This window comes from Calypte anna, chromosome 3 (assembly GCF_003957555.1).
Source record: "Calypte anna isolate BGI_N300 chromosome 3, bCalAnn1_v1.p, whole genome shotgun sequence".
Taxonomy (NCBI): domain Eukaryota; kingdom Metazoa; phylum Chordata; class Aves; order Apodiformes; family Trochilidae; genus Calypte; species Calypte anna.
The window spans coordinates 43099324-43243502 of record NC_044246.1 but is presented as its reverse complement, the minus strand read 5'-3'; the positions used below and the strand labels follow the sequence as shown (position 1 = coordinate 43243502).

General features: G+C 38.7%; 2 protein-coding genes across 2 annotated transcripts; one reads left to right on the top strand and one right to left on the bottom strand.

Annotated features, from left to right (window-relative positions):
• The first annotated feature begins 35727 nt into the window (after positions 1 to 35727).
• On the top strand, positions 35728 to 140128 carry LOC115598062 (translation initiation factor IF-2-like). The gene is made up of 5 exons (XM_030447533.1): positions 35728 to 36030; positions 36078 to 36624; positions 41112 to 41228; positions 59508 to 59615; positions 139568 to 140128. The coding sequence occupies exons 1-5, from the start codon at positions 35728 to 35730 to the stop codon at positions 139720 to 139722; spliced, it is 1230 nt and encodes a 409-aa protein (XP_030303393.1). The 3' UTR covers positions 139723 to 140128.
• Positions 136344 to 139563, bottom strand: FLRT3 (fibronectin leucine rich transmembrane protein 3). Its single transcript, XM_008500900.2, has 2 exons — positions 139456 to 139563; positions 136344 to 138338 (listed from the first exon to the last, which is right to left on the bottom strand). Exon 2 carries the CDS (start codon positions 138291 to 138293, stop codon positions 136344 to 136346), a length of 1950 nt encoding a protein of 649 aa, XP_008499122.1. The 5' UTR covers positions 138294 to 138338; positions 139456 to 139563.
• Positions 140129 to 144179: the final 4051 nt, after the last annotated feature.

Below are 144179 nucleotides of genomic sequence, written 5' to 3'. Positions count from 1 at the left end.
AGCCTGAATAACTTCAGTAAAGGACCCAAAAGACACTTCATCCTGATCTGAGAGCTCAAGTGCCAGAGAACTCACTACATACCTTATTTGCAATTTATTTTACTTTTTAAAAAGATGAGCCTTAAATTTCAAGCTTCCAGCTGCTCAATTTGACTATGGATTGCTATGTTAGCCTGTAGCCCTTCAGAGCCAAAACTTATCCCAGAGTGCCTGATTATCAAATAATATTTTAAAACACTTGGATGAAGAATAAAGTAAATGGTTTTTAAACTGGTTCTTCTTGAAATACTATTTACTGAGCTGTGTATTTAACTGGGAACATCTTCTTTACCTGTGTCCCTCAGTTTTTGTGTTTAATTCACTTCAGTTTTTTGAGGGAACAAGACTTTTTTTTTTGCTGGAAGAGATTAATTTAGCTAAAGGCACTTTTTTTTTCACAGCTTTACTAATGGCAGATACACATCTGTGGAGGATAATTTTTGATGCAAAGGATATTCATGTATGATTATTATGTAAATGAGCAGTATGGTTGTGCAGCCTGAGGAAAACCTACTATCTGTCCATTGTTTCTAATATACTTAAGGATTTATAGTACATCTAATTTTGTGAACTGATGCAAGAATAACACCTTTGATTGTAGAATAACTGCAGTTTGCAGTACAAAACCAAATGTGGATTGATTTCACCAGTTTTGGAAAGATTACAGGCGGTACAGAGGTTCCTCAAGCATCTTTCCAGTTCAAAAACACTTTGGTAAAGCTGGACAGAAAACCAGCAGTAGAACTAAGTGAGATTTTACAGTTCTGCAACAGATCTGGTCAATCAGCCTAGACCTTAGTGTTTTAATACATATAATGTCTTCTCTGGTTTAATGAGATCTTGAGCTATTGGCTCTGAAGATTTGTTAGTAACCTGGTGAACAGCGCATCCTATTTCAGGCACACGATGAGAATTCACTTCCTCTCTTTGTTCTTACACTTCTCTAGATAGCAGTTGTTTCCCTGAATTTAAGTAGTGGCCAAAATCCATATATATGTATATGTACATATATATATATATAATAGTAGCCCTTTCTGCTAGATTTAACTCTTGTTAAGTGGATTACATGGCTTCCTCTTGTTATTAAATGAAGATCAAATATTATACTGTAATATTGAATAAAAAACATAAGGACTGCCACCTTTTCAGCTCCAATTCTGAATGTCTTAAGGACAGAACTGATACTCTGACACTGATGTTTTTTCCAGAGACATGTGGTCAGTATAAAAAGTGTATCTACTCTTTAAAAAATGTCATAGCAAAGTCAAAAATGTCACAGATGAAATGTTTCTGTTCTTTTCCAGTTGAATTCCATTTAAAGAGAATTCTTTCTTGGCCTATTTTATCCTTTCAGTCTCTGGGTAATAATGACTTCCTTCAAAGATTTCTGTTGGAGATGGGAAATCTGGACACTAGAAAACATATATTAATAGACCTCAGAACAGAGAAGAAGAGAGAAAAAGCTTGCCTATTAATTTAGTAAGTATTTGTTTTATTTGATAACAAAACAACATTTCTATTTCCACGAGCTACTTAGGAACAAGAAATATATGCTGATTACTTACAAAAATTCTTTTATATTTTAAAATGTTTTAAAATTTGATCAAGGCGAGCACTATGGACCCAAACCATTCTTCATAGGAACTTGCAATGTCTCTGATTTAAATTGAGCCCATTTAACATCAGTCACATAACTAAGCTTATTCTTTTAAGATTCTCTTAATAAATCAGAGATGGTTTAGTTGTTCTACAGATTTGATCCCCACCAAAGTCTTTCAACATCCTTGAAAGCACCTCTCTTTTTTTACTGACCATGAGGCGGTGGAAGGCTGGTGCCTTCTGGTAATGCCTGAAGCTGGGGGATATAAGCTCAGAGGTCACCACTGAGTTCAATTTAATCAAGATGCTGTCCTGTACCTTTGGAATTAGGTAGTAAGCAAATATTCTCAGGTATGAATTAAGTATAAACTAAGCATATTATTAGTTATCACAATCTGTATCCTCAAGATATTATTCTATATTAATAGAGATAATAGAGATATTATTCTATTATTACTATATCCTAGAGATTATTATTCTTTGGGTAATAATGTCACTAATTCTAATTTTTGTTTTCAAACTGAGTCACTAATTACATGATTTTTCAGAGCTAAATTATGTTTCCCTGCTCTAAGGGTAAGTTGAGGTGAGATGGAGGCTAGTTTGCTACTGCACTTATACGAAAACTTTTCCCATTATGCATATGTGCTGGCACCATTCTGCTAAACTCTACCCTTTACTCTTTTGTACCCATTTCCATCCTGTATGGTTGTGATGTAGTAGCAATCAGCCCCTTGTGTCACCAGTGCTTGAGTGTTTTTCTGAATTTTTTTTCAAATTGCTACAGCATTTTTTCAAAAAGAACAAAGACCAGGCATCGTACTACTCTTATTTTCTTGCATTAGACCTCAGCATCATGAAGTCCTTAATTATGGCAATTTATCAAATTAGTCTTAAAATACTATGTCCCTTTTCCCAAATGTCGTATCATTAGCATGCACTATTTTGTCTGTCTTTGTGAAATTGCAGAATGTTTCCTTTAAATAAAACAGTCTTCCCACCCACCCACCCCCAAAAGCTGGAAAAAGCTTTGCATATTGTACATTTTCCTTTGTTTTATATGGATTGAAAAGTATTAAAATGCACAAAAATCGGTTGCCTTGAGTAGGCTCTTAATCTGTAATTTCTTCCAAAAAATTATTTTATGTGCAGTCCCACTCAACAGAGATTAATACAGACAATGTAGCCATAGTTTAGTGTGGGAGGTGGAAAGTTGCTTTATTTGAGGTCATGGGAGAACAGTTACTTCAGCTTAAAAGACTTTTCTGTAAAGAACAAGGTCAGTTTAACTCCAGTAAAACTGTACAAAGCAGCAGCCTGAAATGCTTGTTGCAGTGAATTGTTATATGTGGGAGATGCATTACTTTTTGTGAAAATGTGCATTAGTGTTCAGAAGTATTATCACTTAAAATACATTCCCTGCCCTTCCCAGCTGATGACAGTATCTCTGAAAGTGCTTAGCAAAGTATAAAATGAAATCAATATATTTATTTATGTATGGATGATTTATATTTGTCTTTTTGAGAGGGCAAGTCATAGGCATAAGAAAGTACTTTGTTGTTTTGCAAAACCTTGCAGACTATGCTGACCTAGTGAGTCAGAAGTTGTTCCATCTTCTTTCCTGACAGTAGGAATAGGAAGAGAACAAACTTTCTGATTTAATTGCTTTCCCTACAGTGCTGAAGTGAGAAGAAACTTTCTCCTATTTTTGTTCTGTCTGGCAGTCTCAGTCCCCCTGTAGCTGGGGATCTAGAACCTACTTGGATGCCAGATTTGCGGGTTACTCTCTTTCTGTCATATTTCTAGGGTTTTTAATCAACGGCAATATTAGGAATCCTTGGGATCTAGATCAGAGTCTTGTTATTCTGGGCTCAGTGAAAACAAGTAGAAGAACTGGCTTTCACCCCAAGAAGACTTAAAATACAATCTGCTTTTCCGTGAGCTTTTCAGTTCTGCAGGCTATGTCTGTGCCAGCAAGCAGTGTGGAGCAGGGGATGAGGTTCTGCAGAAACTGAGTCGTGGTGTTGCAGGCTCAGTGTCCTCTGTGTGCGGGGGTAGGGAGAGGGAAGGCACCTATATAAGAGTAGTTGAGATCTCATTCTGTGAATTAAATGCCCATTAATTGTTTGAAGTGCTCTTCCTGTTTAGTTCCGTATGAAAGTAGGCTAGTTAGTGCACACCAAAAATAGTCCACAATGTGAACCAAAGCTGGGAAAATCAGGAGCTTTACTTTGAACTTGCTGTCTTCAAAACTGGCACACTCATTACTTTTTGTGTAAAAGGTGCTGTTGTAATAGTGCAAACAAATTATCTGTGTCCAGGAAATCAGTATCCTGAGTGCCTAAAGAATCCGTGTATCTGGATAAAATTCATTTTCCAATGAATCCCTGGTTTATCTTATTTTCTGTGCCTGAAACACAAACCCCAATGACCTGTAGCAATCAAAGGTTCTTTTTGTATGATAGGGACTTGAGCAAAACTCAGAGCAGAGGGCTAAAACTCATCCACATAAACTCATCCACATACTCAATCCAGTGTATCTTTTTGTGCTACTTCCTCTTTGCCCTATGCCCTCAAACAATTTTAACAAAATGTTTGAGAGTGTAGCCCAAGCCCTCTGTTACCCAGCACATAACTAAGAGGTTAAAGGGTCGATTTCAACTGTTAGGTTGTCAATCTTTTTAACCTAAGGGCAGTCATTAGTGAACTGTAAGACCTAAAGTCTAGATGAAATACTTTGTATCAAAAATAGCAAAACAGCCATATTATATTAAACAGAACTAAACTTTGCATAAAATTGTTAGGTAGCTAGAATAAGCATGCATGAAGAAATATTTCCATCTCTCTTAATTTCTTCATTTACAGCTTACTGATCAGTTCAGAAAAAACAAGGACAGTGTCTTTGCGTAAGATCTCTTCTCACTAATGGCAGAATACCTGAGCAGGTCAGCACAAGTGGGTAGTTTTGGATGGGGAAGATAGGTAAACATTATGAAATAATGTTGGTGTGCAAAATAAGATACTTTCATTTTACCATCACTCCTGTAAACTTGACATTCTACTGATGTTGCATTAAGGATAAATTATCTTCTGGGAAAATAGAATAATATAAGAAAACTCTAATTGATTATATTAACTTCAAATGGTAAAATATTGTTTCAGCCATTACAAATACAGATTCATATGAAGCTTGTACTTCAGAAACTAAGTTAAAAGTAAAAATGTATGACTTAAGGTACAAGATGTCTACATTTTTTTAATATCATACAGTTTTGTGATTAGGGAAACTTCTGGTTAGTACTTCAGTATCAGGGTCAACATTGTTCCTGTCTTTACCCACCTGTCACTTGCAGAATGGAGCTCATCACCAGTTCCCTCAGGAAGCTTAGTCAGCTCTGCTAAAGCAATTGCAGCAGGATGGTTTAAAATTGTGTGGTAAAGCTTAACACCTATCTTTGCAGTTAATAGGTAAAGGGTATATAGGGTATAGTCATTCGTAAAAAAAAAATTATTTGGTGAACTTGTAACTCAAATGGCTGTTATTTTGCTTATTATAGTAGTGAAGCAGTACAAGTCTCAGGAGCTCTGGATCTGCTGGCTGAGCTGGATTTCTATGAAACTTTAAACCTGCTTCTCTCAGGCCTTGCAAGACTAAATATGGTGTAAGTGTAATCACATGAGAAGCCATTAGAGCTGTAAAATGCTTCAGTCAGATTCATTTCTTGGCTTAAAGCACTAGTGCACAGCTGAAATTTGATATGCAAATCTACAGTGGCACAAAATGCATCAAACTATATCGGGTAGAAGCTCTGTGAATTTTTTCTTAAAATACGTCAACTACTCAAACTAGAAGCATTTTTTGGGAAGAACTGTACTCATTTGATTTAGTAAAGATTTCACAGGCACACTTTGGAAATTCAGATGGAGAATGGGAAAAGAAATAATAGTGTGACAGAGAAATCCAAGTCCTCCTTTGTGCAAGTCATCTTTTTCTTTAACAACCAAACCAACCATCCCCCAGTCCCCCTTCCTCCCCCTCCAAACAAAACAAAACAAACAAGCAAGAAAAAAAAAAACAAAACAAAAAAGCCCACAGAATCTTCAAGTTTTGGATCTAGTCTAGCATAAAAATGATATTTCATAGAATCATAGAATTGGCTGGGTTGGAAGGGACCTCAGAGATCATCGAGTCCAACCCTTTTACCACCGTTGCGGTTGCTAGACCATGGCACTGAGTGCCACATTCAGTCTCTTTTTAAATATCTCCAGGGACGGAGAATCCACCACTTCAGTGGGCAGCCCATTCCAATGCCTGATCACCCTCTCCGTAAAGAAATTCTTTCTAATATCTAACCTAAACTTCCCCTGGCACAACTTAAGACCATGCCCTCTTGTCTTGTTGAAAGTCGTCTGGCAAAAGAGACCAACGCCCACCTGGCTACAGCCTCCTTTCAGGGAGTTGTAGGCAGTGATGAGGTCTCCCCTGAGCCGCCTCTTCTTTAGGCTGAACAACCCCAGCTCTCTCAGCCTCTCCTCATAGGGTCTGTGCTCGAGTCCCTTCACCAGCCTGGTTGCCCTCCTTTGGACCTGCTCCAGGACCTCGATATCCTTCCTGAACTGGGGGGCCCAGAACTGGACACAGTACTCGAGGTGTGGCCTCACGAGGGCTGAGTACAGGGGCAGAATCACTTCCCTCGACCTGCTGGCCACACTGTTCCTGATCCAGACCAGGATGTCATTGGCCTTCTTGGCCACCTGGGCACACTGCTGGCTCATGTTCATCTTCCTGTCAATCCAGACTCCCAGGTCCTTTTCTGCCTGGCTGCTCTCCAGCCACTCTGTCCCCAGCCTGTAGCTCCCCATGGGGTTGTTGTGGCCAAAGTGCAGGACCCGGCACTTGGCCGTGTTAAACTTCATCCCATTGGAATCAGCCCAACTCTCCAGTCTGTCCAGGTCCCTCTGCAGAGCCCTCCTGCCTTCCAGTTGATCGACACTTCCCCCCAGCTTAGTGTCGTCTGCGAATTTGCTGATGGTGGACTCAATCCCCTCATCTAAATCGTCAATGAAGATATTGAACAGAACTGGGCCCAACACTGATCCCTGGGGGACACCATTAGTGACTGGCTGCCAACTGGATGCAGCCCCGTTCAGCACCACTCTCTGGGCCCGGCCCTCCAGCCAGTTCTTAGCCCAGCACAGGGTGCTCCTGTCGAAGCTGCAGGCTGATAGTTTTTTCAGGAGGATGCTGTGGGAGACGGTGTCGAATGCTTTGCTGAAGTCCAGGTAGATTTTGAGATCTCAAACATTGTCATTATTTCCTGTGTAGGCTACAGAAGATCGGACATAGTCTGATTAACTGATGGCAATGGCTCAGAAATTGACATAATCACATAATTAGGCCTGAAACCCACAGATCAAGGCTGACGTGGAAACTGATATGGAATCTGGGATATGTAACTTTTGCCATGTATTCCAAATTTTTGGTACTTATGACCTGGAATTAAAAACATTGATTATAAGATTAGAAGAAGAAAAATCTACAGCAGCGCCTGCAGATACCATGGTAAAGAAAGTAGTACATGTAAAATGCATAAAATATATTTGACAATTTTTAATGTTTTGATTTAACTGATTTTCATTTTAGGTGTATTATGTATTTTTTGTAGGATGGAAACAGTTCTTCAGAACCTTTAAAATGGATGAAGGGGAAAGATGAGCACATAGGTTACGTACCATCTGCAGCCCACCATCCTGCACAAGAGGGAACATTCAGAGGGGAAAAAAAGAACAAACACCTGTGCAGTTTAAAAGAAGATGCTGGGATGTTAAATGAGGAAGATATGGAACTTCTTTTCCACAGCTTGAACTGTGAAAGATAAGTGAAATATAAAGGAGAAACATGCTGAAGTAATTGAGAGACTTTAGATCGACACCATGGAAGCTTCATAGTTGAGAGTTACAATACCTAAATACAACTGCAACATGGCTCCCTGTTTCTTGCAAAGCTATAATAAAATGCTATCCTAACAATCTTTTATTATACAATTGCAGCTCAAATTGGTACCTGCTACTGAACTCCTTGTTGGTCATGGTATTTTGTTTCTTTTTGATCTTGTGTGCTGTAAAGCTGCAGGAGATGTCTCAAAGGAACTACAGGAAAAGAAACTTATTCTTAAGGTTCTCTGCAGGAGACCTGAGCTGGGGTACCAGGCAGAAGTTGAAAAGAAGCCTTACTATGTGAGATACTACAGGAGTGTAGAGCAGCTGAGGAACAGAGAATTACTATTATACAAGCCTTCGAGTTCCTGGCTGAACAAGACAGATTTCTTGTAGAAACTGAAGCTAAAAATGAATACAATTCATTGATACACGTAACAAAGAAGTGTCACAGAAAAGTGGGAAAAGGGATCCAGTGTCACAACTCTGGCAGGATCAACCCAAGAGGGGCAGCTGCCCTAGGTGTCTGTCTGTGGGGTGCACCAGATGAAATGTAGGTGAGCAAAATTGTTTTACTTAGAAAAAAAAAGGCACACAGCAGGGGGGAAGAGCAGATCTCACTTATTAGGGGCATGGGAAGGAAGCAAATGGTGCTGGGACAACAGGTGCCTTTTCGTCTTTCTGCCTGGTAGCATTCAAGGCAGTTTGCATCAGCTCTTCTGCAGTGAGATAAAGTCACTGGGTACCTAACTGCCAGGTGTTGTATGCCACAATGCAAACTTCATGGAAAAAAGCAGAGATCCTGCCTGGGTACCCAGCCTTAAATGCTTGTTACTTCCAGCTTAAGAAAGAATGAGAAAAAGGCAAAATGAGGGGAGAGAGGGAGCCCTAACTTTGGAAAATAAGTTCTTGCTCAATCCAGGAGTGGGCAAAGTTGATAGAAATCTTGGTTTGATTAGCATGTACATGAGTAGTTTACAGTAATTTATCTGATTTTCCATAGTGTGTTTTTCCTAAATAGTTCTTTCGCTCTGGAAAAGTGATGCAGTGGTCCTCTGCTTTTGTGTTATCTTGTGAGTTCTGCAGGTACTGAACTGAGCTCAGAACAGTGGACAAGGATCACAAGGAGTCTTCAGGTCAATACCCTGCTGAGGAAGAGAAGGAACAGATTCTGATCAGAGAAAGATAACTGCTTCCACATGAAAATTAAACAGTTGCCCTTGAGGGCAGACCACACAGGGATCACAAGTTCAATCAGCTCCAGAGATCTGGTAATCACTACATGGGTCATTTACCTAAGTAGTCTAGAGGTAGCAATAAGTATTCATTACTGCAGAGCTATCAAAATGATAGTCCTCTTTTTTCCTGCTTTTCTTGGGCTTCTGTCCCTTAGCATACAGAGAGCAAAACCAGAAAGCCTAATTAAATACCTCTTAAATAAGGTGGGACAATGAGCTTGGTTACAAGTAGTGTTTATTAATGGTATTGAAGAAGAAAAAAAATCCACAGAGGACAACCCTACAGCTATTAGCATGAATTATTTCCATTCACAGGTTTGGAAAGTTCTTAGTCCAAATGAACCTAACTCCCTACATCTGAGTGAATAATGTCACAAGAGATTGATGGGTTTTCCTTCTCAGCAGAGGTGTAAAAGAAGATGGGCATTCAGATCAGCATCATCCAGTGAAGGGTAGACTCATGCCAAAAAAATCTGGAAGTTCAAAATCCCTGAGACAGAACCTGGCACAACAGTGAAAATTTATTCAGAGTTGCCTTGTTGAAGAGGATAGGCTAAAGAAGCCAAATAGTTGATATCCATTAAAGAGAGAGCTGTTCCTGTGTTGATAAGACTAATCTGTTCTCTCAGGCATTCAGCTGGGATGCAGAAGACTTTCATTTGGTTCCAGCTTTTATAAAGAGAGCCCACACTCCCTGGACAATTAGTTATTCAACCTCTTCTGTGGTTCTTGAATGAGTAATTAGTGTAATAATTCCTTTGCTCATGGTCATGTGGTGGTAAGCGACAGAAAAGACTGCTAAGGTGCTCTAACTGCATGGTCCATCCACTGAAACATAGTTTAGAGAAACAAGAATGGATGTTTTCTTTCTGTAAGCTATGTTTATGAAATATGTTTTCACTGGAAGCCATTAATCAAAATATAGCTTGATGCATGGTTATTTGCTCCATCTAATGGTTACTGAAGTCAGCAGAAATCTATCACTGGATGTTTAATGTCTTCCCCCCTCCTCTGGCTGTGATGCTTTATGGTCAGTCGACCAGCTAAAGTAAAAGCCCCTGGGACGAGGCAACAAGGATCCAGAAAAATTAATCTGCAGAGTTACATGGTTTGTATTTAAAAGTAATCATAACCCTACAGTTAAAAGACATTGTTAGTGTAAGTACTGTTGCAGCCATGATGCTTCAAAGGTAGAAGGGAGTTAAGTTTTATTTAGCTTGTGTTCTAAATTGACTTTAAATGCATTGATTCTTACTTTTATTGCACTTATCCACATAGTCTGAACTGCAGCATAGAGTACCCAAGAAGCTGAGCAATCACTCAGTAAATCTTTGTGTTTCATGAGGTAAGGCAATTGAACTTTGAAGTTTTAAGTGCCATTGTTTAGCCTTCTGGAATTGTTTGACTGAGACATAGTCTTCACTATATAACACTGCCTTGAATTTGCCTTTTTTTCCTATAAAAACCAGTAATTACCTAGAATAAAGTCTGTAGGTGAGGAACAGAAGTAGGATATAGTTCAAGAAAGGATTTTATCCAGCTGCAGCCTACCCAGTTCCATTCCAGCACAAGTATTGTTTGTCTTAGCAGCTTTCTTGTTGAGGAGAGCTCAACACCTTAACATCCAAGTGGTGAGTCCCAGTCTGCAGACACCATACATAGTTGGTGTGCAAGGATGTGGGCAGTGCTGAGGGAAGCCAGGAAGATAGCTCCTGAAATTGCAGGATTTTGTTTTGATGGGAATGAGGAGGATTTCACTTTTTTGCCTCTCCTGGGAAAAAAAAATAAATTAAAAATTAATATAGTCTCCTTTGTCTCACACTCCTGATGTCTTTTATAAATAAATAAGAGCTACATGATGAACTCTGGTCATAATTTCTGTGTGTTCAACCCTTTTTTTCACATTAAGTGCTTATTTAGTAAGTACCTGGAACACAATTTGTAATTGCTGGGACAGATTCAATATGTAGACAGTGTTTTAAGGGAATTTATTGTCATCTACTTGGTTTATCTCCCTGCTAATAGTCTCCAGAGTGATTTTTATACCTTTAAGACAAATTAAGTGATGAACCTGGACTGAAAAATTGGCTTTAGTCCTAAAGACCAAAATTCCTGGAAGGCCTGCAAATTGTACAGCTCTAGGGGTTTTTGGAACAAAGTAAGGAGCAGCACACAGAGCTCTTTAGGTAAGATCCTTTCCTTAGTACATCTTTTATCTGTAAATGTGTCTTGCAAATTCTGCCCTCACTTGAGATTTATTTTACTGTCTATTACATGTTGTCTTTAGAACTCTCTTTTCTATACCATATTACTGCAGTGATAAATGGTTCAACAGAATTAAAAGTTAACATGATAAATGTTAATGAGATCACATACTTTTACTATGGCTTGTCTGGTTTGTACAGATAAGGGCGTATATGAAATACAATGCTATCAGTTAAATCTATGTTACTTTGGACATTACAGTACTTACAGTTCATTAACAGTAACATTTCTGTTGTGTAGGTTTTGTACCATTTAAGTTGCTTAGCAACCTTAACTCTCAAGATAATGTCTTGCTGCCTGTGATTAAAGAATATTTTTTCCTCTATTTTGTTTACTACATAGCTATCTTGTTTTCTGGTTTGCAAACTCTTCCTTATTTTTCCTCCCAAATTTAGAAAGTTATTTATACATTCCTTGAATCATTTTATATTTAAAATTCACCACATAATTACCTACTCAAGTGAATGCAAATAGCACAATAGTATTAAGAAAAAACTCACACTGTATAATAATGCAAAGAATATAAAACAGAGAAGCAGTCTTTAGGACTACTACTGATACTGCTGAATAAATCCTTAAAGCCTTTTCAGCAAAAGTGCATTGCTAATAACCATGGATAATGCTTTAGTTCTCTGATTTAATTCTCATTTTACATAAATAAATAGAAAGCTATGGGACTTGCCCATATGTGATGCTATACTTTGGAAACCATCCAAAAAAAGTTAAATACTATACTTGAAGTGGTAGCAAATGCCTCTTGGTACTGTTAGTAGATGGATCAATTAGTTTAATAGTATTTATGGAGGTCTGTTGGACCTCAACACTAACAATATTCTGAGCTAGTATTTGAAGGATAGTGCACATTAAAATGGATATTGGGTGGTATTATCTATCTAATATATTTCAAACTATTCTGTTAATTCCTGCAGAGCTTGTCACCATAGTTACCATGACATAAATTAAACAAACAGGAAAAATTTAAAACTAATCCATCCTGGATAAGACTTCAGTAGGATCTGGAGTCTGATTTAAGTGTTTGAAGACACACTGAAAAATAACAGCTCTTCAGCTAATAGTACAACCCATGCCTGCTGGGAGCAGGTGTTCTGTCCCTACATTTGGTGTGTCTGTCGTAAATTACTTTCCAGATTGCACTATGTAGGATGTGGTGGATTTGCATGGAGGCCTAGAGAGGAAGTAATGATGTAAACTGTCTGCTTCTAGTAGACTGGAATTAAATCAGTAACACTTCATGGTGTAGAGATTTGTAACTGAAGTACTAATATCAGCTACAAGACTGGGACTCGTCCTGAACTCTCAGGACGCTGGGCCGATTCCAACGGGATGAGGTTCAACAAGGCCAAGTGCCGGGTCCTGCACTTGGGCCACAACAACCCCATGCAGCGCTACAGGCTGGGCACAGAGTGGCTGAGAGCAGCCAGGCAGAGAGGGACCTGGGAGTCTGGATTGACAAGAAACTGAACATGAGACAGCAGTGTGCCCAGGTGGCCAAGAAGGCCAATGGCATCCTGGCCTGTATCAGAAACAGCGTCACCAGCAGGTCCAGGGAGGTGATTCTTCCCCTGTACTCAGCACTGGTTAGGCCACACCTCGAGTACTGTGTCCAGTTCTGGGCCCCTCAGTTTAAGAAGGATGTAGAGGTCCTGGAACAGGTCCAAAGGAGGGCAACCAGGCTGGTGAAGGGACTCGAGCACAGGCCCTATGAGGAGAGGCTGAGAGAGCTGGGGCTGTTCAGCCTGGAGAAGAGGAGGCTCAGGGGAGACCTCATCACTCTCTACAACTACCTGAAAGGAGGCTGTAGCGAGGTGGGAACTGGACTCTTTTCACAGACGACCTTCAACAAGACAAGAGGACACAGTCTTAAGTTGTGCCAGGGGAGGTTTAGGTTAGATATTAGAAAGAATTTCTTCACGGAGAGGGTGATTAGGCTATGGAATGGACTGCCCGGTGAGGTGGTAGATTCTCCGTCCCTGGAGACATTTAAAAAAAGACTGGATGTGGCACTCAGTGCCATGGTCTAGCAACTGCTCCGGTGGGTCAAGGGTTGGACTAGATGATCTCTGAGGTCCCTTCCAACCCGGCTAATTCTATGATTCTATGATTCTCCCAAGACACTCGACTGTCAGGAAGAGCGCAGTGGACAACAGGCAGATTAATGTAATCAAAGTATTGCCCTTTATTGAGAGTAGCAGTAGCCCTTATATACACAGTCAGGCTGATAACATAATATAACCATATTGCTCATTGGTACAACACATTCTTCATGTGCCACAAGGCACCATCTAACTGGTTAAATGCAACTGTTTATGCGCTGTCTATGCGATGCTTTCCCATCCTGTTATTCTTCTTTTCTGCTGCCAACTCCCTTATCTTTTGCACATAGCTGATCTTTTAATAACCTCACAGCTGGGCCTCAGGGCCCTTAGCTCACTCTGGCTAAAGCTAAATAGTCAGGATTGCTCACATGTCCATTTTCTTCCAAAGATTCTCCAACACTCTACCCAGTAGTAACATTGAGGAATACCCTGTTTAAATCCAGATGAAGAAGCTTCCAGTCTGATATGACAACAGCACAGATGCTGACTCAGTGCTAGACCCTCCATCTTAAACCCAGGAGGATGGCAAAAAATCGCAGGGGATCATTGGCGTGGTTGTAACCTGCAGGCTGCTGAATACCATGCAGCACCTCACTCACTCTCCCTGCCTAAGTGGGGAAATGGCTTGTCTCCCTGCCTCAGTATTGCTTTTATTCTAAATCTAATTAGCTTCATCCGAGGTACATGAACAACTCCTGTAGAAGGGCGTTTACCTATGGCTATGAAGGACTCTAATATATCAAGTTTCTTAGGGTTTCTAAATGTTTATTTTTATTTCAACAATAGTCATTACTTAGAAGTGCAGATGCACTGATACAGCCAAGGATTTGGAGTAGGTTTTTCTTACTCAACTTGACTGACTGCAGTGTAGGATATGTGAGGATGTTAGAGAAAGCAGGAGGGCAAGGTAGCTGTAATATGCAATTATGTTCATGTCTCTAGTGAACAACTTATTACAGTAGTTTCTTCAGACCAATTATTTAAAATCTCAGCATTTGTGTAGTGAATTCCTGCTGGATTAGTCTGGTCATTTTTTAAAATAGTTTTTAAAGAATACTTGAAAAAAATAGTGCTACGTCAAGACAAGTTGGAAAGTTGTCCATACAGGATGTAGTCCCTCTACATGAAGCACTTGTTTCAAATGTCTACCTTCCAGATGCATAAGAAATTTACATCAAGTAAGCATGCTTATAAAAGTAAATCCCTCATATCTATCTGCATATCCCCCTTTACTTGAAATGCAGCATCAAACCCTTGAGCTTGTGCTGGTCTAAATAGGAGTCTGTACAAAACAGTACATTGAGAAACATCCAGGAAACTATTAACAGATGTACAAGCTTGAGGATCTCATCCACTGATAATTATGAATGAAATTAATAGGATCTGAAGCACCTGATTTTTTAATTTTTTTTTTTTTTTTTAATAAGATACCTAGCAGGGAGCTTACAGTGGTCATGTTGGCTGGCTCTGGAGTTAAACTAAATTACAGTGAGTTGGAATGGAACATGAATCTTGCACAAATCATCAGAAAACAGCAACTGAGAATAATGGAGTATTTGAAAAGGAATTGCTATAACCTATGTAGTTAGTGCATATGTGGTCACAAAGGAGTTTTATACAGCCCAAAAATGCTTATGATATCTGGTATGTAAGAAATTTGACAAATCAGACTGCATTATGATAAAATATTTTCTATTTTTAGTTATAACATGTTTTTACACAGTAAAACATTTCAACCTTGGTAGGATTTAAAGACAAACCTTTAACTTCAACAGTTAAATGCAGTTTTCAATGGTAGTGTAATGATATAGATAGAAATAGAATAGTCAAATGACTCTTGCATTATACACTCACTCAAAATTCAGGTTTAAAACCTTTGTGAGGAATCATGTTTAAGATTTAGTTAAACATTGCCAATTATCTCTGGAACTGCAGAATAAAACAGAACTCTAGTGCTTGTCACAAAAAGTGACATGGAAATAGCCTATTCCAATATGAATGAAGCTCTGAACAGAAGTAATCCTTTTGAAGCACAAAAAGGAAGTACATTAAAGGTTCAGTGACTCTCATTAAAATTAGTTATTCCCAACACTGATCTGAAAATATGATCCTCTTAAAATGATCTCAAAGAGGATACTGTCATTTTGATAATTATGTTACCCTAATTTATACTAAGATATATGTAAAAGTAAACTACATCTTACTGCTATTCAAATATTTATAAGCTTTCCAGCTGAGCAGTGCTAATTAAAGCTTTATTCACTTAAAAAGAAAATTTAAAATAGTACTTTTACCTTGGCTTCATAAAATCCTTTTTTTTTCCACCAAGATTCTTACAGCAGCACAGCTGCAGTGACATTATGTGCAGAAGGCCACCATAACTGAAGAGTAAATCAAGACCTGCTACTTCCACTGGATACACATTTCCAATTACTTGTTTTGTTGCCATTTGTTTGCCGTTGTTAGGGTCTAAATTAGAACTGTGGGGTTCAAATTTAATTATTTAATTTGGATGTTTCCCTAGCCCTTTAAAAGTATTATAGAGAAAGCAGAGTGCAAAGATTATATAGCACTGGTCTGAGCACCAATAACAATTTATTCTCCTATTTAGTCTGTGAGCTAAATACAATAAATTTCTTTGGCAACAAAGAGCTTGAAGGTTCTCTTTCTCCTCCCACATTCTCAGAGCAACAGCTTCAAGTTAATGTGGCTATTTCTTGGTAACATTAATATTAACATCAGGTTTGGGCTAATAACCTCAAAGAAATAAAAAAGATTAAGAGGAAGCTAAATTTAGAGATAAAATGTCCTGTTTGGGCTTTCATAAAGCCTCTGGTGAAAGAGAGGGCTCCTAAATCTCTTGGCATGTATTAATGCCTGAGCTGGATGTACACTGAAATCTAAAGGGAGCCACTAGAAGGGACAGTAAAAGACTGTCAGATTACTGATAACCCAAATCAGTTTCTTCACCCAAATCAACCCTTACACCAGTGCACAGAAAGGGTGGCATGGGGTAAGAACAAGGGGCCAAGGTACAGGTGATGCTTTCTTTTGGCAGCAACACACTGCCAACTTAAACTTTATTTGGAACCAACTTTCTTTGCTGTAAAGGAAATTCTGCTTGAGGTTTAAGCAGAAGAGAAAAAAACATTTTCCTCCATTCTGCTGGAAGTGATCACCAGTAATTCCTCTGGCTGGAAATGCATTGTTCTGAAGATGGATTTCTGGGTTAAAAGTTTGCGGTTTTGAAGGCCTGGTATCTCCTTTGAGGAGAAAGAAGATAGATGTTCCCATCTGTGTGTGTGTTCTACACAACTGCTCTACACCATCCTACTCAGATGGAATAAATGTAAAAGATGTGTAGACCTTGTTCTTAGAGTCATGGTTTAGTGGTGGACTTGGTAGTGTTAGGTTAACATTTCAACCTGATCTTAAGGGTCCTTTCTGTGGTTCTGAAAAAGAATAGATGCCCTGTAACTGCTGGTGCCAAATGTCTGTCTCTAGCTAAAATAAAATTGTTCAGTGTTGTTATTCCTTGATTAAGGTACTTTGCAACAGTACTGCAAAAGTTTAAGTGAAAGAGTAGTCTTCCTCTAGTAGCATTCTACAGCCATGAATCTGCAGAGCATGCTGTGCATCAGAGTGCAGTGCCTTATAGGATGCCTTTATAGGATGGTGTCTTAGGTACTAAAATCTTTCCGTGTGAGTGTCTTGTATTCTTACTGAGCATGCTAGGTACTTCTTTTTCCATTATATAGACAAGAGAGGCTATGCCACCAAGTCTATTTCTTGAACTGTTTAGTAGATGCTGTGAATGACTGCTAGAGAATCACCAATTGCCATCTTACTGAGAACAGCACCATTCTCAGACTGCTTTCCCTCATCTTCAAGTCCTAAATGAGATTTTTTTGCTATTTCTGTGTTTTTAAGGGTTAATAGTTAACATCATATTGCATGTTGCTTTTGTTATGTTTGGACCTGTAATTACATTAAACAGATGCTTATATCAAAGATTAGTACTTCTGCAACCTAAAAAGCTACATCTAGTATTTTATTCTGGTATTGCTGTGCCTATCTTGGTTTTAGCTAATCTGATTCTAATAGAATGTCACTGTTTTTTAAAAGCTTTATTTCAAAACATAGTCTTTGATATTTAATATCTTATTTTCATAGAGCTATTTAACTTCTAATAGCAATGCATTTAGGTGATACAAATTAGTAGCATTATTTACAATTTAGGCAATCACAATAATGTAATGGTGAAACTAACATTATCTTACAGAATTATATTATAAAATGATACATCTTATTATCACATTTACCATGCAGCTTATACCGTGTTTGATATTTGACTGTGGTCATGCAGTTCAGACCTCAGATCATTTGGTCTGAGACCACTACCCAGTGCTCACCAGCTCAAGTATGTATAAAGAAAGTAGTGAGTTCTGTCAAGAAGCATCGAGTACCTTGGTCTTCTGTGTCCTTTGTCATCAGGTCCCCTGTCCCATTCAGCAGCTGGTCCATCTTTTCCCTAGGCTTCTTTTTGCTGCTGATCTACTTGTAGAAGCCCATCTTTTTGCACGTCACATCCTTCAACAGATTCAACTCCAGATGAGCCTCAATTTAAATGAAACATATAATTTTAGATCAATTTAACTAATGCCAAAGCTGCTTGCAAATTAGTCTGGCTGCAGCAGAGGTTTCAAGACTGAGTTCTGCAGATGCTACTTGTTACTTTAGGAACCAGGAGTATAAGAAAAGTAAGAATACAATTCCCAAACCAACGCAATTGCTGCTTTGGAGCCCTGCTTCCTGAAATGAAGGAAATCTATTTTCAACTTATTTTTTGTCAGCAAAGCAAAGCAGATTCTCCTGGGCCTGCTATGGTTGACAAAGAAGTTTTAGACATAGGATAAACCATATGAAAACTGAAGTAACTTGTTATGTTGTTCAAAGCGTTTGCCTCTGTTTATTGCCATTCTCTGTAATTTGCTCTTAAAAGAATGTGTAATACTTCCTGAGGAGACAAAGTGTCATTATTGCTGACCTTAGCTGGAGCTTATATGAAACAAGTAGTTTATTAGAATTAGCTTGTAATTACCTTGCTAGCTTGTTACCTTCCTTAACTATAAATATGTAATTGATTTCTGAGTAGGCAGTAGAAAAAATATTTGGTATAGATGGTTGGTGCTCTAAAAACACTAGGTCAGAAAATTCCTTTTAATCAAAATCCCTCTAAAACAAACATCAATTTTATAATGAAACAATCTAAAATCTTATTTTTTTAAAACCTTTCTGCAAAATACATAATCTACTTCCAAATGCAAATTAAATAAACAATGATGAGTTGGGCCCACATTCAAAAAACCACTCACTCAGAATTTTAAGCAAATGCTCAAACATTTTACCATATGGAAGTACCTTTAAGCATGAAATCAAAATTAACCCTGTATGGGGTTAATGCGCTGAGCTGGGGAAAGGTGATGTTTGTCAGACAAAAATGTGAGCACTCAGACATCACGTGTAACACTTCTGGTTTTTTTACTAATTCACTGTCCTCTTTTATAGAGATAGGAAGGGAGATGAGACTGGGAAATGCAGTCCTCCAGGCAAAGAGGTATTCCCATCGACACCTATCCTTTCCTTGTAACTTGTAGTTTATTGGGGCATGCATGAATAGTTTTTTATGCCATATGTGTGAAATGACTGTTTATTATTATTACCATGGTGACAAACTGTTAATTAATATAGAATTAATTACAAAGGACATCTGGAGCCAGACACAACTATAAGTAGAAGAAAGTAAAGCTTTGTCAAAATTGTACTTTAAACTTTTTAGAGACATCTGTTCTAGAAAAGCTTTGCAATGCCATTTTCTTACACTGCCAGCATGCCTTACACAAGGCAAACAGGGTGCAGGAAAAACAAGTACTTACAGCCAAGGCTTTTAACTTGTGGAGAGGTTGTCTTACGTTCTTAATCTTTGAATTTCTTTCAATGTGTCCTGAATATGAAAACAAAATTACGCACCATTTCTTTCAAAACAATTTTTATTTTTGAGTTGTCCATACATGCATTTGTATTTCTAGAGATCATACATCATTCACAAGACTGAATGACTGAAATTAAATGGCACTCAATTCTTGACTTTTCTTCTTAATATATAGGGTGTAATTAAATAGACTTTTTATGCTGTTCTGTAAGCTACTGAGCTATATTTGCAACATTTGTTAAGACTGAAATACTGTAAATAAAACATCTAAGAATTCAGCTTATCTGCTTATGAGGTGGCACAAATACATTCACATATTGTATGAGCTGAAGGAATTTGCACTTCTTAGACTGAAGCAAAATAGGTTATTATTGGTAGCAGCAAACAGTGTGATCATCAATGAAATGTACAGGGTATGTATTGACTTTGAATAAACAAGAGGAATGTCCCATTCTTTGTTGAGCAGAAAGCACTTTAATAAGTATTTAAATTGCTGCTTTATTAGCACTAGTTATTCAGTAATAACAGGTATGAGAACTTCAGCATTACCTATGAAATCTTGTGTTTAATATTTAATATTTGTTGGATCTCGCAGGGAAAAAAGAAGAAGAGGAATTGCGTAGTAAACATTTACAGCTTCCATTTGTTAGTATGAATAATTTTCAATGTGTTACTTTTTTTCTTCTCTTCTTTTCCAGACTAATGCATTTGTTTATATTTATGCACCACAATTACTTCACCCAGTCAACAAGTTTCTAGGCTTTGTAAACCTGAAATCAAAGCATATATTTTAATAAGTAATTCTGATGTATTCTTTCCAAGAATTATAATTGTCAAATGCAATGGAAATCTAGTAATTTCAGGAGGGCTTTTTCTGAGGAGGTGGGTTGGTCAAAGTTTACTTACTTAGTACTGTGTTGTGAAATATCACCATCTCCCTGTCTGAATTCTATGTCCCAAGTGAAGCTGTTCCACATGTCCTCATATCTGGGCCACTATTGGAAGTTCATGGCCCTGGCCACTTTCAGGGCTTCTAGACCAGATACTTGTGGTTCATGTTTGTAGATCTAGAGGACTTTCCTGTTGACAGCTCACCTGAACATATGATGTGAAATGTCCTCACTTCAGAGTGAGAGTTCGTGTTGGAGTAGTGTGCAGATTTTCCTCAGCAATTATTAATTTTGCTAAACATCCTATCAAAGGAGTGTATTTAAAAATCAAGAGTACTTTTTTAATGAACTGTTTTCTTCTACTTTAAAACACAACATCTCTTCTCTTTACTACTGTCAAGAGTCTCTAACTTAAAGCCACCATATGGCTGTGAATTAAAATTTCTTAGGTAGGCAATTTTTAAAGACAATTACTGACGTCTAGTCTATAGCCACATAGGACTGACTTATATCAGTCCTTAAAAGCATGACAGACACAGCATGACAGCTGTTTTTCTTGTTCCATCTTATGCTAACATTACCCACATTAGGTGACATCCCTCATGATATACTTTGAAGAGTCTTACACTCCTGATTAAAGCACCTAAAAGTTCACTGAAATTCTCCCAACTCTTGTTTCATTTAGTGTAAGTGCCATGGACATCACGATCATGTAAACATTTTTTTTAAATGTATGCCTGATTGTGTTTCACATTAGCCTGCCTTAATTTGCCCACATCTGAAAGGTTGTGTCAGGGTTCATTCACTGTGAATCAATACAGACCCTGCTGGTAGCCTGGGGATATATACAGATCTAGTGAAAGTGGCTAGATGCCTTGCTTTATTATAGTTGGAATTTGACCTGTAAGAAACCTTCCATTTTTATCCTGCAGTAGCTGTTTCTTAAGCCAAGGAAACCAACTTCTGTTTTTCCTTCTGGTTCTTTTCTTTCTCTTACACAAGCTGACAACGGAAACATCTCTGGTTGCTGAAAAGCATATTGTTGTTTCCTTTTTTAAAAACAATCTTCTCCACCAAAATACTGTACATGACCACTGATACAAATCTTGCTCCTGTTTATAGCTATTCTTGACTGACTTTTTCTCTTCCAGAAGGAATCTCTTCGAAAAATCTTCTCTGTTAAGGGAGAATATTGTAATCCTTTGAAGAATTATCCTGTTGTAGTTTTCCCTTTCAAGGTATTACTTCTTATATTGGAACTTGACATCACTTTTGAAATGGCATTTAGGATGGTATTCAACCAGCATTGAAGACAGGCATTTTTATTTGAAGCAGCCACCCTTTGGGATTAAAAGCCTGTTCAGACTTCTCACTAATCCTTCTTGGATGCAGAAATTTACCATGGGAATCTGGCAAGACTCTAACATAGACCAGTTTTGACAGTTTATGCAAACCTTATAAACCTGTAGATATTACTGCTTAATCACTGCAGCATTTCATCTGAACAGCATTAATATAGAAGACAATGGGAAGCTAAGCATAGAAGGAGAGGTAGAGACAGGTCCTCTATGAGGCTGGATAATACATATGAAGAAGTCTGCTGGTAGGGTTATATCAGTAAGTGAACATTTATGTCTATGGAATGATAGCAGACAATTAAAAAAAAAATAATAAAATTCCCAAATGTTTCTAAGTTTGAACTTTTTAGTTTAAATTGATCTTTCACTAAATAAATACTGCTCGAATTTCAATTATCTGAGCTTTCATTTTCTCCTCCTATTCATGATTTGCATTCTACTGGCCTCCTTAATCTAGTCATCTAGTCTTCAAATAATTTCTATCAAACTAAGATCAAACTATCTCATCTTGGTGTTATAATATTAATATGCTTTGTTGGTTTCAGTTTGGCAGACTTATTCAAGAATGTAGATCATTTATATTCAGCTAAGACTTTATTTGCATGAAGAGCGGCTCCTTTTCTATTTTCTCTGCAATGCTTTTCACATTTTAAACATGTAACCATTCTAGATCACCTTTTCCATGGCTTGTATCAGTCTATTAAAATCAAACTTGCTCTAGGCAAGAAATGAGCCTCAAGCTGAAGTACTGCCTCTGACCCTTTGGAAAGATATAAAGAATTTATCACAAAGTGTTGTGTCCTGTTGGCAATGTCACAATTAATTTTCCTCGTGACATTATATATCTAGCATCTCTACTGCCATCAAATGGCCAGGGCCAACTAAAACACTCTGTTATTCCGTATTTCATACAGAAAATATTTTAAAGCTAAGCGTATACTGTCATTATAGAAAGGGGAAAATTGCAAAAACGTACTGCAAAATTCTGCTAAGACAGAATGCAGTCTCATATTTGCAAGTCCATTGATCAGATAGCATTTTAACTTCTCATAAAGGTTATGGTGCATACCTTGCAATGTTCTCTTAAGCTGTATGCTTAACCAGAAAAAAAAGTATAAGCCACAATTTCTCTACAGCTAAATTGTAGCTAATGTTGTGATTGTTTAAGGTGAATTTTACCTGCTGCATCTAGATAGATTGTTTAGTGTTGAGGAACTGACAAAGAGTTGTTCTGGCAGCTCTACTTGAACTAACCTCATTATACTCTTGCATTCTTCCCTGAGGCTATTTCTACCCCATTTTGTGCAACTAGAGCAACATGAAGAGAGCGAAGTTTTGCAGAGACTTGAGTCTAAGTCATGAACTACTAATTTACCTTACTTCTTTTTCCTGGTCTAAGTAGCTGGTTTTCCTTATAACTCACGAAGCTGCCCAATTAGGTTGTCAGAAGGAACATTTTATTAAGGTCTCGGAAGGCATGTTCAAGGTGTTTCTTCTGTTGTTTTAAATCTACTACGATTTAAAAATATTTTTTGTGAAATTTCAAGGTAGTTATTTTTGTTACAAGTGTCAAACAAAGAAACAATAATGAAAACCGTTTTGCTATCTTTATGGAAATGGTCTATAATGGTAACATTAAAAAAATTAGAATATGTATTTTGTATACAGAAAGCTGCTGCTGTTTCATGAACTATACAAGTCCTTCCTGATGAATATAGTTTACAATGATATCTACCTATCCTGAAAAGTTAACATTGTTTTCAAATGCAACTTGAGCGATGTCCAAAGAACTAACTGAATTAATTAAGAAATACACAGTAGTTTCTGGTGGGTTGTATATTGATAAACTTGTTTATTACTCCACGTGGAAAACATCAGCCAAAAACTGTTCAGTCTAAAATATGCACAAGTCTCAAGCAGATTAATAGAAGCAATAAAAAGCGTATGGAGAGCAGGTTAAGATAAGAACCTTCTTTGATACAGTTTCTTATTTCAAATAAAAACATTAAAAGGTAACTGGCTGTAGGCATAATATGAGATAGTATTTCAAAAATTCACTGGTAAAATAATTACATCTGGAAGCAAATATTTGTTAAGCACTTCATACACACATCACAGCTATAGTTAACACTTGAACTCAGTAAGTGGCATCTTCACAACTCAGATATATGTGATAGTGATTTGTATATTAAAAATGGGCAGATCCAAAATGAGTGAACACTTTGCAAAATGCAGTTGTACTCAAATATTGTGGGACAATTCTAGTTGTAACTGGTGAAGTTCCACTTTCACCTGATAGCTAGTATAAGAACCTAGACTGACTTATCAGTCTTGGAAGTACTTTTAAGTTTCTTGCCCTATAAGCACCAAGATATGGGAATTATATTCAATTGCATATCACAGCAGATAGCTATTTAATTTTTCCAGTAATAATTATATATTTCACCCCAATGATGATATTATATTGTCATTTTAAGGATTTTATGAAAATTGCAGTTTTCAGCCATTTGCAAGAAACAGTTTTACACAGGACTTAAATTTAGCTCTCATTTGTTCTACCCATTTTAGATGCTGTGTCCAAAGTTATTTCATTGACTATTTGTGTTCTGGTGACCAGCTACCAGAAAGACAAGGGATGTTTGTGGCTCAGTTAACAAGTACATCGACCTGTAGTTGTTGCAAGCAGCATGATTTCTGTGAAGTGGTGGATATTTACCAGATTCATTGCTGGGGTCATGCAGACTAATGCCAGGAAGTGTATCCCACTGGCAGCCCTTCTCCCCCATGGGAACATGACACAGTGGCTGGACTCAGATGCTGTCAAGTGCAGGCTTGACATCTCCTGCTATTTCTGGTGACAAACCACTTGGGAACTGGTGGCTCCCTCAGCATCTGTGGTGTCCAGTGTTGCACAGACAAACCATGAACAGAGGCATCTGCACTCTGACACTGCATGGTCTTGTTTCTTTGGAGCCTGCTGCAAGTCGGCTGCTCTGTGGCAGCTGCCCTCCAGAGGCTGGTGAAAGGACTCGAGCACAGATCCTATGAGGAGAGGCTGAGGGAGCTGGGGCTGTTCAGCCTGGAGAAGAGGAGGCTCAGAGGAGACCTCATCGCTCTCTACAACTCCCTGAAAGGAGGGTGTAGCCAGGTGGGGGTTGGTCTCTTCTCCCAGGCAACTCTCAGCAAGACAAGAGGGCATGGTCTCAAGTTGTGCCGGGGGAGGTTTAGGTTGGACATTAGAAAGAATTTCTTTACGGAGAGGGTGATCAGGCATTGGAATGGGCTGCCCAGGAAAGTAGTGGATTCTCCGTCCCTGGAGATATTTAAAAAGAGACTGGATGTGGCACTAAGTGCCGTGGTCTGGTAACTGCAGCGGTAGTGGATCAAGGATTGGACTTGATGATCTCTGAGGTCCCTTCCAGCCCAGCTAGTTCTATGATTGTATGACTTGTTTCAATTCTCTCCCAATGCTCTGGCCATATATAACAGCGTCTCCAAGGCACCACCAAGATGAACTGATTCATCTCTTGGTCCTTCTGCTATTTCCTTAAGTATCATCTCTGGGGCCTGATGGAACAGTAATCCTCTAAGTTAGGGCTCAGCAAGGAACACGCATCCCTACAGCGTGCTCCAAAAAGTGCCTGAAATTACTGTCATTGCTTTCTACTCATCCAGGCTTGGCAGGCTCTGTGAGTAGTTCAAACAATCAAATAGCAGCCATGCTGTTTCCTGAAGGATGCCTCCACCCAGGAAACTCGGGATGCAAGCTGTGAATCATGCTCCCTTCCAGACATTGCTCAGTTAGATGAACATGAATGGTGGATGCTTCTTCCTGCCAAGCTTGGCCAACCTCACTACTGTGGCACCCAGGGGATAATTAAACCAGGCTCTCAGCTACTGCTGCCTTCCACAGTGTTGCTTTGGGTCACACCGGATACCAGCACAGCCTGCCTTAAGCCTCCTGAGAGCTGCTTCCCAGGCAGGCACCCAGTGCCCAGATTTGAAGGTTCTCTGTACAGTCAATGTGTGGGACTGCTGCCTGTTCTCACTACCTTTAAATAACTAAGTGGATGCAGTCTGGGCTTTAGTAAAAAATAATGATATAGAAGACAATTTTTCAAGTTTATTGGGAGATAATATCCCCACTTATAATAAATATGCAACAGTTTGTGACTGTGTTGGAGGGACTAAACCTTCATTCTGATAAATTACTCCTTAAAACACATTTAATCGCTTTGAAAGATTATTTCTCTGTAGTTTTGAAATGTTTTCTGCTTCTGAAAATAAACAAGTTAGCAGTATGAGGGTATTCAAACAGAATGTATTTGGGAGACCAATTTTCTTAATTTGCTAACTAATAATGTAATTCTTTTTTTTTAAGAGTTAATTCTAACACTTTAATAACCCTGTAGGATACTTATTAAAATGTAAGAGATTAAATTCTAATGAGCATGCTACAGACCTCTTCTTGAAAGGGCTTCCAGGAAGGGACCGCTATGAGAAAAAAAAAGATGAATTTCATTTTCCAGCCTATAACAAAAGGTACAATGTAGTACACAGCTGTCACCACCTACATGAATAACCATAAATTAAGTACTGTTTCCCTAGTTAGCCAGCCACTTATCCCCTAGACTGCTATGCATGAGCAAGCAGAACACTTGCATTTTTCCCAGAATGGATGATTTGGAGACTTTATATCAGCCTTAACTGTACTACTACTTGTATTTAAGTACTAATGGAATTACAATAAGGCAGTATCGTGACCTTTGTCAAGCTTGCAGGTAACTCATAGAAGAAAATACATGTTGCAAACACTTCCTGTATTACTGTACAGCCAGAAAATGACCTGGTGCATGATTGTAGAGTTGTGATGATAAGGCTATCAGATCATGGAGATCCTCAGAGGAGGGTGAGCTGTTACCATCATTATAATCCTACCTTAGCAGGAGTGAAATATTTTATACTTCCTGCTCTCTCTAATGATGTTAGGACCTAGGATTTGGATTCACTATAATAAATGAAATTCTGTATCCATGGTAAATAATTCATTTTAGTCAAAAAGAATCTTTCCTGGTAAGTTAAATATGAGCAGAATAGAGCTTATAATACAGTTTTTTACCAACCTGAGGGAGGGGAAATAACCAACCAGTTTCCTGCAGATCAGGAAATACTTATGGATTATGGTTTACCACTAAAAAGATACGCAGTGACTTGGCACATTCAGAAAAGCCATTAATACGTGAGGAACAAAAATATTGTAACAAGGAGAAATGGATATTAAAGCTAACAGTGAGTACTATAATAATGAAAATTAAATTAAAACATTGTTAGAATATTGATGTAAATACCCTACTATCCTGGTACGTCATAAAATATGATGTCAATGATACAGGAATATACTGTTTAGTAACACATGCAACAAAATACACCTGATGGGGAAGATCATTGTGAATCTCCTATAAAACCTGTACTCCCAAATTATGAACTGATTTTTGTCAAGTGATATAATTAAACTGAAAAAAGTACATGCAAACTGATATAATACCCAAGTGATCAAAAGTAAGTCAGTAATATAGACTATATTACTTTTATCCCCTCACACCAAGCAATTAGTTTGGAACAATTTAATTAAAAATAGTGAAGTGGACATGGGGTATATTGCAAGAAGATTAAATAAAAATATCAGGAAAATGCATACACACATTTGGAGTGCTGGAAGCATTATACAAAAAGGAGCAAGACTGTGATGCATTTTCAGGGGCTACAAATAAAGTGTACTACTTGTGGAATGTTGAGAAATAAACAACATGAAAGGTTAGGGAAAGAAAATTAAATGCAAGACAAAATTAGAAAGAAAAATAACCTGGAAAAAAAACCCATGCCATTACTTAAAAAAAAAAAAAAAAAAAAAAAAAAAAGAGATATCTCCCACTCCTTTTTTTCATGTTGAATTCCATACAAAAAGACAGTTCTTAGCCTAAAAGCCATGCAGTCCAGCATGAAGTCCAAGGCAACAGACAAAATCATGCAGTGCAACACAGGCATAGGGTAATGGTGATATGTTCATGGAGTTTTATGCATTGTAGTACCTCAGGCAATTTGACTGAAAGTCTTTAAACTTTTTTACACTTGAATCTAAATGAAAATGCAGGAAGAATGGTTATAAACCCACAGGAAATCCAGCAGAGTTTGGGACACGTAGCGTGAGAAGCTGCAGATTCCCTATCCCTGGAGGTTTTCAGCACCTAACCTGCAAAAGCCCTGAGCACCCTGATGGAATTTCAGTGTAACCTTGCTTTAGGCAAAACCTTGGAGCAGAGATCTCCTGTTGGGCCCTCCAGCCATGGTGAGTTTGTGATCCCTTAATTTTGTACAAGCCATGATTCTGTATGCATCACAAGCACTTGCTCAGTTGATAATTAGCAGATGTACTTTTGTAACAGAAATGTGCCTTGAGAGGAGATCTGCCTCCAATCTATGAAAGGTGCATAAGAACTGATGAGTTGAAAACAACTGGATCAATCAGAAAGTGTGAGAACGGATAGCCATGAATAGATGGCATCATGTGGAGGGAGAAAAAACACTAAAACAAACAAAATGGAACATAAATGGTTTGCAGTATATATAATTTAAAAATTTTGACTTGTCTTTCCAATTCTTACATTTTTTATGTACTCTGTGCCAATTCTTTCAACTCTCAATCATATCTCTTAGCTTTTTTTTCTGTCTGGCTAAAGTTGTTGTAAAAGACAAAACAGGTAAAATAGCAGGAAAACAAAAGTGGATGTCTCCTCTTGTGAGACAGAGATTTCCTCAATGGAGAATATATGACCTTCTTTAATATTTGACACTTTGAAACTTTCTTTAATTGATTTCAGTCTAAGTTTATATGGTCAGCAAGGTAGGTGTCTTTTAAAAGTACTCCCACCTTGTATTGCTTTTAGTAATCAGTTAGTTTCCAGCCCAACTAGTTGCAGCTGCTCAGGTGTATGCTGGGGATCTGGCAGGCATACTGTGGTGGTATAAATCATGTACCTTCTGGCCCTTGCAGTCTTAAAATACAAATTAAAACATAGGTGTAGATGTATGCAGTAACACTGGAAGAACCAAAACAACAAAATGCATCCGTTCACCTCTCCTCACCCCACAAAAACCTTTCTGATGCCAGGGTTTTGTTTTTCTGGAAAGAAAAGAAGAAATAATTTAAGGAATTAGGAAATAATTCTACTACTCCTGCAGATTAATACTATACTTTCCTTTGCTAGATCTGATTGTATTTAATTATCTTCTGTCCTTGCAAAGCCACTCGATGATGTGCCTTTTGATTGTTAGAAGGCTGTTCACAGCCAGAAGAGGTCAAGTTCCAAACTATCACATAGCATATCAGTAGAAGTCAACAGAATATTTTTGTGCTTTAAGTATGAGCACAGGGTTTAGCTCCTCTTTTTTCTTTTTTCTTTTTTTTTCTCTGCTCTTCTTTATTGAGGTCACTTTGGCTGTTTCATGCTATTTGTGCTTTCAATCTCCATTTTTTACTGAGGACATTGTAAGCTGAGCAGGAATTTCACATTTTAAAGTGCCATGCTGAGAAGTCATTTCCTGCTTAAAAGCTTCCCTCTTTAATAAAAGTGCTTTCTGAAATACATCTAAGTGTGTCTGATACAAAAAAACCGCTATTAAAGAGTCCTTCTGTTTCCGGCAGCCACTGACAGAGGCTTGAAAAGGCTTGTGCAAGCACTGCCACCATAACTACAGACACCTGAACTGTGGAAAACTCCCTGGTAGCTGAGACCAGGGTGCCAGTTTAGCATTTCACTACCCATTCCATGGAGTCAGCTCCAAGGTGGGACACTGCTCTTTTTTTTCTCTCTGAGCCAGGAATAGTTGCAGGAGCAGAAGTCAGTTTCTGTCTAGATCAGCTGCTGGTTTTTTTTACCTTGTATTTTTATCTCTTCCATACGATGCTGATCCCAGAGAGGAGCCCAAGCTGAACATCCCTGTCTCTTTTTTTTTTTCTGGGTCTTCTGCTGTGCATAGAAATTTAGGTCACTAGGGAACTTTTGGAAACTCTGAAAATCTGCTTCTCATTTGCAAACATGGATTTTGATCGCAAGATGTGGCTGGGGTGAACAGTTAACGCTCACTACACTGCAGCTTTCAGCTACAACAAATTTGCTGTTGAACTAACTAAAACATGCATCAGTCTCACATGGTATACATAATCACATCCAATACTTGTGATCCTACTATTATGTTTTCAGACTCTGCAAAGTTTAGGAACACGCTCCATCTATTTACATATGTCCTGGTTTCAGCTGGAATTGAGCTAATATTCTCCTTAGTGGTTGGGATAGTGTGTTTCAGATTTAGTACAGGACTTGTTATGAGAAGAATGTTGTTAATACACTGCTGGTTTACTTGTTGCTAAGAAAACAAGTACTTTCCAACTTCCCATGATTTGCTGGGGTGCAGGTGCACAAGAAGCTGGCAGGGACCAAAGTCAGGGTGATGGATCCATAGACCATTGGGGTATTCCATATCATGCTCAGTTCATAAATGAGAGCTACTTGGGAGGTCTGGCTTGTTCTCTCTTCCAGAATTGCAGTTTTGGGATTTTCTCTCTTCCTGGATTGGGAGCCAGGGACATTGGTCAGAAGGTGGTGGGAGTTGTATGGTGCAATACTGGTTTGTATATTTATTATTATCATTGTTATTATAATAATTTTCATTACCTGTTCTTGGTAATTAATTTTTATTATGCTTTTTATTACTTCATTTAAATTATTAAACAGTTTTTATCTCAACCTACAGATTTCTCTACCTTTTTAATTCTTTCCCCCACTCCCTAGGGGGGCAGGGGAGAGCGAATGAGCAGCTATGTGGTATTTAGCAGCCTGCTGGGTTAAAACCAAGACACACTCTAAGACCAAACTTTGTTGGGATACAACTGTGCTGGGACAAAGTTTTCAAGTGTTGTTGACTTTAAAAATAGGTCTGTATTAAAGGAGCTACAGATTTCTCTTGCAAAAGTGTTTGTGAATGCTTTAAAAAGTCAAAGACAAGTGTGTATCTAAATACTAGTAAATAAGAGTCCCTTACTGATGTCTTAGATTGATTGAATAATTATCACAAATTGTTTTAAGTGTTTAATGTTTTATATCTTTACTATAAAAAAAGACAATTTTGAGATACAAGTATAATCTTAGTAGGTGGAAGATGTTAAACTAAAATGCCATGCATCTGACTGCTCCCTGGAATAATACCCATAGTAAATTATGTAAACAAATAAATCAACAGTATGGAAACATTCTTTTTTTCTTTAAATAGTTCAGTTACCACATTATTTGATGGGACAAAATGAATTTACCTGTCAAAATGGATTTAAATAATAAAACTGTAAGTAACATGCAAGTATCTTGCCTTTCATCTTTCTCTCCAGTCACCCAGTTGGACAAATGGAGCTTGTAGTTACTTGCCTCCTCTTTAGCTCATTTGCCCAGGGCACGAAACCAGAGAAATTACAGGTAACATTTTATCAAATGTTTGCAGTCGGTTAATTCCCTCTCTACCTGTCACTAGACATCATTTTATTAACAGAACCTTGACCCAGATGTGCTAGGAGCTTGAATGTTCAGAGGGTAGGATGCAACCATCAAGTGGAAGATGAATGGTGTGCATTTTATGTTTTAAATGCACATTAACGCGTCTGAGAGTGAACGTGCTGATAAAAGGTGACATTTTATTAATGATATTCTGGAAGCCTCATGAAACTGGAAGCAGTTTTACCATGTCACACGGCTGGGCAGAAGGAGAGACTTCATGGGTAATGTACTGGGGCTGTAAGTTTGCATTTGAATTCCCTGAGGTGGAAGTGGGCATTAGCATGGGACTGAATAAAAATCAAGAACATGCATAACACAGTTTGCTACACAAGTAAGCTTTGATAAGTAAGAATTATGATGGTTGAAATACATTTTTATTAAATATAAATAATTCATAAACCCATTCTAGGTTTTATATTGCTGCTTTTGGTATAATGAATCTGTTTTGTTTAATAGCTAAGGAAATTATACCTTCAAAACTGTACCTTTACATACATGAGGTAGAAATTCTCTCTTAACATGTGAAACTGTCCATGCTGATTTGTTGATTTTTAATTTTTTTTTTAGTGAATTAGAAACCAAGGAAGTAATCATAATCTTATTGAAAAAATGCATTTGAAATGTCTGTCAGTTAATTAAAATGATACATTATAAAAATTAAAAAATATTTAAGATTTTTTAAGATCCTGATTTAACATTTACCCTTTCCACTATATCCAATGAAAAGTTGAATAAACAGTGTAAGTACTGATGAAATAAGGGCTACTCAGCATATTTTGTGTTAAAGGAGATAATTTCTGTTTGTTTGTTTGTTAAAAAGATTGAAAAAATAGTTCACCTATGGATTGTGTTTGTAGCTTGTGTACTGTTTTATTGGTTTAGATTTTTAGAAGATAAGAAAATAATATAAAATCTGAGAAAAATGAAGTGAACATGGCCATACAAACATTGCCATGTGTGATTTAAAAAACAAAATCAACAACAATAGAAACAAAAATACTTTTTATTGGTAGCATTTACTTCAAAGATGTGAATTTTCTTATCCATATAAATACACTTTTTGAAGTGAAGTATAGGGAAGTATTTGTATTACATGACGTTGATATTAACATACCTACTTTACAGGAAATGTGTAGTTCATGGGCATATTTGAAGCTGCTTTTGTGGTTTCACTGACAACTGCTTCTGTGATTAAGAATATAAATTTTCTTCCTGTTAAGCACAGAGACTTTTCTCACAGAACTGCTCAGTTTTGCTGCCTTTAGTTCAATGTCTACAAATACAGGCCCAGGCTCTGCATCACGTTTTGTTAATGAATTCCACATAATTTTGCCACGTCTAAGTACCCTCCTCTCTTTTTTTCAGAATTTTTCAGATATTTTTAAAACTATCAAGATCTGGGATGACAGACTTCAATTCCCTTTCTCTCCAGTTCACCAGCCACTGATATTTTTATCTTTCCTTTAAGATCTGTGTCTCAGACCAACATCCTCCTTCCTCTCTTCTGGTGTGCATGGTACCCCACACCACAGCTGACCCCACAACCACCTCAGAGCCACCGCTCATCCAGCAGACACAACCTGACTCCTCCAGGGGTCAGACCCTGCTGGGCTTTACTCTGCTATAGGCTCTGCATGGAATCTGCCACGACACTGCCTTTATTTTGGTCAATGCCTTTATATTGGTTGGTGGCAACTGTAATGCTGTGTTAAGTGCCTTAATGCCAGTTTGGATGGATGATCCAGCAGTTTAAATCAAATCTCTGGCTCTCCTCTGATACATCTATTCACTTACATTGTAGTATTCACTTTTGTATTAATATACATTTCCTATTATATCTCTAACAGGAACTCTCTAACTGGTCATTACTCTAGCCATCTGTTAAACGTTCATTTTAGAGCTATTAGTAGAATCCTATATTCTGCCCAGGCTATATATTTATTAAATGCTATTTTTGGACCTTTTCCAGTTTTCCTGTCTTCTGATGTAGAATGTCACCAGTGTGTTCACTAGGTCTTGGATCAACTAAATACACCCAGATCATTAGACAAATACCAATTTTCTAATAGTCTTGTATTCATGCCCATAGTGTCAATCAAACATTTTAAAGCCTTCTGAGCATTGCTTTACCCTGTCATGTATACAGCTCACTACAGTTTTCTCAGAAAAATTATCTCCTATTTGGCAGCCTCACTGGTTTTCATCCTAGTACTGAAATGCTGCTTTTTAGGCAAAATTTCCCACCACATTTGATACTGCCGACCATTCTTCTCCATTTCTTCTGTCAAAGATCAGTCTTTGATTTCCATGCTTCCATCCCCATGTTTCTGCTCTCCCTTGCACTGCTGGTTTTGTGTAGACTTGTCCTCTCTTCTTCCTCTAACAGCTCTTGGGATTTCTGTTCATGCTCACTCTGTGTCTTTGCTGTAAATCTAATGTTGTCCTTGAACAATCTCATTCATTTCCATGGACAGTTAAGCGTCTGCCTGGAGGCAGAGTTAATTACTCTTTTGTGTCATACAAATTAATATTGTGTCTAAGCATCACTCTGCTTTTAGGACACTGCTGGGAGACATTCCTTGCTTGGTAACAATGGGCAAACTTTCCACTTCAGGCTAAATCTCTGATCACAGTGTTATAAAAAGGAAAATAAAATGTACTTACATTTAATGTTATGCCCCTGTGTGTGCTGATCTGTTGCAGGAAGGAAAAGACATAGACTCTGTTTTTTTCACTGCAGTGTGTTATTCTGCTGCCCTCACCCTGGGAGCAGGGCTATGATTCTTGTTGTGTGGAGGTTTTCTTTCCTCCCCTGACTGAGAGCCAAAGACGTGACAGCGGGAAAGACTGAGACTGATATATCTGTGCCTTTGTCCCTTTAAAATTCATTCATGGCAAGCATTACCTGGGAGTCACCCAGGGAAAAACATCTTTCTTCTTAAAGAAAATAGGTGTGTTCCCCAAACAGCATTTCCAACAGCTGATTTATCATAGATTATTCTAGTGCTGGCTGCCTGCTTGCAGACAGCTGTGGAGTGATTATTCATGTTTTAGATCTACAAAGCTGAATGTTTTGTTCCCATCAGGAACAGCGTGGAAGCCCTACCCAAGTTAGCTGGGAAATGACTTATGGTTTTACTTGACGTGGTGATTCTGTGATCTTTGGAAGGTTTTAAGGCCTTCAGAATTGAGAAGTGTAAGAAGCAGAGGACAGGTCATGCTCATATTGAAGTCAGTGACATAATTTTTTACTGCTTCAGTGGAATCAGTTGTACCAGCAGCAAGTGAGGGGAAAATAAAAAGTAAAATGCAATAATAATTTTCTTACAAGAACTGGAACATTTGTACATTTCTATTTTTAAGCTGAATAAAGTTTTACTCCTATCGTTTATCTGGCCTTCCACTTCGGTGCTGGTGTGAACATCAGGCTTCATAATTTCTTCCCTTTATATGTGAACATTTACAATATTTTCCAAAATTATGGCTATTATAGCAGCATTTTATAAATGAAACTAAAGAATGCATACAGATACCCTTAACAGGAAAAGAGTTTTCTCTCTTTCCCCTTCTGGTCGAATAAACATTGATTTATAAAATATGGGACAGATCCCACAGGACACTGGAATATTCAGTGACTTGCTAAATATGCAATGATTTAGGATATGGGTTCAAGTATCTGCTCTACACCACGCAAAGAAGCATGATTTAAACTCTTATCTTTCTTAAATGCCTCTTCACCTGTTGGCTGCTCTCTCACTATTATTATCAAGATGAGAAAATCCGTGGTTGGGCTACCAAAGCATTTCACCTGTGCAAAGTGAAGAAATCAAGTAAAGATAGAAGGTAATAAATGGAGTTGATCTAATACAAATATTGAAATATGCTTTGTGAAAAGGAATCTTAGTCTGATTTTGAGCTAAAATCCAAAAGCTGTTTTGCATCTGTGAGTGAAATAAGACCATGTCCTAGGATTAATGGTAATAGTACAGGTGATAACATGTTTATCAGACACGGTAAGAAGCTGAAACATTGCTACGTTGTGCCTCAGATTTCTTTGTTACAAGCCAAGCAAAAGAGTGTGCGCACACACGAAAGAAAAGGCTGTTCTTGACCTGAAGGTGCACATAAAATATACTTTATATAATCTAGTGGAAATGGTCCATTTGTCATGTGAATACCTTCACATGCTTGACTTCAACCAGACATCGACGTCCCACTGTGAACTACTCTGTTTAGGCAGAGTCGTGCTGGTTCATAAGCACTGTGAGGCAGCCGATGGCAGCGAGGGTGTCCTTTGTTTTCCCAACCCCTTGTAACTCCTGCGAAGCTCCAAGTTAAGCACCTGCCTTGTGTTCCAGGGCTAAATCCATTCACCTGCACGAGGAAGGGCCTTTACCTCCACATGGATCTAACTGAAGCTAATGGGATCCGTAGAGCTGCAGGGATCCTTAAAGCTTTTATATTTATTTATTTAGTCCTCGGAAGTTTGTGCGTTCCTTTGGACGAGCTAAAAATTAATCTCAATAGGGAAAATGGAGCGTGGAAGAGGCACGGAGGCGTCTGCTTTGACCTCTGGTCCTGCGGTGGGCCCTGACCCACTCGAGGTGCGCGTGGATCAGAGCGGGTACAGCCGAGCGCAGCCCCTGCAACTCAGCCCGGCACCTGCCTCCTACCCCGTCCCAAGGCACCAATGCCGGCTCCGCTTTCAGTCTTGCTGCCACGACGGGAGAGAACCCGACTGGACGCGGACGGGAGGGCAGGCTCAGTCATCCGGGCCGGGTCGTACCGCCCACCCGGGTCCCGCAGGCCGCGGCCCCGCCAGGCCCCGACGCGGTCGCCTAGCAACGGCTCCCACCCTCCCGGCCAATCGGCGGCGCCCTCGGTAACGGCCGACAACCCGGAAGCAGAGGGCGCTGTGCTCCGCCCACCCCGCGGAGGAGGCGGGGAGAGGGGCGGCAGCAGCAGGCGGGACGGGGCGGGTGGGAGGCGGGCGGTGCGCTCGACTGTCTGCCCGCCCGCCGGCTCACTCGCTCTTCTTAGGGACAGCGAGCGCTGCCGCCACGCAGCGGAGCCACTGTCGCACCCAAGCACCCACCATCCCTACCCGACCCGGCGTCCTCCCGCATTCCCCCCGCCACACACACGGAACCCAGCCCCCGTGTTTCATCGCCTTCGCCGTCCTCAGGCCCCTTCTCGCCGGTGTGTTCGGCGGGCCCGGTCCGACGGCAACGGCGGGCGGAGGAGGGGGCTGCTGAGCGGCGTTTGCCGGAGCCAACGGGTGGCGGGGAGGGGGGCGGGCACTGCGGGGGTGTCGGGTTAGAACGAGGCGTGACCCAGCTGACGGGCGCTGTGCGGAGCCGGGTGGCGGGCGCGGAGCTGAAGCCGGCGGGGAACAGCGGCGGCAGCAGCAGCAGCAGCAAACAGCGGCAGCAGAGAGCGGCGCAGCGGCGTCGGTATCGGTCGGCTCTGGCGCGGCGTCTCATCCACCCCCTCGTGAGCCTGGGGAACCTGCAGCTCAGAGGCGCCGCCAGCCACACCACCATGTACTCCGGCAACAAGCGGAAAAAGCTCTGGCGGGAGGAGAAAGGTATTAACGCCCCTCCTGGTGCCGGGCCCGGGCCCGCTGCTCACGGTTTTATCTCACGCTGAACCATGAGAGGGGTGTGTGTGTGTGGGGAGGTTGCCCAGTCCCCTCGGAGCCGTCGCTTCGCCAGGGGGTGCCCGGCACCGCTTCCCGCCGCCCGGGGCTGAGGACGGGGTGGGGGTAGGGGTAGGGGTGTGCTCCGTGCGCTCCGCTGTTGGCCCTGGGCTCTTCCACCTGAAACACCCCTAAATTCCCCTTACCTGGGGTCCTTTCCCCACAGGCAGCCGAGAGGGGAGGGAGGGAAAAGAACCCCGTGTGGTTGGAATTTGGGGGTGTTTGCTCCCCACCGCGCTTATCGCTGAGCAACTTTGTGAGGAGTCGGGCCCTGGGGCTGAGGGAAGCGAGGCTGGGGGGAGGGAGGAACAGCCCCTCTCCTGGAGGCTTCCCGCCCCCGAGTCACCTTGTGGAAGTACTTCAGGCCGAAAAGTTAGATGCATGCCGTCATCGCCGTGCCCTCTTCTTATTTTTAGTGCGTATGTTTTCCAGGAAAATTATGATTTAGTGGTATCACTGCCGTTATGCATTTGAGTTTAGCTCCTAGTATGGAGCAGCCAAGGTGACATGTTTGGGGTACGAGGGCTGTCAAAGCACACCTCCTTTCCCCTCCCCCCTCCAAGAAATATTTACGCTTTTTTTAATATTTTTTTTTTTTTAAGGACCCTCGTCCTGTGTAGTTCCAGTTTATAAATTCCCGTTGTCAAAACTCTAGAGCATGAAAGCTGCGGGACAAGTGGTTTATGCAGACCTTGCCACTTTGATACTTTGTATTGAACACTGTGGAGAGTAATGTAAACACCAAGAGAAATTAGTCCAGTGGAAGTATAATATTTATATTGGCTAGGAGGAAAGCTTTTTGCCTGGTGTGTTTACAAATAATGGAGAAATATACAAAGAGGAGAAGAAGAAAAACAAAAACACACCAGTGGGTCTTAGGTGAAGTTTTGTTTCTTACCTTTCATCATTCCTGTGACTGTGTGTGTGTTTCAAGCTAGGACGGCAAAAGAATAGTTTGAAGGATAGGATTTGGCCTTTTTGTCTGTGATAGAAACTAAGTGCACAGTTCAGAGGAAAAATCATTAAAACTCAAATAAATTTATCTTACTGGAGGATAGCTGCTTCTGTCAAAATCTTCCCAGGGGAAATAAGTTTTCTTGCATACTTCTTTCTTTTAAAACTGACAAAACATGTTTCTGTAGGTAAGGGGAGGCAAAACACTGCTACCAGACATTTAAGTTTCTGTTTTCAACAGAGAAGATAGAGCTAAATATTCTCAGGCATTGCTTACACACAGCCAACTATTACTGGCTTTTCCTGCACAAGTCCTTAATGCTGTATTTAAAATAAAAAATGCTGGTTTTGTGTTCAAGGGCAGATGGGGAAAGGGTTCTGTTAGGCTGTAGTGAATGTTCCTGTTACTGCCACTTGTGCATTCCAGCTTGTCTGCTCTGCTGTCTGTGTGAATTCATAGCTTGGCACGTGAACTTGAACCCTTGGTGTGGAGGGGAGAGAGGGTAAGCTGTAAACATGAGCTTCAGGCCAAATTTTGTTTCTTAGCCAGCTGTGAGGATGGTGGTCTCTCCATATGGTGATGTTACTGAATGCAAACCAGATCTCACAAGTGCTGGTGAGTTTTTTCTATCCAGGGAGGCACATTTGTGTGTGCTAGCTGGACAGAACTCAATGTTTCTTTGGCTAGAGAGAATAGACTGTATTTGCCAGTCTTCTGCTCCAGTTACTGCTTTCCACTGCCATGTTGATGATTCTGGCCAGCTAGGAGGCACTTTTTATTCTAAGTGAAGAGGGTAGACAAAACTTCTGTATTCATTCTCATTGCTCTTCAGCATGTAGCCCTGCCTGACTTTTCTTACCAAGTACCTCCTTCACCAGAGAGGTAAGCTACAGAAGATTTTTTACTTCCTACCCAGGTTTTAGTTTTGAAATCAAATCTTGTTAGGTTTGCCTTTTGCCTTTCCCAGGTACTGTTGGCATCCTTGTAGAGCTGGCTGCACTAGCCTGTTATACTCTTCCCATCAAGGTCTGAGTGCAGTTGATTTCAGCATTTTTATGAAGAACTTTCTTTTTTAAAGGAAAAAGCACTGACTGCTAAATATTGAGTTCAAACCCACTGATAATACTTTTGCTTTTCTTAATTACTTTCTTGATAATTAAGGGTTGGTCCATGTTCTCCCAGGGTGGTTCTTTTAATGAGAACTGATGAACAGAGTAAGAGCGGGGCTGGAGTTGTGTTACAGCACAGGACTGGTCTCCCTGCAAACTTTTGAAGGCACTTTGTACAGCTGCAGGCAGAAAACTAGTTTCAGCTAAGGCTGTTGGAAGCATCTTCCAGGAGATTTGTGTGTAATTAAAATGCAGTTTCAATTCTCATTGCTCACTCACAAGAGCAAAGCTTTATAAAAGCTTCATATAGAGAGGAATCTGTTTCGAAGGTAAGGTACTGACTCTGCCTGCCTTTTGCTGAAGGGGCTACAAATTTCCTCTCTTGCTTGCCCCTCAAACCTGAGATGCAGGGACCCACACTCTCTCAGATATGCCCCTCTGTGGTACTTTTAATATGCATGTTCAAGAATACAAAGCACGAAGTGTTTTAAGGTTGAATAGGGGAGTTCAGTGTGTGTGTGTTGTGTGTTATGGCAATCCTAATCACGTTGGATTTACTCTTGCTTTTGTAAATATCCACTTAAGATACCCAGGCTGAATGATGGGGACAAATGTGTGCTCAAAACCTGCCTTTGGTTATTGGATTGCAGGCTGCAGAATTATGAAACTGTTTTGAAAAAACAAACAAAAAACCAGTAACATAAGTTTTGATCTGTGGAGCTTTTTCCAAGTTCAGCTCATTTGCTGCTTCTTCATCTTGAGCTGGAAATAATCTTTTTAAGTCCATGTAGTTTTTTATGCCAAAGGCAAATAATACAGATCTAGCCTCCCCTGCACCCCTAAAAACCCTTGAATCATTAGAGAGCATTTATTAGTGATTAATGTGTCAAGAAGAACTATTAGTATGGTAATAGTAGTACAGTTGCCACTGGTAAAATCAGACCCAGAAACCTGATTAGCATATAGGAGTCTTGATGTACTCTCTGGTTGTGGGTTTGTGTTGTTTTCTCCACTATTCTCTCCCTCCTCTTCCTGTTGGAAGGGGAAACACTGCATCTTGTGTTGAAGTAATACTGAGTGTTGGTGAGTTAGGGAGAGACAAAAGGATGCAGTTGAAAAAATTGGTACAATATCTTGCTGAAGTGCAGGTTTTATTTGCAGTGTTTGGTCATTGGGATGTTTTATTCCTTGTCTTAGGACTTAATCCACTTATAGCAGGATCTGAAGAAAAGTAGAGTTGGCAGTAGCTGTCATAATTGTACAGTCTCTGAGGCTTTACTTCTCACTAAAAGTCTGAAAAAAAGATGTAATGATATTCTCAGGAGAGAACAACCATCCATATGTGTTTTTAGTGTGGTAACCAAGTGTATCATATTAATGCTTAATAGAATAAGAATCTCTAAAGTTTAACACATGCTGCTCACTCTTTTGCAGCACTTTAAATCCAGCAACTGCAGTTCATGCAGGTCCTGGTCTGCTTTTTATAAACACGCTTAACTGATGAATGGCAGGGGGCTTTTCTAGCACTTGGGATTATGTTCAACCAAATTTGTCAAACTTGTGTATTTGTATTAATTACTCTTGGGTATCTAACAGATATCTTAGTATTTTCCACAGCTACTAATTCTTGGCCCAAAGTGGGATTAAATGCTACTGGATGTGTCTGAAGCAAATGACAGCGGTTTTCTCATGCTGAAAACTACATTGTTTGCAGAACAAAAAAGCCAACCAAACAAAAATGCCTTTCTTATCACTCTAGCCATCTAGAAAGTGACATGTTTGTTTTAGCTCTAATTTCTTTTGTAATGTAGCAGCACTTTGTTAATTTTGTGCCATACTCCCTGCCTTTCCTTGTTGTCATTGCTAAACTCACTTAAGTAAAAATGTCTCAGTGTTGATAAATTAACTCTTCTTTTTTTTTTTTTGGTTCTGGTTTACGAATACAGAACGTAAGTAATAGACTTTAATAACTCAAAAAGAATTCTATAAACCAAGAATTCCTTAATCAATAAACTTGCCACTAGTTTTCTCATCCTTGATTTAAAGTGGCAGGAAGAAGAGCTGCAGTAATGAATTGAGAGTACCGTTGAAGGGGCTTTTCTTCTTGCTGAACTGGGATGTCCAGAAATAGATGCATGCAGTTGTTTAGATGTTTAGCTCCTGTTAATTCCAAATCACTGAATCACCTGTGCTTGGTTCTCTCAAATGGGATTTAATTACACTGAGGATACTGAATTGGTCACTACTTGTTCAGTGTTCAAGAACATGTTAAAGCTTGCAAAATTTACTGTATTTCTCTTTCCCCTAAACAGAGCGGTTGCTGAAGATGACCTTGGAAGAAAGGCGCAAAGAGTACTCACGAGAGTATGTTGCATTGAAAAGTATCCCAACATGGATGGAAGATCTAAAAAGTAAGAGTGAAAGTGATGGTAAGTAAAATGGGAATCTTTTTTTAAATAAACCATTCTGTTTCCTTAGTCTTACTTTTAGGAGGGACATGACTTAGAATCGGTGTTGTTGCTGGCAGTGGCAGACTGACATGGGGGCAAGAATCCTTTGGGGACAAGGGAGGGAAAAAGCCCAACAAAATTTCTTAAAGCCTCATTGGTGTCCTCTAATTCTGCAAGTTTGCCCAGGTAGAGTCCTGATAACACTGGTATCATTAAGTGTGTAAAATAATTCTCATCTTACTTTCCAGATACTCCAACAGTCAGCCTTATGTAATTAACTTTGTCCTTGAAACTTTGTGAGCATAGGAATAGTATGGGGTCTCTGGGCAAAATAGTGTTTTTCTTGTTGGTGCCTAAAAAGCTGAGGGGAAGTATGGAGGTTGTGTTCTTTTCTGAACATACAGGAATGGGTGAAATTTGATTTGAAAACAGTATTTCTTATTTGTGGTTCTGCCTGCTTTCATGGAACATCATCCTGGCCTTGATTAACTTCCCTTCTCTTAGTGTATGCTGTGCTATCACCAGTAGAATTGTCTAAGTACTTGCAGTGAAGGCTGACCAAAAATAAGAATCTCATTCATTTACATAGAATTCTGTATTCTGTAATTAGTATGGTAACAGTGTCTTTCTTGTTCTTCAGCTGTTTGTCTTTCATCCACACAAATGTGTGGAAAAAGGACCTTTTCTGAGCTGGTTTCCTCCTCCTTTTTTTTCTTTCTTTGTTTTATTATCCTACTTGGCTGAATCTTGGGGGTTTTTTGGAGGGGGCTCTAACTAAGAGACCTAAAGTGTTTCCTAGTTCTGTAGATGGAGGACTAGTTTTCTGACCCTTTTGTTACCATTAAGGGTAACTGCTGCCCTGTGTGAACAGGAGTGTAGAGTAATCTTGTGGCTGCAGGTGAACATGGTCTTTGTGATAATTCTCCAGGTGAGATGAGGCCTGGAGCTAATCAGCTGTTCCTAATAAAATAGGAAAGCTGTAACTTTTTTTTTTAAACACAATCTGGAGCTGACAGATTTGCAGATTCTTTTGTAATAAACAGCTAATGCTATCATCTACTCTTAAAAGCAATTTTAGTGACTTTAGAAATGAAAATATGTCAGAGGTTACCAAGCTCTTCAGTGCTGTATTGCAACTGTAACCATAGATGCTTTTCTCCCATTAGAGTAGGTCTTTTATATCTTAAAACATCAAGAAGTCTGTCCATCTAGAAAACAAAGGATGCATAGATATAAAAAAAGATTACCTGACTTTTTCAAAGGCCTGTGCTGCATAGGGATATTTAGTATATAATGTGAAGACTCTTCATCTGTTCTAGCCTAAACCATGTTTTTATTCTGACTACTTTCAGATTCTGTATAATGTACTGAAGTTCACAGATAATGTATTACTTGGCCTGCTGAATGTGACAAGATGTGGATTTACATTGTGATTGCTGTTACACTTCACACAGGCAAAATGTCAGTGTCTAACATGTGGGTATTGAATCATGGCAGTGGTGTGTTTATTTTCTTGTAGTTGTATTCTTTTTGTTTGTGCCTGGCACACTGCAAAAAATGCTAGAAGGCAAAAGTTTTGTTGAAACACACTTTCTTCTGTGCTGCTTGAAGCTTTTCTCCTGAATGTGCAGTACAACAAAATATCCATAGCCACTTGTTTTCTCTGATGTGCTTGTTGTAAGTAAGCCATGTGGAATAGTGATCTTTCAGAAGGTTAGACTGTTGAAATGCTTCAGCTTTTCAACTTATCAGTGCAATTGAAAGAAATACATACAGTAGTGTGATTGTAACTGCATCTGTTTGAAACTTTATTTCCCTTAAATAATGATCCTACTGTGAAGGTATTTGAATTATGTAAGAACTGTCTTTCTGAGCTGAGATACTGAAAAACTAGAATTTAAGTTTTCTTGCTGATGAGAACTTCTGTTCCATGTGCTGGGACATGCTGAGAGCAACTGCTACAACCTAAGTGAGTCTCTGAAGAGAGAAAGTGAAGCCCCAGGTATGGTGTAATATATGACTTGACAATACCAAACCCAAGTTCTGATATTCTCTTCACATGAAAGGCTTCTTCTTGCAGTGACAAACTAAATGGTCTGAAGGGAGGAAAAAAAAATTCTCTGAATGCCTGACAAATCAAAATGGCAATTGATAGGGAATGTGGAAAAAGTTCTTTATCATTTACTTCCATCACTGTATACAGTGAAAAAGATGACAGACTGATTAGTAAAGTGTAGAGTGGCTGTTCAGGAAGAGTGATGAGGAAATCAAGAAAAGACCCAAGAACAAATAGTGAGGCAGGTGCAATCAATCAGCTGCTGAAGTAAGAAGCTGTAGGAGAAGCAAAGAGCATATGGGCTGGCAACAAGTCCCTGTTGATACTCAACTGGAGATCAAGGATATTCAGTGCAGCACAAATTTTTGTACTTATTGTTAGGAAAAATTGCAAGAACAATACCAGTGCTTTGTGGTACTGACTTTTAAATGTGAATGACTTGCTGGAGGGTGTTAGGAGATTCCAATTAAGCATGTATTCTTGTAATATGAAGGCTTAAAAGAAGATGATTGAAAGTCTGTACAGAACTGTGGAAACTGAAATTACCTGGAAGCTTTGTGTTGGGAAAGAACCAACCTGGCTGCTCTGCTTGCTCTTCTGTTTCCAAATTTGGATAAGATACCTTAATTTGTGGAGAAGTGTTTCTTTTCTACTCTGGTATGAAAGGGTATTCAGAACTAAATTCTGAAGCAATTCAATAAAGCTTGTAGAAAGTTGATGTTGAGGTAAATCTTGGCAAGGCTGGGAGTTTGTGTAACAGAGGTTTGTGTAATAGTGTAAAGGCTTCTGAGGAGTCAGTTCAGGGAATTCTGAAGGGCAGCTGGCAAGGGCTTTGTCTTTTTCTATAGCAGCAAAGGTGTTTGAAAACATTTGGAAGTTGAAAGCAGCTGTTTATAGTCTTAGTTTTCCTCTTCTGTGACTAAAACAAAACGTTAGGACTTTTGCAAGTTTCTTTTTATGGACATGACTACCATAAGAAATTAAGTTGGTGTATGGTTTGGAATTAAATTTGGTCAAGATTTCTGATACTTTGGGATTTTTTTATTTGAGGGGTGAGGGTGGGAAGGAGGGCATGATGTGGGCTAGACCTGGTGCTTCCTCTGAAATGTGGGAAGCAAGTTGATGTGAACATTAGCATTTCCAGGAGGACTACATTCTTGACAACCCTGGGTTTTGGTGTACATCTTAACAGGCTACACAAGTGGGCCTCAGAGATTGAACATAATAATGTTGTCCCTTTTCTTTCCAGTACTGCTGTCAATAAATGATCTTCTTTTATACCAGAGGTGGTAGGAAGAGAAAAAAGTTCTTGTTCTTGAAGTAGTTATGTAAACAGAAAAGCTTCCTTTGTTGTAATTACATTTATTAAGAAAGTGAACTGTTCACTTTGGAAATGAAGAATAATCCTGTCATGCAGGGCTGGATAGTAACTGTAATCCATCATTCTTCCCACTTATCCTTCAAACATACAAAAGATAGACACATCTCATATCTTCTGTTATGTATTTTGAAGTAGCATTCCCTTCTGACAGCATGCAAATAATGGCCTTGTTTTCTGAAGCTCTGGAGTTAACATACCTTTATTTCAGTGCTGTTTATAATATGCTACTATATGCTCGGCACTCGTCTCTCCAGCTGTACTTCTGTTTTGTGATGTTTGGTGAGTAAAATGCGAGCATGTAGATGAATAACTACATGTGTTTTAAAGTTAAATAGGTATATTAACTTTTCCTTGGGTACACAGTTATTCCCAAAGATGTCTTCATTCTTCAGTGAGGAATGTGAGATGGTTTTTGAAAAAATGTTCTTAAAAGCTTTTTGGAAAATTAGGATCTTGGGAATTCTGTTGTCGCAGAGTTTTGTTGTGTCATTGGTAGAAAAATGCTTTGTTGCATAATCAGGATAAATTGGAAAATGGAATAAATTATATAGTTGAACTCTAGGCTGCTGACTCTCAGAGCCTCCGGGATTCGTTGGTAGAGCAGTAGTGCCAAGAAAGCAACAAATTCAGGTGCTGCTTTAAAGTTCTTTGCTCATGGTAAGAGCTACTCTTAATTGGATGAAGTTAAAATGGACTGATGCAGTAACAGTTGTTCTTTATTTTTAACATTAAGAGATGTGAAAGGTCTGCAGCCTTTTTTTTTTTTTTTTAAACATATTAAATTATGTTTAGATGCTTGGCAGCCTCTGGGTTTTCTTAATCTTCTATTTTTTTAGAAGATAATACAGTTCAAACTTTATTCAGATTAATCTGCTTTAACACTAAGGATTTATATATAATTGTAAGGTTGAATGTAATAAAGCATCTTTGTACTATGGATCCGTAGCTTTCTAAATACTTGAAGTGAGTTGGCACAAGATTATAAATACAAAGCATCTAGATGAGCCACTTGAAATCCTTCTTGCTGAAAAGAAATGCATGGTGAAAGTGAGCATCACTGACCGGCATTTCTTGAGATGGTCAACTGACTACAGGCAATACCATGTTTTTCGGATCATCTCTATGTAGCCCTGTTTGGGAATATCTGTCCTGTAGGATTCAAGGTGATGCTCATCAAACAGCCTTTGGAAAGTAATGCCACTGCTATGCTGCAGTGAAATTCACCTACATGGCTACAAGTGAGGAATGGCAGCTCTCTAAACCACTCATTATTTTCAGCAAGTTAGGCAGAAGAAGAAATAATATTCTACTAGAACATGGAGATGGTTGAAAGTTGCCTGTCAGTGAGTTAGGTCTGTAGGAGCTGCATGAAACCAGCACACTTCAAGACCATCCCCTTATCAAAAAAACAAGTCCATCAGCTCGCATCTTTTTTTTTTTATATAGTGACTTCAGCCTCTGTCATTAGATTTCTAGCTTAGTGACAAAGGTGAAAGTGAATCAAGACATCTTAGCTCAGTGTGATACTTGCTATCTGTCAGTCAAGGAAAATGGTGCTTTTGCAACAGCAACTCTAGGTTCACAGTACAGCAGGTTTTTGTTTTCTGCTGCTGAGTTCATGTAGAAAACTTCAGAGACTTTTATTCCATAGTTCAGGGTCTCCTGCTGTTAGCTGTGGCCTTGAGTGCGAGGTCCAGCCTCACTTAAACTGGTGCTGTAGTTGGTTTTGTCCTCACTTTCAATATATTGGCACGCCCCTCAGTTATGCATGGTAAACATTTTATCACAAGTTCTCTGGAAGACTGGTGTGTTTAAGGTTAGAAAGCTGTGTCATTTGGATGAATGTGGAGATCACTGCTTATTAATTGCTGTGCATAATGGCTGGGGGGCTCCACTAAAAGACTAACATACGTGGCTTCAATGTGTAGTGTAAATATTGTGGTAATTAAGTACATTGAATACTTAGGAAATTCTGTGCTTTTTGTGGAGGTGGCCATAAATGTGTTTGTCCATTTCAGTTGTCTGTCCATGCTGTATATATGTTGAGGAAGCAGCAAAGGAATTTGGAGCGGAAATGACAGAAAACCGTGTTTGCAGCTTATTAGTGTGTTCTGAAGGTGCCCAGGAGACTCTGCTCATGGCATAATGAAGAGTGACTAAGGCTGTGTTGGTTATGTTTGGCTGCAACAGATGTTAAAGGCTGCCATAGCAGTAGGAAGTAAGCAGAGCCCTGCGTGCTTTGCTTCTCCCAGGCTCTTGGCTGCCCATTGGGGATCTGTCCCGAACAGATGCAGAACTACAGAGTGGTACAAATCTGACCATGTGACCTACTGATGCCTCACACCTTTCTGTCTTCCTAAACACATACTTCAGATATTCGTTTTCCAAACATAGCTTTGCACAGCCCAGAGATGGGAAAAAAAATCTTAAATGCAAGCTTACATGAGTGTAAACTGAGACATGACCTGTGGGGTGGTATGTAGTGGTTTGTTTTTGGAGGAAAGCATTTCTATCTACATACTACTGTAAACAAAAGAACCAATAGGTATTCAGTTGACCTTGCTGTTCCCTGGTGAGCTGCATACATATAACCTTTATAGGATTGATTAGCTGTCAAAGAAAGAAATGATACTTGTGTTAGTTTTCTTTAAAGCATTGTGGAGGGAGAAAACACAATCTTGCTTTTGGCAAGTGTGAGGGATAATTATTAAAAAGTTAAAAAAAAATAAGCTTTTTATATAGATTAAGAACATATAATCCACTGTGGCTAATCTCTCTAAGAAAGTAAATCACTTGTCTTTGATGTAATTAAGATGATGATTTATTTTTAAGCTACTGTTCCATGATTTTTTTAACAAGTTAACTTCCACACAGTGTTAAGATTATACAGGTCCTTGATAGAGTTATAATTTTGTGGCCTTTCTGCATGCAGCTGAGAGAACCCTCTTATCTCCAGTGACAGCTAGCTCCTTGAGGGGCAAGATCTAACCATAGGAGAGGATGTTGCTCTCAGTAATGAATTCATATCCTTACAGAAGCTCTGCAAGCTCTCAACATGTAGAGGGAAATAGTAAGTAGAGATGTAAGGGTAAGTTAAGCACTTACTTGCCAGAAAGAATATTTAAAATGTTTTAAGTGCTGGTGACACAAGTCTGCACCAGATTAGCAATTCCCAAGATCCTCTCCTGTGTAACAGGAGAAGCAATCTTTTTTGTTGCTACTTGAACATCACAGCGGACTGAAGCTTTGTGCAGGGACCCCTAAGGAAGTACTACCCAGAGTCATACTACAGCTGATGCAGCATGTTGTCAGCTGGCAGGCTTGTTCAGAGTGTGAGGAAGGATGATTTTAGCAGTAGAGATGCTGTGTTGTAAGTCCATCTGCACTGTTCCTCAGAAATTGCTGAGAAAGTGTAGGGTTTTCTCAGGTTTCAGTCTGAATTTTTTTTCAGTGGCTGAATTGTCACATATTTGAGACTACCAAGGAAAAGAATAAAAACACCAATTTTTTGAGTGACGAAGTTCAATGCATCCTGGTTTCCAGTGATTTGTGTTTATGTATATACCTGTTTTTTCTCCTTTGGTTCCTCCCATCTTCCCTTTATAGAGGATGAGCTCTGTTTTTAGCATGAAGAGCTCCTCTTGAGCATAATTTTGCTTACTGTGGCAGCTTGGCTAAAGCCTGACATAAAATTTCTGATGGATTGTGGCATATGTCCTCACAGTCTTTTGCAGACAGATGTGAGCCAATGTGCCAGCATAGAAGCCATGCATCTATGATTATGTTGAGGCCATGATCAAGCTGTTAAATTGTACCCTTGTCACAGCTTACCAGTGTAGATGTGTTGCCCAGTTGACTGGCTGCATGACTTTTGGATGTCTTCAGGTGAAGAAGGAAATAGCTGATGTCTTCCTGCAGAAGTCTGGGAGCCTCTTTTGAACTACTGTTCCAGCTTGGATTTGCTGCCTGGGGCTAGTAATAATTAGTGACCATGCAGGATAGGCCTGTCAAATGCTGCTTGCTGGATGTGGCAGGCTCGCACTAACTCTGAAAGTTAACCACCATGTAAGGACCCTGGTTTAGGTGTCCCCCCCTTTGTTAAGGAGGGGGGGGGTCACTGATGCAGCTTAAGCTCATAGAGATCTCTGGTTCTTGTTCAGCTTTCATGCATAGCTGCCTTTGCTTCATGCAGTTCAACACTTGATTAGGTTTTTAACACACACATAATCATTGGCAACCAGATAAGCTTGATTTGCTTTTTCTTGGTTCACTAGAGCTAAACTGCTCACCACATAAAAATGTTTAACAAACCGACTATTGTCTGAATATTGTTAGAGTTTTTCCTATATGGAGTGACACATCTAGCTGATGTGTCACTGAAAAATCCAGTTGACACAGAATTCCTCAGCCCTGTAGGAAGTGTTGCACATGGACATGTTTGTAACCATGCACAGAAAACACTCTGTGCTGGACAGGTGGCCTAACAATCCTGTTTAAATACAAGCCGCTATTTTGCACATCTTTAAAACCATTGAAATTACAATTTTGTGTGGTTACATATCAATAAGAACTAATTCTTATTTAAATAGAGGGGAGGGAAAAGCATAATGTTTGTACACTGAACAGGTACTGAGACTTGGAGCTATTGCATATTGGCTTGGCATGTTAGCAGAAGTTTGCTTCACAGGGATCTTTACCAGAGTTTCTAGATGTTTTATTTTGTGGACAGGATGCTAGGGAATGCACATACTCCAAAATTAAATCTCTTAGCCTTATTCTGTTGTAGCAAATATGTTTATTTCAGAAAGTGAAAGTTGTTTCCTACATGTACCTTTGCGGTAATAGCATCTCTAGGAGGTCAAGATCAAACACCGAGTTCTGAAAGTCTGCTCTACAGCTTAGCAAGAAGATTGTGTCCAAAAGACTTGGTCTGTTATAATGCAGATAAGAAGAAAGTGTAGAGCTGGTTGCACAGCTGTCTTCCTTGAAAATATTTAGCTTCCATATTCTGCTCTTTGCTTTTTTAAAGAGGCTTGTTTATCCAAATACTGGCTGTTTTGATTTTCTTACTGATGAATACTCTGTAATGGTGTTCGAAGTTACTTGGTTTTCATTTGCTGCACAAATACGACTTGGAGCTCAATCTGTGTTGGATTTATTCCTGTATGCTTAATGTCATCCTTTCTATGTGAGTAAGGTAATCTTTAAAAAAAGGCACCGCTCCCTTACAAGCACGTTGTGTAGTGCAGTGTGTCCTTTTGTGGGAATACTTAATAAATCCACATCAACTGAAAAGCAAAACCTGTACTTTATATAACTGTCACTGAACATACAGGTGAGCTATCTTTAAAGAAGAAGTAAAATTCCGTTTTCCCCCTTTCTGCATTGCTCCCAGAGTTCTTGCAGGGGAAGGTTTGTATGTGCATCACACAATTATATCCAGACAAGAGATGTTGCACACCAAGATACGCCTTATATAGACTCAAGGGCTTCAAGGTCTGGTGCATCTTCAAGGTAGGCATGCAGAAGAAGATAGAGCTCTATCTCCTTGCTCCTAGTGAGCTTGTAATTGTGTGTGAATTTTTATTGCTTTATATTTTTCAAGTCCTTCCAGTAAGCCTCACAATTCTAGAGGGTAGAGTCTTGGTAGAGTCATCTTCAAATTTTGAAGGTTTTCTTCTGTACCTTGCCGTTTTTATTGAAACCCTCTGGTTTCTTAGAGTGGCAAAATATGTGCAGTATCTTGGTGAATAAGGGAGACGAGATTCTGCAAGGTAAGCACGTCCACCAAGCCCAATGGCTTCTTGTAGAATGCATTATTTCTTGTACTTGCATAAAACTTGACCCATCTGGTAAGCAGTTGTCACTATATATTGTGCAGAGTTCTTGAATGAAAATACCATGAAATATTTGCTTGCAGTTTTATATGAATTTTGTAGTTTGATGGTAGTAACTTTTTAATTTTCAAGATCCATGGTAAATACTACAAAAGGCTGTAATGCTCAACTAGAGAAGCTGTTGCTTAGCAAAGGTGTAGGGAACTGAAAAAGCAGGGACTGTAGAGTAAAACTTGACTGCTTCGTAAGCTAATGAATGAAAGTCAGTGAATTTGTGATTTCTCACTATAAATTTGTTTTATTGATGGTTGCTGTATGTGCTGTACCTATCTTTTGAAAATATTTTTGCTTGGTAAATAGGAGCTGCTTAAGACCTGATGCCTGGTTGCTCACAAAAAGGCATTATTTTTCTAGCCAATTTCTAAACTTAGGTGAAGGATTATTGTGCTGCTGATAGCATACATCTTGGATGAAGGGTACCCAGGAGGTACTGGATCGATCTGAACATACTGGGAGTGGTTGTATGAAGGGTGTGATACTACCAAGACACAGCTCTAGCAGTGAAAGTGATCTGCTTTGTCTTTGAGGAAATCTAACCAAGTGGCCTTACCTGTAGTAATATGCTTTTCCTCTATTTTTTCTTCCATTCTTGATAAAAAGTTCTCTGTAGTAGAGGGAGGTTACAAAGTAGGGATTGAGTCAGAGACGATGCAGTGTACTTATTGCCTCCATATGACTTTAGTTGACCATTTAATGTATGTACTTAACTACAAGGTATGCTGTTCTGGAAGTGGGATCTCCATATCAAAATTCTTGCTGTCCCTCAGAATGAAGTACTGATAATTGGGCTTCAGCAAGAACTTAGTAAATATGCTATCCAACAGCAATTTTCCTCCAGTGTGTAGTCACAATCTCCAATCCTTCTGCAGGGCTCACATTTAAAAAACAACGCAAACAAACAAAAACCCCTAAACAAAACAAACCAATCCCCAAATGCCAAATGAGACAGTTGAGTTTCTTTTAAATATACAAAGCACAACTCCTTCTGGGTCACAGTGAAACCAGCAGCCGTTCCTGTGGACCCTAAATCATGAAATCTCAAGCTAGCAGAATCAAGCATAGCAGCAGGATTACTTACTCCCCAAGTAAACACACAAACACCCTGAGGCCTCAGCCTACTTACATTGTCTTTGCTGTCACTGTGTATGCTACTGAAGTGAGAAGATTTTGATTCATTACTTGACAATTGCATGTCCCTGCAGACCTGGCTGCATCACAAGTAAGAATCACGAATTCTTTTTCTTGTTTTCCTTGTTTGTTATTACTGCTTTCTCAAACTTTTGTCTTGGGTACTTTTGCACTCCATACTGAGTCCATGCTTCTTCATTTTTTCTCCTTCCTCTTCTACCAGACTTAAATGGATTTTTTTAGCCTCTCACTTTTCTGTTTGGGGATCAAATAGAGCTGTGTGGGATAGAGTGAGGAAAAGGTTGTAACACAACACTGTAATGACTATGCAAGACTTTTGTAACACAAGAGTAACTGCATTTTGCATGAGTTTTGTGTGGTTTCCTAGGACCGACTGGCAATTTTCTTTTTAATAATTTCTGGTATGCCAGTCTTACTCTCTTGAATGTGGAACTGTCTTTAATGGCTCCAATTTAATAATGCGACTGATAAGTAAAGGCTTGCATTTACAGCCTTGTTCATGGCCTGCTGATAGCCATATCACTACATTCAACTTCGACCAAGTAAGCTAGTTCTTGGCTTGGGCATGTGTTGTAGTACTGTTAGTTATAGTGTAGTTCATTGGATATGGTCTTCTCTCCTCAGTTAACCAGCGGACATAAGTGATGCTCATATCCTTAAATTGGGATATTTCATACCTCCTGAAAAGCCTTGTTTGGGAGATACCATGACCTCCTGATGCAGAAGATGGGGCAGAGTGGAACCTCAGAAAATTTTTGACTGGTGCAAATCTGGGAAGTGTAGTTGATGTACCATATGAACTACAAATATAATTAAAGGACTAGAGCATCTCTCCTGCAGGGAGAGGTGGAGAGAGTTGGGATTTAGCCTGAAGATGCCCTAGATGGGATCTGATCAATGTTTATAAACAAATGATGGGATGGTATGAAGAAGATGGCTCCAGACTCTTCTTAGCCATACACAGTGATAGAACGAGGCAACGAGCACAAGGCAAAAGAGGAAACTGAGTGTAAGAAAGCACATGCTGTGGAATTGAATGAGTAATGGAAGGGGTTGCTTAGAGAGATTGTGGAGTCACTGAAGATCCAACTGGAACAGCATCCTGGGCAACTTGGTCTGGGTTGGCCCTGTTTTCAGTGGAGAGGCTGAACTTGATCTCTAGAAGTTCCACCCAACCCCATCTGTTTTGTGATTTGTGATGTCTCTGTGCCTCATAAGCTTTGTACTTGGCTGTAGTTCTTGGCTAATCCAATTATGTCACTTCATAATTAGCTGAAATGGAGCATATTGGCAGAGTGTGCAGCCGGGGAGAAGGTGCTGGTGTTCATCAAGTGTCTTTGACTTTGCATGGTGTGTGCTGCATTTTTGGCTAGGTAGAAAGCGATTTGTCTGCAACAGATGTTTCTTCCTTGTGCTCAGGTTTGAAGCTTGTTTAAGTCCAAGCAGTGACAGAGCAAATATGTACAACAAATCTGAAGTACTAGAGTGCATCTGTGAATGCTTCCCCCCCTGGTGATCGAACATATGGAAATAATGCTTATCTTGATTTAGATAAGCAATTGCCATCCCTGTACAATCATCCGCGGTTAGTAGGAGTAGATGCAGGCACGTAATGTAACAGATCTTACAATCTGTCTTCTCTAACACTCTGGAAGAAGATTATGCAGAAACAAATGGAATGGAAAGCTGTGTTAAATGTGAGGTTAGTAATTGCTAATAGTTTGTCATTTTTAATTTATACAGGGCACTTGTAAAAACAAAGCATTATAAAAAACACACTGAAGGGAAGAGCACACGGATTATGTAGCTGAGTGGTTGCTGGACCTTTCCCTGTGGTCAGATGCACTTAAAGCTCACTCAACTCCTTTGTTGTTTTAGCAGACCAAGATAGTGGAGCAATGCCCAGTTCAGCCTCTATTGAGGATCCTCTTGGTAGTGGAAGAGCTGGCTCTTGTCTGGGGTTGATGTTGGGGTTCTTGTCCCTCTCTCAGGTTCTTTTCTCAGTTCTGTTTCCAGATGATGTTCTGGACTACTGCTAGAGAAGTCTTCCTTATGGACACACACGTTTCTACTAGTAGCTGTTGTAGCTGGGATGAGATAGCAGGCAGACTTATTATTTATTTTAAACTTGGAATTAATTTGCTTCCTTCAGCTGTGAATTCTAAAAGTGACTGTAAATGATGAAACTCTACCATTTTCAGCTTTGTTTCTTGCAGTTCAGTCTGTTACTCTTGTTTTTCTGAACTGGAGGAAAAAAAAGAAAACATAAAGCTGTCTGACTTGTTAAACAGAATTTCATTTTAATACCACAAGCCTGTGGGTGTAGCTGCTATACATTCTTTTCAGTGGTTCTTTGATTTTTGTTTGTTTGTTTGTTTGTTTCCTCTTCCCCTCCACCCCCTTATCTACTTTTGCTCATGGAGTTCCAAGAGCAATTTTCTTTGCCATAGGTATTGCTTAATACTATGGGTTTTTAATAACTATTTTTAGTAATTTGTGTGTGCTCCACTCTTTCATTATTAAATAGTTTTAAAATAAAGCTTTTTAATAGAAGCTCTTCCCGCTGTAGGTTTTTCTCCTATCTTTGTTTTCAAGCTGTATCAATACAGCTTGGTATTGATGTAGGGAATTTCTGTAATTGGGTATCTGTGACCTCTTTCAAAAACTAAGGTAGTTTACACCAGGCTCTTAAATCCTGGGTATTTTAGCAGTGACAAAGTTTCAGAGATGATTTTAAAATGAAGCTGTGTTTGTGCTCTCGTTTTCCATTGCACCGGCCAGGCATATTCATGCTCTTTATGGGGACTCCCTCTAGTGAGCTGTTCTGAAACTCCCTTTTCCTATTAGTTATGAAGATTGTGCTTCCTTTCCAAGTGCTGGTTTGTTGACTAAATCTAATGTGTTTTTCTGCACATGTGTAAGATATAGGGGTACTCTTCTTACTTTGAACTAGAAGGAACTGTATGTAAGCTGGAGGGATAGGATGGACTTAGCTATGCTTGATGTTAAGATCTCATCTGATGAACTTCAGCACACTTCAAGAATAATGTCCCTAGGAAGAGCTCAGAGACATTGGGAACATGATTAAACACTCAAAGGTTGTGACCTAGGAGGAAAAGCTTGAAGGCAGTTGAGTTAGGTAGGCAGAGATGGAAGATGGACATCCAATCTGTAGGGAAAAATGGTGGTGGGACAAAAATTTTTAACAGGTTTATGGTAAAGATATTAAACTCCAATATGTTCCTGAGACTCGGGAGGTGAGGGGGAAGAGGAGTATTTAGAGAATCTGTGGTGTCTCCACTGTTCTATGTCTTTAGACTAAACAAAACATATTTTGAGAAGGTTGTAACAAGATCAGCTCTGTCCTCTGTACTTGGAGGTTCACAGATGATTTAGTCACCATTGATTTTGTTTTCTGATAGAAGCTACAGTAAGCTTATCTGCTCTACTGAAGTTTAAAAAATCCCCAATCAAACCCTGTCTAGTTTTGCTTTACTTCTGTTGTTGATGTTTTTCAGTATCTTGATACATTTCCCTAGCAGATGATGTTTATTTTTTTTTCCCATGTCAAAATGACCCCAGTGAAGGGACTGAAAAAATCCAAATTAGAGCTAGTTAGAAGAGTTTGGGAATTATTTGAATCAGAAAACTGGCAGAAGGGCTGAATAGGCACTTGGGGAAAAAATTCTAGAAGTATTACGAACTGCTTCCATGTTCCATGTTTCCTTTGGGTTCTGTTAGGTCCTCAGCTGCTTGTGAATATGCACATTATTGGCATGCTCTAGGGGGTTTGTTTTATGCCTCAGTCTCACTTTGCAAATTTAGTTTTCTTTCAAATTAATAGACTTGAACAGACTGTATTTATGTCTGCTGTCACTTTAGGATAGATTTTCTACTGTGTGATGCAAGGATTTTTGAAAGGCTTTTCAGAAATTTATGAATATTCCATTTCCCCTCCTCCTTAGTAATTTTCTTTGTGCCAATTGATTCTTCAAATTAATGTGAACCTGAAGTCTCTAAATGGTTTTGGAGAGAAAGAAAGCCCAAGAAACTGTGTCCCTGCAGGTATACAAGGTTAACCTCCCCAAAAAAACCCTTAAACTTTCACAGTCCTGTTTCAACAGCTATTTTAACATTTTATTAACCATGGATTAATTAAAACCAGTGATGTGATATTGTCTGGGTTTGTTTGTGAGTCAGGAGAGCTGTGGCAGTTCTTCCAGCAGGAAGGGAGCTTTCCTTCCTTAGCAGTCTTGACTGTGCAGCTGGGTGATCTGAACATCTTCTAGTGCTTCTTAACTTTTACTGTAGCCATACTGGGGTTCTAGTGGAAGGGCTTCAGAAAATTCAGTCTCTTACTCAGCTTACTGCTTTGTCCTGCATACTACTGTTATGGACAGTCACAGACCAAAGTATTTTCTTGTCTGTGGTGCCTCCACCTGAGAGTAAGTGAGATGGTCTTTGTAATACCCTAACACAGTGTGAATTTGGGTTTGTTTGATGTGTTGTGGTTTTGTGGTTTTTGTTTGGTTTTTTTTTTTTTTTGTGGTTAGCTGTTTTGGCTTTTGGTTTTCGTTTTTTTTTTTGTTTTTTTTTTTTACTGGAATATATCAATTTTCCTGATTTTCCAGCCGTTCTGCCTTCGAGTTGCATTCTTGGGCAAGCTTTCTTATCTCTAACAGCTTAGGCCTTTGAGTCTAGGGACTCAACTTCTGCTTTGTCTTGGGTTAAAGACTTAAGTTACACAGCAGACGCTTCAGAGGATTTATTTTTCGAGGATGAATGTAAAGCTGTTTCATTAATGAGAGTAAGAAATAATCTCATTCTGCTACAAGTATAAGGCGAATCTGTCACTGCTGAGGTTTTTAGTAATGTGCTAGTATGGACACATGGCCTGTTCTTTTGAGAAGCAATGCCTTGGAATTGCTGCTTTGTTCTCATTGGGTTATGATATTGTGAATTACAGGGTAATACCTGCAGTATTTGAGTTTCTTGGGCATATTTGAGGACTTATACACAGTGTATACATGTAAGTACAGTGTACCTGTACTTATGTACTTAAACACAGCTCTCAAATCTGTTTTGACCCTGGAAAGAGACTTTAAAGTAAATGAGTGCAGGTTAATCTGAGAAACTGACAAAAATGTCTGTGGTGAAGGAAAAGATAGGCGACAAAGGTGAGAAGCAAGTTATTTATAATGGCCAGGAATGACTTCACTGTCCCTGCCAGGCTGACTAAATTGACTACAGGTGAAGAGAATATCCCAAATCAGATAGCAGTTTTGACTTGGTTTGAAAAATTTGCCTGCAGCCCCAGAAAATTGAGATGGCAAAAGAAAACCAGTCCTCTTTCCCACAACAGTTTGGATGGTATTTGGATTACTTTTGTAACCAGCAGCGTATTAATGGGCTTGTTGAGTGTCTTTGTGAACAAGACTTGGCTCACCATGGCTTCTGTCAGTGTTGAGCATCCTTCTGTAACAACCAGAATGAAGTGTGAGCTCAAAAGCTCTGTTAAATCAGACTTTTATTGAAAGAAATGAGGGTAATCTATCAAAGATGTACAAGGCAGTATATGCTTTTATTGCTGAACTGTATTAAAGACACAGTCATCAGGGCTTTTCCAGGAACTGTGGGGCAGGTAAGGGACTTGCTGAGAGGATGTAGTAAACCATATGGAACTATTGTTTGTTTGGTTTCCTTTTTTTCTCATGAGGCAGTGAATTTTGTAATTCTTTTCCATGGGGAAGGGGTCCCAGAAAAGACATCCTCAAGTCTACTTGATAGTTGCAGGGAGTGAGAACTGCAGGCAGACTTGTGAAGGCTGTGGAGGCTAGAAAATTGGGTGACAGTGCTAGTGTGCTCAACAATGTTAGGTGACCTTGCTGGTGAATTGAGTGTGGGACATCATCTGCTTTCCTTGTGACTCAGAAATTGGAGATAATGAGAATTAGCTTTTTAAATTGTGTGGTAACTTGTCTTCCTGGTTGATTGCTTTTGTTATTTCTTTTTGTATCTTCCTGGCACCAATACTGTTGTATCCAAACAGAAACTTTCTTGAAGTGCCTTTTGTTTTAAGAATTCAGTGTGTTTGATTTGATGTTAATTAGTGTAGAAGTAACTTGGACAGAAGGTGGAGGGGGAGGATGATGCTGTACATCTTAAATTTGGAAATGCTCCAGTAGGACACTCATTGGGAAGGGATGGGGAAAACAACTGTCCTGCTTGCTGGCAGAATGCAATTAATGTGAAAGCAGATAAATCAGACTCTGTAAATTGGTTACAGAGGCTTATTTTTATTTTAACACAACAACTAACTGCAATGTTTATCTTCTCTGGAAAAAGGGATGAACAGTATAATTTTTAGGTTAGAGTGATAAAAGGTTCTTTATGTGATAATAAACACTTAATACCTTTCCACAGAAATCACTTTCTGGTTTGGTTAAGATACTGAGAGTGATGTGGTGGCAATGTCACTTCAGGAGGCAAATACAGAAATTAAACTCCTGAATACACACACTTGAACACAAAACTACATTTATGCTAATGTATGCTGTAGTACCAACATATATTTTGCTGGAGGTGGCATGGATTTTGCATTTTATGTGTGATTGTTGACCTGAAGTAGAATTAAGTGAGACTAAATATTTTGGAGTGGTTGAGATTAAATGATTTCTGACAGCAGTAGTTTCTGCTGAGGTTAGAAGAGCAAGATCTAATATAAGTTTATTGTTTTTACTTAGTTGTTTGTAATGCTGACAAATTTGAGCAAGTATACTTGGATTTGTGGAAACTGATTAAAATGAAGCTTGATGTAAAATGTAAAAGGGTCAGATTTGTTTGGACTGCTTCTGCCTTCTCACTGAAGTTTCCTTTGGTCTTTTTACTTATAAATTTCACTTTTTTTTGCATGTTGAGAACTGTTTCCCTCTTAAATTATCACTTCAGCCATTCAGTTTAGATTTTGGCCAGTGTAAGAACTCGGGCCTCTTGAGACTTGGCTTGTGTCAGAATTAATTTTAAAAAAGGATAACAATATTCAGTTAAGCTGCCTTTCCTTCTCTGTTTAGCTACTTACTAATCATGTTGATGTTCAACAGTGCGAGACTGTGTTAAATTTTTGGCCAGTCTGTGTATGTAGAAGTGTCTGAGGTACCTGAACCTCATATTTGAAACTGAATTCATAACTGAATTATGTAGATAGATTATGCAAATCGGCACATGCAAATGCAGTGAATTGGTGATGCAAAAAATCCAGAGCTTACCAGAATAGAGACCTATTAGAACATTAGTAGCTAATGTATGCTGTGTTTTCACCTGTCCTGGTTAACAATTTCAGGTGGCAAAGCTTCAAGTTGAAATTTGTTGGTGTTTTTGTCAGACTTTTCTTCTACCTGCTGCAAGGGCTAGCTCTGAATTTTGAGGCTGTTGTGGTTGTAGGTGTTTGAAATAATTCTGGTTTGGAAAAATTATTTCTTAAGTAGGAGGATTATTTTAACTAATTCTTTATTTTGTTTTGTAATTTGCATCCTTGTGGTTACCGAAGAAAATTACTCGGTGGATCTAGCTCAAAAGACAAATAAAAAGCAAGTAATATGAGTTGGAGGTAAATGCTGGTATTTTCGTGGTTTACCGGTGCCCTCCCGTGGCGAAACTGAAAAATGCAGCAGTCTGACAGCAATAGAATGACTGGAACTGGTGGTACCTGCTCTGGATTTCTAAACAGTGATTTAAGACCCCCGTCTGTAATCTTGTTTTACTGCTTTGTTTTGTAGGTGAGACCGCTAAAGAAGATCCGCAGGGAAAGAAAAGTCTAAGTGAGAAAGTTTCCCTGTATAGAGGTGACATTACACTGCTTGAGGTTGATGCCATCGTTAATGCTGGTAGGTAATTACCTGTTTTATGTTGTTATGTCTTAAGTTCTTTATAGTACCACATTAGAAATTTGAACTTCGAAAAGTTGTATAGCATTGGTGTGTACTGTGGAAATCTGTTGGGAACTACATGTTTTTTCCCGTTTCTTTATATTGTCCCTATTCGTCTTGTGGCAAGGATTATTGTGAAACTTGAGTAGCGTAGTCGCCAAGAAAAAAATAATGCTCTTATATTCGTTTTTTGACTTGAGTATCCAAGACTTCACACCTGGTACTTTAGAAGACTGAACTTAGTAACAAAGTTTCTAAAGTACATTCTGGTTTGTTGTTAGAAATTTAGCCATTTATGGGCTAGGTAATATGGAAACCTTAACAATTAAAGTGACAAGGAAACTGAACTGGTCTTTTATGTGGGTTGAATGTTTGTTTTCTTGTAGGGAGATTGTATCTTCAAAATTTTTGGTCATGACCTACAGAGTTCTGATTAGTTACTTCTCACATACTTACCATGTCTGCTTATGTACAACTGAAGAACTGTGTGTAGCATCTTCTTGTGACAAAAGTGGGTAGGGGTAATGCCCATGCCAATTAAGTTTTGTGCATTAGGCTACAATAAGGTAATTTGGCTGGTTGGGAAAGACTATGAAAAAAGTTTACCCTATGTCCATGGCCCAGGCAAATCTTTCCTGTGCTCCCCACCCCAAAAGATGGTTGTGTGCCCTGAGACTGGAATTTTATCCATACAATATTTGGTTGGCATTGTCCTTACTTGTTAGGAGTGCTAATTAATTTTCAAGAACTGATTTTTGGTAGTATTTATTTATTGGAAGGAAAGCTTCAGTATCTTGTCCTTAATGGAATGAAGTACATGGATTCCCAGGCTTGTGTGGGCCAAAACCAAGGTGGCATGTACTAATGTGTCTGTGTAGTGTTTACTAGAAGGAAGACTGAGGGCACAGCCTTAATGTTGGGAAAAAGGTATTATTTTTATTTTGGGGAGCAGATGACTTGCAGAACACTAGAAGAAACATGGCTTCTTAGTTGTGTAATATATATTTGGATATCTGTACAAAAGAAAGCTATAGTACTGAGGATAAACCTTAATATACAGGGGAAAAAGGAAGGTAGGAAAGTTATCAGTTCTAGTCAAGCAGGTATTTTCTGGTAAGAAGTGTGCAGTTTTGCTTCTAAAGTGGCAGTTGCTACGGTTACAGCAACCAGGTGTCTCCCTTTGAACTGAACTCCCAGATTTGGAGAAAACTGTCATTTTTTTAAAGGGAGTATTTTTTTCCAGATGAGAAGGCAAATGGGGAGCCAAATCGTACACTGATAACAGTGTAAAGAGCTAGTGAAGAAAATAAACTTATGTCCCTTTAGTTACTGAACCTCATACTGCTCAAGAAAAGGCTTCCTCTGCAGGAAACCCTCTCTTCATCTGCAGTGAGTCACATCAGCTGGGGTTGCTGGTTAGGCAGACACCTGCTGCACAGTTTTCTTTTGCTTCTGTGGCACATTGTGCAGAGCCAGACAAGGAAGGAATGCAGAGGGGAGGATCTCTTCCTCTTTTATGAGACCCTGGTGTTTCCAAGGGGGTAAATTACATCTGAATCTTTTTCACAGATTTGTAAGAGTTCAAAAACACTTGTCCTTCTATAACCTCCTTGTCCCAGTACTGGCAGTGTGTGGAACTAGAATATGTTCAGTTTGGAATATACAGTGTTAGCTTTGCTTTTGCAGACCTAATTTTGACTGGAGCCTTTGCAGATGATGAAATAGCTGTTTTTATATTAAGTCTCAACTCTCCCTAATAAAATATGCTTTCCTTGCTTGAACTTCTGATTTCACAGCCATGTTTAAGTATTTTAGTGTAACAGCAATATCTTATTTTTTTCTTAAATGGATGATAGCGATGGATTTTTTTCTGTACTCTACTTTCTGGGCTTGACCTTGAAGTAATAATCTGATTGTTTAATTTTATGAGGCATCCCATTTTTCTTAAGTCCAAAATTACATGTCAGAGGTAGAAGTACTATGTATTGAAACTAGTGAACTGAATGTATTATCAGTGAATTATGCTTAAACCAGTGTGTAAGTATAGATAGTGGTGAACTATGCCTTTCCACATAAACAGCCTGTTAATGTGCAAATCAGTCACTGCAGTTTGCCTTGAACTTGTTGCTTAATGAACAGGTGGGGAAAAAGGATGGATTCTAATCTGGAGCAGATCTGACATCAGGCAATTTCACTGATTGCTAATCCATTTCATTTGTCAACTTAATTTTATCACACAATTTTCATCTTGTCAGCTTCTGAAGTAGAAATTACTGTCAGAAGCAGTCAACTACAGTGACCAGTAGTTCTAACTCTGGAGTTTATTGAAATTATTCTGCAGCTCTTCATTCTCTATAGAAACAAAGTTCTTGCTGTGAAAGTGGACTCAGCAAAACTGTAAATCAGCCCTTAAGTTGCTTGTAGGATTTTTGCATAGGATGTTTACATTTTTGTAATGCTGATTGAGGGAGGGGGTTTGTAATGTTTGGGGTTGTGTGGGGTCGGGTTTTTTTGTTTTGTTTTCAGCTGAGCTAAATAGAAATGGTTGCTTATGCTGGGAGCTTCTTAGTGAGCTTGCTTACTAGTGCATGTTTTGAAAGCATGTTTTAAATCTTTTATCTCTATTGTACAGATAAGGAAACTGAAAATTTGTGTGAAATCTTTCATGAAGTCATCTGGCATTTGCCCATGTAACTTCACTGTTGTAATTTCCTCTAGGAGTAAAACTAATAATGCTAAGAATTGTTAATTTGGTTTCATCTTTAGTGAGAGCAGACTGTGGTGTTAATCAGAGGTTCTCAAGTTAATTTACAGTTGGTGGCAATTACACTTGTGTGTCAAACCCCAGACTAATTTATATTTACTCCCCACTTTTTCATCAGGAAAGTCAATGTTAATAGTTGAGAGATTCCTCATTCTCAATCATGAGTGAGTTTTTACTGCTTTCTGTGGAAAATACTTTAAGCATGACTGAAGAGCAGTAGGTATGGTTAAACTTGCCCTCTGCTTTTGGTCTAATGTGACTTCAGTGTAGTTTTTCCTTTTGGTGTAACACTCATTTGGATGAAAACTAAAAATTTGTGTAAAGTGAGAGTGATCAAGAGAACGAAACCAAAGAAAAGTACAGCTGGAGACACAGTCTAATTTAGGTGGATTGCTTTAGCTGCTGTCTTGGCCAGACAGCATTTGCTCTAAGGAGGTAGCAAAGGCTTAAGATAGAGGAGCATTAACTCAGAATTGTATTGCAGCAAGATAGGAGCAATATACTTTGAAAATACCTAATGTATAATAAGTAAAACTCAAATCTTCAGGAAAAAAATAATAGGATTGGCAGTGCTGTGACATGTGGCTAACGGGGACTTCTTGTGTATTCTGGAGAGTACTTTGAGAGAGGGAAATGAACTGGAGTGAAAAGTGTTCTTCTGTATGCCAGTATATGCTACCAGTGTGCTTGCAGCTATGTTGCTTAGCTAAGGGGGTGGCTTCGAGTGGATCTGTGCCTCAGACATGGTCCTGGGTGTTTTCCTGTTGAGTTGTGTTGTGCCTATGAGCTGAGAGTCTTGGGTGAATGAAGACTGAAACCTTGCATGCCTGTAAGGAAAGCTTTGCTCATCAGCCTGCCATATGAAAACTTACTGCAAACAAATAGGCACTTCATGTTAAGAAGCACTGTGATGTGAGTGAGTATTCAATGATTTCTTGAGAAACCATAAAAAAAGCATTAGAGGAGAAAATACACTTCCCATTGGTACAGTGCATTCAAGAAGCTCTTCAAACTAACAGATTGTGGGCTGAGTGAGGCACCAGACACACAGCAAGTTGAAGCTTAGAGCTATTTCACTTTACATGTTATTCCCTGCTGGCATAGAAGTCTGACTAAAATGAGATGATGGTGCATCTGAGCATCTGTTATCTAAAATGGGCTGCCCAGAGAACTTGTGGCTGACCCATCATTGGAAGTGTTCAAGACCAGGCTGGATGGGGCTTTGAGCAACCTGGTCTTAATGGGAGGTTCCCTTCCCATGAGAAAGGGGTTGGAATGTGATCTTTGAAGGTCCCTGCCAACCCAAACCATTCTGTGAAATACTCTGGCATGAGGTTAGATGGCCAATTATCTTTTCTGTCTGGATTCAGTATAGTCTGTTAGTCTTCTGAGAATCTAATGTAAAATGGGTGAGGTGGACGTTTTGATAGCCTAGTCTAATCTGATGATCTGTGGTACATGGATTTATTTAACAAGCTTGTCTTCATGAGTGTTTTACTTAGAGCAATATGTTATCTTTTTCTTTGTGCATCCATTGTTGAACATGTTTGTTTCTGATCATTTCTAGGCTCCCTCAGCAGCAGTAATTGTCCATATAAACCATGTGTCACTTTTTTTTTTTCCCCTCTCATGAAGAAAACCACAAACTGTCAGGGACTCGATGAATACAAATATATTTCAAGTAACTTTGACAATTTCTGGATTAGAGAAAGAATGAGTGGGAGTAGAGGATACTACTTGAATCATTTGTGATTTAGGTGTGGAAGTAACTCACTATATTTTAGTGTTTGTGCTTTCACTTGAGCTCTAGTTCTAAGGGGTTGTTCATGACCACTCAGATTTAGCACATTTTGTCTCAGTAACCCGAGTGCATGTGTTGCAAGTAGGGCAGTCAGAGCTGTGTGGGCTCTGCTGTACATCCAGGTTTATAGCAGTGCTCAGTAATTAAGGGGAATACTAACAGGTTGTGAAATGTCAGGCCTTTCACTACATCATCTTCACTTTCAGCTTTTCTGTCCTCTGACACTGCTTTATTTTATCCTTTGTAGCTTGTGGGTGGTGACTTAAAATGCTTGTTCCTGTTAGTATTCTAGGACTGTGAAGTGGACTTTACTCACCGTCGGACCAATGTGATTGTTGATCTTTCATGCCAGGGTTACCCTGGACCTTTTTTTGTGTGTATCCTTTCTAGAGAAAACCAGCAAATTACAGACAAAGGCCCTGCAAATTTGTCTTCAAATCTTCCTGCCGTCGAGCAGCACCAAGTGGTGTGGGATGCCATGAATGTTTTTTGACAGCAGGTGGCAATAGTGCCACTGTTATCGTGAAACCACTTTTCACCTCTGTACCTTAATTTTCCTGGACATAAAATCAGTACTGATTTAAGCAGAGGAAACAAAATACATGTAATCTGGGACTGCTTGTTGGGTGCCATTGATGATACTCATGCTTCTCCAAGCGTCTACTCCTTTTCATGGTGTGTGTTTAGTGTGTGTTTGAAACAGAACTGGAGGCAGACGTGGTTTGGAAGAACTGTAAGCATCTGTTCTACTTCCTAGAGGAAAATATTTAGGAGGAACCTTGCTATGAGCCTGTCACATCCTACATTTGACAGTGCAGCTGTCATCTGGAGTGCTTTGATGGAGCAGTGTGTTGTAAGAGGCTCAAGGTCGTCTTAAACAATTGTTCTTTGTCTCATAATATTAAATCCACTTTTAATCGGGATTTGGGGCGGAGGGGGAGATTATCCAAAGGATTGTGGGTTTTTAAATCAGTAGTTGCAACAATGTGTTTTCCATCCAGGTAGGCTTGCAACACGGTTCTTTTTCAAGCTTTTGCTTTTAAAAAACCCTGAACCAGTTGAGCTTCTAGTTGTTGCTGAAGTGTAAGGACATGACAAGACTTCTTTTAAGTCTCTTTTCTGCCATACCTGCAAAATCTTGGCAGTGGGTGGTCAGATGGTAGGCTGAGATTATCTATGTAGCATTAATATTGCCCCTCATACTTCTCTGTCCCGATGTGTGTGTTCACTCTTTCCTTCCTTTCTGTTGTAACTATGAACACATTGGGATGGAGCAGGTTGTTTTGGGCTTGTACAGGTATTACGTGGTCTCAGTCGGTGTAAATAAGGTTAAGTCGGTGTAAGTAAGGTTCGCATGGGAATTAGTATTTCAATGTTTAATGTAATCCCATTAAATTTATGCAGTTAAGTATTGAATAAGGGAAGGTCTACTTCGATTGGAGCAAGTAAGCCTTATCTTCTGTTACAGTAGTCACACAAAATGGGATGGTATCAACCACCAAAATGGTAATGAGAGTTGATGTTAAAAAATGCTGTTGTGTAGCAGTCTGCCTACCCCTATCTGTCTTCTCTTACCACAGGAGGCATTGCTTTTGCCTAATTCTCTAAGCAGCTGAGAAGACCAGTTCTGTGTCTCACCCTTTGTTATGATTTGAGATTTGCCTGGTGTGTTGCCATTTGCTGTGGATTTCGGAGAAGCTTTTCAGAAATGTTAGTCCCTTGAAATACAGTTTCAGTTACTTTTTACATTAAAAATTATGGACTGTGAAATGCAGTTTGTTTCGTTTTAACCTGTGGCTGTTAAAACTGACTTTTCTGACAACAGGGAAACATTTCTGTTGCAAAACCGGAAGTTGCTTTCTTTAAGAATTCAGAATTTCTCTTGCTTAAAAATAAGTATTAAAGGTATGGCTTGGCTTTAGAAAAAATCTGGACTCTAAACCCCTTTGTGTCACCTTCTGTCACAGTCATAAAAACTAGTAAAGGCAGCTAAATATGCATCAAAGCATGGTGGAGGCTTTGGAAAGTGGTATTTGCTTGTTAATCCAAGCACAATGACAAATGTTGTTTGCATCCTGTGCAGGTAATGGGCACTTAATGTTTCCAGGCCTTTGTTTGGAGTTCCTTAAAAATGGTGCTGTGCTCTTAGAATGTGTGTGGGAATAGTTTTAAGTGGAGTGTTGAGGATACTGCAAAGCCCTATACTTTGTTCACAGCAGTGGGCTGATGAGCTACTGCTGCTCCTCCACTCCTTTGATTCACTCCGAGGTGACAAGAACATTCAGGTCTCATTTTAGTATCTCCTGCCTGAATTGTGAATTGCCCAATGTGCTCAAATGGAAAAAAAATTGGATACCACTGGTACTGCTCCTTCTTTCTTTGGGGTGGCACCCTGGCTGCCCAGGATCCATTGGAAGCTTTGCAGCTCTCCCCTGAGGTGTTTTGGAGGGCAGGCTCTCTCATGAAGAAGGGGTGACGTGGCTCTTGTGGGAGCTGTGTTGTAAGGGCCCTTGTTCTCAGCTGGCTTCAGCAGTGATGCCTTGAAGCCTGGGGCTTTTATTGCCTATTGTGTTTGAGTTGTTGAAACTTGTGGAAAAACATTGCTTCAGAAAACTTGAGATTATTACTATTCTTTTCTTTGTCACTAGCATTACTACACTGCAGTAACTAATCTGGTGTAGAACATGAATCACTTAAGTGTCTCTAGCACCTTCATTTTATGCATCAAAGTTGGCTCCTGTAGAGTAATAAATAGAAATAGTTAATATCTGGTATGTTTAGTTGTAGGCTCTCAAAAAGATGGGTCTTTCAGCTACATTTGATTTGAAATGCTTTGCATTGCAAACCCACATTAGAAATGCTTCAAAATTTAAAGTGTGAACCATATTGCTTTCCTCCAAAAGAACTGTACTCCTATGTCATGTGAAATAAATTTTTTTAGTGAAGAAAAAGATGGTGCTGCTTTCAACTCCATCAGACCAGGTTATAGAGGAATGGTAGTCTTCCCAGTGACTTGATATACTAGATAGTTTCTACTGGTTGACCACTGCTTTTACATTTCAAAGAGTTTGTGGTGTATATAGCCTTTTCCAGAGAAACTCTGATTTTATTTACTTTTTTCCCATTGTGTTGGTTTCTGTCTTTTTGGAAGTGATTGCCTTGAGCAGTGTAGTTAGGGTCACTACTTGACTAGTTCTGAATTTCTGCAAGTTGGGTCCTGATGCTACTCTTTCTGAAATTAAAAAAAATAATATAATTCCAGAATAGTTAGTGAAAAATGGTGGATTTTACCTGCAGAGTTCACTGTATTACTATAATTCCCTATATAAACTATATTGGGAAAAGTAAAAAATCCAGAATTTATGCATAACTTCTTACTGAGGTTTTGCAACAATTTTTTTTTTTTAGGTTGGCCATTACCTTAAAAAATAAAACAATTCTATCTACCATGGGGGAAGGGTGGACTCAGGAAAATATAGTTTTCTGTTGACTCCTTGGATGATCACATCTCCAAGTGCTGGAGGCAAAATGATTTTTGCCTTGTGTTACAGCAGAGCTTTGCCTACCAGCAGTTCTGCTTTTGCCCTGACCCAGCTAATTATAGTGTTGTCTTTTTTTTTTCTTTCTTTCTTTCCAGTACTAGATGAAAAACCCCTCTATTTCAGAGGGATGTGTAATCATCACTAGGGAGTGATTTCCCTACCTTCTCTCTTTTCGGGCAAAAATGAACCTGCTTAGGAGGTCCAAACTTGGTGACTTGGTAGGACTTAACGCCCAAAGGCTCTTTAGGTCAGGAGTTACAGCTTCAGAGGCTGCAACTTTTTTTCAGACTAGTCCCCAATACCAATGATTGGATTAAAATGGTTCTTTAAATTCAAAGCAAATCCCCTGAGAGACAGCACAAGGAGTCTTTTCAGGTGGGAGTATTTATTATGTGCTCTCATCAAAGACACAGTGTAAGGTTTGGTTCCCTATTTCCTTCTTAGTGTTTGTGTCTCAGGGGTTGAGTTATATCTGCCGCCTTTTCTTCCTTGATGCTACTTTCAGCATCAGACCCATAAAATGATTTGAGCCAAGAAGTCTAGCTTAGTAGCATCTCTTCTGCCTTCCTCTTCTCTCCCATCCTCCAGTGCCAGCAGCAGAGCAGCTGGTGTTGACTGCAGCCTCCCTTTCTACCCGTTCCACCCTTCTTCTCAGGGAGGAGGATGTGGGAGGGGAAGCATACATAGTGTTGTCTTTTCTCCTTAAAAATGTCCCCGTGAGCTTTTGCCAAATGTAGCCTCATAACTGCAAATTGGTGTCTCCAATCGTGACCTTCCATCCTTGGTTTTAGCACCCATGGGCACCAGAAGTCAGGGAAGCTGTGCTGTTGTATTTAAAACCACTTTTTCTTATTTGTGCCAGTGCTAATCATCCAGCAAAGCCGAGTTTTGTTCTTATTTCTTGTCGACCTCTTTAGAGATCCAAGGATGTTCTGCTCTGCCTGGGGGTGAGAATGAGATGGATGGCTCCTTTTGTCTTTGCTACAGACACGCTGCCTCAGGAGTCTCCCCGAGCGCTGCTGAAGTCACTTCATATTTCATAATCCCCTGCTGACAATTAAGTCAATTTGCTGGTGCAGGCGTGATGGAGCTAAGCTAGGACATGTTCCTTTTTCAGTCAGGATACGGAATGAAAAGCTTACTCTTCTGCTTTGATTGAACTGAAAATTGAAGCATTGTCACTACATGGCCCTGGCTTGGAATGTGGATCAGATTTCTCAGTGGCATTGCCACCCTCGGTGGCCTCCTTTACTTGTTAATTTGTTTACCTTTTTTTTTTTTTTGAGGGAAGGGAGGGATCAAAGGCAGGCATGCATTGGGTTTAGGTGGCAAAGTTTGATAGAGCATCACTTCCTCAGCAAGAAAAGATGGAGCAAATGAGCTGTGGATCCTGGAGCTATAGCCTAAGATGTGCTTGGTGGGAGTGGGGAAGGTCATTACTTGAGATGCCACAGCCTTTAGAAAAGGACAGGCAGTTTGGATTGGTACAAAATAAGTAGTCTCTCTCTTGCCCAGCATGATCTCTGACAAGATCAAGGGATTTAATTTTTTTTTTTTAATTCCCCAGCCAAATGCAACATTCCTTCTGCTGGAAGTATTGCTTTTGCTTTCTTTTTTTTTTAAGTATTATCTTAGTAGTCTTGCTAAATATTAATTTGGTTAATATTTCTTGCTCTGGCTTGAGTCTAATTCTTTCATCCTGGACGATGCAGTCCTGCAAATTTGGAGTTAGTGTAGTGAAATGGAGGATGATTTAATGTAAATTGAAATTTTGGGTGCTTTCTGGTCGTGATGAAATCAGTTTATGAATTGGCTTACATTCTTTTGGCTTGGGAGTGGTGATGTTTTTTAAGCACAGGGTCTTTTAGTTCAGTTATGCTCTTGTTAGGCATATAGTTTAATTCAATGCCTAGTATTCTGGGTGTGTATTGCACTCGTGTGTTTTTCTTTAAACTTAGCTGGCAGTTTTAAGCCTTTTTTGCAGATGAGTTATGTAAATAGTCTGCTATCAAGCAGTCTGCTTCACATTGTACAAATACTGAAGATAATCCTATAATATTAGTGAGACTGGAAAGAGTTTTAAGTTAAGATTCTGAATTCTGTTCCCTTGCACTATACCTCTTTGATGCATGTAATGAATCTATAAGTTAGGTAAGAAATAAAATGTACATATAAGCAGGACTTAAAAAGAGTTGCTGAACAGCCCTAGGCTTTTAATTCAACCTTTTGTAAGAATGGTCCAGGTGTATCACACCGTGGGCTAATTCTTAGCAAGATAAAGGCAAAGTGTATTAATACAACTTTGGCAGCGCACACGTGAATGTACTGGTTTTGTTATGGAAGTTTTTCAATTAAATAATCTTTTAAATGCTCCTCTTTTCTGTTAGAGTGTCATAATGAATTTTCTACGATGTAAAGTGCATATGCATGTGTGAAGATAAACTGATGAGAGAAGGGAATTGAGAGAAAGATTTGTCTGAAGAGAGTTTCTGGATTTAAATTTTTTTTATACTGATGTAAGTGGTGGTGTACTTCCTTTCTTTTGAAAACCATCCTGGGTGAGGCTGTGTTAATGGATGTAGGATTTCCATTCTCAAGTTATGTGAGCTATTTCATCTTAAGATTTGGAAATCTGTTTCTGATACCTCCAAAGCCACTTTCTTTCTGCTTTCCTTGAAATGTTTCTTTCAGAGTGCCCAGGTGACTTTTTTGGTATTAGCATACTATTATTCTAAAGCTTAATACCTGCATTCGTATATAATTGCTCTTTTAAAAATAAGGCTGCTGTGTCACTGATAAATTTGAGTGTTATTCTTGAACCTGGGAAAGCTGCAGAGTTGAATTCTAGTGTAGGAGTAGTCACATCACTTGAAGGATGTTCACACATAATTTGTAAGAACATACACATCTTGAAAAATTATGTGTTCGAGGCTATTTCTCATTGAAGTTTCCCCCCAGTATTTAATAAAAAGGCACTAATTTTTGGTCTCTTTAAAAGCTGCTCTCTAATCACTGTAGTTCATTATTTTCAGCTTCAAAGTGTAGTCTGTACAGAGAGGCCAATGAGGTGTATCCACATCTAGAAATTAACAATAATCATGTAGTTTGGTGTTTCAACAGGCTCTGTTCATTAGTAAGTACAATGATCCATTGTAAGTACTCGCTGTAGTCATGATGTTCTTAACAGTCTGAAACTTAATTCTCTGGAATGATTTTTAAATGTATTATCCTGACTGAAGCGAGTACTCCCAGGTGTACCCAAAGCAATTCCATGGTGTCTACTGCTCTGCAGAGTCATTATGGAAAGGACAGCAGAAACTGTGGTGCTTAATGTGTGCTCATGTGTACGGTTGCTTTGGATTCACCATTAATTCATGCTTGCAGTTAAGAGGGGAGTACAAACAACCAGGGGCATGCATAATGACTGGAAAAAGCTTTTTGAACTAAAACACATCAGAAGAAATGGAAGCCAGAGAAAAACAAAAAAGGCAACACCAAACACTGAGGAAAACTGGCAAAATGGAGAAATAAAGCTGAAGTGGTGGCAAATCAGGGAGAGGAAAGCTGGCGCTCAAATAAAAGTGCGGCACATGCAGAAGAAATTGTTATGATTTATGGGTTTTAATTATGGAAGTCATCTTGCAACTCCATCGACTCAGCCCTCATGATAAGACAATGCCTACCAGTGTGAGCTTTGATCAAATAAGACTGTGGAGGTGAATGAATGCTTTTAATAGATGAGAAGATGAGTGAATGTTTAGATGTGCTACAGATTGAGTGGGAAGAAGCTGAAGAGGATCACTGGAGCCAGAGTGTTGTGGATTTGGGGCTGTAAACAGAAATTTGGGAGCTTCCTCAGCTATTTAAAAACAATTGACACTTTACCTAAATGAGACAGGAGATCTGTCTGTGTGCTTTACTCCTCCCTGGAAAGTGCCAACCCCAGCCCATCCTGGTCAAGTGCATGAAAAATGAGAAAGTAGCCATAGGGTATAATTTATTTCATCTTACTGACTTTAGTGAAGGACTTATGTAAATAGTTATTATTGATAGCCTGGCAAGGTAATTACAAATGCCTTTCACCGTGGGGAAGGAGAGTAGTAGTTATTTTGTGGTTTTAGTTATTTTTTGGTTGCCAGTAGACTGTCACTACAGAAACTGTTCTGCATCTATTAAACTGAACCACCTATATAAATAGCTGATTTTCAGTTGCATTTCAACAAGTGCAGACTGTACTGTATCCGAGAAATCTGGCAAGGAGGATGTCAATGATGCACTGGGTCTCTTGAATCTTGATGTTTTTTGGAGGGGAGTGTCTCGGTGGCAGCTGGAGCTGTGTGCTGCTTCAGGCTGTGTGTGGCTTCTCAGGCAGGGCAACACTGTTGTCTGCTGCCTCTTCGTTCTCAGCCAGTAAGAGAAAGCACAGAGCCATAGCTCCTGAAATATTAACTATCAGTGTTTAATCTGATCCAAAGAAATGGCAAGCTGTGTATAACCACAGTTGCCTTCATGCTATTGAGAGCAAAAGGTCAGTGATCCCAGACCAATGCTGCTCATCCTTTGCCTCCTAACAAGCGTTAAATGTTTTATAAATGGAGGCAGAGTTCAAATTACTGCTTCTTAATTTTTTTTCTTTTTCTTTCTTTAAGATGAGTGCAGCACTGAATTAATGCAGTTTTTACTGTGGAGGCTTCAGGTCGCTAGAGTGTGCTGCAAGCCCAGCCTGTGCAGCACGGTCCTGGCTGCAAGCTCTCCCCAGTGCTTTTCCCTGCCGCTGGGCAACTGGGAATTTTCATCGGTGTTGCTTTGCTGTCGCCTGGGCAACTTGAGCGAATTCCCCTGCTATTTTCTTTGTGTTACACCCTACTGCCCTGCCGATGAATGACCTGGTGGCTTGTTAGCCTGGTACCTGGGAGCCCCAGGAGAGCATCGTGTTGTTAAGCATTGTAACATCCGTAGGGATGCCTTTATTTTGCCAAGTAAGGAGCCTAACCCAAGGAGGTGCCACACTGATGGCTTATAAAGAGCTGGTATCAACAGTGTTTAATTAAACCCATTATAAGCGTGTGTACAGGGATGTTTATGGAGTTGGGCTTCAGAGCTCTGTTCTGGTGAATGTGGGGAGGAAAGCACAGATGCTGCAGAGGGCTGTGCATGGAAGGAAGCATTCTGTGCTTACAGTGCTGGAAATTTATTGATTTTTGTTACCAAAAAGTCTTAGTTCTGCCTTTTTAGAATAAATGTGGTCTGTTTTCCATGTTCCTGCAAGTTATGCTTTGACAGAGATGCACAAATTCAAAGTAGTTGGGGTTTTTTTTTTGGTTGGTTTTTTGGTTTTTTTTTGACATTCAGTGCTTTTCTGCTTGGTCAGGGAAAACTTTGCACAGTTGAATTCTTTTCATATTTTTTGGTGAAGGCTGAGGCAGTCTGGATGTCTAGCTTGAGGACAAATCCAAAACTGTAAAAATGTAATTAAAAGATTTTTTATTACTTCTGCTGTCCTGTCTTATTTTAATTAAGTTCATCCTCTGAGGAAAATTGCACTCTGTAATACAGTGGGAAATCCGTAATGTCTTTCTCTTTTCTTGGATGAAGATCATGGTTGACAATTCTCCTCTGCGGGCATACCATGAATTTCTGCTGTGAGAGTAAAAGCTCAGCTGTGCAGGGAGCAGTTTTTCTAGGTCCAGGGCTAAAGTCATGAGGTTTCATACAGAAACAGAGGACAAGTGCCTGCCATCTGAGTGTGAATTAGCCTGGCTTCTGTGTAAGTAAATGTGTATTTTTCAAGTCATAACTTTCTATAACCAAAAGAATGCAAGAAAGAACACGGCTACCTATACATATTTCTATCTATACATTTCCAAAGAATGAAACAAATTATCAACTTCTATTTTTGCTTAATACTCTACTGGAGTAGAGTATCAGTCTGAGCACCCCTATACACAGAGTAGGATTACCAGCAATTCTGGGCATCAGGCTATTGTCAGGACAAACCCTTGTTTCATTGCAGCTGTGTGTTCTGTTGCTGCTCCGGTATTAGTCTCCTAACTCATTCTGTGAGGCTAGCAGGCCATCTTGTGCAACTTAAGAGAAAACTGTGGGAAATGCAAGTGTGGATTTAGGGAAAAATGCTCTGAAGGGTGCCCTTTCCTGCCCCCTCTGATAATTCTATTTCATGCAAAAATAGGTTGTCGAGCTATTTTCTGACTCAGTTGAGCATGTGGATGAAGTGGCCAAATCAGACTGGCAGAATCTTTAAGTGGGGTTAGTGTTTTATGGCAATGTGATAACATTGTTTAATCTGGAAGTAGTTATAATCTGCTAATATGTCTGGAATTTGTGCCAGATGGTCATTTCTTGTCTAGAATGATTCAAGCTAAACCTGAAAAAAAAAAAAAAACACCCTACAAACAGGTCTAGCAGCTTCACTGCTCATACAACACATGGAGCTATTGTCCGGTGCCTTTACTTAAATGTGGTGAACGCAAGTTTGGCACAACAACTTTCAAAAAAGTTCTCTTTCTGGGGCATTGAGGGATGATCCTTCATCTGATTTTTGTTCTTAACGTGAGAAACGCTTATTTTTTTATTATTGTTGAGCTATATGTTAGGATTGTAAATTTCATGGGAAAGCTAGCAAATGGAACATGCCTGTGAGAGATTAAAGTAATTATACTGCAGCGCTCCACTAGCACAGAGAGCAGCCTGGGATAAAATTACTCGGAGAGATGCCAAACCCAAGTTTGGTTCCATTTTAAGCTCAAACTAATTAAAGTTGTCAGGTCTTGCAGTGGTCAAGGTTGCTTATATCTGCTACTTGAAATAAATGAACCTTTTTCTCAATCAGCAGCACTAACAGCCATATGTTTGCAGCTGTCTTTAAAATAAAAAGTGCTTCAAAATCTTCTAGTTCTTGGCTGTGTGTTTACCTTTGTGCATGTCTCTTTTAGAATGTCAAGTGGTATATTCTGGCCACAATAGGGAGTTACCTGTCTCTTCAGCTCTACTCATTAGTCTTTTGTCTGCGCCTGCCTCTGTGTTTATTTCATTTGCTAGGAGGAATTCTATAAAGAAGCATCATCAGGAGGCTGCTTTGAGACTTCCTTTTCAGAAAAGCTGCTTTTGGTTTTCTCTGTTTAAATAGGTGTCCGAGAGTCAGGAGATTCCTAGGAAGTTCCGATAGAATATTAATTCCATAAATTATTATTAATTTTTCCGATGTCATATTGCCAAATGCAACTGACCTCAAATTGTTGAATGATCTATCTAGAGCATAGTAATGAGTTGTAGTTCTGAGTGAGTAACCATACTGTAATCACCTTTATATTCCTAAAATTGGAAACACTTAAAAGAATGGAGCTGAGGTTAGTATTGTTTTGGGATGTTTGGGGTTTGTCTGGGTATTTTTGCTGTAACTTGCATTGTGTGGAGCTAGATGTCAATGTTAATACTGTATTTTGCATTCTAGCATATCGTAGTTTGTAGGTGGAAAGTTTGCAAATGTGTTTTCCAGTGGTCCATCTTGCTGCATCTACCAGACCCAACTCTAGTTTTCTGTGACACACAAGAGCACAAACCTTTGAAAGCCTCTCCAACTTACACATGTGCACACACACACTATGTTTTGAAAAAACTTAGTCTAGCAGGGCGTTCTTTTTGTGCTTTTCATAGGGATGAGATATAAAATTTAGGCACTGTCTTTTTAGCATAGTAGGGCACAGGAATGGTGCTGGGCAAATATCTGGGTGAAATTTGTTTTTGCCTGAAGAATGATCTAGAAGTAAATTTGTATTACTTAGTCCAACTGCTTTCTCTCTCTCTCTCAGAAAAAAAAATACAGCTAAACTTAACAGGAAAACTTCCAAGGACTCTCTATTTTTACATGAGGAAGGAGAGAGCTGAGAAGATATGAAGTAGAGAGGCTGTTATCAACTGGAGCTGCTTGCTCTCCAATTGGATGTATTGTTGGATGTATTTCACTTTTTCATACTACTTCTAGTAAATCAACTTTTACCTCTAAAGTTTTCACCTAGCCTCTACTGTAGACTTACCGTGAAATCTAGATGTCAGGCTTGACTAGCTAAATTCCAACTGGGATAATTAATAATTTGCCCTTGAAAATTCAGAAATTCATTTGGGATTTTTTTTTTTGTTTTTGTTTTTCTCCTAACCACCCTGCTGACCTGAGCAGCTTTGAAGTGGTACTTCTAGGTATACTCTGTGTGTGTGTGTGTATATATATATATAGATATTTTGCTCTGATATTCCACTGTGCATGAGTGCAATGAGGGAGTGTTGAGAAGACAAGCTTGAAGCATCATGTCAGTTGAGTTTCTGTGCTTTGGGATGTTCTCAACCCTGATATTTCATGAAAGGTAATGGGTTAAGTTGACTGTGTGTTTTATTCTTCGGAAGTAAAAAAAAAGTGCAAAGAGGTGCTTTTATGGCTATTAGCTAAGTTGCCAAGATGTGTTTCATATATGGAAAACGTACAGGTATGAGATCAAACAGGTTGTGTAAGACTTGCTTTGATTTTGTAGCGTCTGTGTATAATTCTAGCAATAATGTTCAAGCACAATTATGAAATACTGCTTCCTTTCCTGTCAATTTTTGTTGCTGCAGACCTTACCTTTGTAGTGAGCTTATATATCTGTAACTGTTCACAACAAGCTTTCAACACCAATTACAGGGCAGAATTATTTAAGCAGACTGAAATGGCAATCTGAAGCAACGCTAACGAACCCCAGGGGATGGGGATAACTCTTAGTTATAGCAGGTGTTTGCTAGGCCATGGTTTAGCAATTTCTTGCCTCAAACTTCAAGGGAGGCAACCCATCTGAGCAGAGTGTCTGTTCATGAAACTTCCATGGAGATGACTCCAGAGTGGTCACTGTGTAATGCAAAGACTTTTTAATGAAAGGCGGGAAGCGTATTTGCAGTGGATATGTTTAGAACAGCGGGTAAGTGTAAATGCTGTACTTAATTTTTTGGGAAGAGGATCTTGAAAAATTGTATTACCAATAAATAAAGATATGTTAGAAGCATGTTAGTCTGGATGCTGTCTGTATTACCCTACTGAGAGAGTTACCCACTGCTCAGCCATGACAGTTTGTCTGTGTCGCCGCTTGCCTTTGCAGGAGAAAGCCACTATTTGACCATTGTGTGCAGCCTTGTCTTCATGGGTGTGGAGAGCTGAGGCTCTACCATCAAGCATTAGCCTCCAAATGACCAATTTTAAAAATGCAAAATGTATTTTAAGTTGTTTGCTGCTATTGCTGTAAAATTCCTGGACCAACTTTTCCCCAAACTGCTTTGCTCTGGGCATCTCATCCCCTCTAGGAGGGAGAGCTAGCTGCCCTTAGCCCTTCAGAAGGATAGAGGTAGCTTCAGTGTTAAACTTCTCAACCTCTAATCTTATTGTAAAAGTGATTAGACAGATTCATAGTCGATGGTCATAAATGGATAGTAAAAGGACTGGACATAAATGTATGCTCTAATATCCTTAATGGAGCAGTTACAGATGCAGGGGAGTGCAAGGGAAGAGCTGCAGGCAGTTGTCAGGCTGCCACATTCTCCCTGAACATTGTCCCTGTTGCTCCCAACTGGGGGAAAAATCCAGAAGCTAGACAGACCATTAGTCTCACCCTCTAAGACACTCTTCCTCTAAGTAGTATTTTGGAGTAGTGGTCTCTTGCTTTTAAAAACTAAACGCTCGGGCTTCTCAGGACAGGTCTGTTTTCCCCCTTTGCCCCGTCATCAGGAATAAATTTGAATTTGCATAAAATATGGAAGTAAAGCTGCATTTATTTCTGATAGCACTGAACAGGAATAAATGTCATAAGCTAAGTCCACCTTCTCTAAATTTTCCCTTTTATGTCAAGTTGGCTTGTACTGACTGACAGTTCAATTATTTCAGCAACATGTAGCTATTTGGGATGTCATGCAGTGAAGTATATTTATATATCTGCACTCTAGTAGTTAAAGCCAGCCAAGGCAGTGACACAAAGCTGTGTGCTCTGTTCCTAGAAAAGGAATACCTAAGCAGTCTGTAATTGAGTGAGCTGAACGTGGTGCCTGTTGGGGGATTTGCTCTTGGGTGTATTAGTAGCAATAACCATTAAAGTAGATGTGCATCCACATGCACACACATGCTTCTTTTTTTTAATGCTGCTTTTTAGCCAAGTACAGGATAGGCAAGAAAGAGTATTACATTGTTTCTGTGTACCTAGTACAGTTCAGACTTTCTTGCAAAGTTCACAGTGGAATTGCAAATTTTCTTTCCAAATTCACTTCAAGCCTACCTCATGACAAACTACACTTGCCAGTCTGAGTTGCTAGATATCTCAAAACCTGATGTTAATCACTAAACCCACAAACCCTGAAAAGCAAACAAATCAAAGAAGTCATGGATTAGCTTGTTATGCTGTCCTGGATGACTTGTTTTTCAGTATGCTTGTGGGAATTGGTTTCTACTGCCTACCAAGTGTATTTAATCCTGTTTTAAACAAGGAAATTTGGAAAAAGCTACTAAATTCCTTTCTAAAACAGAAGGTCTTTAGTGTTTATCATGGAACAGTTAAAATGAGTGTGAATATCTGTTTATGAAGGCACTAAAGCTTGTAATAGTTTTCTTGTTGCTTTGGGGTCATTTAGGATTTTTGAGAGCAACCAATGCCAGGTAGGAAATAGGACTTCTGAAGCAGAAATTGCGTGCTGGGGTTTTGTAGTTTTTATTGCTTTGTTGGAATTTTAGATTAAACTGTGATTATAGGGAGACAGGCCTTCAAGGCAGTGCCAAAATAGTAACTGTATTGTTTAAATTACATCTTGTTTCATCAGTAAAATTCTTTAGTTTTCATCACTCATATGTCAAAAGATAATCTTTGAGTGATATTACATGCACATACATTGTTTTGTCACAAGTGAGTAGTTCACAAATACTCAGCAGAAAAACAGAGGGTTTTGGTTACTACTGGTAAATATTAAATAATCTCGTTCATGTTTCATATAAGTGCTTGAACAAATAAGTTTCTACTGTTTTGTGACAAAAATACCCAAAAGCTTCCAGGTTGCAGCTGCTGAGAGAGTTTCATATTTGTATCTGGAACAGATCCTTTGCCACTGCCAGCTCTACCATATTTCAGTTATTACCCATAGACTGATCCAATACTGCACATATAGAATAATCCCAAGCTGATACAGAAGCAAATCTCACACTTTTCCTTGTCAGCCTTAACTGAGGTTTGGCTGCTGCCTGTCTTGAACAGAATGCTTTTAGTCTGTGGTCTGCAATGGAAGGACAAAAGGGGAGGCTTTTGAAAGCCATAATGAGACTTGGGAGCTGAAATCCCATTGACTTTTAATGAAGGTTAGAGGCAGAGGCTTTCGTTGTGCATCAGAAACTTTCCTCCTTTTTCTCAATTGTCCAAGTTGCTGATGGTGGACAAGATGTGCCTGTGCTACCTTCTGGAATCCTTTAGGAACAAAAGTTGTCTAGAGTTATTTTGTTTGCTGTGTTGCCTGAGCTGAAACACAGATCCTGTTTACTTGTTTCTTTGAAGAGCAGTTCTGTAATCACCACATCTCCATCCCTCTGTGAGCTGCTGAGCTGTGTCTCTTTATAGTAAAACCACTTGAAAGATAAAAGAATGGAGAACTTACTGCTCAGTTACTTTGTGCTGGAGTGCTGGGTGCCAGGAAAAAAAAGAGTTGAGATTTTCTGAAGGTATCTTGGTTGTTTTGATGTATGGGAGAATTTTACCTGGTGACCTGCAAAAGATGTTACCATGACCTCTTTGCAGCAGTGTTGGAAATACCTTCCATCCACCTCCGTATGGCTATGCTTGCAGGAAAGGTAGTTCAATTAAAGTTTCAAATACTTCCTTGTCATTCCTGGAATGACTAAAAGAGTCATATCCCTTTTTTCTTTGATATGTGAAGATGCTGTCACAATTCATACATTTTACCACACTGCCAGTCAAAACCTTGGGAAAAATGCTGCTAGCATACAGAAGCAATTTAAAAAAAGTTTTAAAAAACATGTGGATATTCCTTCAGCACAGGAAAAGCATACCTGGAGATGAGATTTCTGCCATGACAAGGACTGGTATAGCACTCATGCTTGCAGAATTCACTGCAAAGTGTCCAGGCAACTTTCTGACTGTCTGGTGCTCATGGAGTAAGGTCACAGCCTCTCTGTGTGATGAGATGGGACGTTGGAGTTATTGTTTTGGGGAATATATTGGAAATGCAGAAACTGATTTCTTTGAGACTTTCATATTCCTGCATACAGCATGGAAATAAACCTAATTTTAAATATTGGTGTTTGTGCTTTCCGAATTGTCAGGCGGTTCCTCTCTCTCTCTGCCTCTGTGAATGCATTGTATAATGTGTGCTATGATCTCTGAGAAGTCAGGACTGAAACAGATTCTTAGTAACTTTTGATGATATTCTTGATCCCTCATTTTCTCTTTGAAGATCTTTGTATTCTGTGGAGTTGTTTTAAGTGCAGCATTTGGTTTTAAAACAAGAAAGTACATGAGTTATGGGGAGTCTGCTCTCTTCTGCATTGTTTTTGGAGTTGAGAAGATGCATCTGAATGTAAGCCTTTTTTCTTTTGAAAAAGTCCTTTGGATGCATTATGGATGAAGCTAGAGACAAAGTGCTTTTAAAAAAGTTTATTTTGCATAGTTACGCTATATATGAATGCACAATCTATACTTCTTACAATGACTAGACTGTTGTCACCTTTTTGCTTGTGGCTTTCCTCCACAATTCAATAATCATCTTTATTATGCATATCTGAAAGGGTGAATGATTGCTTTTTAAAACACTGACAATATAGCATTAGAAAGTATTGGAAGCAATGTGGGCTCACCATTATCTTGAGTGGGGTTTCACAAATACTGCACCTTGCCTGAGCCAAGTTTTCTCGAAGCTGCTCTTCCACATGGACTGTCTGTAAAAAAAGGGTGCTGTTTGCAAGTACATCTGCTTACCCCCGGGTGTGTGTTGCATGTGGATTTTTACTTTACCATATCATAGCAGAAAGCTTGATATTGCTAGAACTAGCATGCTTTCTATAACTTTATGGAGTTGTCTACATCGATGGTTGTTCTTCCTAAAGTTTAGAATACTTTTTGTAACATGAATAGTTACTACTGGAAAACTAAGCTGAGGTATCTGATTTTGGCTATTAATATGCACTCATCAACTGTTCTGCCTGCCTCTTTATAGTTATGTAATTTTATTTTTTGGTTTAAACTTTCCATTTTATAGACTTTTGTAATTTTTAAGAACAGATTATGAAAGCACAAGTCAGAAGAATCTAGCCTTGGGTACTTCTGGGGAAAAAAACCAACATAAGGGCAGAAGTCTGGGTAATATCTTTATCACTGATTGGAAGAAGAAAAAAAAAAAAAAAAAAAAAAAAAAAAAAAAAAGAGGATCGGAAGAAGGTGCAGAAAACTATTTCAGTCACCTGAGCATTATTCTATGTTTTTCTTTGCTATAACCACTGGTGTCCTTATACTGAAAATGGACAGTACCCTTGTGTGGTCTTATTTGTGTCTTACGTAACATTTCCCCAGAACCTAAGCTATTTTTCTGAGTGTTTTGATAACCGAAACTGTGACAGAAGGTTATTAAAAAAAAGAGATCTTGAAAGTCTCCAGAATAAATTAAAATGCATAAACCACAAGTAAGTAGCAGATGGCAAGCAAGTGGTTGAATTAAACCAATAACTCTTTAAATACATAACCTTAACAGCTAATGTACTGACATGGCAGACTGTACTACAATTGCTACCAGTATGCTTTCCTGACAGCAACAGCTAAAATACAGTTTTAGAGACTACATTAAAGAAATAAAAATCATAAGCTTGGTGAATTTTAGATTTGTTCTCATCTCTCCCCATTCACATATTTTGTTCTTCAGACTGGTATTTTGCAAACTGTTACATGGGCTGATGAATGGAGAATGGTTGGCACCTCTCATTTGGTGGTATTAAAAAAACTAAAATGAAAGTAGGATTTCCATATTAATTTCTGTAAATAATGTTCCAGGCTCAAATAATGTTTGCTTTTATTAGGACGCTTTGGGGTGATTGTTGCTGAAAAAGGGTTCTTGCATGTTTTGAACTATGGATTTTGTTTTAACAGTAGTCCTGCTGTAAGGTGCTCTGTTGTAAGTCACCTGTTAGGTGCTCTAGGTGATCTTGCTTGAGTGGGAGACTTGGACTTGATGATCTGTAGAGGTCCCTTCCAACTCTGACAATTATGTGATTCTGCAACTTGCTTTGTGTTATTTGGTGAAATTTACATCTAGAAGATGGGCAGACTGAGCCCTGAGAAGGCTTTAAACTGAGGCATTGTTTTGCTGCCTCCATGCCCACTTAGCTATAGCAGCCTATATGTTTGCACACTGAACTTTCTCAACTGTGACGTGAGAAGGCAATGAAATACATGCAGCTTCAGCTGCTAGGGTGTGTCAAATTAGGGCTTTGTTTGGTTGGTTGTTTTTGGTTTCTTGGGGTTTTTTTGTTGTTTTTTTGTTGTTTTTGTTTTGTTTTTTGGGGTTTTTGTGGGTTTTTTGGTTTTGTTTTGTGTTTTTTGGGGTTTCTGTTTTTGTTTTGTTTTTGTTTTGTTTTTTGTTTTGTTTTTTGTTTGTTTTTTGTTTTGTTTTTTGTTTTGTTTTTTGTTTTGTGTTTTGTTTTTTGTTTGTTTTTTGTTTTGTTTTTTGTTTTGTTTTTGTTTTGTGTTTGTTTTGTGTTTTGTTTTGTGTTTTGTTTTGTGTTTTGTTTTGTGTTTTGTTTTGTGTTTTGTTTTGTGTTTTGTTTTGTGTTTTGTTTTGTGTTTTGTTTTGTGTTTTGTTTTGTGTTTGTTTTGTGTTTTGTTTGTGTTTGTTTTGTGTTTTGTTTTGTGTTTGTTTTGTGTTTGTTTTGTGTTTTGTTTGTGTTTTGTTTTGTGTTTTGTTTTGTGTTTTGTTTGTGTTTTGTTTTTTGTTTTGTTTTTGTTCTGTTTTTTTGTTCTGTTTTTGGTTTTTTGTTTTGTTTTGGTTTTTTTGGTGTTTTGGGGTGTTTTTGGTGTTGGTGTTTTTGGTGTTTTGGTTTTGTTTTTTGTTTTTAGGTTTTTTTTTGTTTTGTGGTTTTTTGGGGGTTATGTTTTGTTTTTTGGTTTTTTGCTTTTTTGGTTTTTTTGGGTTTTTGGTGTTTTGGGATTTTTGGTGTTTTTGGGTTTTTTTTGTTTTTGGGTTTTTTGGGTTTTTTGGGTTTTTGTTTTGGTGTTTTTTGGTTTTGGTGGTTTTTTAATTGTTTTTGTTTGGTTTTTTGTTTTTGTTTATTTTGTTTGTTTTGTTTTTGTTCGTTTTTGGTTTTGTTTGTTTTTGTTTTTGTTTGTTTTTGTTGTTTGGTTGGTTCTTTTATTTTTTGGACTTGACACAGGAACGTTTCCAGCCCAAAGGTGATGTTCATATTTCTGGTCTTGCTCCCTCCAGTTGCAGGCCCACTTCCAGCAACGCTATCTGGTGAATTAATCGATTGCTATGACAGCACATATGCTTTAATAACTCTTCCCTGCCTCCCCAGACATGGACATGCAAACACATCTGCACTGTACATGTTCTTGTGAGTAGGAGAAATAGGTATTTTTTGTTGTTGTTGCTAATTCTTCTGTTTAAACTGTGGAATAAACAGTTTGATGGTATTAGAGCCATTAACAGTATATATTGTCATGGTAACAGGGACACCTGAGCAATGCAAGTCTAATGATATTTTTTTTTAAATAGAAATGTTTAATGGAGTATTATCTACTTATTTCTTACCTCCATAGTTTATTGAGAAATAAGCTCTCAGAAAATGTGTTTGCACAGCCTACCCCTCCTCCCCCCAGGTTCCCCTTCTTTTTCTAGCCTTGTAGGCTCCTTTGGGTGTCCTGATCATGCTGTGTTGTGTTCTTGATCAGTCCTGTACCAACCTTCAGGACAGATGCTGCACTCATTTCTGTATGTAAATTTCAGCAGGGGGGTAAGGAAGGGAAGAGTAAAGGAAAGGGTTGTATCCATTCATATGTGAATTCATGTGCAAGAGCATTAACTTTGTCACTCCTCGCCTCCTTTCTATTGCTTCATTAAAAAAAAAAATAAAAGAAACAAAAAAATCTCAAAGGTGGTACCGTAGGTTTTCCTGAAGGCTTTTCTAATTTTCTTTGTTTGGTGATGGTAACTTGAGCTCAGCGGAATTCCTTGGAATGATTCCTTGGTGTTGTATGTCATAATTAATGGAATTTCTCTGGAAGCGAGACAGGTAGCCAGGGTTTTGGAAGCACAAATCCTTTGTAAGGGAGAAGTTAATGAGACAAAGACAAGGAGACGTGTAGTAGTGGAAGCATCTGCTGTAGTTTGTAGCAGTTTTCTTTGTGCTAGAGCTGCTCTCTGCTTCTCATCTAGTCTAGGCTGCTGCACCAAAAGGAAGGAAGAGCATGGTTTAAACCTCAGTCTCCATCATTTTCCCTCTTCTTAGGGAAAACAGGGAGCTCAGTCTTGTCAATTCTTATAGAGGGAGAGAGCCCCAAATATGTTTCCCATCCAAGCAATGCAGTTTCACGGAATGATAAGACATTTTTTTCTCAAAGTTAATATTACTTAATAAAGAATCTAATATTTCCCAATGAGAGCGGGAATTTTGAAGACACATTTGTGCTTCTCTATAGTCAAATCTTTTCACTTTCAGACTTGTTGGTGCTTTTGCAAGAAATAAACAAGAGAAATGTCTTAATAATTTAAAACCGTCTTTAAAGCAACACATGCTATGACAATGTTTCAGAATTTCTGTAGCAAGGCAAGATCATGCTCTTAGAACTGTAGTGCAGAAGTTTAGTGGAATATCAAGATGCTGCCTACAGCAGATGCTAGCAATGCCAGTACTAGGTAGTACTACATAACTTGTTATGGCAGTACAGTATTAACAATTACATAAATATTTCCTATTTTCTCTAGTGGAAACTCTTATTTTTACTACCTCACAATAGTAATGCTGAACTAGTCATTAGAATATCATTGTCAGATATTTTGAATAAATTGTTTTCCTTGAGAAGGAAAATATTATCAACAAATTCATGTTATGCCAGACATACGAGTAATAAATTTGAGTATGCAGAAATAATTTCCCTTGAATTGCTAATGAAGTTGACAGGCGAGAAAACAAATGTAGTACACTTTTATTTATTAAACTCATTATTTAATACAAGAATTATTTAAAACTTCTGATACAATGACTACTTCTTGAACTTTCTCTTTTTATCAGTTTCTTCTTAGCTGCTTTTAATTCCATGTAGCTCTTTTCTTCCCCAGTCGTTTTAATCATTGTGCATGATCCGAATCCAGACATTTGGGATCTGAGTTACAGTAAATGTGTTGTTATGGCATTGCCTGGGCTTTTGGCCGTATGGACATCTCTATTTTCGCTTTCTGAGTCTGCTGAAAAACCTTACTGCTTGCTGTAAACAAGAGCACTTGTTTTTTTTCTTATTTGTTCTCATTTCTCTTAAGGTACTAAGATCCTCACAAATGGAGAAAAAATATTGTTGCTAGGTGAATCGAGTAGAGGTGAGGTGACAGTCCATTGAAAGACCAGGAATCCTAGCCACCTGTCTTGGGCGATCCTGGAAATTTCCCTCTTGCAGTTAGGAGAGAAATCCAGTAGTTTATTTTACCATAGTATGCTAAGGAGGTATCTGTTAGCATTTCAAACATAAATATCTCGATACAGTATTTTGTTGAGCTTGTTTGGTAGCTATATATGGGCTAGGTTTTCTTTGTTCATATATCTATTTTTCTTCTTTGTGTCTCTTGGTGCACAAATTATGAAGTAATATATTTGTGTATGGTTAGTGTTGCATTGGAATGCAAGTACAAAGGAAAAATTTCCTTTATTAATTAATTTAAGTTTGAGATTGCAGTGTAATCAAGAGAGATAGGAATAATGATAGAACTTAGTCTTCTTTGAATTACATTAGATTTTCTTGTAGCTGCTTTTTTCTTACAACATTTTGGCTTGATCAGAATGAAGCTCAAGGCGCTCCTTGATTCTCCTTGAAATCTCCTGGAAAGATTTTGTTAATGTTTAGCTAGCTGGTAAAACCCAAACCCTGGTTCTTAGGTGAGTGTTTGCAAGCTGTTAGCTGAGATGTGGTGCTCAGTGGTCTGCACCAGCAGCAAGCCTCAGGATGAAGTTCTCTTTTGCCTTGGTGGTGGTAAATTTCCCTCTATTGTTTTCACCTCTTGGTATTTTAACTATTTGTGTGTTAACTGGATGAGAAACCTGGGGCTTTTTAGTTTGCAGAGGGCTGACTGACAGGGGATCTTATTTATAAATATCTGAAAGGTGGATCTTATTTATAAATATCTGAAAGGTGGGTGCCAAGAAAGAGGGGGCAGCCTCTCTTCAGTGCTGCCCTGCGACAGGACAAGGGAGAATGGACATAAACTGGAACACAGGAAGTTCTACCTCAATATGAGGATAAACTTTAAGGGTGACAGAGCACTGGAGCAGGCTGCCCAGAGAGGCTGTGGAGTCTGCTTCTCTAGAGACTTTGAAGACCTGTCTGGACACATTTCTGTGTGAGCTGCCCTAGGAGATCCTGCTTTGGCAGGGGCAGTTGGACTTGACAGTCTCCAGATGTCCCTGCCAACCCTACCATTCTATGGTTCTGTTTCATACCAGTAAACAAATTCTTTTGAGCTACCTGATTGAATTTCAAGTGTTTGAAAGTCACCATGATAATTTTATTCCAAAAATACAGTCATCTGGGTGACAGCCTGGAGAGGTGTTCCTTAGATGAGAGGAATAGGACACCCTTAGATGAGAGTGTGATAGGACACCCCTGGAAAAATTCCTGGTTGTAAGGAAGCTGGAGTGCACATTGACTCATTTCTGACAAGTGTGCCTACAAGTAGAAGTTATGGTTTGGAAACTGGAACAAATGTGAGAGAACACAGAAGTGTCAATTGGATGATGAGAACTTTTTCCTGAGCAAAATAGTTGTACCAGCTGAGCTCAGTAATGCCAAAGAAAATGGAACTCAACGCCTGCACCAGCTCTGAGCCAAGGCATGGCCTGACCTACTACAACTTCTGCCTCTGAAGAAGCCAGCAAGGCTGATGGTGTTTGAATTTTCTGCCTTGAACAGCAAGTTATTCAACACACATTTATAATTTGGTGTGCTTGTTAGTAATGGAGTCTAAACTACCTCATGGAATGAAATTTGCAATGAGCTGCTGATGTTGCAAGGAAGGAAATTCAGATGCAAGATGTTGGTTCCAATAGCTGATCAGTTAACCTTTTACATGATTGAGCGCTGGCTTGATTCAACAGATGAGATGCTCATGAGCCTGATCTTCATAAAGTATAACCACAAGTTAAGTTTTGTGTACCATACTGTAAGCAGGAATAGTGTCCCTTCCCAGATGAGTTGCCAGGTTCTTAAATGAATCTTGAAACAGGGCACTACTGAAGGAATTTGAGATGGGTTTATAATCAACTGGTAATTTAATTAATGTAGCATCTTAACTACTTGTTTCCGATTTAATTTTTTCCAGCTGTTCAATTTTAATGGAAGTCTTTTTAGAGGCTCAGGAGGAAGGTAACATCTGGGGAGAGCATTTAGGGCAAACTGGCATGTGGAAGTAATGCAGTGCTCTGTTAGTCATTACTTTCCATGTCAACACAGGTAATTCTGAGATTTGGACAGGCTATATTTGTTTCTTTCATATATATATATATATATGTATATATATATATTCACACGCATACACACACAAACAGAGACTAACACCCTAACCCCCCAACTTTGTTTTAACTTGAGTTGATTTCTAAAACAAAACAAATCTCCCCAGCTGTTACTTAGTTGAGTGTTAATTGCAGTTTGTATGGCAGTGTGGACTTCTATACAAGCTCAGTGGTTGTTACAAGTGATGTACACAGAGGTCAGCTTGCAGATCTGTCCTTTTGGCCTAAATACAGCTGAGCTTACTCCTGTGTTATGATAAGACTTAGCCTATAACTCAGAAGAGCTCATCTGAAATACTGCAAAGAGGATGCAAACCAAAACCAGAGCTGTTGAATTTTCTTCTGCTGAAAACTCTTTATTTCCATGTGCTTTTAAGGTTCCTGTGTTACAGGCACCAGAGCTGCTTGTTTAGAAGCCTTGGTGAGACCAGACAGTGGCTGGGGCAGCTAATGTGATAAAAGGATTCTTGGCCAGCATCCATTACTGTCACTTTAAGAGAATTTTTCATTTGTTGTGTTCATTCTTACTTAGATAAAAGATTTAAAAGCAGAGTCTTTGTCAATACCTGAGCAAGCCTTTGCTTTTATAGTACACTATAGAACTAAATAACAGGTTATCTGCGTTTTCTATCCATATGGAAATACTTCATATCGCGAGGCTTTTTTTTTTTTTTTTTTTTGATCACTTAGGTGATCCAGCTGCTGTTTCTTCAGGTTGTGTGGCAAAGTGAGGTTATTTTTGTGTTTGTATTCTAGGATGGGGAAGTATTAGGACTGGTAAAGTGGTGGTGCCCAACTCCATAAAGTAGTAGGAAACACTCTCCTGAAATCCTTTTCCAGTGGGACAAAGCACTTCCTCATATGTTAAAACTATTAATGTAAAAATAATAAAAGGTGTGTGAAAAATTTTCTGTAAAAAGCATTTTTATCCATATGTTTTAGGTAGGCTATCTCTATTTTTGTAGAAAACTGATCTTAAATGGAAATTCAAGCCTTGGCAGCTTTCTTAACAAAAGACACTTGTGGTCTGGAGCTCTGAGGTCCCAGGACGGTTCCATTACTGTAATTCCACAGCGTGAGCTTTAAATGTATCTGGAGATTTTAATGGATCACATGGGAAGTAAATCTCTTTGTACCTGCCTTAAGCCATATGTTACTGATACAAGATGTTGAGCTGCCTATCTCTTTCACTTGGTCGCAGCTGTGTGCTTCCATAAGGGTTGGGTTTTTGAACTCTGAAGGGAAGTTTCACATTCCATTCTTCTCCCCTATTGTCTGAAATAGGAATCTAACACTTTGTAATTTTAATTGTGTGATTTTATAGATTTTTCTATTTTTTGATACAGTTCTAAATCTAATGGTGCTTTCAAAAATGGTTTGGCTTTTAACGTAGTCACTTCATTCTTTTGTTTCTGTATGCCTTTCTTTGTTCTTACTATTTAAATAGCATGTACAAAACCTATTTGCTCCCAGTTGATATTGCTGAATATTGATGCAAAGCAAAATTAAACATTAGGTTTAAATAATGGACTTGTTTTTCATACTCTTTGTTTTATTGTTTTCTAATATAACTGTAATCAGCAAATATTGTAAACAATTCGTATAACTGTGAGACAAATAAAATAGGATTGGAATTTTATGCATGATGGGACACACAGGCTGTTAATGTCTAACATGCAATTTATTTTTAATAAACTCAAGTCCCATTTGCAACTCTAGCCACTATTCTGAATGCTGCTTGTGGTTTTAATTTGTTTTTCAGATGTCCATACTAGTTACTTCTTGGTTCTTTCAGCAACTCCTTAAATCACTAGTTGTACTCCCACCCTGGAAATCTGAGACTAGTGTTCTCCCTCAATAACCAGGACTTGCTCTGCTTGTAATTCCTGGAAAAAATACTGCCAGTAATTAGTAAATCTATAATAATGAAGGAAGGCTTTTTATATTTAGAGTGTCTTGGTAGTAGTTGTAAACCAAGTCTTTGTCTCCTAAATGTGACACGGAACTCAAGGCAGTGTTATCACTCTATGCTTTTTAAAAATTTTTTTTTAATTTTTTACTCTTGTTGGATGAGTTTATTTAAAACTAACAAATGGGGATGGGGAGGTGGTACTGAAGGAAGTGCTTAGTTACATGCTCCACAGACTGCAGATAGGAGGCAGCTTCATTCTCAAAAGCATGTTTTAAGCAGAGGGAAAGAAGCTTTATAGGGAAATTTTGAAATAGATGGATGATAGCAAGCAGTAATTTTTTACTCTTTTTTTTCTCTTGGTAAGGAGAAGATAGTTTTGTTAAAAAAATACAAGCAAATGAAGGAAAAAAACCCAACCCAAATACAAACAGGGAGGCAAAAGGAGGAAAGCTGAAAGGGTCATATAAAGGGTGAATGTTGGTAAAGAGGTTTAACAAGAGGCTGATGAAGTTTTCCTCTCTGTGTGGGATGGACTTATTTCAGCTAAAGATACAAATGCTCATTTTTTATGACATCTGTTCTATGGAATAATGACTAGTAACTTTGTAGAAATCTTAATTTCTTTCAGCATTAAGCAATATGAAACCTATCCTTTTAAAAAGAAAAATCAATGCAGTTGTTACTCCTTTAAGCAAGATGCAAATTATATGCAATATTACCAATAAAGTTTATATAAGATGCTCTGTATTTATTGTCTTAGGTTTAATGAGCTGTGCTAATTATACCAAGCCATAACTAACCAAGTAATAACGAAACTGATATTTTTCTTCTAGATGATGCTCTGGGCTTTCTCAGATTTACTATAGCCATGTAATTGCACAGTGTTCTGCAAGTCATTGGAGAGTATTTAAGCTTTAAGTAGTGTTGAAACAGAGCACAGCTTCTTGTGCACCTTACCCACACTTACACGACTGCACTTTGACTTCTAAGGAAAAGTCTGGGCTGAAAATAAATACAGAGTTGCTGAATTTCAGTTGTCTGATGCACGCAGGAAAGAAACCTTTCTCAGTTTCACATTTTCCCAGCTAAAGGCAAGCAACAATATTTCTGGACTAATATACTTTTTCTGTAGGCGAAATAGTGTGGATAAAATTTACCTCAATTTCAACTCTCCAGGTTGGCCCTCTGCTGCTTCTGGAGGCAGTGGAGCAGGAGGGCAGCTTCAAAAGACAATCCAGTCTTCTGAAAACAGCCTCACAGCTGAGAGACATTCTACTTGGGAGTTACTAATGTCTGCCCATACCCTGTAGACAGAGATAGAAACTCTTTAAGCTAAGTAAAAAACAGCCAAACAAATTCAGACCTTTGTCTTGGTCTGAATACATTAAACGTAGCTTCTCTTCCTTTTTCACCCTTAACAGACATTTGCCACAGCTGTCTCAGACTGTTACTGCCATTTAGTTGAACTGGACTTTGCTGGATGTTACTACATCTTTACATTGAGATATATGGCTTCTTGTTCAGGAACAGTGTCAGCCTTTAAACTGATAATATTTTTAAGAACTTGAGTCTCTGCAGTCATGGGTTTTCTGGGGTTTTTTGTTTTGTTTTTGATTTGGAAGTCTTTAGTTCATGTGCCTTGTGCTATCACACTTGAGACAGGCATGTGACTCTCAGTCCTGGTATTGTGCTGTTGTGGGGCAGTTTTTCTCTTAGCTCTTGGTGAGCTACTTTAGCTCTTGTGATTGCTGACTTAGAAGTCTTTTCTGTATCTTAGATTTAGATTAATGATTTTGTAATCTTTTCTATTCCTTTTCTTTAAGCAGAAAGTAAAATGAATACAGTACCCTGTAAAATAACATCTTCTCTTTATTTTCTTGTTAAAAAAAGTTCTTGGAGCAGCCAAGGCTATTTAAAATACCTCAAAGAATATATCACATAGGAAGAAAAGCCACCAAATAAGTGGATTTAGAACCATAATTTTACCAGCAGTGGGCTCCTTTTGAATGTTGACTAATTAATAACAGTATGAAGTGTAAAAGCAAAAAATTGCTTCCTTTTTTTATGTGTTGCATGAAGTGTTTTAGGATTAAATTTTTGAACCTACTTAATTCCTTCTTCACTGAGATAGAGCTGTTGAGCCAAAGGGCAAGCTGGCCATTATACTTGTCTTTTTATTCATCAGAAGAAGGCTTAATTTTGGTAGCAGTATATATTTTCCCCCACATTTTCATGAAGAGTTGGCAGAATATGAATGGCAGGTACTCTGTAAGTAGGTACCTGGTATTTCACACCATTGGAACTAACGCTGCTCTTGCTGTAATGTTACCAAAATGCCTTCAATGCATCTGGTTTTCTGGGACTGAGTTCCAGATGTCAATTTACAGTCTGCTGTCTGCTTTGTTTTGGTAGTTTTGTCAAGTTGCAGGTCAAAATTGTGACTTGTTTGCTGTCAAGAGAACGCCAGCATTTGCAGCACCCGTTGTTTAGGCTGAATGCTTGACTGTAATTGCAGTCTAACTGGCATTTTTGCCTTAACTTGCTTCAGGAAATGCATATATAGCTTGAATCTGCTACAGTTGTATGTGACCCTTCTTGTATGCGTTTGCTCTTTGGTTTCTGGTGTGCAAATCTTACAGGCTCCACAGTTCTGAATTTTATTCTTTCTGAGCTCGTAGAGTAAGTATGGTAATGCTGGGAAGCAACTGATGACCTTCTCATTTTGCAGAAGTATTGAAACTCCTCCTTGATGCAGTGATCAAAAGCAGAGTGTCATCTCAGTTGTATGACTGTAGTAAATGTTGGGTTTATTGCTAAATGAAAACATTTTCAGCTATTAACTATGGAATTGTAAGCTACACCTCCATGACAGCAACAGTAAATGTCAATCTCACTTTGAAACATGGCTGAAGGATGTGTGCTAACAAAAAACCTAGTATGATTTTTTCTTTTTGCTAAAAGCTTGCATTTGAATTAATGTGAAATTAGTGACATGAAGCCTTACTTGTAAACTCATTATAGTTCCAGTCATCTGACACTTCAAAAGATAAGTACACTTAATCTTTTCTCTGACTTAGGTTGATAGTTGGATATTTTCTCCAGAATTTCTCTCTCTCTGCCTTTTTTAAAAAAAATCCTAATAAGATGAAAAAGTACTGAAGAAAGGGAATAGTTGAAGCTTCTGTGCTGTTGCTTTTGCCCCAAGGATGCTGTAGGAATTTGCGCTGCTCCAGAAGTGCTTGGTCCTGAGGTCAGGTGCAGCAGACGTGCCTACACGAGCATATGCACAACTAATGGGAGTAGCAACAGCTCCTTTAATTTAGCATATGTGCAAGTCTTCACTGTAATTTACCATCTTTGCATTGCAGTAATTCCTGTTGCTGAAGTTCTTTAAAGCTGTAAAGCAGCAACTGAGGATGCTCAGCCCTGGCAGGCTAGTGTCATCTGTGTTTTTCACTTGGTAAGGAACATTGTGCTACACAGTTTTCTAAGAAGCAACCAATTCAATTTTGCAAGATTTGAAAGAATTTTATTTCTGCAGAGTAATGACTGTTACTGGATTTTAAAAATATTGGGTTACAAACACTACAGGTAGTTTAAAATATTTCAATATATTTAAACATTTAGCTTTCAGTAAATTGATTTTATGACATATCTCTTTTTAGGCATATTGCTTTATTTTTTCCTGGCCAGAAATATGTTCCAATTTTTAAAAATTTAGCTTCCCTTTCACTTATTAGGGTGATATTTGAGAAACTCTTGAAATGGACAGAAGTCTTGCTCAGAAACCCTCAACAGTAATCAGTTCCAGTGGATGCTTTTAACATATCTTTCTTCCATCAAGTTAACTTAATTCAAAGGTATATTGGTGCTGTGAATGGTTGTGTAAAACAAAATATATTATTTACTTCCATTCAGGTGGCCTCACACTTAATGCTTCTGCACAAATGAAATAATGTGGGAGACAATTTCTTGAATCTGAATTTTTTTAAAATGAGAAAAATAACTAGAGCAGTAACTTGTGTCTCCAGTGTATTAGAGAATGAAAGACTGAGTTGTGATGACTTCTTGAAAGGCAACAAAAAAACCTTCTCTATCTCTGCTTTTATAACCCAGAATCTGAGTTAGTAAATGTTCAGAACAGGCAAGCACTTTTAGCAGTGTAATTAGTGTTTCTCTTTTCCTATTTCTACATAAGAAACTAAAACTTGTTTTGACATAGTTAAAGTGGAATTGTTTTTCTATAAAGATTAAAACACTAAGAAAATAGGGCCTTGTTTTCCTTCTATAGATCTACTTCCATCCTTCAGCTTCAATCTGTTTTGTTATTTTTGCTGTTATTCTCACTACTAGGAATCTTCTTAAAACTTTTATGACCATGAAATCTTCTACACTGGGTTTCATTGGCATCTCAGAATCCAAATTTGCAACAATTTGGCTGGAGGGCTTGTTGGATCTGCCTCCAGATATGCTGTTGTTGTTTGTCAGGAGTGATTCCCTGCTTTCTCTTACCAGATAGCCACAGTACCATGCTCTGGGTTTGTCTCCCTTGGCTGTTCTGCACCCTGGCTGGTTCAGGTTCAGGCTGAACTGCTCACTTCTACTGCTGCATGATACTGTAAACTCTGTGCTTAACTTTGATCTGCTTAATTTTCCTCCATTCAACATGTCATACTTGCTGTCTGCTTTGCTCTGTTACACCTTCTTGCCGTGGCATCCTGCTAAAAATGCCTGTGGGTGACCAAAGGTTTCGCGTTAAAACCCTGCAAAGAGCCAGAGAAGTAGCAATCCCACTGGCTTCTTGTGTTCCATGAAGCAGGTCAGAATTATTTGAAAAGGATCTTCATATAAACTATGGTCATATACAGAGGCTGGCACCAAAATCAGTTTTCTTCTTGTGCATATAGTGGTTTATCCAGATGTATATATGCTGGTAATTGCCAGTCCTGATTTAATTGCTATTTCCAGATTTTTAAGAGCTAAAATCCATTTGTCATCTTAGAGTTAAATTAGAACTACTGGTTATGAGGCAGAAAAACAAAAAATTAAGTTTTCAGTTACCTCTGTTAAACAGCTGTAGGCACCTGCAAACTCAAGTAAGATGAGTATATTCTGCATGCAACATATGTTTTCCTGCATTGTTGCAAAAAATAGAGGTTTCTGGTGTGGTTTTTGTTTTTCTCTTCTGCCATGCACTCACTGTATACTGTGTTAAAGAGCTGAACACATGCACACCCCCTCTCCCCTTCCCCAAATCTAGGAACTGGAAAAGATAATCCTAAAAATTGAGGCCCTTGTTGCAGGGAGCACTTTCTTCCTGCCAGTGTAGCTCTTCTCTGGAACATAATTATTCAGTGCTGGATGACAGTGCTCGTTTGCTTGTTCAGGGTTTACAGAGTAGGAATTGGTGGTGGTGAGAAATCCAAGGTGATGGAGAGGGTGGACAGGTGTTCCTGTCTCTGCTTCCCTTTTCTTATCTGTAATTTTTTTCACCTAGATCCAAAGGGCCTTCGTCCTGCTGGTTTCTGCCAGTGGATGTATGTGCATTGGCAGGCCTGGTACTTGTAACCTGTTCCATACATTGCCATAGCCAAATATTACAAGTGATCTTGTAATAAAATCTGATCAAGAGAGCTTGTAAAGCTTTAAATAAATTCATACACAAGTAGGCATTTGTTCCCAATATTGAAAAAAACCCAATTTAATAAATTTCTCCCATGCTCTTTCTTCCTAACTACTCTTGCTTGTTTTCAACAGCTACGAAATCTGGTGTTACAAAGCTCAAGACAGGATTTGTGGGACATCAGGAATCAGGGCCTCAGGATTATTCTTGAAGCACTTTGCCATATTTTTGTGCCCACCACTAGGTTATAGGGGATTTGGTATCAGATGTGAAATAGGAATTTGTTATCCTCTTGTTTTGCATTTTTGTGCTTTTCATGGCATTTTGCTTAATCATGGTTATTTTCACAGATTGAATTTAGACTTGTTTGGATATTTTGAGCTATAATGAAACCAAGTTCTCTTCTTATGTATCTCGTTTTGTTGCCAAGAAAGCATAAAAGTTAGCAAACAGTTTTTGGAGCAGACAGCTTTTATCTTGGTGAGCATGAGCAGAAGCTGTCATCAGGAGCTGCTGGAGCTTTTCAGTTGTGATTGTAGCACTTTAAAAGCTTCCAACTATTGTGTATTTTTTAGCAGAAAACCCCCCACAAAGTTTTCTGGGAACTCTTCCTGATGTCCCTAATGGTGCTGCTGCTACTCCTCAGTCAGGTTCACAGTCCTCTTTGCAGAACCTTCTTTCTATCAAATTTGCTTGAGAAAAAAGCCTGTTTGTTGTTGTAGTGGGTGTCCGTCTCTTGGGGTTCTATCAGTGATTGAGTGCAGAGGAGGAACATCATCCTAATGTTTAAATTTTGATTAGTGTTTTTTTTCTTGAAAGAAGTAATGAGGGGGGTTGGTGAAACTTAAAGTATTGGTGACTAAATAATACTACTTTGAAAATGTTTGGGGTTTTTATGAATAGGAATATAAAAGTAGTCATTGTTTTTTTGCATAAAGCAGCTGGTACTGCTTGATGCCAGAAAACTTGGTGCCAAAGAGAACTTCCAGCGAACTACTGAACAAAAAACAGTAGGGGTGGAGAAGAAAGGCTAATTTTTAGCACAAAGAAGTGACAGTAGCAATAAAAAGGAAAGGCAACTCACCCAAACTGGGGTCAGAATGTTTTCAGGCAGGGATGGTTCCTCATGGGATCTTGATGCTGATCCCAATGAAATACCTTGATAGTGTTCAGCTTTCCTTAGGAACCAGTGGGGAATTCATTTAACATCCATGCAGAGGTGGATGCAGTATTTGTCTTTGAAGCAAGTAAGACTGTGTAGTAATAAAACTTCATGTTGCTTTAACTCAAAGTTTAATCTTAGGGTTTTTACAGACAGGTAAAAGAAAGGTTGAAAGTAGTGGGTGTCTTTACGGGGGTGGGCAGGGAGAGACCGATGTGGGAACAGAAATTTATCACAACCCCTGCAGACTCAAGCAAGGTATTCATATGATTTGACAGAATAATCCCACGTAAGGTAGTGCTAGCAAAGCCCTGAAGTGCCACATCTAGGGAATGTGACAAAACATGGCAGATTTCTAATGGTCTATAAAAATAGAGTCTGAGAGGCAGCGTATGCTGGTGACTGGATCAGTGAATTTCTCCTCCCTTAATAACGGTGCCCTGAAGGCACGAGTCAGCTTAGTTTCAAAATGGTCACGATCATTAAAAGCTACAAGCTGCTTCAAACATAAATTGAAATTTAGAATGCTGTATTTCAAAATGAGAAAAGAAATTACAAGGCTGGAGCAAGCAAGCCAGGATGTGTAGTACCAGGTTGTAACTCTTCCTTACGAAACAGCCCTCGTTGCAGCTTTTCAAGTGCAGCCTAACAGCATACAATTTCACATAAAGTGTCAGTCAATAAAGAATACTTTGACAATAGTGGAATTATTACCGTAGTGGCATTGAAAAAATACATGAGAGAAAGTTATTTTCTGAAAGAAATTGATTTAGGAAAAACAGCTTAATGCGTTGTGCAATAGGTGATGTTACACTTGCAGTAAAAATGCCTAAATACTAAATTTAGCATAAAGTAGTTGTATAAAGCAGATGAGAAGAGTAGAATGAAGCTCTTGGAGGGAAAGAAAGCTAGGTCTGTGACATGCAAATGACAGCTTATGGAATGTTTACATTAGGGTGAATTTTTCATAAGTGTATATATACACACATATAAAATGGCAGCATTAGTCAAAATGACCCATTGATTATAATTCTTGGAAATGGCATAATTGGTGTGAATCTCAGATAATTGCTTGGTATTTTCACTTTTGCAATATGAATTTATAATTTTAAAGTCACTGGAATGTTCATTTTTGCACATAGCACATGAGGTCTAATTAGAATAGCCAACTTGCAAAGAATTATTTATGTTATGTCCGTATTCGTGTTTAAGGTAGTACCATAAATCTGTAATTGCTGTTTCCTGGTGAAGCCCAATTACTACAAGTGTTTGCATCATTTGAAGAGGGGCAGCCTCTTTTACCACACGTAACTTTTGGTGCACATCTAATTAGTAGTAAGACTAGATCTGTATCAGCATTTTAAAATAAACATGATAGTATCTTTTGAAATAAAATGCAAATAGTTTCCTTTGATACAAATGTTACAATTTTCTTAGACTGCCGAATGAAATACAGAGAGCAAAAATTTGTTTTGGAGCTTATTAATTGGGTCAATAGTGATTAGTTGACTACTCAGAACTCCTGCCTGTTATATCCGTAGGGTACCAAAATTACCAGCAGCTCATTGCAGCGCTTCCCCTCTGCGAGAGCCGAGGCTGACGATCTCAATTAAGTGTGGTGGTGTTTTGATAACACTTAAAAGCCTTGTCAGAGCCCTGTGTACAACAGCTTAGTTCTGCTGTGGTGTCTGTTACTGCTCCAAACCAATGAGTTCTTTGAAGTAAGTTTCTCACCTGCAAGTAAGTGCATGTTGGTCAAGTGTTACCCTGGTCCTGTGGCACTGCTTTTGTATCTTTATCCAGGGAATACTGTCCCTAGGGACTGCTCAGAAGTTGAAGGAAAATGAGTTAACTTAAAAGAATAAAGTTTAAGCTTGTAAAAACTACCCTATAAATCTGTGATATTTTAACTTTCTCAGCAATTTTGTTGGAATTGCTATTATATCTGTCTTAGAGCATCCCTATGTAGTAGCACCTGGAGTTTGTTTTTTTGATGTATCCTAGACTCTTAAATATGGGAGACGCATTGATTGTGTATATGCTTACAGTTTTCAAATGCTCTGGGATTAGTGCATATATATCTATTTAAGTATAGATATATAAAAAGTCTGCTTTATAAAAATTTAAAGTTGATCAGTCAGTGGTTTGCAGTATGTAAAAAGGATAGTTAAATCAAGATGTAATGGGTAATATAAAATGCTACTTTTCTGAGAGAATGGAAGGGGAAGGCATACTAGAAGATGGAGTTTGTTGTTGGATTTTTTTGTTTTGTTATTTTTCTTCTGTAGTCAGGGAGCATTGAACTTTAGTTGACCAAACTTGGAATTAATTAGTTCTCATGGTATTATATGAAAGCTTAGTCAAAACTTTGTAAAATCTGTGTCTTCATTAGATGAAAAAAATTTCAATAATGATCTTGGCTAAATGGTTTGAACCTGCTTAAAGCTTTTGTTTTACTTTTTGTTTGAGAGAAAAATCCTTCAATCATGTAGAGCGTATTCTTTCCTGTTTCATAGTATCACAAAACAAGAGGAAACTTGAATGTGGTTTTTTTGTTTGTTTTTTTTGTTTGTTTTTTGTTTTTTTTTTTTTGTGGTTTTTTTACTGCTTTTTATCCCCGTCAGTGGGTACTGACCAAGAGGAATAAACCTAATGTCTGTCTCTAATAAACTCAGTCATATGTCTTGAGCTGACAAATTTAGTCCATGCAGTGCTGGAACAGTGAAATCTGTTTTCTGATTCTTAATGGTCTAATATGTCCAGGAATTTCTCTGGAGTGTCTCTGCAGATACGCATGAAGATAAATATGTTCTTATACCCAGATGTTGAAATGCACCTTTCCATCCCTGTGTCCCCAAAATGCCACCTTTATAGCTTTCTTTGTCTTCGTTTACCCCTGGGTACTCACAAGGCAAGAGGTCCTGCCTGTTCCTGGTGCATGTGTGCTGCTCTGTAAGACTGGCAAAATGTTCAGACAGGTCTCTGTAATCCACACCAGCTCTGCTGTTTTGTTGCCAAACATAACTAAATACCTGTAATCTCTGTGCCTCTGAAGTTGCTTAACAAGCCTGAAAGTTAGGACAGGGAGGAATGATCACAAAAGTCCCTTTCCTTAGGGAAAGAAGATTACACTGGCAACAGCTTTTCCTGTTCTATGGTCTAATACTTTTCACTCAATAAGAAGTGTAACCATTTGCTATTGTTTTATAAAGTATTATAGCTCACTAGGGCACAGATGCTTATTTGCAGCCTTGACATGGATCACTGTGCCATTCACATCCTCCTTTCCTGCTCTTTTTTGACCCTGGTTGCAGCTGAACTGAATCACGGAACAGCTTAGGTTGCAAAGGACCTTAAGAGACCATCTACTCCAACCTCCCTGCCATGGGCAGGGACACCTCTTATCTAAACGAGATTGCTCAAAGCCTCATCCAACCTGGCCTTGAACACCTCCAGGAAGGGGGCATCCACAACTTCTCTGGGAAATCTGTTCCAGAGTCTCACCACCCTTGTACTAAAGAACTTCTTTCCAAGGTCCAGTGTAAACCTATTCTCCTTCAGTTTGAAACCACTTCCCCTTGTCCTATCACTGGACAGTCTTAGGAAAAGTCCTTCTCCAGCCTTTCTGTAGGTTCCCCTCGGGTATGGGAAGGCAGCTATGAGGTGCCTCTGAAGTCTTGCTGTCTTCAGGCTGAACAATCCCAATTTCCTCAGCCTCTCCTTATAGCAGAGATGCTCCAGCCCCTGGATTATCTTTTTGGCCCTCCTCTGGACTCATTCCAACAGATCTATATACTCCTTATGGTGGTGACACCAGAACTGGACTCAGTATTTGAGGTTGGGGTGTCACAAGAGCAGAGGAGAGGGGGAGAATCACCTCTCTTGATCTGCTGGCCATGCTCCTCTTGATGCATCCTAGGGTACAATTGGCCTTCTGAGCTGGTTGAGAGCTCTGTCAGCTCATGTTGAGCTTCTCATCAATCAACACCCCCAAGTCCTTCTCTTCAGGGCTACTCTGAACCCACTCTATACCCAGCTTGTAATTGTGCCTGGGACTGGCTTGTTTCAGCTTGGGCTTAAATATTGATTGCAACTGCTCGTACATGATGTACTTGATTCCAAAGCGAGTAAAGTAAAAAAGGTTGGTTGTTAGGCCTGGCTTATCTCATGATACAATTGTTTTTGAGATGTTGATGAACAGCAGCTGATCTGAGCTCCTGAGCTGCCTTGCCCAGTATCTTCCCTTTTTTACCTTAGACTAACTTTAGAGGATGAGACTCCCCAAAACTGCCAGTAGCTAAAGTTCTAGAAAATGCAAAAATAACACAGATTGCATCCTTCTTAACAGCAAAATGAGATCATTACTAATAGTTGTTAGTTCTGCATTTAAGAACATGTTTGCTATTTGCACAAATTATTTCTGGAGGAAAAAATCATCACAGTTGAAAATGTTTATTATTAAATATCTACTGAATACTTCTTTGTGTGCGTGTGTTTTGAAAGAAGATGAGATTTTAAAAAACTTAATGCCGTAAAGTTCATGATCTGTCCTCATGGTTTCCAGGCTCTTTCAGTCATTTATTTTGTCATTCATCAAAATGTCTCATTTCTGTATAATGTTCTGTAATTCCTAAAGGAATAGGGGATATGGCACTGGCTGTGGCCCTGGGGTCTCATTCCTGTTCGTGCATAAAAATTTCTATTTCCCTCTCTGAGGGTAAAGTTTATCAGACATTTTCTGCATTCATTTAGGAAAATTTCTAATACTTAGTACGCCAGATTGTTTTCTCCAACATCATCAAATGTCATGGAATTTTCTCTCAGATGTTCCTGAGGAGAATCTGTGGGCTTTTTTGAATAGCTGTGTTAATTTGTATGTCTCAAGACCTTCTATCTTTCAAGCTTGCTTGGCTTTCATAGTCACGGCAGCATATTTTTCAAGGTAGTTATGGAATGATTTATTTTTTTTCACTTCAGAGTTACTTTTATTCCTCTGAGGGAAAAAAACCAGCAGAAACAAAGCAGAGGAAAATTGACAATATTGCACAAAACCCTGAAAATAAAACTGCTGCAACATGTTCATATATTATGGCAGCATTTGGCTTTATGACTTAACTCTTTACCAAATAGTTGAAACTGATTTATTGCCCATGAGAAGTACTGACAGAGTCTGTAAAAATCTGAGGTCGTGTTTCTATAATACAGTAGAGTAGTTATGAATAAGCTTATGAGTTTACACCATTGCCCCATCCCTCTCCTTCTCTGGGGCATTCAGAGATAAAAAATATATCTCATTTCTCTGAGTAGCTTTATGTGTTAGCTCAGGGACGAAAATAATTAATTTGTTGGCTGTATGATGTATATAGTATCTAGTTTGTAGAAATTGACGTGTCAGATTAGCAGGAACATATATAGGATCATCAGTTTTATTCCTTCCCATCCATTGAACCAGCTTCTTTGTTTACCATGGTGTGTCTAGGAAATACAAATATAAGAAGCTGGAAGGCTGGTAGAAATCTTAGTCTGAATCAAATCAAAGTAACTCAGTTCTCTGCTGCAAAGGAAATTAAAGCTTAAACCCTGGCATTCCTAATTGATCACTGCAAATATGTTTATCCAGGAGCCATGACTGTAGCAGCAGTAGTGTGTTGTAGTGAAGACAGGTGGATTCCTCCCTCAAGTTGGCATTTTTCTGGACATATGGTGGGAACATATGGCTCTCACAGGACTCTGTGCCTGGGTTTTAGCTGGTGATAGGTGATGAGCTCTGGATGTGCAAGAGCAAGGTGCTAACTGCACCTTTGTTGGCTTTTTCTTTTCCCGCACCATGAAGGGAAAGCCTTTACCTTGAATTCCTTAGCTGCCTTTTTGCTTGGCAAGTTAAAAGATTGCACCAAAGTGGCAGAGGCCACCTTTGACCTGACCATCTCAGACCTTCCAGGCTGTCTTCACTTCTGTGGCAGCCAGCACTGGGGGTCCACTGCCTGCCTGCTGGGTGAAGAATTATTTTACCTGTCTGAAATGGACTTTTTCCTTGGTTTAAACTCCCTTTTGTTTTGTATTGTGCTTTCAGCCTGTTGATTGCTTGTGCTGCTTTACAAACCTGGATTGTGTTTCACCTCCACCTTTTCCTTTCCAGTCTGCAGAGTCCCAGCCTCCCCAGTCCTAATGCGGCTACGTGAGCGTGCGTTGCCAGACATAGAATTTTAAAGTTATAGCTTTCTGTATAATGTACAGGACTTTGGCAGCACTTACAGCCAGTGTTTACTGAGACATTATCATCAGTTTGGATAAATCTTTTCACCAAAGAGAATAAATGCCTTTGTAGAGCTGTCCTTTAGAGATTTAGTAAAGAATTAAAAACTGCTTTTGGTGAAAATTCTCAAGAGATTTCAGGTGATGAAAACATAATGTAAGAGTGAGGCTAAGCCACTCTGTGTTTCTTGATTTATTCTCAAACAATCTTCTGTGGCACTAGAGTTCTTAATCAAACAAAAATGCACTAAAAAGCCAAACCTCACATTCTTTAAGGTTTGGCATTAAGCTGCCTGTGTCTCTATCATTTTCCCCACTTCATCTTTGCTGTACAAGCATTACATCCTTCAGATACAGTGTTATATGCACAGGAAAAAGTAGGAACCTTTTATGACTGTTTTTCCACAGTGTCCTGAAGGCAGACAACCTGTGGAAATGTGTGTCTGATCTACAGTAAGTTGCACAACTGGGGTTTAAATGATTAGTTCTGTTTCACAGTGAAACATGTTTGCCTTATGGGCAGTTTTACATCAGTTCTTAGAACTTTTTTTTTTTTTAATTTCAATTTTTTTTGTTCTCATCTTCTAAGAACTGCTTAATCTTAAATATTTTCTTTTTGGTTTTTGTGGCTAAATTTATCTGTTATATCCCAGTAACTCAGTGGCCAATGACTTACTGGGCAGGCTAAATGAAGAGAGTTGGCAAGTTGCTGGGCCATGGATCTCAGCAGGTGTTCTGAGTGGGACTCCTGTTATTCAAGTTAGTATCTTCTCAACTTCTGGCAGAATTTTGGGGCTGTGCCTCTGTTCTGAGAGGTTTTTACAATAACTTTTTATCTGAGCAAATTAAAAAAGATTAGACCTCCTTCTATCTTAAGCTATCTTCTACTTATCCCTCTCTACTTCCACTCATATCTTGCTGTGTACTTGCTCCTCCTTCATATTTTTTGGCAGCAACTTCTTCCATTTTCCTGCCTTCCAAGTTATTTTAACCAGACTTTTAATTCTCTGTTTCTTTATAAACTGTCAAATTATACTTCACATTTTGAAACTTTATCAAAAATATGTGTTTGCTAAACCTCTTACTGTGCTCCTTTCACTGTTCATCAGACTTGAACATGCTTACATAGTCCCGTGTATATCAATAGTGCTTTTGATTTACTAGCTCCAAATACCCTGTTTCGCTCTGGTTCCCTCCTGCTCCGCTTCACTTCTCTAATCTTATGGAAGAGCAATGTTAGATTGGCTTTCTATGCAAGCTCTTTTCTCCAGTTTCTTCCCATGGGAACTGGGGAAGAGCAGAAACAGAGTTCAGTCTCTGGAGGCACCTCTGCAACTGTGGTAAAACCAGCTCAGCTTCAGGACTTGTTATTAAGGTCTCACTTTCTCCCAAATGGAGAAGTTTTCCCTGCACCTCACTTTTCCCAAATATGCTAAACATAGGAAAATGTGATGTGCTTTGCCATGAAGATCTATTTTACATTATGAGATACAAAGGTAGGTTTTAGGTGATTTGCATAAAAATAGAACAAAAACTGGAGGAGAAACCTGCTACCGTATATCATCATTTATTTTAAGAAATTACATATCATGATAAACTTTATGTATTCATTGCTAAGTAATAAAGTTTGAAAGTTCCTTTTCTCCCTTTTGCTCTGATATTTTCCTTGCAGAGTTCCATCACAAATTTTCATTCAAGAAAATCAACCCTTCAGATTTTTGGAGACAAGTGATATATACTGAGGACAGGCTGGGTTTCACTCAGCAGAATTTGCATAACTAGCATTAATTTTCCTCTTCTGGAAACCTGTTAAATGGATGTTGAGATGCATTTAAATAAGTTAACACGCTAGTGTCTGATTTTTATATTTTTAAAATTGGTTTTCTTGTATATTTTTATTTTGGTTTTGGTTGACTAAAGAACCTGTAGGCATGTTGGTTTTAGGATACTGCTCCTGGACAGAGCTTTGAGGTGCATCTGCACAGACTCCAATGAAGGCTTGGAAGACTTTGAAACAGAGAAAAAAGGCAGGTTTACTATACTATAAATTCAAATAATAGACTTTTCAGGCAGAAGGTGGAGGAAGGCATGAAAGAAATTTGGATGTTCACATACAAATCCTTCCTTGACTGTTGTGTCATGGCGAGTGGATTCATTCTCCCAGCCCTGATGTGACTTGCTTGCTGACTTTGTGGTGGGCAGCCCTTACCCTGGTAGTAAGGTGCTCACTTGTGTTAAGTCTTCTGGTTTTTAACAAAGGTTTGAGAAAGGTTATAGTGTTCTGTCTGTGACTGAGGTGATGGGAGGCTGAGCAGTGGGCACGCAGTGATGGTTTTCTAGAGAACTCTTTCACCTTCCTCTGATGGGTAGCTCAGGCACTGCTTGAGTCCGGGTGGTCTCTCTGGTTTTAATATTTGTCATTTTTCTGCTGTGGATTTATCCAGTCACTTTTTGATCCTGTACTATAGCTGAACTCTGTAATCAGAGGTTTCTTCTGAATGGTTTTTTACTGGTCAGCTGAGAAAAGAGTAAATATTAGCAAACATATCTAATTGTATTCTTTTTGGAGCTTTGGTTTATTTTCTTCTGATCTTTCTTTGCTTAGCTCTTAAGCTTTTCAAAGGTGGTTTGTTTTCAGTGTGTGCTTGACATGATTTGACCAGGAAATGCAGCCATTTTGAAAGGACTGAAAATTGAGAAAGCCCTAATACATTGAGACAGAAAGGAAGGAGAATGAATTCTACTTCTTGCCCTCCTTGGTTCCGCTTTCTACATCAGTAGCAAATTGCGGTAACGATGTAAAAGTAGGGTAGCAGCACCATAAAGAAGGAAAAATTATTGTTTTTTATAAACAACTATGTCCAAGTAAAATTCTGAGTGGGAAAGGCATCTGGTGTCACAGTGGCATAATTCTAAAAGGAAAGTACAAGACTTCTTGCAGGGTATTGATCCCTTTTCTGTCAAATGCAGGCTGCCATATATATTTGCACTGAGTATTTTATCCTTATTATAATAATTGTTTAGCAATTTTTTAGGGTAAAAAGACAGTTTTATAGGCAGCATTGTAATTAGAGATCAACAGTGCCCATATTCAGAAAGACTATGTATTTTGTTGCATATACTGGAGTAAAAATACTATAGTATGTCTTTTTGTTCAAAGCAGTCTGAGAAGTGCCTAACTGCATAATTGGTGTATTTAAAGCATAACTATGGTGCTGAGTAAAGGCTTAATTAAATGAACAAAATTTTAAACTCTTCTGAAAGGATTTTAGTGAATATTTAAATCTTAAAATGCCAGGAAAAAAAATATCTTTCTCTGAAATTTTTGTTTGCTTTTTTAAATTTTGGAGGGAGTGACTTTTTATATGGCATTGACTTTTTACAATATACATTGTATAATTTGTAATTACAAGTACAGCTTTTTCTATCCTGAAATTACTTTGGCACTTTAAAATGCTTGTTTTGTCTTTTGTGAGTATGGAGGCAAACCTTTGTTTTTTTAAGTACTATGATATGTTTAAAATAGGTAACAGATAACATCTTTATTTTTCTCTTACAATAAATAACAACAACCCCCCCCAATATATATAGACATTTTTTTGCTTTGCTTTGTATGTGAGAGAGGGGGAAAAGGCATACTGATACTTTCGGTATATCAGTGTATCTGATCACAAAATATTGGATGCATTGAAGCAGAATAAGAGGTCATCTGTGTTTCTAGCCAGTTTCTGCCACTCTTCTCAATTAAATACGTTACAAAAAAACGTGCCACTGACACATGCTTTAAAAATCTTCAGCTGGAGGCCTGTTCTTTTTTCATCAATTTCCCCTTAAATACCAATATCTAATTATGAGCTACATTAAAGCTTATATAAAAGGGGAAAAATCTGATGCAGACAGAGACAAAATTTCATTTTATAGGCTTTCTGGGAGCTACTTTTGAACTGGAACAACAGCAATAACAATCAAAAAAATTGCTCTGACTTCAGGGGTCTTTTCTAACTGGACAAATTAGAGTTGAAAGAACCTCTCCATTTAACATGTCATCTTCTTGCTCATATGTCAGACAATACACTGATTAGCCAGTTAATTACAGATGTTTCAGCTTGTGTGGTTTTAGATCATAGATGTGGCTCTCTTGATTTTTTTTTTTTTTTTTTTTTTCCCTCCTCTCCCTCTAAGAATGTAATGAGAGAATAAGCACTCCAGTGAGAGCTGGGGCAAGTTAGCAAGGAATCCAGGATCCAAATGTCATCCTTGCAGCGTTGGGCTAAAATGGGGCTGTTACATACAGGAGGATTTTTGTGGTATGGTGACTGCAGTGACTTTGTTTTTCACTTGGACAACAGTTTGAAAAGCAAGAGCAGCACTGAGCGAATTAGGATGTGTAAACACCTGTGTATTAATTGGTTCTTAGAAAACACTGCAAAGGGTAATTACTCATTATTTCTCTTCATTGGAAACTTTCTATCTTTTGACTTTTTCATCACAAAAACTCAACTTTGGAGTGAAAAAGTTGCTGAGTGGATGTAGTAGTCATTCTGCCTCGCTGATTTGCAACCTCAAAAATAGCTGAACTGTGATGTCATCTACAGATTTAGAGAAGAATCCTGATTTCTTTTTGAGGCATCTGGCTTACTTCAGCTGTTTCAGCCAGGGTTCATATGTGAAATTTAAATAATGTGAATGAAAGGGGTAAGAAAGTAGGCTGAATATTCAAGAAAGCTTTCTACAGCTTATTGGTATTCTTTCAGACACTATTGTCCTCCCAAACTGTCTGGGAGCCCCAAATGAAGGCTGTTAAGCTTTACATATTTATTGTGTGCCCTGCCTCACCCAAAAATTTTGTCTCGGGAGATACACTTGACTTCTTTTTTTCTTCCTGCAGTATAGCTATTTGCAAGGCCAGCAATACACTTCACTGGCTGCTGACTGTAGTTTTCACTTGGCCTATAAGCTATGTTTTGCACCCACAGAGCTGAAATCTGTGCACCTTCTGCACCCAGGTACCGTTTCCAATTTTCAGGAGCAAAGACATTGGTTTAAAAAAAAAAAAAAACGGAGACATGAAATAGGATTTTTGTTTTTTCTAACTTGTACACAGTATTCTCCTCTACCCTTCAAACTTTGAGGGAATTCTCCAGTTGGTGGCAGATGGCTGATTAGGTAGAAAATGTGTGCAAGAGCCATATTAATAGAAATATTTGTGGATGAACCACATTAGTACTAACCTCGCTTGTTGTGATCCTGAGAGAGGCTGATAATGCTTGTTATGAAATGCTGAAGTGGCTAATGAGCCATTAGGATTTTATAGCCAAGGTTTTTATTAAATGCTTGTTGCAGAGTGCCTTGGCCTCAGAAATCAACGTGCTTAAGGGTATGATGTTAGTGTTGCCTTCATCCAACAGCAAATGTTATTCTTGGGAGGAAGAGGAGGAAATTGGTGATCATCTGGTTAGATACAACACCTTAGAAATGATTCTCAGGGTTTCAATATATAATTTTAGTTGCGCTCAGTTTGACAGTTTTGCAGCCTGTCCTCTGAAGATGTGGCAGGGGTTTGTATAGGAGGCAGAGGTGGGGAACTCGTACCTTTCCCTGCAAGAACAAGCCATAGGACTGTTAGAGCGCGGGATGAGGATGTTGAGCACTGGTTCTGTGTTTGAACCAGAAAACACAAGAGTTGGAGCTGCTTTTCCCCTTTGTTTTTGTCCTGTGGATTGGGCAGGGTTGGGGACAGCAGTAGATGGTTATGCTACACTTTGCTGACCACTGAAAGCAAAACTGTGTCGATATTTAAAGCTGCTGGGCACAACAGAAGTTGCCACCATGTGGCTTCCAAAATGTTGATTACTGTGGAGATCTGGTGGAATCTGGGACTTCTCTTTTATTCCTTCAGTGTGTGAGGAGCTGTTAATCTGATGGTGTTGGATACTGGGATAAGCTTGGAGTTCCCAGTAGCCCCAAATCATATCTCTCTTCTTCCTGTAATGGAAAAATAGGGTAATGGGCTCAGGAGTGGTTCTGAATCTGTAAAATTGTATTGAAACAAATGAAGTGCCTCTCAACTGCAAAATAAATAGGTATATATTTACGTCATCTACTGTTAAACTAATAAAATGTGTCTGCTGCTCAAAACCCGTTTCATTTTCTTATATCTGCACTTTCTAAATAGGCCTGACTTCAATTTATGTTGTTGACTTAAAAAAAAATTGTTTGTTTGGACATTAAAAATTGAATTGTCAATTCCATTATCCTCCTCATACACTTCAATTTCAGGCTTATCTGCATCAATGAAGAAGTGTTCCAGGAGATTCTTTTTTTTAATTGAAAAAGATCTATTATCACTTGCAGAACCTATGTAGAAAGTTGCACAGTTTCTAATAATCTGGGATTTCCCCAGCGTATATTTCTTGCTTTCTTAGAGTATTTGCAATTAGAAGTCTCCATCTCGATGGGATAATTAAAAAATAATTTATCACTTGGAAGGAATAGGTCTCTTTGGACAATCTGCACTGCTATTGGTTAATTATTACTAATTTTTGGTTATCTGATAGTTTTTCCTGACCTGACATCTGCATAATGTACAAGCTAATGAGAGCAGAAATTAAGGCTGATAGTTGATATGTCCTCTATTCAATCTGAGAGAGTAAGGTGAAAAGAGATTAAAAATAAAATTGTCAAAGTGGGACTTGGCATTATTGGAAACTTTATAATATGCACAAGGTTTTTATATGGGTTGATATATATGTATGTAGAGAAAGACTTGTGTGATTTAACAACCCTTCGCTTGCTTTGTAGGCATAGTAGCTGACTACAAAATCTGATTATTATGGTGTACTCTGCATAAGCTTACTACCTAGTCGCTGCTTGCTGTAAAATCTAGTTTTCCTCTTTCTTTCCAACAAATAAGCTTTTTACCTTGACTGTTGCTAAGGAAATAGTTCCATTGCATGTTCTGCATTTTTGAACTGCATCAGTGTGTCAAACTCCTCTCCTGTTTGCTGCTCTTGTTTTGAGAAGGCGAGACCCTGCTGCAGCTCCCCTCAGTCACTCCTGTGGCACCACACGAGTTCTTGTGTGGTGTTACACCTAGAGGGTTTTCTACAGAGCTCTTGGGTCCTAAATGTTTAGCTTTGCCAATATTTATGCTTGACAAACTTTATTCTTATAGTCTATATTGAGCCGTGATGGGGGTGGAGATTATGGGATCTAACATTATTTGAAAATACTTGGTTGTGTTTTAACCTGCTGTGGTTTTATTGTGATTTGAGGGCAAGCAAGGGGAAAGAAGAAGAAATTGCCTAAAGTTTGTATCATGTCCATCCCAGCAAGCTCAGAAGTAGGTGCCATGTCAGCATAAGCTCTTGGGGAGGGAAATAAATTTGTTGTGGTAGCAGAGTTCAAGGGAAGAAGCAGAATTTGGGCCCTAAAAATGTTTTGCAATGAGCTGTGGTTTGGGAAGACAAGGGGTGCATCCTCCCTGGTACAAAAGGACTTGGAATTGGTGCAGCAACACTTTGCTGAGGAAGACCACAGGATTGCCACAGCGAAGAGGAGCAAAAAGATTTGTAGAGGCTAAACTGTTACAATTTCTCTAAAAGGAACTGCTCTGCCTTGAAATCCAGGTAGTGAAGCTCTTTCTGGTATGTAACTTACCATTTTTAATTTAAATTTTTTTGTCTTTGTATTTAAATTTTTGTGGTCCTGGGCACGCCACAACAATGACATAAATGGGTTACACATTCAAAATAAACTGTGTGATTATTTTAAAGCAAATAAAGGTGAGATACATGACAAGACTATTATGAGAAAAATTACTCTAGTGATCAGTTAGGCTCTTGCATTTCTTGTGGAGTGGTAAATTTTTTCTTTGACTTGAGAACAGGTTATTCCAATCAGCTGTGAACAGGGGCAGAATAGCACATATCGGAGGTAAGTTACCTGTGTATCTGTGACCTTTATTGATCCAGAGGCATTATTCTGTTCTTAAATCATGCTTCATTTTGCTTTTGTTGACTGCAGAGCAATAAAATGATGTTATACTTTGAATTTTTCTTAATGAGAAAATAGCCGTATCCCAATTGAGAGGATGATTATGATAAATGGGCAAAATCTGCTCCCATCTCATAAATTAAATGTTTTTTCTATTCAGTAGCTACAGAGCTCACAAAATACCATGACAGATGCAAACAAGCAAGTTAAAGAGCCCATACAATAAGATAGCAGCAGAACTTCTAGAAAAAGGGGGAGTGCAGCACATGAAATGAAGCCATCTGTCTCTGTGTTACAAAGCATTCATTCCCTTGGAGAGCATAATTATGGGTCTGGCTTTTCTGTTGCTGGATTTTTATGCAAAATTGTCCCTAAGAAAAATAGAATTGATTCAGAATAATGTAAAATGTGACTAACTTGTGCTACTGTAAAATCCCTGGAGTACAGAGTTACAATTTCCATCGCTGTTCTCCATCTCTCTAATGGTTTTAGGTGAGAGTAGCGGTGTCTGTGGTAGCTGTTTACTGACCTGGTGGTCAGTAATGACCTGGTCATTAAAAACAGCTTTTCCATGCTTTTATCAAAAAAATAACTTAGTATATTGGAATTACTCTTTTTGAGATGTCGGGTAAATTCTCAGTACTTCTGCTTTAAGAGAAGTTGCTTTTGAGCTTGTTAAATATAAGTTATAACTTTAAATTAAATAGAACGAGCAACTGAATTGTTCCCCCACAAGGGGAATTTTCAGTATTTAGCTTGGAATTATGCAATATTTTTTTTTATATAAAGCATTATTATTTTGAATAATACACGTAAGTATATGTGGACCATTAAAATCAGCAGTCTCTTGTGCCACCCAGGTCATAAATTACTTCTTAAAAAGAAGGTGTTCTAAAACTTAGTGTTATAGTGAAACTGAATCAGGTAATTTTTACTTGAACCACGGCTGAATTACAGTGCTGTTCTCAAGGCAGGATGGGTTGTGTTAGAGATTTCAGCACTGATCTGTGTAAACTATTGCTAATGTAATTTCACTTACTTAAAAAAGAGGCTTCTAAAATAAACATCGTATAAACAGAATCTTCTCATTTGGACATAAGATTGCTTTTACCTCATATTGGCTCTGCACTTAAGTTTCTTGATGAAGTGGTGTCACGTATAGAAGCGGTACTGGCATGTGTCCTGGCAAAAAACCTGATAATGCAATTAAACATCAGAATGAGTGAATGACAATGATCTTGAAGTGCTTTTTACTCAGAGAACTTGGTAGCATCTGGCTCAATATTAAAACCAAAGAGGTTGGCTTCTCTTTCTTACACACCCATTCCCCTGAAGAATTCTGTCATTTATTTTACAAATGGACATCACTTTCCTGCTCTCTTGAGTTCAAACTGCACCCTGTCGTAGTTTTCTCTTCCTAAAGTTTAATGGGGTATCCACGAGAAACATACACCTTGGAGTAATAATATTTACCATGTTAAATTCCTGTCAGGCTGTTTAGTGAGCTCAGATTTGCTTTCACTTGGCTTGGTAGTTTTTTATCAGCTTACAGCTGTGCACGTTTCCTGCTTTCACTACTGGGCTAGAGGCACAGTAAGACCAGGGAGGCGATGGAGGAGGGAGGATGGGATGTCCTTAAAATATCGATCAACTCATCCATCTCACATACAGTAGCAGCCTCTGCCAGACTTCAGATGGCCAGACATATTTTGGTTGACAGTAAGATGGAAAACGTCTTTTCTCCCTGTACACTCAGGATCTGTTGGCCTCTATGAAATTAGGAGCTGGCTTTGATATGAATTTTAAATACTTGCCCACGAATTGGGCACTGAAACAATTTCCAGGCTTTGTTAATTTCCAGGCACTTGTGCAAGTTTTCTATTGGTCTTAACCTTAACTGGGTTTGGTTTAAACAACCTTGTTACCTTATGGTAGATGGACAGAAGCTGGTGACTTCCAGCCTTCCTTTTCTTGAAGAATCCTGTCGCTTTGGGTGGCATATGCTTTTATGCTCTCTTTCAGTCTTCCCATAGCAGATGCTTATTTTAAAAACAAATATTAATACATTAGTATGCAATGCTCAGAGCGACAATTTGAGAACACAGTTAATGTAATTTTCCTGTTCTGTAACACTTGTTTTCCTTGTATGCAAACTCTGGTGGAGCAACTGTGACAATCTTCTCAGTCGAAGTTTGCATATTAATTTTGTGTCGTGTATTGGGGCTGGTAACAACATAGACTTTAATAAGGCTGGCACTCAAAGGCATTGAAGCATAACTGGCACTGTCTTGAGAAAAGATGAAAACTCTCACATCACCAAGGGGCAGCTGAAGTCAAAAAGTATCTTGCCAGCTTTTATTATCTCCTTGACAGTCTCTTCTAGTTGGTTTTGTTGGGCTTGATCAATCTTCCTCAAGAGTATGCAGGGTTTTGTGCATTCTTTATTTAAGATTGTCTTACTAATCAGTTTACTTTTTTTTTTCTTCTTTTTTTCCAAGAGGCAAAAACAAAAGGCCCTTTGTGAGTATTGTGGAAAGCAGCCTCCTGACATCAGAGAATTTTAATAACATAGGTACTACAGGGAATGGAGCATAATCATTATGTAGCTTCTGCTTGCTGACAGAAAACAAGATCATCTGTACCTAAGCTGTACCAGTAAGGATGCTGGAGCACTGGACCCCATCCAGTGCTGGAGAGAAAGTTTTTACTTGTTTTTTACTTGTTTTACTTGATAGTTACTGTAGTTCTGCATTGGTTGATCTCAGTATTTTATTTCTGTGTTGCAAAACTCATGGTCCAGTTAACTTAGATAAACTGATGTTTGACAGTAAATTAAATTCCTTGGCAGTACGTTTTGTCCTGTAGTGTGAATTTTACCAGCAGGCTGATTTTTATGTTGAAAATGTGCAGTTATCAGGAGTTACAACTGTTCTTAAAAAAAAAAAAAAGGTGAAACCCCCAATTCTCCTTCCACCCTATGAATAATTTGCTTCCCCACATAACCAAAAAGAAACAGCAGAAACCAAACCCGCAAAACTATTCTTTATAGCATCTTTCACAGTTTTTGGGAGGCTTTCAGTTCTACATGCACTAAAGCTATGCATTTAATTGCATTAGTAGTTTGTTTTGGTTTGGTTTGGTTTTTTTAGTAGGGTTAATTTGTCAGATTTCCAATCTAGGCGGTTAAGGAAACTGGGGCAAGTTCTGCTTGGTTTCTACCATCAGTAATTCCTTGCAGTGACTAGAGCTGCTTATCCAAGCTAATGCAAGCAGAACTTGGTCTGTTATGGATAGCAACTAAAATTAAAATGAGTCTTAAAATGAGTAAAGACTGAGTCTTAACAAAACGTGTGCTCTGTGGGTAAGTGCAGAGAAAGCTTGGGTGCATATATGGGTGGGAAAGGGACATGAATGCTGTAAACGTGTTTCCTACAGGACAATTCATTTGGGATGAATTGCTGTTTATTCTCCTGAAGCTTTAGCAATGCTTTGATAGTTGCAGCAATGCTTGGAGAAAACTGCAAGCTTGAATTCTTGAGAAATCTCAAAGAATTCTCAGATTGAGTTGAACGTAGGCCAGAGGATTTTTTGCACTCTTTGCAGTGGGCATGGATTTCCTGCTGCCCCTGCAAAATATAAAAGCTGCAGTAATTCCTTAGTTATATGGAGTATTAGACTAAATTCAGAGGACGACAGATGATAGTGGAACAGAGCTAATATTTAGTGTAACGTGGCTCATTCTTTATAAAACCAGGCAGGTAAGTGATCGGTAGAATAAGTTAGGAGATGAGGAGTTGAGGGACTTGGATTACAGCCAGCAGCTCTGCTCCTATCTTGTGCCATATGGGACAAGTGACTTCAACATCACGTGAAATACTGTATTCATTAAATCAAAGGTAAATTTCTCTTGGTTTTGGTGGAACATTAGTTTCATGTTCTGCTGTTTCTTGTGGTTTTCTTCAGATACAATACAGGTGAAAAAATTATAGAATTTTGAACATCATCAACATTATTACACAGCAACTGGCAGAGAAAAAAAGCAAAAGTATTGTGACTGCATGGGTTAGGGCTTTCTTCATGCTGATGCTTTCTTTGATTATTGAACAATTTTACGTTTTCTCATTTCCACTTAAAAATCTGTTGTTTTCATGACATTTTATTCACTTGATACAGTTTAAGATGTTGGCTTTCTGACAAGTCTCTGTGTGATATTTACACATATAACTTCATTGTATTTCTGTGAAGTTGTCTCTTTGCTCACTGAAAAAGATACAAAAAACTACCATGAGACAATTTTAGGAAGTACACACAATAAATTACTGTAATGCTGTAAGTACATAATTATTCTAACCAACTATCAGAAAAAACATTATATTAAATACAGTATAATCTCTATATGACTATTTCCAGAATAGGATATGATAAGCAATAGGCTTGGTTTCCCCAGATTTAGGCACATCCAAGAAACAGCTGTTGAAGGTGATTGAAACATTGCTGGTGGTAGAAGGTAGAACTTTGCTTTAGGTTAATCTTACAGCCTCTTCTGTGAATTTATATGTAAAACCCAGCTTCTCCTTCCTTGCTCTCCTAGCCTGCAGTGCAGTGTATGCAAGTCCAACTGGTCTGTCTTCTGCTGTTGCATATCTGTTTCTAGGTTGTAGCTAAATTTTACAGTATGCAAAAAGTACCTTTTCGTTCCTGTGGAGTTGGATGAACAGGTAGAGAGGAGAGGTTTGCAGGTGCCAGTCTCCCAAGTTTTTAGAGTGAAAAGAAAAGTTGTCAGTTGTTATGAAGGAATGTAATGATCATACCACTTCCCATAGTCTGTAAGTACTCATGGCTGCTAACTCTGGCCTGCTTTGAACAAGACACATAAAAAGTGAACAATAAGATATAGGATTATTCAGTATTTCAATTTTTGGTTGCTCTAATACTTTATTTAATTTGCTATTTCATGTTATAGAATTGCTTGAGAATTACAGAAACTTAAAAACCTTTTAATCGGACAGGTTTTGCAAATTCCTAAGCAATATTTTAGATACAGTGCACTTAATGCACTCACTATCCACTTAATGTTAGTTGCGGAGTTTGTTACAGTTTCAGCTATGCCCATTCTTTTGAAATGTTTCACTGAGCTTTTATTTTTCACTGGCTTTTGCTTTCCTATTTTCTGTCAGTCTATGAAAGACATCAGTTGTCATATTCAGAATAAAACAGCCACATCTCTGCTGGCACGCCAGAGAAGAATGCCAGCAGTTTTGTATTTCAGCATGATAATACCATGGAATCGGTCCATTGCTGATGAAAGAAGTGGGCTGGATTCTAGTTTTATTTAAAAGGCTGCTAAGGCAACCTTCTTTCACTTCTTGACTTTTTAAACTTTGAAGAAAAATCTGCTTTGCTAAGACCATTTGTTTGAACCTACTGTTTTTATGAGATAATAAAGGCACCTCTCCCAACACAGTTCTAAGAAAAGTTGGAATATAGTGTTGCTATATATTTTGTTGTAATTATCTTGAATAGGTGAAATATGTGTTTACTTCAGAGACTGATGGCATGAGAGGAGGAAAAATAGTGCCAGAGAAACTTTTTAGTAGGCAGAACCAAAGTCTCATCCTCAGTCACTTTCTCCAGTTTGTTAAATGTGGTTCATTAAAACAGCTGGTTTCTTATAGTCATATCAGAAGAATCTTTATTTCTGGGCAAAAGCAAAGAAAGTCTGTAGATTATTGACACCTGTTGGTAGCAACTACTGTAAAACAACAGCTTTGTCACTTTCCTTAATGATTTTCTTAGTTGTAGATGCTTGAGCAAAGAAATAATAGAATTTTTAAAAATATGCATCAGTGTTATGCATGTGACTTCCAAGCTGTGCTCTCTGTTAAAGAACTTACTGGGACTGCCTGGTACAAAGACACTTTCACCATAGATGGCACAACTTGTGTCTGAGTTCAGAAGTGAGGTTTTTGTAGGAATCTTTCAGGCAAACAAGTATTTTCTTTCAAAGAGTCTCTTGGGATTAGTATCTCCTGAAGAGGACTGTGCTGAAAACCACCTGCGTGGTGGCTGTAACTCTTATCTTGGGAAAAGGGTTTCCTGGATTCTCCCATCCCTAGAGGCATTTAGATAGTTTTACCTAACTATATCAACTGGATGTAAAATATGTATGCATATGTCTTACTATGCTTTATGACAAATTGAAGGTATAAAAGTAAAGCCTCCTCAGATAACAGTTTGCTAGTTTTAGTTGTAGGGAAATGAAAATCTAGGAATGAAATCTGTGGTTTTGTATTTTTTTTCCCCAACATAAAGGCTAATCTCTTTGAATTGACAAATTGTTTCCTCACTGAGAAGAGATTAGTCCTTTTGAAGCCAAGTCCTTAGTCTTGGAGATGTGTTTTCTGTAAAAACTATTAATTTTAAACTATTGTCTGGAAGATTGTAATATGCCACCTAGAAAACAATGCTAATAAGAATACTCGTTTTATAAATATGCCTTCTGATATGGCCATGTATTGGACTTCGTCTATAGCAATCCTGTGCAACTTCAGAGCTCTTTGATGTGCAGCCTTTAAGGATAAGAGATAAACCTCTTTTTTTCATAGACAAAGAGTTCTTGTTTTTTTCATTTTATAGGACCTTATCTAAACGTCATCAAAGTCTATGGAAATCACCCCGTTTACTTCAGTGGGAATTCAATGAGGAACATGATTTCTATGGTCCAACATTTAAAAAAAAAAACAACAAAACCTTTGCAGTAAATTCATAATTGCATCCAGATGAATCTCTCTAAGCAGTTGTGAAGCAGCTGGTGGAATTGCCTTGATCTGACCAAAATTCAGCATGTCACTTGTTTCTGTATGTGGGAAAATCTGAAACAATCTGGAAGTAATTAGTCTGGAACCACCAGCCCTCCCTGAGTGGACCTTCTCAAATGAGTTGTAAAAAGACTGGAAAATTCTTAATATAAAGTACATCAACGGGTGTGCGATGTGGAAAGTGTTTTTTATCAGAAACTTGGCCTATTTTTTTATGTACTTATTTTCTGTTCATCAAGCTGTATGTGCAATATGTTGTACAGTGAGGGTTGTATTCCTGTTGTTCTGTTTTATTCTCATCTTTTGCAAGTGGTGCATGTTAGTGTTTTGGGCCAAAACCTCTTTTTACATTAATATATGGGACACCAGGCTTAATCTTCTCAGCAATACTCTAGTTTGGTGCCCAGAGCATGGGCACAGAACCCTTTTCTCTGCTCTAGGAAGTTTTCTGGACCTTATTTGGGCCCTTTTGTGTCTTGCTCCTGAGGGACAAAGAAATACGGATGAAACTTCCATATATAAAACTAAGAAAAAACCCCAGTTAAATGGTGAAATGAAGATAAATGTGTATGTAAGGTTCAGGAGGAGGTTTACTCCTCATACTGCTCCAATCTTTGTGATGGGGCTCATGGCGATTCATTCTCACTACAGCAGATTTTGGGCAGAGCAGTAGCAGCTGTTTAAGGATGACAGTAAAGACAAGACAAAAAGCTAGTAATACCTCACCAGAACTATATTCCTATCTTCAAAATTGGGCTCTAAATGTATCTCTCCAATTTAAGTGGAATTATTTGTGCTCGCTTGAGTAAGGAAAATATGAAGGCAGTGGCCCTATATCTTTTTTTTCACATGAGGTCAGTGCTGAACTGTGAGCTATTTCTGCTTGACCAGAGACCCTGAAAAAATTGGTAGGGGCAAAAGAGAGAAGCAGCTAAAAAGACTTAAAACTGTATGATTTGTTGAGAGGCATTGTGCACAAGAATGGAAGCATTTTTAGGTTTGTTTTTCAAAATAGCAATAGTACATAGAAGATGTTTCATAATGTAAAATGGGAAGAGAGAACAAAAGAAGATTTTTAGAAAAATGAAATAATAGAATACCAGTAAGATGTCGTATACTCTCAAGCCTCTAAAGCAGAGAAACAAAATTAACTTTTTAAATTCTGTTATGATTAGCTGAGCTGTAATGTAATATAGTAAATCTCTCAGCATTATGTAATAAAATTAGTCAAAAGATGACAAAACCATAAGCAGTCCCTAACGAAAAAGCCTTGCAGGACTTGTATTTAAATTGGATTGTGCCTGTTTGATTTATGCTGGTGTGTAAGTACAGTCAGCTCAAGTGTTTGTGGAAGCACAGACAGGAACCTCTCCCTGTTTGCTGTTTTTTTTCTGTATTTTTTTGTTTTAAGGTTTGGAAATAGATTATTAAATATTATAGTGGCATTGTCAACAGGAATAGATAGGTGTGCAGTCTGGTAATATAATTAGGAAGAAGCAAAAAGCCATCTTTTACTGTGACATGGTAAATGATAGAATTGCTAGTGTGTCTTGAGCTCACTTGGCTTAACTAGGGACAGAAAACCCATCAATAGAAAACTTTTCACTTCAGCAGTATCAATGCATTTTAAAGAGGAAGTATTCCTCTTGTGTCATTTACATTGCAGGCCAGAGCTCTGTATGTGTTGATATTTCAGAAAACAGAGTTCATGCAAATACCCTTTTGGGTTTTTTCTCCATTTTTTCTAATGGTACTGCTGATGTTGCCGTGATACTAATGAGGATGGTGACTGCCTTCTTCATTGCAGTCAGAAGACTGCTAGCCTCTCATTAGCTGCTTTTAAAACAAACCCAAAGCCAAGCTATAGAGATGAATATTGAATTTATAGCTGTGAAAAATGAGAGGAAACAGAAGTGGCTTATCAAATTCCATACCAGTTTCTTGCTTTGTGTATTTCTTCTACCTCTGTCTGCTGATAGAAATACTATTTGATGCTTCATCGTACAGTGTTTTCAGCTCTAGTGTGCCAATACCATCAATGTTTCAGTATCCCAATACACCAGAGCTTAGCTCCTTCCTATTTTGATTTGATATGACAGATATACTTCAAATCTCTGTTTGGAACAAAAGTACATGGGTGTTGGGAGCTGCTCTGTTATGCAAGTTACAAAGCAAGCAGCATAATTTAGTGAAAAGATTAAAGAAATACATGAAAACTGAGTAGTACTTTGTTAAATACAGTAAGTTTAAATGAGGTAAAACCAGAGGATTGGCTGCAACCAAACAAAATGCCAACTGCCCCAGGATGGATTAGGATGGATGGGGTGCTCAGATGTCTTCCTGCTTGAAAGCTCTGGAACAAAAGCACATGTTTGTGTTGGGAGCTGCTCTGTTTTGCAAGTTACAAAGCAAGCAGCATAATTTAGTGAAAAGATTAGAGAAGAAATATATGAAAACTGAGTAGTACTTTGCTAAATACAGTAAGTTTAAATGAGGTAAAAAGAGGATTGGCTACAACCAAACAAAATGCCAACTGCCCCAGGATAGATTAGGATGGATGGGGTACTCAAATGTCTTCCTGCTTTCGGAATCCTGTTCGCTTGCAAAACTATTCTTGGATTTATTTCTGCCTTGTTCTCCAGTCAGGCCAGGAAACTCTGTGCTGCTGCAGCAGAGCAACGAGGACTGTGCCCCTGTCCCTCGTGACAGGGAACGCCTGCATTCCTATTGCCTGTTGCAGAAGGCATACCTATGTATTTTTTAGGGCTGCATCCCAAGGGCAGATGGGTATACCAGGCTTCTTGTGTTGGGTGCTGTCTGCCCAGGGGGAGGTGTAGATCCCCTGTGCCCCAGCACGTTGGGTGCCGTGGTGTGCCGATCGGCGTCTCCCGGCACAGCCCCTCCACCTCGCTGCCATCTGCCAGGCGGGTACCTGGGTGGTGGGAGGCAGCGTCTGTGTAAAGGCGCCTTCTGGAACACTGAAGGGATGAGGTAACTTCTTAGGAATTAATAGGATCCATGTGACTGGGGTTGCTGATAGCGACATGCTGATTTATGTGCTGATGGATATGACAAGGGCCCAGCCTCCTTTGAACCCACCACCCTGGCTTGCGTTGCAGAGATGCAACAAGGCAACACTCATCCCTTCGCGGTCTCGGTCCACCCACACGCACCATATGCATAATTATTCCATAAAGGATGATTGTCAGGATGTATAGGATCTGAGTTTAAGACAGTTGCAAAGACTCATGTTTTTCACTTACAACACTTTAGCTATATAATTTATTTAATGGAAGCTAATGGCTGAGTGAGGCTATTTGTTGCATTTTGACGATATGTCATGTGATGCTTTCATAACAAAGCTCCTGATACCCCGATATCTTATTTTTCTATTGTTTGATTTCTTGGATATCTTGTATCTGTTAATATAAGTGCTCTTAAGGGAATTTTTATTATGGCAGTGCTGATTGCATACCAAGTTACATAGAAATGGTCTATTTTCAGAAGTGCTTATTGTTGGGTGAATATCATTAAGGTCAGTGGTAAATCCTTTATTAGTATCAAAACTAGCACAGTTAAGGCAACACGAGCACTTTTGAAAGTCATGCACTAAGGTGTCTGCTTGCACGACTGACAGAATAACAAGTTCATCGCTTCTGTTACAACGCTTAGGATTTGTCGATTTGCATAAAATAGAGCAGTAACACTTTAATTTACAATTCATGAATAAGCCTTTCAGACACGACTGAAATTTGTGAAAGCCTCTCAAGGAAATTGCTGGTTTTGAGCACATTCTGTTATTTATCTGGAAGCAGAAATTATACTCTGATGCCCAAGCCTGAAAACAGGATGCAATTTGGTATTTTTGCATAGATGGTTCCTGAACAAGGATGGTGGGAAGTGCTTGTGAGACAATTCTGTGTTTAGTTGTGTATGTAATAGGTAAATTCTGGGCTTGCACTGTAAATATATCAGTTTCATTAATTAGGTGGCTATGAAGAGAAGAGGCTGCAGTTAAGAAGCAAGATAAACCTTGCTTTTGGTCAATGTTTAGAGGCAATGCTAGTACTGGAGAAGCCCTGCTTGATTTAGAGCTGTAAGAAACTGATAGGTTTAAAGAGGACTCCTGTCTGTAGTCTGTGTGACTGAAAGATATTGCTGGAGCTTATCCAGTGGTTGCCGTGCTGGTCTTCTGGGTAGAATGTAACACTAAGTGTGAGGTGGGGCCTGGGAAGTATCTGGTGGTGGTATTCGTGGGCTGCATAAACCTGTCTCCCAGCAGCAGCATTGTGGTGCTCCCCGATGCCAGGAAAGTGGTGAGAAGATGCATGTAGGAGTAGTGCCAGATGTGCTGACTGAAGAGCTGCATCAGGAGATGAAGAGCTGAAATATAGATGGCAGGCAAAGTCATGCATGATGTCTATGTGATAAACACGATAAAAACTTGCTGAGGAACAGCTTGGATTACAAAGAACTTTTTGCCTCTTTCATGTCTCATGATAATGGAATGGTCCATTTTTATTCAACACAGGGTTCTAATTAAGCAATAACTAATGAAATGGAAGATTAGGTATCAGCAGATCTCTGGGGGTGAGGCACGTGCCCAGGGCAAAGTCCAAAACTGTTTTGTGAAATTTGTATTTGACACAAAGCAAAAATAAGTACTGGGAAAATGTGAGGGATTCTGTGAGTGCAAATGCAGGTTGAATTAATTTTCTTGGTGTGATACTGAACTGAAAACAACAACAACAAGAAAACACCAAAAAACCCAAGTAAAATTAAATATTTGTCCCTTTTAATGTGGTTGCTATATGATCACCGCAAATTTTTAAAAAATGCTTCTGTGACCAGATAAGAAGATACTATCAGGCACTTAAAATTTTAATTAAGGTTTAACTTATTGGGGGAATACGTATTTAAAGAATTAATTAAAATGCTGTTCACTGTATAAGAGATATCAGTATAGGAAATGAGTTAATTGCAGTATCGGTGGGGATCTGTGCTTTGCAAGCTGTTTTGTGATGCTAGAAAAGCATCCTCACATGGATGATAGGGACCTCTTGGGAGAACCAGGAGAGCTGGCCTCCTCCTTGGTTTAGTTTGTACGAAAGTATAAAAGTAGTCACTGGTCTTGCTGCATCTGTGTATGTCAAAGAGTCTTATTCTAGTTTCTGTTTTTCTTCAGGGTGGGTGGCTGGCATGAATGCTCAGTCAACTTGCTCAGAATACTTGAGATAATTTGGCCCTAATTTGATTGCATCGTGGTAATGCTGTATCCTACAAGAAGGGGTTTTAAGGTGGTTAAAATACCTCTAAAGACTGAAGTCTTTCAACACCGTTTTTCTTAATAACAGTGTATCACTGCGAGTTCTGTTCTGCTGAACATATGAAGTTGCTGCTGGAGTTCCTCAAGGATCAAATCATACCTTATTTAATATTTTCATTAGCAGCCTTTGCAGAAGAATTAGAAGCATGCTAAATAAATTTGCCAAGTCTGAAACTGAGAGACGTTGGCAAACCAAGGGAGGACTGGATTATTATGTGAAAAGAACTGCTTTCCTCTGCCATTAATTGGTTTCAGGAGAATGTCAAGTACTTAAGGACAGATGATATTAATTTCTACTCTAATCTCAGCTGCATCATTTGGGAGCAGCAAAGAATGAAGGTGTCCTGCTTGTATTTAGGAAGATGAGTTTAAACTGCACAGGTCAAGGAAGGGTAATAAGGATGCTGGTGAAAAGATTGAGCAGCCTTTTCACAAGTAGCCTGGAAGAGCTTGGTTTCAGCCTAGCGAAACAAAACCTGAGAGGAGATATTTATCTCCATAAGTGTATGGGGGAAAAAAATAAAACAAAACGCAAAAAGAACAAAGCTTCTAGGAGAGAAGTATCTAAAAAGCAAACATAAATGTATAGGCAGCCTTGTCTTCCTTAAAGATTTACTGCTGCTTGTGGTGGTTGCATGGATGCGCCAGACTTCTTCTGACACCTCTGAGTAGGTGCCAGTCTGTCAGATTAGCTAAACTAAAATAAACCTTTCTCCCACTCCCTGCCTGCTATCAGCCCTTGGAGAGCGAATTACCTTTTGAAATGTACCAGGGTGTTTGTGGGGCTTTTATTCTGCTGTTTTAAGCTAGTTTTTAAATGAGCAGAGAGGAGGTGAAAAATGTTGGCAGCTTTAATTTAATACTCTCATTTAATGATCTCATCCTTTGAGGCAGTGTTTGTGGAGAGATGGCATATCTTGAGCCATTCTTTCCTTTCCTTGACTGTTTTCCACGACAGTCTCTCCTATTGTGTTAAGCCAAAAGCCCTTTTACATAGGTCAGCATATAGTATTAATGAGCTTTTATATTGTGGTTATAAATGTCACATGTTTCTTAAAGTAGGTGGGGGGTATGGAAAATACTCCCTTGGTTTGTTCCTTTCTTTCCAACAGTAGATGAGTGAAACAGTTGACTTTCTCATAGAGAAAAAACCCCAAAACACCACAATAAAATAAAAGGCTCTGATTAACCAAAGATTTCATTATTTTAAAAAGTGCAGTCCCAAAAACCAAGCACTGTGCTGCTTGTCTTCAAAAGCATCTGCTTTTGGAAAAATTTAAAAATTAAGCTATGAGATCCGTGTGCCGTAATGAGAGAATTTTACGGAACTTGCAAGTAAAAAGTGACAACTTTTACTTCTGTTGTGAACCTACCCTATGTTCAGAAGTGCTGAGAAACTTCTGCTTGCAGCAAAGCAACCTGAGTTTCATCATGGCCTCAAAAGGCACCAAAATTAGTGCTGACAGAGTTACAAAAGTGGCAGGCTTTGCTTACATGTGCCAGGTCTCCATGTGGATGGCAGGTATAGGAAAACTTGGGCAGCCCAGAAAGCACAATAATGAGAAAGGTATGCAAGTGGCTTTTTGAGAGAAGGGTGTTAGAGGCTCTCCAGGTCTCTCAGTCCTGCCTTCTGGACTGTGTGGATTGTAGAGCACTCCAGTAATGCCATTCTTTTAGAGTTTTTAATATTTCATTTCCTTCAGCAGTGACTGTGCTGGCATAGCGTTACTCTTGGTTAGATGAGGCCCATTTTGTTTTTAGCTACAGTTATCCTAGTAAACAAAGGGTTGAACATCTGTAGTTTTGCTTTATCAAATGGTCCTCTAATGCTGCAAACAAAAGGGAGAGCTGAACACACATGAAAGTCGCTTAATAAATTAGTATTGGTATTGTAATTTGCTCAGTCTTTACTTTTGGATTTAGGCTACTTAGCACAAATTGCTTGGAAGAGCTATTAATTTTACCATAAGAATGATGATGCTGTATAAAGAAAAATATCTGACCATATGTTTGCATCCTTATTTTAAAGGGCAACAACTGATGAAATTAAATTTAAAGGGAAAATTGAATTAATCTTATATGGTATACTTTAAAGTAAAATGGAGAACAGATAGATCGAGAGCCCTAATTTTCTCATTTACACTATAGTGTATAGTATGCATAGTATGTGCTTTTGCGAGTTCAGGATGTTATCTTAAGAGTGGTCTTGAGTAGAAAAGTAAATAGCACAATTTTCGCTGTGTAAACAGATGATCTGGTATGTACTTGCATGAATTTCAGTATTTTACAGCTGTTTTTCAATCTGGTCAGTACATTTTATGTTATTTTGGCACATCATGCTAATTCCTTCTATTTCTGCTACTGTTAGGCTAAGATTTACTGTCAAGTTGTAAGGTCTCTTTCAAGCAAATTACTTCTAAAAATCATTAGTGAAGAAATAATACCACAAAAAGGCCTTAAAAAGCATAATTAAAAAAATCTATTCTGCACACAAAGTAATTACTTCCAAGGTTTTAAAATAGAGTTGGGACATGGAAGTTAGCTGCTAGAATGGGCAGGGGTCTTTTTCCATTCTTTTTCCTTTTTATTTCTGGTCTTAGGAGGAAACACCTGCAATTGCCATCGTTGTCTTTCACCATAATGGGCATGCTTTTCTCTAGACAGGTACAATGATTACCCCTGCAAAACTGACAATTTAACAACAAACCTCCCAGCACTTTGCAGTGTTCAAGGAACCTGCATCATCAGCATGTAATTATCTACCCACAGGTATTAAGCAGTGAGGGTTTCTTTAACTATCAGAGAAATAGCTGAATCTGAGTTAGCTCTTAGGAGAATAAGAGTTTAAAGGTTTTGGTTAAGTTCCTAGTTGCCTGTGTACCTATCGACTGCCGTTCAGCAAAACACTGGAATTTTTTCATGTGCTCTGAATCCTGTGCTATGGTCTCCTGTCTGTGAAGGCTCACAGTGCTGCTGTCCTCTTTCAAAAGAGAGATGCTTCTGCTTAGTGTGTGTGTTGTCTTAGGACTGATGATGGAGCTGCTCTTCAGATGTCTGTCATGTGCCTGGAATGGGTGATGCCATAAATTCATATCATTAACTTGTACTTGGTCACTGGGATGCGTAATGCCCTGAAATAAATATCCTTGGTGCTCCTCTTAATTTTTTTGTGAAGTGACCTAAAACAAGGAATGAAAAAAATGTCAAAAAATGTCTCATAAGAGTCTTCTATTTCGGTAGTGTCCAAAAGGCCTTAGAGGAACTGAAGGCTACTCCTTGCCTTCCTTTTTTGCTGCCGTTGAGCCTGTGGTCCTTTTAGTATAATACTGCCCTGCTCAGTGAAGTGGCAGATGTCACAGAGATACCTTCATGTTTGGCTTTTTTGTGTGTGAGGGGAAGCAAACTTCAGTAATCCCTCATTTGATCATAAAGATGTGATGTTGCTTTTGGGCATACGTATTCCGTATCCTCTTTCTTACTCCTGTTTGTTTTCAGGACATAAGTGACACTTAATTTGTAGTTTCACAGTTTCTTCTATCTTGATTACTGAGCAGGCTGGATGGTAACGAAGATTAGTGATGACGTTTTGAAAGACCAGATGCTTGCCAGTGTCTTTAAAATTCTCTACTTCTTCTTCCTTGTCTGATTAAGCCCCAGGGTGAGACATCAGAGACAGCTTCCTACAAATGCAAAACCAGTAGAAAATGTGATCTCTGGCTTGTTCATCAGATGACAGTTCATCCTGATTTTTTGTTTGCAAAGAAAGCAGAAGGTGTGGGTGTCCATTGACCAGACCTAGCACAGGTCACAGCACCTGCTGGCACTGTTTCTGGGCAGGGGAAAAAATATTTTTCCTTTCTGTACCTGCATTTTAGCAGGTTGTGAGGCATGGGAACAAATGCCTTGGCAGGTCTCCAGTGCTCCTGCTACTTGGCATGGTTATTTCCCTGTCTTTAGAAATGTCACTTCATTTCAGGGAAGGCTTGAACATGTCCTAGATTGGTTCATCAGGTGATGCTGGTGGACCCAAGTGTACCCAGGTGTGACCTGGGTTTTAAGACATTTCTTTCTTAGGACATTTTCCTTTTTATTGTCTTCAAGCACCAGTTTATAGCAGTGCTGCAGAGACTTGTATGAATGACTGACTATGCATTTTCTTCACAGACTGGCTTACAAGCCTTAGAAAGGAGACATAGGATCTTGCTGGAACTAGTGAGCAAAACAGAAGTAAGAAATATTTTTAAGAGTTAGCCAGATTTTGCTTCTCATGGAAGTACCTTTGCTGATTGCTGCACAAGTTCAGCATAATCCAAACAAGGCTTTTGTTAATACTTCACTAGTATCCTTTCACCAAGCTGAATGTGTTTTAATTGATTTGGAGGGATTATACTGAAGGATGAAGTTAGTCTTTATTAGCAGGAGGAGAACAATAGGTATTTTTAATTTTTTTTTCTTTCATAGTAAACTGGCAGTATTCAATGTGGCAGTGTGTGCTTTCAGTAGTGTTAGGTATTCTGTGGAGGAAAAATAAAATACCTGTCAAAAATGTGCTGATTACGGCAGCTTGCCCAGAGCTAAACTCATTGTAATAAAACCTCCCGGACCGGAACGGGGTGCCGCTCATGCTGTTCGCCTCCAGAGTTGTTTTTGCAGCCTGTAAAAGCAAAGCCAACATCTGCCAGGTCTCAAATGTCTGAAGAGTGGTGTGGGGAGGCACCGCCGAGAGCTGCCGGGGCTCCCGTCCTTTGGAGGAGGTGTCAGCCAGGCCCTGGCAACGGCGGAGGGAGCCCAGAGGAGCTGAAAGTCTGGGATTAAAAGAGCTTATGTCCTTTGACTTTGTACTGGATCAGTGGATTGAAATCACTTTGATAGATGCTTTTAGAGGATTTTGAAGGGTTGGTTGGTTTTTGATTTGTTTGAGATTTTTTGTGGGTTTTTTTGTTTTGGTTTGGGTTTTTTGTTTGTTTGTTTTGTTTTTTAAGTCTGTGGAACGATAAGGTTGGGTTCCGTGCCCTGAAGTATTGCAGCAGTGATAGTATTGAGTTTGAACTGGACATGAAGACAACCAACCTTTTACTTGCCCTGTCAGTGGGGTGCTCCTTCATGGTACATAAAATGTCACCTTCAAATTAGTATCAAAGAACAAGACTCCCTTCCCATCGTGATGTGGTTGCTTTGGGAACAAGGTGCATTTCTTGCATGAGCAGGCCCATGCATCTTTTTGTCAAGGAAAGATGTGAAATTTGTTTTGTTTTTTCCTATCAGTAAAAAAAGGAATCTACCTGCAGCTTATTGTAGCACAGTGATATTCCTAATTAGCATCTTAGGGTAATGTGTCTCCTCTCTTTCCCTTTTCTTCCATCTCTAATTGTCAGAAAACTAAGTTGACAAATCACTTGTGATTTTAATATGTAATGATGAAAATGATCAATTGTTTAAAATGTCCCCAATGTCACAAGGAGAATGGGAAGATGTTTGAACCCTGCTGCACAAACTACCATTTACTTCAATATAGAATATGTATTGATAAATATTTATGGGGAAGGAGGGGTTAATTAAACTGTGCTTATGATAGAATATTGATGGGGAGGGAGGGGTTAATTAAAATGTGCTTATGATAGCCAGCACTGTGTGTGAATTCAAATAGACCAAGCCTCTGAAATTTATTTTAGAGGTACAACTGAGCATTATGTCAGATCATTCATGCTTGTAAGCTATGTCATTTGTTGTTTGGTTTCTCTCTCTCTCTCTCTCTTTCTCTCTCTCTCTCTCCTTTTTTTTTTTTTTTTTTTTTTTTAAGTGTAGCATACAATAATAATAGATTTCAGATTTAGGACAGCATTTTCTGAACAAAACCAAAAAATTGGGGCAAACTGTTTTTGACAAAACCAGTCCCTATTACTGATGTTTTTCAGAATTTAGGTACATTTGGCTCTGCCTCTGTCAGCACCCAAGGAAATCACTGATCTGTGCAGCCCTATTGTTTTCTTTTGGGTTCGCAGGTCCTGGGCCAGTAGATGCTGAAAAGACTTGAGCACTTACATAGATAAAACATAATATACCAAGTAGTTATTCTTACTTTCAGAATATTTCAGTTTTCAGTGGTAGGAATGTTGTTTTGTTTTGTTGCATCTCTCCCCCAAGATTCTTTTCAATTGACATCGTTTATTTGGACCTTGTCCATATAAATACAGGCCTGGGGAAAGCAGATTTTGAGAGCAGAATTTAGGAATATGATTTTCCAGGTGTTTTGTCTTTTCCCCTCTATATCTGGTATTTTTAAGGTTTGGTAATAATGGAGATTTCCAGGGTGTTTTGTGATGTACCTACCTTTGATTTAATTGCAAACTCTTTAAGGAGAGTTTAGTACAGTACAATAAGTAAAATGAAAAGGTTTTTTACATGAAAATCAGCCATGTTTGCTGAGCAAACTCTCAATAAGCTTTACTGAAAAGTAAACAAACACACAAAGAGCTTAGAGGTCGTTGTGACCCTGCTACTAGTGGTCAACATTCTTGACCCTTCAAGGTCTTGACAGAAATTTTGGTGTAGTGAAAAGCCACGAGGTATGTGTCTGGGAGAGTGAAGCTGCTCCTGTCCTGTGTGGAGTTCCATCAACACCTTTCCTCATTTATCTGAAGAAATTGCATGAGGTCAGCGATTTAGCCCCCCAGATGGCATTTTCTTGTACCTGACTTTTCACTTCATTTGGCTGCCAAGTGCCCAATTTCAGCAACCAGAAGAACTTCCAAGATCTGGGAATACTCTGAGGTTTTTTCTTATTTTTTGTTTTAGAATGTTGTATGTCATTTCTGTATCAGGGAGAAATGAAGAATGTTGCAGTGGATGAAGCAGGTAACATACCATTGAGGGGTTCTTAAAATAATTGCTTTAAAGACATTAGGCACAGAGGTTCTGCATTATCAGCTAGTGCCCTAAAAGGATGTATATGTGCTGGGTCAGCACTTTCCCCATATGTGGCTTTCTATCTGTTAATGAGCTCCTGTTCCTTGCAGGCAGCAAACTGTTCATGTCATGCTTCAGAAATAAGCATCTTCAAGACTTCTTGTGAAGATTACTGAAACCAAATAAGCAAACAGAAAACTCCAGATCCTGTTGTTGACCACATTTGTGATTTTTTTGTTCAGGCTGTGTAGAACTAGACCGAATTTCTAGTTTATTCCCAGTTAGTGGAGTGCAGTGCAAATAACTTGTTTCTGATTAAGGTAGCTTAAATAGGGGATGAGCATATAATACCATGCCATCAGAAAAAGTACATGGTGTTTATACAGGCTTAGGTTTTGCATATACTTCTAGTGTAAGTTATAATGTAATTGCCTAAATCCTGTGTTGTCAGAACATCAGCATTCCTGGGTAGAAGTGTTTACCTTTTCTAAAAAAAATTAAATATGTATTTACTTGACTGTTGATCCATGGAAAAACAGCACTTCGATGTAAGGAGGCTGAAGTAACGCCACATTATACATAAAGAGATGTAGCTGGGGATGAAGTGCAAAGATGCTTTCTCTTGCTTGCTGTAGGAGCTGCTAATACTTGTTCTAGTGATTTAGGAAACAGTGTTAATATAGCAGCCTCAGAGTTGGATGGAGACTTAGGTTTTACATGGCCTGCTGTGTGTCACCCAGACTGAAAGATTTCTGCTTCTAGTCTGCTTCAGCTGCTCCTGTGCATCTGAAAAATAAAAAGTCCCAAATTTTGAATAGGAAACCTTAAAGTGATGAAAGCTGCTCTCATTACCCTAGTGCAGTTATTGCAAGAAAAGCAAGAGTTTAAGTTAAAATCCCGGGAAGTGCTCTAGTGAGGAGAGATGGGAAAGAGAAATTTTGGGGGAGATTTTACCCTATCAGCACTTGCTTTAAATATGGGTTGATTTGGGATAGGTGTTCAGTTAAATCATAAAACTATTCACTTTTGTATCTAAAGAAGATTGAAAATTTTGGAGTGAAATAAAGTACACCTCTTAATTAAAAAACAAAAAACCAACATCCTCCCCCCCAAAAAAACCCCAACAACTAAAGCAAAAACCAACCAAACAACATAAAACAAAGCAAACAAAAAACCAGTTAAATGCCCCCAAAACTAAACACACAATCAAAAAAAAAAAAGAAAAAAAACCCTAAAGAAAACCAATACCCGAGCCCCCAGAAAACATAAGTTCTACTGAAGGAAGCCAGCAGGCTAGCAGGTATTTATCAGGGGCTAAGATCACTGAATGAAGTCCGTATTAAATAGAGCAGATGTGAGTTTCAGATCTAAGTAACTGTAAAAAATATTTTGCATAAATTAAAAGTTAAGCTCTGCATAATATATGCATAATTCCAGCCTTAAATTATGTTCCCATGGTTAATGATTAAAGAACATCGTGCATTCCCTTGATTTTGAACAATTTAACCTTCCATGGCTGCATCTATAGATAGATATCCCTTAAGCTTCACAAGGGGGACAGGAGCACGCGCGAGCCCTTGGCAACGATCCACTCCCTTTTTTTGATTACTTAAGAGGGCTGTTCAGGACAGAGTATCAGCCTATATGAATACTATGAACCAGCTTGAACAAGTCAGATTATTTAATTAGCCCGGTTAAGATGCTTCTATTTTTATAACTGATTTTTGAGTACTCTTGCTAAGTGTGGAAGGTCCAGCTTCAGACTTCAAAAGGTGTTTTCAGCTCATTTTGTTAATCTTGAGGGGTTTCAGACCGTGGCTCTACAACGTGTTCATTAAGAGAACACAAAGGGGCTCTGAGAAGCAGTTGAAGTTGGGTAATAAATGTCTGCAATCCTGGCCTACAAGTTTTAGGTGTAGGACACTTACAACATTCATGCACGAGGGACATTTGCTCTTTTTCCAAAAAGTGTGTTGTGCACTTTCGCCTTAGACCACTGATAATCCAGAGGATAATTCTTTCTTCTCACACCCATTTTGTTCAAGAGTTTAGTTGCCCCTTAGGGCAGGAATGTTCCCCAGCCATCATTTAAAGACCACTGTAAAATTAGCATCTTGCTTGATGACTGAGTCTGGTAAAATACAGGTGGTGCTTGTTTTGAGCTAGATGCTCGGTCACTGAGGTCCATGTACTTCATGTGTTTTTATGTAGACAGGAGCAGGAGCAGGAAATTATTTAATGAAGTAGATATTAATAAAATCAGATGCACATAGTTGTTTTTCTTTTTTTTTTTCTAAATATCTTTTTAAAGCAGCAGTATCCAGAATCTGGTACCTGTGTCATGGGTTTACCTTCAGACTGAAAAGGATCTAATTTAATCAGAAGGGTGGGACTTCTACTCCCACACCCCCCAAATTAAATTAATTTCCAAAGAAAAAAAAATGCTTTGAAGTGTAAAATTTTCATGTTTTAATTCGGTCAATGGACTTTTCCTTTCTGGCCAAACTGCTCCTGACTAGTTCAGAAGAAGCAGCTCATTTATGGAAGAGCTATGTGCTTTGTAAAAAAAAATTAAAAACCAAATTTCACTCGTGGTAAGTGCTGGCTGGAAGCTTTAGTTCTTGCTTGGGTGTCAGGGAAGAAACAATTAAACAAAAATCAATCCCAAGATGATGCTGGAAAAAAATATATGGGTTTGGAAACAAGTTTAAGGCGTTCTGAAGGCAGAGAGTGCCTGTGCTAATTATGGTTCCATCCAATACTGTCCAAAACCAATGCTTTTTTTTGATAAATCCAGGCAGATGACATCTGCCAGGTCATGTTTGAAGATCTTACCCAACTTTAGATGTAACTGAATATGCAAAATAGCATCCTCTTACTTAGCAGAGAAGTCTATATACCTGATAAGTGGGTTTTATGTCATCAGTAAATTATTTTAATAGCAAATAAGGCTTCATTACTTTTGCTCTTGCTTTATTGCATTTGCTGCTCTACATTCAATATGTACAGCATTGGCACAATATAGTTTGCATGCTGGCTACTTCATTAGCAGAAGAAATGGTAACTGTTCCAAGACCATAATAATTTGATACTGGAATGGTTAAAGCCAGTATAAACCAAAACAAAACAAAAACCCAACAGTTGTTGCATTTCAGGCAGTTGTACAAAGTTAGGAAGTAATAGCTTACAAATGAAGCAAATTTAGCTCTTGAAGGTACCAAGATGAGACAAAATGAATATGGTTTCTGAAGCACCAGGGTTTTTTTAGTTTACTTTAAAGTTAAAGAGCTGTGAGCAAATCAGGATACAAATATAAATAAATATTCTTTTTAAAAAAGAGGGGAGTGGGGGCAAGGCAATAATAAAGAATGTAAAAGATACTTGGCATAGTATTTTAATATGGAGGATGGTGATTAAATTAACTCTGCACCCAGATTTAGGCTACGTTGAAAAAAATCCCACTCCTTGTTTCATAATTGAATATTGAACTGTACACTGAAATAACATGGAATGAAAAAAACATTTGAGAGAAATTTGATGTGGATTAATGTTATTTTGACAAATGTGTTGAGTAAACTGCTCAATGTAGTAATCCGATTTGCCTGCATGTGTAACTGTCCAATAGAACAGATTTATGCATGGTGCTAGAGAGCACTGCATGCTGTACCTGCAGTGCTATGGTAAGTAGAAGAGTCTTGAAGAGATGGGCATAGCATGGAGGAGAATAGAAATTTCTGTAAGCACTGAAAGAAAAAAAATAAGTCTAGTTTAAAATCTTGTCAAGTTAACACATTTTAATATATATTAATTATTTTATGCATGTTGCATAAAAGTTCCTTTAGAACATAAGGTAGATCCTGGATGTGTGATGTGGCATTTTTTCTCATGGACATTATTGTGGAAGAAGGATGCCAGCTATCCCTGCAAAACTGGCCTGGTTCTCTGCAGAGGACTGAATCATTTGCCAGCTTTTTAACTTCTTTTTGGTGGAGGTGAACCAGCAATGACTGAGCCAACCTGCTGGAGTTGCTCTGGAGCTGTCTCACAATACATAAATTTGACATGAAAGGTCCTCATATTTAAAATTAATACGCAGTTATCTCCTCCTCAAGTGGCAAATTCTTTATAGTCTATATGACCCTTGAGTGGCATAACCCAAGACACAGTAGATGGTATGTACCACCACTGGGTATACCACCACTCTTACACCTCAGAGTTTTATTTTACACCTATCAAAACACAAATTTGGAGTCAACAAGGGGAGAGGTTTTCATGTAAATAACTTGAAAATCCAGCAAAATCTATTTAAGTTTGATACGGGAGAGCTGATGGCAATGTCCTAGTAATCTGTTGCCAGTGACGCAGCCATTAAATGAATCTCTGATAAAAGAGGTCCCTGTATGCTAGCTTAGATGAAAAACAAGTCTGTCTTCTCCATCTGTGTTGGTTTTAGTTTCCTGCTTACTGTTTGGGAAGCCTTTAACAAAAGAACGTAATGAGGCTCCACATACTTAAGTGTTGGATTTCTCCCCCTTCCCTAGACTGGTACCCAGTGGGAAATCAGAATAAAATGAAGTCTTTTTTTAGTACACTATACTGGGCTGAGCATTTAGGCATTTACCATAACGTACCCCTTTGTTACTTTTGGCATATTGGATCAAATCCATGGTAAGATGTGATTTGTGTGAGGTTGTTAGGGAAGCGCACTGCTGCTTCTCCATCTGGGGCTCCTCCACTGCTCAGGAACTGCAAGGAAGCATTTCTGAAGGTGAGGCTGAGGAAACAGTACCATGGCACTGGGTCTGGAGAGGAAAGTCCCTGAGCATATCTGGAAAATGAGGTTGGTCAGAACTGTGTGTTACTGGAAGTTCGCGGTCTGTGCAGATAGATGGATCCCTGGCATGAAGACTGCAGGTTGTATGCTGAAACCATCAATCTTGGTGTTTGTCTCTGCATTTGCTTCTCCTGTTCCATCCTGTGTGACCCTTAGGAAAATGGACAGGCCAAGCACTGCTGAAATTCTTAGAAACTGAATTGCATTTGGTATACATCCCATCTTTATGAGATATCATTCAAAATATTAAATATTTTGCCATTTCTGTTGGGGGAAAAAAAAAGTCACCTCAGAGGGCTGTAGCTCTTTCATGCCTTCCCTCCCTTTCATTGTTGACAGACTTCTAAGTTGTGAAAACTTGTTTTCCAACTAATCAATAAAAAGGAACTCTGCAAGTGTGATACTGTCAAATTGATCAAATAAAAAGGTGAAGCTAAAAAGTGCTACCTGAAAAGTGGTTAGTAGCTTCCGAGTAGCTTTTCTATCAGTGCACTGCAGAGGTGCAGCATTATTTAGAATGAATTTTTCAACTGTATTAATCAATAAGACCAGTATTTTTCATATTTAAGTAAAGTATGAAAAAATGGGTATTTTATTTTTTCCTTTTTCTTTAGATTTTAAAAGCTTGATACATGTAGCGTTGGATCAAGGCACATACAAGACTGGCCAAAGGGCATACAAAGCACTTTGGTTTTTAGTTGAAGAAACAAATGATTATGGCAACAAAGAGTGGCTTGGGGTTTAAACATGAAATAGCTCGTAGTTCAGTAGGAAGGCAGAAAGCAACATGTTACCTTACAGATTTACCAAGGAATTTCTGAAAAACTGTGACAGTAATGGGCAGTATTCCTGACTGTAATGGCAGTATATTGAACACATACCTGTATACTGTTTGAATATAGTCTTTAAAACAGCTGTATTCCCCAATTGTCTATTTACTCTCACGACTAAAGATTTTGAGACTTTGCTTATATTGCCTGGCTTGGTTTTTTGTCCTGTTTTGTTTTTTTTTCCTTGCAAAACTGCACTTCAGCCCTTTTACTGTTCAAAGCCACTTATAAGTGTTGTCTCTGTCCTCCTGCACTTGCCTCCCAAATGCCCATGACCGTCCATCACTGTTCTCTCTGCAATAAGCAGACCACTGGTTTTGATAACCAGAAATTAATCCCTAAACTGTATCTACCCCCTTGGTTTGTAAAGCCTACTGCATTTTTTTAAAATTCCTTGTTAGGAATTCAATAATGCGTTCTTCCAGGAATCAATTTTTCTTCCCCCACATATCAACAGCTTCAGTCTCATACATGTCATTGATTCAATTATTTTCTTTTAAATTGGATTTTGCCATTCTTGAATGGATATATCCAGACAGCTGATATTGCCCATTACTACACACATTTTTGTTTATTGAATATTTTTCTGGTTTACAGATTTAGTAGACCAAACATTGAAAGTTCTGTGTTTTTGTAACCACTTCTTGATTTTCCTGATTTTGCCAGGTTCAACATTGTTTTATTGATACCAAAGTGAAAAATGGCCTGTGCTTACACTTACAAGGATCTCAGATGAATGTTCTGACTGCTCAACACGGCAAGAAAATTCACTTTCACAGTCAACAAGTCATCTTACTCAGTAGAACACAAAAGTTAAATGGTCTGTAACTTCAATATTAGCAAGGAAAATACAGTACAAATTACTAAAAAATACTAAAATATAGAATTGTGGTCAGGTATCCCCACTACATTAATCGCAGCAGTAGCCTGAAATTTGAAACTTTTAATAAAAAGTTCTTAAATATAAATTATATGGCAAATGTACAGTACATTGCTTTGTCAGTCTTTTAATCCAGTGTTTTGCAGTAGAACAGCAACTGTTATGTCAGTCTTTTCTCGTTTTCTTTAAAAAACAAAACAAAAAACCAAAAAAACTAACAAAACCCAAACCAGTCTTTTGTGTCCTTCAGTATCATGAGTGTGAATGATCTGAATCTGGAATACCACTGTCTCTGTAGCTCCTGTTACTACTGCTTTCACTGTGGCTGTTCTTATACAGATTCATGCCATTAGGTGGGAAGATGGTGTGTATTACGAACTCCTCCTTGGACACTTGGTCATTGGTTATCGGTATCATCTGGAAAGAAGTCTCCCTGATTTCTAGGATGGAGTTATCCTTCTTGGTTCCTGCTTCGGCATAGTCGTCTTTTCTCCGCCGTCCTTTGCTGTAGGTGCAGTTCCGGGAGAAGAGGGACCCGTTCCTGTGAACGTACCAGCAGACCAGGGCTAGCAGCGCGATGGCCACCAGCGCCACCGCGCCGCCGATGATGGCAGCCAAGGGCAAGCTGGAGTTTTTGTAAGGTTCTTTCTCCTGCTCTCGGTTGAGGGTTGTGGTAGGGTTGTACATCTTAAGAGGGGCCGTCTCGGTTTCAATGCATTCAGGCGTTTCGTCGGAGAGATAGATGTTGCTGGTTTCCATGGGAACCATGCATACACGGTATGGTGATTCTGGTTCAAGAGCTGTAAGCAAATAGTCGTTTCTGTCGCCTGTAACTATCGTTTCAGTTATAGATCCAAAGGCAGGGCTGTGACCCATCTTGAGCCAGCTCAGCCGTAAAGCAGTCATCGGTAGTGCAACTTTCCAGGAGATGTGAATAGTCTCCGTGCTTACGGATTTCACAAATATTGTAATGATTTTGCGTACCGGGCTCGCTGTGGTTCTGTAGTTCTTATTTAGGTTGGGAGTCTTGATGTCTGGTTGTTTGGTTACAGAAACTGGCCAGTGTCCCTGGGCCGGGTATAACGTGTTTGGTACCGCGGTAGTGATTTGGATGGTGCTGATCATGCCATCATCCTTACAATCAAATAGCTCTGCATTGAGGTCTTTGATAGCCATTCCACGAACTTTCTCTGGAGCCTGACACATCAGTCCACGTACGTTCACTTTTAAAGGCAGTGACTGTAACCAGTCGCGTACCCATTTCATTTTGCACCCGCAGTGCCAAGGGTTGTTGCGAAGAAACAGCTGAGTTATGTTGTCCAGATCATCAAAGACACCCTGAGGTAAGTTGCTAATATTGTTATTGGACATATCTAGTCGATACAACTGCCGTAGGTAGGAGAAAGCATTGGCTGGCACACGGTTGATGTGGTTTTCTTGAAGATAAAGCTTTCTTAGATTTGTTCCTGGCAAATTTACTGGGGCAGCTGTGAGCGAATTGCGGACCAACGACAGTTCTGTAAGATTGACGAGATTCGTGAAGACTTTGTCCCCTAATCCATGGTTATTTAGAAGATTTCCGTCTAAAACAAGGCGTTTTAGATTTGTAAGGTCTTGAAGGGACAACTCGGAAATCGTGGAAATGCGATTATCATCCAAGCGTAGCTCTTCTATCGTTTTAGGCAAACCCCAGGGAATGGTGCTAAGGTGATTTCGAGAGAGAAAAAGAAGTCTGAGATAGATGTTGTCCCGGAAAGCTCCATCCTCAATGCTAACAGCAGAAACAGAGTTATCATCCAAATGCAGTTCTTCCAGATAAGGAATTTGTGAAAGTGAATCATAAGTAATGGTCCTTATGTTATTCTCCTGCAAATGCAGTTCCTTAACATACTTAGGGAGGTTAGTAGGGAATTCATCTAGGCTGTTGTGGTATAAATATATTCTTTCCACCCTAAGCAAGTTCTTCAGTTCTGAAGGAATCCCAGCATTATTTATTTGATTGTTCTGAAGGAAGAGGGTAGTAGCATCCTCTGGGATTCCTGTAGGAATAGACGTCAAACTGCGATCATTACAATATATGAAACCCATATCACAGCGACATACTGAAGGGCATGGTTTGGCACTAACAGAGTAAGGTGCCATGTCAAGTAACAGCCCTATTTTAGTCCAAACTAGGAAGATGCTCCAGGTTACACTAATCATGGTCAGGAATGATGAGATTTGTATACAGTTCTGATCTTCAACAATCTAAAAAAACCAAACAAACAAAATTATCCAGATCATCAGTGAAGAAACTGCAGTGAAAATTCAACTTCAACATCACAGAACACATCTGAAACACATGTATTAAACCAAAATTTCAGCTTCTAGACATGTCTTACTTTCTTGTCTTTACATCAGTAACTGTACTACTTCGACTAATCCAATTAGGTTAACAGGTTATTCTGCACAGTAAACAAAACTAATAAGTACGTCTGGCGTGTGAATTGTTTTGCTTAAGCAAGAAGGCTCCTTCTAAGGATTCCTTCACATTTCATGTGTAGAGACAATCTTTGTTCACAGATACCAGGTAAGTACAGAGCTGAAGTCACACCAGAGTTCAAGTAAATCATTCTGTATCTGAAAGATAAGAAGTAATTCCTAAGCCAGCTAACTACCTCGGGAGCCCTTAAATGAACTTGAAAAAACCTTTGCCAAACCCACAAGGTTAGCTATTCTGGAGGTTCAAAAAAATCCTAATGGCAAAGCATTAAATGCAGACAATAGAGCCAGGGCTAGCTAAACGCTTTTTTCTCAAGTTTTCCCAAGTGCTCAACATCATGTTGTGTATCTTAGTAATACAGCAGCCTGCTTTTCTTAGTTTCCAAGCTAGAATGCTTAGAAATGTGAACATTACAACTGGTAGGTAGCTAACAACCTGACATAGGTGGTAGAGCTATGGCTTTCTAGTTGACTGGATGGAGTCCATTTCATTACATGCTTAATTTCATGTTTAAATATTTGCCGTTCTCAGAAGTCATCTTACTAAGCAGTGCACTAATAAGAGGCTATTTGGCAGGTTTAACCACATTTTCCCATCTTATTAGTTCAAACCGTGCAGGGTAGCATAATATAAATTAACTCTTGAGACTGAAATTGTACTTTGCACTGGTACTGTGTTTGTACATTGAGCTCAGGTAATTAGCATTTTTATAGCTTTTAAGACAACATAATTCAATTACCATTGCAATTAGGGTTGTGAGAACTTCTGCAAGATGACCTGTGCAATAAGCAGTGTCATGACCTTTTCTCATGTGGGTTCATAAATTAATTGAACTTTATTCGCTGAAGCACAAAAAAGGAAATAAATTAATATTGATCCTACCGTATTTAAAGGTACGAGTAAATTTTGTGCTTGAGGATATCCAGTCAAAGAATGTCCTTCTCACAAGTCACTCTTACGGTTTACTCCATGGAGCTGTTGTTTTTCTCGACAGTGTTTACTCAGATGGTCCTTCTCCGTGGTCTGTGTTTCCTGGCTCCTGGCACGATACTCAATGAGCATTCCAACCAAGATTTATCATGGTACATAAGCACACCAGGCCGGGGCGTAGAAAAGCTTCAACTTCCCTCTATTTTTGTCCTCGTGTAAAGTCTGTGAATGAAGAGCCTCTTTTGTTTGGTTTAATGCCTTTAGCAGGAATTAATTTCTTTGTAGCTCTTACAAACTCTTCCGTGCAGCGTAATAGTCAGAGGTGGTAACTCCAGCGCCGCGTGATGGGAACTATTCATTATTCTGAGCCTTGAAGGATGGTAGCCTCTTCAGGAGGTCAGCAACAGGGGCTGCTTCTTCCTCTCCAGAATTACCCAAGTATAAACTTTGTACAGCAGCTACATCCTGATACATCCACACCTCTTTGAGAGAACCATTTTCCGACTCTCACTTTTTAACATGTCTTCCAGATTTGTAATGCAGGAAAGAATTCCTCCTGCGCTGCAAGAATGCAAGTTATTCTACCGTAGAAACATCAGGCAATTCGCATCGTTTTCTTCATTTAGAAAAAAAAGCCAGAACACCAAAAATATTATTTTCTTTCCAGAAAATTCCCCTTTTAAAGCTTTCCTTGAACTCTTCCTGTGAAAGTAAAAATAAACAAACAAAAAATGGTATTAGTAACAGCCAGTGTACATGAATATTCAGAATTGTGTTGCATCCCCTGCTTACTTACATCCCCTGCTTACTGAATAGCACATCTTTTTTTCCCCCAAATATTGGAATTTTGGCAAGATAAAGAGGTCGTAATGAAAAGAGTTTGCTAGTTAGTCTCATTCTGCTGCATTTTTTGCTGGATCTATATTTTCCTTTCTTTCAGTAGCAAATAAAGTAATCCTGAATTGACAGACAGTAATGAAGTATTTGAAAATGATGCTTCTCATCAGATTACAAATGCCAGCCCTGCCTCCCTGGAGGAGGCAAAAGCCATTGCTTGCTTTGTGTTCTTGGTAAACTGAGGTAGATGCTGCTGCTCTCCTTGCTTTTAAATGTAAAGGGAGCTAATTCAGTGGCTACTGGATCAAAGGGGAAATGGTTTTGCTAAAATATGATATTAATATTTCACATTTGCAACATGTGAATTCTGAATTAGGAACTAGGTAGGGATCTGCATCAGCTCTCTGGCAACAGACACATAATGTGGGGTTTGCCCATGAAATGTGTTTAATTTGCAGTCTGAAATTTTAAGCCACTATGTTTGTCACTTTGCACACTGGAATTGGTGTTCAGATGAGAATCTCATTTGATTTTTCTAATTAAAAAGAAAAAATAAATTCAATCTTGGCTCTGTTTCTTGAAGAACTAATTATTTGGTTATTTTCTGAATGATATTTTAAGCCTAGGCTGCTACATACTAGTACTGCAGAAAGTATCCAGTGAGATCCCAAGCCTGTGTTCCCTGAGAGCATGTAAGAACTGCATCTGAATTAAGGTGGTTAAATCTGAAATGACAAAATCCTTAATGTTTTCTTGCTTTGTCCCTTTCGTAACTGCACATTGTCCAGAGAACTGAGTGCAAGCCTAAGGAAGAAACAGCATGCTGAGTAATGCTTGCTTAGCTGCCTCTTCCTAGGAGCTTAACTACAGTAGCTACTGGTCCTTCATAAAATATTCCACCTAAACAGAAACAGTCTCTGTTTTTAAATGCCTTTTGCAATTTGAAGCAGGTCCATCATTAAATAAATCAGTCATACTCCTATAGCAACAGGAAATAGGCAATGATACAAAATTATTGATGTAGATACAAATCCTAATACTCTTTTTCATAGAAAAAAGTTGACTATTAAAGAGGAAAAACAAAACAACAGCAACACACACGCACACACACTCCCTCCTACTTAAGAGATGGTGTGGCTGTCCAGTGAGGGAATGGTAAAGCCTCTTCTGTCCTGATGCTGCTGCTTTGTACTTATCTGAGCTTTGGTTTTGCATCTTGTTTTCAGCAGTTGTGTAATGAAAATGGTAACTTAAAATGATAGACTCCCACTGTGGCATAAATAAGTATTTTAATGTATGCCTTATTAAAGGAAAAAACTCAGTGTCTACATGGCCATGGTTGTTGTTTTGGTTTTTTTTCATTTTTGTAACTTATGTAATTTGGGTAAATTATGCAATCATTGTAAAATGGAACAAAGGGCTCCAAATCCTAGCAAGGTCCAGTTTTCTTGGTCTGTGTTACTGAAGTGTTTGGGTAAAGAAGTTCAGACTCTATTTCTGAAACTTTGTAACAGCTTTGTATTAAAAATGCTATAAATTCTTAAGTAGGCTTTTGAAGGCTACAAGTACTTACAAAAAAAAAAAAAACCCAAAAAACAAAACAACCCAAAAACCCCAAAACATTTTCTTCAGAGATTTTAGAGCTGTAAAAAATGTTAGTATTAAGCAAAACAGAGGCTCTAATATGCATATATTACATATACATATGCACACTTAAGAAACCAAGTTGATTTATTTTACCTTTCTAACATATAAACTGTTTCCTTTTTGCTTCATTTGATAGTCATCCCTTCATTTATTGCCGCTATTATAACAGCAGTAATGTGTAGGATTAAAATGGAAGCACTAAAGCTCATTAAGTTCTTGGAATTTTTTTTATCCCTTCTCTCAAAATTACATGAAAACAAGAGAGAGAAAAAAATAAAAGTAGGTCTCTTTGGAGAAGATGATACTGTTTCAAAAATGTGGATTAAGACTATACCCCCCACTCCCTTTTCTAAACTTAGAATAGGTTTCTTCAGGTTTTGATTGTTTGATATCTTGAACTTCCCTTTTATATCTCAAGCCATAGCTGAAAACAATGTTTTTGCATATCAAAGGCTCCAGTGATCTGACTACAGAGAAGGGAATCCTGCTGCCATGTTCCAACTCTCCCCTTCTTGAGCTGTCTCTAAATATTCCCTGACATCAAGTCATTATAGCTGATCCGGCAGGATGAAAAGCAAAGTGACCCCCGCTGGTACAGGCACTGTGTCCAGGTTTCTCTAGCATCAAATTGGGAGGCTTCATGGACACATGGTTTTAAAAGAAGCCATTGCTTTTGAACAGAGCAGACTGTGCTGAAATTAATTTTTAAAGTTAAAAAAAAAAAAAAAAGACTTTTTTTTTGTAACTGAAGTAACATTGGAGTAACTAAACAGCAGCTTTTTAGCTTATCATTATTCCACGTTTAATGTTTTCAGGAACTCTGCTGAACTGCATTGTTAAATTACTTTTCCTAGGATATTGTGTGAGCAAGTGTATAACTACAGATAGCAGTAATGCTTGAGTCTTGCACATGCAGTTATCACTGTGGCACAGCTAAGCAGGGGAACATCATTTTTTATAAATGTTCAAAGTGAGACTTTACAAGAAAAATGTATCAGAGAACACTGCATTTACTACAAGGTATGGAGTGTGCCTACACTCTTTTTCCTGCCTTGGCATACTTGAAAAGTTGAGAAGTTTTTTGTGTTGTTTAGAGTTTTTTCCTTAAAAAAAAAAAAAGAAAAAGGTGCCAAAAAGATCTGTCCTTTCCAAGCTGTGATAAAACATGAATAAAATCAAGACCTGCCTTACTCGAGGTCACACAATGCTTATTTGAATTTCTAATCTACCTTTGTGTTCTTCAGCAGGAACTTGGGTAGTTCAGGGGTTTCTTTTTAACCATCAAAGTTACAGGGGGAAGGGAAGCAGCTCAATACTTTTGTGTTATAAGTGATGAGTATAATTTCAAATTAACATTAGAATATGCACACTTGATAAGCCTAAATTTTGCTTAACCAGTGTACTTACATTCCAGAATTACCTCTGTATGCTTATAATCAGAAATGCATCAGGAGCATAAAATGTGTTTATTATATTTAAAATACTTGTGAGGTCTGTCTACTGCATATATTACCTGTTTACAAAGGTCATGCTGCCTCTTAAATAGCTTTCACCAAGGGTTTGTTTTAAGAAAAGTTTTTAAGTGCTAATCTACACTTAAAACAATGCTCATACTTTGGTTTCTTCAGTGTATTACTCAGTTAGTTGATAGTGACAGCAAGTTGCTTTCTAAGCACCCTGTCTAGGAGCTGCAATTTCCACGATCATCATATTTCAGGAAGGTGCCCCAGTCTTTTGTTTGGTGCTAGGCAAGCAGAAGGTCCTCTAGCTGTCTTTACAAGGGGTAAAGAATGCAAAGGATTTTGTTGAGTGAGAGTGAGCCCTTCAGTCAGGTTCTGTCTCTGTTTTCGTGAAATTTCTTAGTTTGTTTTTTTAAATTCTGTTGGAGAAGGCTTTATTTACTTGTAGAAAAATTATTTGCCCCTCACCCATGTGCAGTAGTTGAATTAGAATATTGCTTTAATCCTACTAGTTCTAACTCGTGTCTTACAAAAAAAAAAAAGGGGGGGGGAGTAAAATTTTGATGTGATTTTTCCCCTCAAATGCAAGTGACTGACTGAGAAATGGATTCTGAATCAAAGCATGACTCCATGCTTAAGGTGAGCAAAACCAGTATTTGCTGTAGAGGCTAAAAATGAACTAAGTTTTTATCTTCTGAAGTTTACTTCTAAAACCTCTCCTGGTTTTGAAGA

Bases quoted from the DNA above. Each gene is read 5' to 3' on its own strand.
- LOC115598062 (XM_030447533.1), top strand. From the start codon at position 35,728: ATGCCGGCTCCGCTTTCAGTCTTGCTGCCACGACGGGAGAGAACCCGA. The intron at 36,625-41,111 runs GTATTAACGCCC...TCCCCTAAACAG, and splicing joins GCTCTGGCGGGAGGAGAAAG to AGCGGTTGCTGAAGATGACC. The intron at 59,616-139,567 runs GTAGGTAATTAC...TTTTCTCGACAG, and splicing joins TGATGCCATCGTTAATGCTG to TGTTTACTCAGATGGTCCTT.
- FLRT3 (XM_008500900.2), bottom strand. From the start codon at position 138,293: ATGATTAGTGTAACCTGGAGCATCTTCCTAGTTTGGACTAAAATAGGG.